The 117,077-nt window shown below is 44.3% G+C and overlaps 1 protein-coding gene across 2 annotated transcripts; it reads right to left on the bottom strand.

Annotated features, from left to right (window-relative positions):
• Window positions 1–9,203: 9,203 nt before the first annotated feature.
• On the bottom strand, window positions 9,204–104,881 carry SNX30 (sorting nexin family member 30). 2 transcript variants are annotated; one of them, XM_069767104.1, is made up of 9 exons: window positions 104,248–104,881; window positions 72,269–72,457; window positions 71,545–71,655; window positions 61,176–61,334; window positions 51,627–51,822; window positions 50,998–51,197; window positions 31,122–31,208; window positions 25,693–25,845; window positions 9,204–10,253 (listed from the first exon to the last, which is right to left on the bottom strand). In XM_069767104.1, exons 1-9 carry the CDS (start codon window positions 104,428–104,430, stop codon window positions 10,194–10,196), a joined length of 1,338 nt encoding a protein of 445 aa, XP_069623205.1. In that variant the 5' UTR covers window positions 104,431–104,881; the 3' UTR covers window positions 9,204–10,193. The 2 variants fall into 2 exon arrangements, with proteins under 2 accessions (XP_069623205.1, XP_069623214.1); XM_069767113.1 differs by having other exon boundaries at window positions 9,204–9,414; window positions 104,248–104,824.
• Window positions 104,882–117,077: the final 12,196 nt, after the last annotated feature.

The following is a 117,077-nucleotide window of genomic DNA, read 5'->3' as shown; positions in this document are numbered from 1 at the left end:
CCTCCAGGAATTGGAGAATCCTCACAGCGCACAGTGTGTATGATGTGAAGATTCACAAATCTGCAGTCAGATTTGTGCCAAGCACTCAGGTTTTGCTACGGGAAAAAAAATGCAGCAATAACACCCAGTGTGAACTTAGCCTTGGGCTTCAGACAGGATATATGGATGAGGCATTTGGTAAAAAGCAATCGGCTTGTTCTTCTTAAAAGGTAACTGTCGCATGAATCCAGCTGTCCTAACCAGACAGCATGAGGAAGAGACTGGCTCCTTCATTACATTTATCAAAAACAGGGCCAAGAACAAGGTGACTGGTCTCAAAAGGTATGTCTCCATCACCTACTCCCACCCACTTGGCTAGAATGACAGTCTTCCTCCTTATACACACATACACAGGAATAGACCAGTCAGTCTTTTCTGAAAGAGTGCGTTGAAACTGGTGGGTACACATCTTCGAGATAAGCCATGTTTTTAACTATATATTTCTCTAAAATGCCTCAAGTAAGTTCAGAGTCATGCACAAGTTTAGAATGAGGGAACCTGTCTCTCTGTATCCATGGTTTGGACAGCAGGAATCCTTTGACAGATTCCCTTAAAATGTTTATAAGTGTACTACAGTAGTATTAATAATTTAAAGGGAACCTGTCACCCCGAAAATCGCAGGTGAGGTAAGCCCACCGGCATCAGGGGCTTATCTACAGCATTCTGTAATGCTGTAGATAAGCCCCTGATGTTACCTGAAAGAGGAGAAAAAGACGTTAGATTATACTCACCCAGGGGCGGTTCCGCTGCTGGTCCGGTCCGATGGGTGTCTCTGGTCCACTCCGGCGCCTTCCATCTTCATTCCAAGACGTCCTCTTCTGATCTTCAGCCACGGCTCCGGCGCAGGCGTACTTTGTCTGCCCTGTTGAGGGCAGAGCAAAGTACTGCAGTGCGCAGGCACCGGGCCTCTCTTACCTTTCCGGCGCCTGCGCACCAATAAGCATTGGAGTCATGTCCCCGCCTCCTATCAAGTTGAGGAAGAAGAGGGAGTCCATGATCAGCTGCAGCCAGGACTTCCTCTTCATGTTAGACTTGTCCGAAGGTGGGGGCAGTGACACCAGTGCTGATTGGGTTCCTGATCAGGAGCTATGGGAGAGTGAGTGACAACAATGCGGGAATGGCACAGACATGGAAAGGGAGTATAGGCTTTATTATTTTATGGGGCCAAACATTTTTATCAAGAAGCAGTTATCCTAGTTGTGGACAACCCCTTTAAGTGTATATGAAAGGTCTAGTTTTCGTAGCGTGGTAGCACTTTCTCAATGGTTTCTTTTCAGGTATGCAAGTGATGTTAGAGTAACCACAAGGGGGCGCATGCGCGGACCTTGACGGATTCAGACATGCTCTGCTAAGCTCCGACCTGCTGTTATTATCCCACAGACCACTGGAATTGCTGCATACTCACCCTGAACGGACCGCCCCTACCTCCGGGACCCGTGCGGACTGACATGCCAAAGAAAGGAAGCGCAAGTCAGTCAGTAAGCCACACAATAGCCAACCTCCTCGTGAGCGGTGGAGCTGGCAAGATGGCCGCCGTAACTTCTTCCCCATCAGTCTCTCCCACATCACTTAGTAACGAGGCTGGCCCTGACTAACTAACAGCGACTGAGGCTGCTGTTATCCCCACAGCAGCGCTAATCAAAACGAGACCTTATCCTAGCCACCACCAGAGAACTAACCTCCCTGCCAGGTCTACCAAGTTCAGTTCGCCTGTACGCAGATATCTCCCCAACTACACTGACTAGTAGAAGGGCCCTCAAGCCAATCACCGCTGCGCTTCAAGCAGTACAAGTAAAGCACAGATGGGGATTTCCCATTGCACTCTCATTTTCATATGGCAATGAGTTATTTGTTAGCCGATCACTGGAAGATGGCAAGAAAACCCTTGAACGCGCTGGGATTCCAGTTCTGTAAGCAGTACCACTTCAGCCACAGCGGAGGACACGTCCAGCTAAAGATTGGAAGTCGGCGCCTAAAACCAGGAGCCAGAACACACGGATTACTTGAACACAATTTATATAATACCATATTCCCCAACTTATCCCTCTCTCCCCCATACTTCTCTTCCCACCAAGCCCTTTTCTCAACCCCCTCCCTTTCCTCTTACTCTCCCTCCCTTATCTCCCCCTTGTCTCCCTCACCCCATTCTCCCTTCTCCCTATCCCCTTTTCTCGCTCCTTCGCCTCTCCCCTCCCTTCATTCCTCCCTTCCCCCCTCACCTCACCTTCTCCCTTTTCCCCCCACCTTTTTTTTATTTATTTCCTTATAAGGGCATTCTTAAATAGGGGTAAGGCACTCGAGCATATAGTATGCTGCCCAACCTTGGGGATACTTGGTACTCCCGTTAATATGGAGCCCCAAATCACCATACAACTTGGGTTCTTAACCCAATTGATTTTCTATTGTTTGTTCTATGTCATTGTCTCCCCCTGTTATGTCGCTTCCCTACTGTATCCCTACAGAAATGTTTATACCTATAGCTATCATTCATGCCTTCCCTGGTATTTTGTGGAAGAAATAGAGTTAGAACCCCAAGATCATCTGTCGTTCAGCAGTAATCGGTCATACTACCATGTGTAGAGTCCTTTCCCACAATGTGCGAGGGTTTAACTCTCCCTTGAAATGCAGAAAGGCTTTTATAGACTACCATAAACAAAAACCTGACGTTATATGTTTACAAGAAAATCACTTCTCTAGGTCCTCAAGCCCTAAATATTTTGATTCCCATTTCACGCGTTTCTTTTTAGCATCTTGGGAACGTAATACTAGAGGTGTAGCCATATTTCTTAAAAATAGTTTCCCTCTCCGGATAAACAACACATACTCGGATCCTGGGGGCAGGTTTATAATTATACAAGGCACCTTACAAGGCCAAAATATTTGCATAGTGAATAGCTACTTACCCGCTAATACTCAAACTTTGGTTTTTAAATTAATTTTGTCTAAAATATCTTCAATCCCATACCAACATTTGATATAGTGTGGAGACTAACTTCACCCTAAATCCAAACTTAGACAGCAGTGCCTTAAAGTGGTCAGATATTACCAAGGCAGATAGAAAACAAATCCTTTGCTTGATGGGAAAGAACAGATTGGTGGACATGTGGAGGGAGACTAATGAGTCGGCGAGAGGCTACACATGCTTTTCCTCCGTACACAAATCATACTCAAGAATTGACCTACATATAACCACAGCAATTTCGCTTCCACCTGTTTTATTTTCACGTCAGATCCCATCTTCATGGTCCGACCATGACGCAGTTCTTTCTGTGTTTAAATTCAATATAACGACATCTCGCCTGTTCCGTTGGCGATTAAATGAATCCCTAATTGTAGACCCCATGGTCTCTGCTCAAATTAAGGAGGAGTTGAGGTTCTATTTCCAATCTAATGTTACTGAAGATTCGACCCCTGGAAACGTGTGATTAGCCCATAAAAAATACATTACTGGTACTTTTATTAAATTAGCAGCGAACAAAAAGAAGAATAGATCAGGACTCCAAACTAAACTAGAAAATAAGCAGGTGAAACTCGAACAAGCAAACCAATTATCTACCTCCCGTTACTTAATTAAACAAATACATGATACCAAATTGCAATTAAATGCCACCCTTACCAACAGAACAGAGAGGGCCTTGGCCTGGACCAGAGCCACTTTTTATAGGCAGGCAAATAAACCAAGTAGAATGCTGGCGCGACAATTAAGGATGAAGGAACTATTAAACACTATTCCATCAATTAAAGATAAAAAAAGGTCACGTCTCGGCACATCCCGAAATTATTTATAAGGAATTCCATGACTATTATCAAAAACTTTATTCCTCTCCACAATCTCCCCCTCCACATCTTCTACAATCCTTTTTACTGCTTCCGAAGATCAACGAACCCACATCCCAACAACTTCAAGCAGAAATAACTGAGGAGGAAATAAAGTCAATAATCAAAAATTTGAAACTGGTAAGGCACCCGGACCTGATGGCCTCACAGCTCTTTATTATAAAAAAATTTAATGAACTACTCACGCCCCACATAAAAAACTTCTGCAATACCCTTTTAAATGGATCCCAGATGCCCCCCGAATTCTATACTGCACACGTGACAGTGATCCCCAAGCCAAAAAAAGATAATCTATTGACCAAAAATTATAGGCCTATTTCACTACTAAATGTTGACCTTAAAATATTTACATCAATTATTACCGACAGAATTAATAAGATACTCCCCTCATTAATACATAGAGATCAAGTAGCTTTCATTCCTAAGAGGCAAGGGCCAGACAACATAAGAAGAAATCTAAACATTATTCACTCAGCACATAATTCACAAAGATCGACCATACTATTAGCACTAGATATCAAAAAAGCCTTTGACACAGTACCCTGGTCATACCTCTTTGAAGTCTTATCCAAATCCGGCCTCCCCCACAAGCTACTTTCAGGTCTTCATTTACTATATGACAATCCGACCGCATACCTTAAACTCCCCTCAACACAACCTCTCCCAACAACCATACAGAGAGGAACTAGGCAGGGATGCCTTTTATCACCAGCATTATTTGCCTTAGCTATGGAACCCTTGGCTAAAGCTATAAGGAATAATCCTAATATATTAGGTCCAGTGGACCTTGGAAACCAGTATAAAGTTAGGCTCCCATTTTTCTATGTACAAACATTGTTTTCTGCTTGATTCTCGGTTTCTTCCCCTGCCATATAAACTTGGAGATTATGATATGTATATCCCGAAAAACCTTGGAGGGTATTGTGATAGGAAGGGAACAAAATAAGTATAAGAATCGTGGGAGGGCTACCATCTTTATGGCGTTTAATCTCCCCAACCAAGACAATGCCATTGAAGACCATCTGGTCACGTCTTTCCGAAGATTCTGAATCAATGGGATATAGTTCCACTTATATAGTGTTGATTTATTGGTCGTGAGATTTATCCCTAAATAAGTCAAAAAGTGCTCTTTTTTTGTGAACCCAAACTGAGGGGTCAGGCTTAATTGTACCTCTTCGCGAGTATTTATAAATAAAGCTTCTGACTTTTCAACATTTATTTTAATGCCTGATATTAATTCAAAATCGTGGAGTAACGAGAACAGACTGGGGAGAGTAGTGTGCAGACTGGTAACGGTCAGAAGAAGGTCATCTGCTAAGAGGATTATCCTTGCCTAATTTTATAGCCTATTTTAAATCGGCCCAAATTGCTCAATTACCGTATATACTCGAGTATAAGCCGACCCGAGTATAAGCCGACCCCCCCTAATTTTGCCACAAAAAACTGGGAAAACTTATTGACTCGAGTATAAGCCTAGGGTAGGAAATGCAGCAGCTACCGGTGAATTTCAAAAATAAAAATAGATGCTCCATACCGTTCATTATTGCCCCATAAGATGCTCCATATAAAGCTGTGCCACATATAATGCTCCATACTGTTCATTATTGCCCCATAGATGTGCCATATAAAGCTGTGCCATATAGTGCTCTGCACCGTTCATTATTGCCCCATAGATGTGCCATATAAAGCTGTGCCATATAGTGCTCTGCACCGTTCATTATTGCCCCATAGATGTGCCATATGAAGCTGTGCCATATAGTGCTCTGCACCGTTCACTATTGCCCCATAGCTGTGCCATATAGTGCTCTGCACCGTTCAGTATTGCCCCATAGCTGCCATATAGTGCTCTGCGCCGTTCAGTATTGCCTCATAGCTGCCATATAGTGCTCTGCGCCGTTCAGTATTGCCCTATAGCTGCCATATTGTGCTCTGCACCGTTCATTATTGCCCTATAGCTGCCATATAGTGCTCTGCGCCGTTCAGTATTGCCCCATAGCTGCCATATAGTGCTCTGCGCCATTCATTATTGCCCCATAGCTGCCATATAGTGCTCTGCGCCGTTCAGTATTGCCCCATAGCTGTGCCATATAGTGCTCCGCGCCATTCAGTATTGCCCCATAGCTGTGCCATAGAAAGCTGTGCCATTGCTGCTGCTGCAATAAAAAAAAACGCCATACTCACCTCTCTTGCTTGCAGCTCCCAGCGTCCGGTCCCGGCGTCTCTCTGCACTGACTGATCAGGCAGAGGGCGCCGCGCACACTATATGCGTCATTGCGCCCTCTGACCTTCACAGTCAGAGCGGAGAGACGCCGGGAAGATGGAGCGGTGCCCGGCGTGTGGAACGGGGACAGGTGAATATTACATACTCACCTAGTCCCGGCGATCCTGGCGCTCCCCCTGCCTGTCACACGGTCTTCGGTGCCGCAGCCTCTTCCTCTATCAGCGGTCACCGGCACCGCTGATTAGAGAAATGAATATGCGGCTCCACCCCTATGGGAGGTGGAGCCGCGTATTCATTTCTCTAATGAGCGGTCCCACGTGACCGCTGAAGAGGAGAAGAACTGCAGCACCGAAGACCGTGTGACAGGCAGGGGGAGCGCCAGGATCGCTTGGACTAGGTGAGTATGCCTCAGCGCCCTCTCCCCCTCACCCGCCGCCCCTGCCGCCCACCGTGACTCGAGTATAAGCCGAGAGGGGCACTTTCAGCCCAAAATTTTGGGCTGAAAATCTCGGCTTATACTCGAGTATATACGGTAACTAAAGTTTGTTCTACTAATAACAAACCTAGATGGGTTTACCTAGAATCACACCTATTAAAACCCTACTCATTACCAGGCCTACTATGGACCACAGAGAAGCTCCCGCGAGACTTTTCTATTAGAGCTCCTTTCGCCGCTCACATTAATTCTCTGGAGGAAAGAAAGATTTAAGCATGGACTTCAGTCTAAATTTACCCCATTACAATATCTATTCAACAGTCCAATGTTTTTACCAGGTCTAGATCCTCGCCCTTACTTTTGGTGGATACCAAATGGCATATTTACGTTAAAACATCTATGCACCCCATTCAACATATTATTAACCATGCAAGAATTCACCCGGAAACATAACCCACCATTTGGAGAAGCCCTCCGTATGAATCAAATTTTTAATTTTGCAAAACAAAATCTACCGAACAGAACTCCCTTCTCTATATCAGGCTTTGAACAAAAATGTGTTGATCCCTTGGGTAGAGGGACAATTTCTTTATTATATTCTATAATTAATGCTATACAAGATGAGGATAAACTAAAGTTTATGAAGCAGTGGGAGGAAGACCTGGGAATTGATATGTCGCTAGAGGAGTGGCGTAGATGTTGTCATAATTTATCTAGGGGCAGCCATCAGGTCTTTCTGGTGGAATCATCTAGTAAAGTTCTTCATAGAACCTATCTGGTCCATACAAAACTTCATGTCATCTACCCCCATGTACCTAGTATATGCTTTAGAGGATGTAGTACTCCAGGAGACATGGAACATATATGGTGGAGCTGCACAGTAGTCTCCGCTCTTTGGCAAGAAATAAAACTTATAGCTGAAAAAATGTTTAATAAAGTAATCCAACTTGACCCATCGGTTTTTCTATTAGAATCTAAGCACCCTGGATTTTCTAAGAACTCTCATAGACTGATGAGTTTACTATGCATGGCAACTAAAATACATATAGCATCTAAGTGGAGGACCACGTCACTTTCTAAATCCTTAGTCAGAGATAGAATGAATGCGATTATGCTACACGAGCGTATTCAAGCAACTAGGACTGATAATTGGAATGCATTCTTTCAAATATGGTCTCCCTGGCTGGACCTGGACCATAACGTCTGCCTAACTCAAGCTCTCACGCTACCACCATAAAACTACTTCCCATATAAGAAAAAGACATGGACAGCCGTCCCCATTGATCAGTTTGCTTTATAATTTCTGTAACCAATCTCTCCCTTCGCAGGAAATTTATAGAGGCTTTTCATTACCTGTTTTCACTCTCATAAACTTTAAAAGGTGATAAGTATAGGAATAGATGAACGATTAAGGAAACTTAATTGAAATGTACCCCCCCACCTAGTGTTTTTTCCCCCCTTTGTCACTGTCGTGTCAATTTTTTGTTGCGGATTTTCTGCGTTTTTTACCCCTGCGGATTTCTATAATGGAAGGGTTCAGAAACGCTGCAGTTCCGCACAAAAGAAGTGACATGCTACTATTGATTTACATTGTACTGTAAATCACTTTGCGGAACTGCAGCGTTTCTGCGCAGAAAAAAAAAAGCTGCGGATCCACATTAAATCCGCATCGCGTGTACACAGCCTAAGGCTCCTCTCACTATATTTGTGGGTGCATCAGCTTAGTTAATGGTGGACATAAAGAGGGGCCAGGGAGAAGGTAGAGCCCACCCTCACAGTGTGAGTCCACAGTGAAAATATTATACGTGCATGACCAGACTAGAGCAGTGTAAGCACACATGCGCAAATACATTGGCGGAGTTCAGGCAGCGCTCGCTTGCCCAAACAGGAAAAAGTCCCCAAAATGCAGCAAATAAAGTTTGCTAGTTGTTGCTGCTACAAGTGAATGTCGTCACATTGCAATCTTGAGGTTACAGGGACAAGACAGTCGGAAAAAAAAAAATATCAGATGCGTTTTGACTTCTTGCAACTCGCTTGTCATGGTGCCAGTGCCCTTCATGGTCGCAATGTGACCATAAATTTACTTGTATTGCACTGCAATTAGCAGCAACACCTGTCGAGCTTCGATCGCATGACCAGTATAGCGCCCATAATTGCTGTCTAGCACTAGCCTAAATGTTAGAGTAACTAAGTCTACGTTCACATTAGCGTCGCGTCGCCGTTGCGTCGGCGACGCAGCGGCGACGCACGGAAAAACGCGCGCGTTTTGCGACGCGTGCGTCGTTTTTTGCCGAAATCGGACGCAAGAAAAATCCAACTTGTAGCGTTTTCTTGCGTCCGACGCTAGCGTCTAAAACGACGCACGTGTCGGAAAACGCGTGCAAAAAGACGCACGCGTCCCCTATGTTAAACATAGGGGCGCGTCGCCGCTGCGTCGCCGACGCAACAGCGACGCACATTAGCGTAACGCTAATGTGAACGTAGCCTAATGCACACTTTGGTTTAACAGACTGATAAATATATAGGGACATGTGTTTGGTTTTTTTCATTTTATCAACAGTTTTACAACAGTGCGCCCAGAGACACTCAAAAAAATAAATCTCTAAAATTTATTATTAACATTTGGCTGTATAATATGTAACCAAATTATATAAAACACTAATACAAAAAAAGCTTTCAAATATATTTTATTTTTTAAAAAAAGTCATAAACATTTTTTTTCTTTTTTGCACAGACTTCAAAAACATTAACAAAAAGTCCTAATCAGTTGTTCCCTTTGATGTACTTCAATTAAGGCCCCAGTGTAAACTTAAATTTTCCCTCTGTATCCTCGCTCCATGTGCAGAGATACAACACTTAGCAGGTTTTACAGCTTCGATCTCTGGGGAAATAAAAATAACATTGAAGAAAAACTACTACATGCCACCAATACAGCTCATGCGAACATTAGGATCTTCCTATGAGAAAGAGAAAAGAAAAAATGGACTGTACACAAATCTTTAGTACTAACAGTTGAAGGCATGTAAAAAAAAAACAACAAAAACAAAACAAAAAAAAAATTTAGAAACCATTTAATTATTTGGAAAAAACATTGGAAAAAGTGGGAAGCCATGTTGGGGTGAATTCACAAGTGGCAAGATTTGTATGAAATTGTTGCCACTGTCCTATTTACCTGAATAGGGCTCCTACAGAAATCCATGTGATTGCCACAAATCAATCATATTCAGATTAATGGAACAGATATTCACAAGTAGAAATTTCAGCAATAAATTTGCCATTTGAGAATATCCCCTCATGGTGACATTCATTTGCACATAGCGAATTCACAAATGTTGACTTTGTTTTCACTTCGTGTTTAGAAAATGGAAAGCTCCTTCAGGAGTGGTGGAAACACTTTTCAGAAGCTGGTTCATGTCTCTTCTCGGCTCAGTCAAAACCGCTGTTGAAATATTCCATGAAAGATCTCTATGTACAGTGTAGTCGTAGAAAGAAGGGGAGGGCATGAAAATGAGGGAGAATAAAAGTGGGTGTTTTGCATTGTAACATAAGTTTAAGTCAACGTCTTTAGCTCGTTAGTCACAAATCACCAAGATTTGACCAATGTGAGATTTAGTAGGTTCAAGCTTAGTGCAAGACTGTCCTCGGTCTCTATCGGCTTCTTCATTTGGGGTCTGGTTTGTCTTGCAGCAGTGGTATAATGGACTCCCATGCTGTAAGGCACTTAGGAAAAAGAATTAATGAAAGTGTGTTAACAAAACAACAGCATTGAAGGGGCTATCTCACAAACCAAATCGGTTCAATTAAAGAGGACCTTTCACCAAATTTGTCATTTTGAACTGAACACAATGTAATTAGCGCAACAGAGCGGAATTTTTTTTTTTTACTTGACATCTCCGTTGCAAAGTGTTTTGCACCTATACAGCAAATATATAGAGTACAGACCAAAAGTTTGGACACACCTCATTTAAAGATTTTTCTGCATTTTCTTGACTATGAAAATTGTAAATTCACACTGAAGGCATCAAAACTATGAATTAACACGTGGATTTATATACTTAACAAAAAAGTGCGAAACAACTGAAAATATGTCTTATATGTCTTATATTCTAGGTTCTTCAAAGTAGTCACCTTTTGCTTTGATGACTGCTTTGCACACTCTTGGCATTCTCTTGATGAGCTTCAAGAGGTAGTCACCGGGAATGGTTTTTACTTCACAGGTGTGCCCTGTCAGGTTTAATAAGTGGGATTTCTTGCCTTATAAATGGTGTTGGGACTATCAGTTGTGTTGAGCAGAAGTCTGGTGGATACACAGCTGATAGTCCTACTGAATAGACTGTTAGAATTTGTATTATGGCAAGAAAAAAGAAGATAAGTAAAGAAAAACTAGTGGCCATCATTACTTTAAGAAATGAAGGTCAGTCAGTCAGAAAAATTGGGAAAACTTTGAAAGTGTCCCCAAGTGCAGTGGCAAAAACCATCAAGCGCGACAAAGAAACTGACTCACATGAGGACCGCCCCCGGAAAGGAAGACCAAGAGTCACCTCTGCTTCTGAGGATAAGTTTATCCGAGTCACCAGCCTCAGAAAATCGCAGGTTAACAGCAGCTCAGACTAGAGACCAGGTCAATGCCACACAGGGTTCTAGCGGCAGACACATCTCTACAACAACTGTTAAGAGGAGACTTTGTGCAGCAGGCCTTCATGGTAACATAGCTGCTAGGAAACCACTGCTAAGGACAGGCAACAAGCAGAAGAGACTTGTTTGGGCTAAAGAACACAAGGAATGGACATTAGACCAGTGGAAATATGTGCTTTGGTCTGACGAGTCCAAATTTGAGATCTCTGGTTCCAACCACCGTGTCTTTGTGCAACGCAGAAAAGGTGAACGGTTGAACTCTACATGCCTGGTTCCCACCGTGAAGCATGGAGGAGGAGGTGTGATTGTGTGGGGGTGCTTTGCTTGTGACACTGTTGGGGATTCATTCAAAATTGAAGGCATACTGAACCAGCATGGCTACCACAGCATCTTGCAGCGGCATGCTATTCCATCCGGTTTGCGTTTAGTTGGACCACCATTTATTTTTCAACAGGACAATGACCCCAAACAAACCTCTAGGCTGTGTAAGGATTATTTGACCAAGAAGGAGATTGATGGGGTGCTACGCCAGAGTCACCAGACCTGAACCCAATCGAGATGGTTTGGGGTGAGCTGGACTGCATTCTCTGGGACTCTGTCACCTCAATTTGGCAGGATATTAAAATGAGCTGTTACCGGTCAGATGGGCGGCGTATCCTCATAATTTCTACACCCGTCCGTCCCTCTTTTCCGCAATAGTTTGGTGCATAAGAGTATGCGTGCACCATAGTTGGCGCATGTGCTTGCAGTCTTTGGTGGTGCGCGCGCAGTATGCTTTGCCCTACTGCGGGCAAAACCAAAAACATTACTACGCATGCACCCCTGTACTATGTCCCAGAACACAGCGAAATACTTCCGGTACATAGTGCGTGGACGTATGTGCAGTAATGCTTTCCCACGGTAGAGCAAAGCATACTGCGCGTGCGCCACCGAAGACTACAGGCGCACGTGCCAACTATGGCGCACGCCTACTCTTATGCACTAAACTATTGCGGAAAAAAGGGACGGACAGGGTAGAGAAATTACGAGGATGCGTCGCCCATCTGACCGGTAACAATTCATTTTACTATCCTGCCAAATTGAGGTGTCAGAGTCCCTTTAAGATTGTTGGAAGACCATTTCCAGTGACTACCTCTTGAAGCTCATCAAGAGAATGCCAAAAGTGTGCAAAGCAGTCATCAAAGCAAAAGGTAGCTACTTTGAAGAACCTAGAATATAAGACATAATTTCAGTTGTTTCACACTTTTTTGTTAAGTATATAATTCCATATGTGTCAATTCATAGTTTTGATGACTTCAGTGTGAATTTACAATTTTCATCGTCCTGAAAATACAGAAAAATCTTTACATGAGAAGGTGTGTCCAAACTTTTGGTCTGTACTGTATATCTTGGTACAGTGTTAGCCAGTAGATAGAAAAATATTTAGAATTGAGGGTCCTCAGTGGTTGATACCTTTTAATGGCTAACTGAAAAGATGGTACAAATTGCAAGCTTTTGAGACTACTCAGGCCTCTTCATCAGGCATAGACTAAAAGAAATTCTGGAGAATCACATATTTATGCACAAAACATCACAGGAAAAAAAAATAACCATGGATAAGACAGGTGACGAAGCAGAATTACCATGGGTGATAAACAGTTATGTCCATTAATATTGGACCAGTTCTTAGACAAGGAGTGTTTTATTGTCCTCTGATTGGGGTCTGGTTCTGTTGTAATGACCACACATGGTCTGAAGGGCAAATTCCTTAGTTCCATCGTTGATGTAAAAAGACATAAATCCATGAGACACATTCATTCCTGCACTAAGACTGTCAAAGGTCATCATCAGTTTATATTCCCATATTTTTCTGTCTCTGAGAAGTTACCTTTTAAAACAAGTAATTTCATGTCCATAATGTTATGATCTGGGAGACAGAAATGTATTGCCACAGGTAGATCCATTCTTTTTTTCTCTTATTTTATGGCGGTGAGAATTCATCCTTGTCCTCGGTTTTTGCCCTGTCTCCCCTACCCCCAGTTGGATATTTAGGACAAATAATTAGGTACACCACATTAGAAGAAGTGACGCAGCTGAAAGTACCTGGGATCTTGTAGTCCTGATGTGAATTGGAGATCTTCATCTTGTCCGTGGTCATTATAAATGGACAGGTTTTACATTTTTTCTGATTGCAAGGAAGTGCCTGAGAAGTCTCGAAAGCTTGCAATTTGTTATTATCTTTTCAGTTAGCCGTTAAAAGGTATCAACCACTGAGGACTCAATTCTAAATATTTTGCACCTATAGAGTTTTTTTTTTTTTATGTCAAAGTAGACATTACCAAAGATTTCACTGAGGGCATCTAGTTATTCCTTTTTCTGACACTGACCAATCATAATCAGGCAGTAACACTGGGAAAAGAAGAATAAGCCCCTTTAATATCTTAGGCTCAGTGTGAGACATGTACTGCCAAACTTTCTGCTCTCCTCCCTGCATAAAGGACATACTAGTGCATCTCACTAAATTAGAATATCATCAAAAAGTTAGTTTATTTCAGTTCTTCAATACAAAAAGTGAAACTATAAGAGTTATTACAAACAGAGTGATCTATTTTAAGTATTTATTTCTGTTACGGTTGATGATTATAGCTTACAGCCAATGAAAACCCAAAAGTCATTATTTCAGTAAATTATATTAAGTAACAAAAAACACCTGCAAAGGCTTCCTAAGCATTTAAAAAGGTCCCTTAGTCTGTTTCAGTAGGCTCCACAATCATTGGGAAGACTGATGACTTGACAGATGTCCAGAAGGCAGTCATTGACACAATCCACAAGGAGGGGAAGCCACCGGAGGTCATTGCTAACGAAGCTGACAGTGGCATTCAACACGCGCTTCTGGCAAGCACGACGGAAATCTGCCCATCAGTGTCACGTGATTGCGGGTCACCGATGGGTTGGCATGACAACCAGAGGTCTCCTGCAGACCACTGTGGTTGTCACAGCCAGATTGCTATGAGCGCCACCCTGTGGTCTGCACTCATAGCAAGTGAGTAATTCTGCTACATAAAGGCGATCTGATCATTGCCAGTATGCAGCAGAGCCGATCGGGTCATGGAGACTATTGAGCATGACAAAAGTTAAAAAAAATTATATATATATATATATATATATATATATATATATATATATATATATATATATATATATATATATATATATATATATATATATATATATATATATATATATATATATATATATATATATATATATATATATATATATATATATATATACACAAATCAGCACTTCCAATGTGAACACGTGCAAGCTGCAAACTGCACCCCAAAAGTTGTTGTCCAATTTGTCCTGAGTACGCTGATACCCCATATGTGGGGAGGAACCACCGTTTGGGCGCATGGGAGAGCTCGGAAGGGAAGGAGCGCCATTTGGAATGCAGACTTAGATGGAATGGTCTGCAGGCGTCACATTGCGTTTGCAGAGCCCCTAATGTACCTTAAACAGTAGAACCCCCCCACAAGCGACCCCATATTGGAAACTAGACCCACCAAGGAACTTATCTAGATGTGTTGTGAGAACTTTGAACCCCCAAGTGTTTCACTACAGTTTATAACACAGAGCCCACAAAAATTATTCCCACAAAAATTATTTTTTAGCCCCCAGTTTTGTATTTTCCCAAGGGCTACAGGAGAAATTGGACCCCAAAGGTCGTTGTCCAATTTGTCCTGAGTACACTGATACTCCATATGTTGGGGTAAAGCCCTGTTTGGGCACACGGGAGAGCTCGGAAGGGAAGGAGCACTGTTTTACTTTTTCAACGCAGAATTGGCTGGAATTGAGATCGGACGCCATGTCGCATTTGGAGAGCCCCTGATGTGCCTAAACAGTGGAAACCCCCCAATTATAACTGAAACCCTAATCCAAAACACACCCCTAACCCTAATCCCAACGGTAACCCTAACCACACCTCTAACCCCGATACACCCCTAACCCTAATCCCAACCCTATTCCCAACCGTAAATGTAGCCCCAACCCTAACCCTAACTTTAGCCCCAACCCTAGCCCTAACCCTAGCGAGAAAATGGAAATACTTTTTTAAATTTTTCCCTAAGGGTGATGAAGGGGGGTTTGATTTACTATTTATAGCGGGTTTTTTAGCGGATTTTTATGATTGGCAGCCATCACACACTGAAAGACGCTTTATTGCAAAAAATATTTTTTGTGTTACCACATTTTGAGAGCTATAATTTTTCCATATTTGGGTCCACAGAGTCACGTGAGGTCTTGTTTTTTGCGGGACGAGTTGACGTTGTTATTGGTAACATTTTCGGGCACGTGACGTTTTTTGATCGCATTTTATTCCGATTTTTGTGAGGCAGAATGACCAAAAAACAGCTGTTCATGAATTTCTTTTGGGAGAGGCGTTCATACCGTTCCATGTTTGGTAAAATTGATAAAGCAGTTTTATTCTTCGGGTCAGTACGATTACAGCGATACCTCATTTATATAATTTTTTTATGTTTTGGCGCTTTTATACGATAAAAACTATTTTATAGAAAAAATAATTATTTTTGCATCGCTTTATTTTGACTTTTATATTTTTTCGCTGATGATGCTGTATGGCAGCTCGTTTTTGTGGGACAAGATGACGTTTTCAGCGGTACCATGGTTATTTATATCTGTCTTTTTGATCGCGTGTTATTCCACGCTTTGTTTGGCGGTATGACAAAGTGTTGTTTTTTGGCTATTTTTTTTTTTTACGGTGTTCACTGAAGGGGTTAACTAGCGATATAGTTTTATAGGTGGGGTCGTTACGGACGCGGCGATACTAAAATATGTACTTTTATTGTTTTTTTTTATTTAGATAAATGTATTTATAGGAAGAATATTTTATTGCTGTGCACTGTGTCAGATCAGCGATCTGCTGTGCACTTCTCCCGGCTTAGTGAAGCCACCTCCCTGCAGGACCCGGATGTCGCGGCCATCTTGGATCCGGGGGCCTGCAAGGAGGAGGAGGAGGTAAGAGACCCTCGCAGCAACGCGATCACATATCGTTGCTCCGAGGGTCTCAGGGAAGCCCCATCCCTGCGCGATGCTTCCCTATACCGCCGGCACACCGCGATCATGTTTGATCGCGGTGTGCCGGGGGTTAATGTGCCGGGGGCGATCCGTAACCGCTCCTGGCACAGTGCCGGATATCAGCTGCGATAGTCAGCTGACACCCGGCCGCGCTCCCCCCGTGAGCGCAGCCGATCGCTATGACGTACTATCCCGTCGGTGGTCATACGGGCCCACCCCACCTCGATGGGATAGTACGTCATATGTCAGAAAGGGGTTAAACACAGTCGGCTGTTCATTTCTCCTGGGAAATCTGGTGACATCTGCTGGCCGCTACAGTGAACTGCAACTGCTTTTCGAACAAGGAAAAGCTCTGCTGCCACCTAGTGGACAAAAACAAGAACTACAAGTACCTGCTTGGTGCTTTAGGGATTTTTTTTTTTTTTTTTTTATAGCTCCCAAGAAACATAAGAATTGATAATTGATAATTCTCCGGAGAAAGGATAAACTGCAACAACAGAGGGCTCAGACTCTGACTCAATTTACATCACCAATTCAGCAAATGGATCGCTACGTGTTACGTAGCTCACAAAAGCCGGAGAGCCCTAGTCAAACAAGCAGTGGGAACCACAGTAAGGGGGAAGACATCATGGACCCAAACCCCACAGGAGAGGATGCTACTGCAACACATTCACAACAGAAAACCCATGGTGGGAAAGGCATTGAAGACCTTGAAGACCTAACAGTGTAGCAGGGAAGACCCTTCAAGATTGATAACAATAGACTATAACAAACTTGCTGCTGACATGGCAAGTAGCATCATGCCAGACATCCAAAAGACCCTGGAACAGGCTATTAAGAATGCTCTCCGGCACATTCAAAAGGAATTGGAGGAACTGGAGGGTGATAACGTGCAGCTCTCCTCACAGTTGAAAGAGACAACTACAGAAACAAAAAGCCTGTCTGAGAAGGTCGAAGACCTGGAAAACAGGTTAAAGCGCAGAAACTTAAGGCTAGTGAGGCTCTCTGAGTCGATCCCTGCAGCTGAACTGCAAAGACTCTGCGAAAGAGACCTACCAATGGCCCTGGGAATTAATCATGGTTGTAGGGTTGAAAGGGCTCACAGAATTGGGCCAGATCTACCAAGGATCGAGTGACCGGACATTAATACCACGTCAAGTAATCATGAAATTCCTGGACTATAATGAGAAGTTTGACATAATGAGAGCATATAGAAGATGTTCCCGGCCAGGGATGAAAGTCCTACTATTTGAAGACTATTCCACGGAGGTGGCAAAACGCAGGAGAGCCTTTAGTAAAATATGTGCAGCACTCTATCAAGCAAAGAAAAGCTTTGCACTGCAATACCCGGAGACCCTGAGGATTTTTCAAAACGAAGGGGAAAACCTCATCTACAACTCACCGAGTGATGCAGAAAAAGATATGGAAAAAATACTACGCAACGCAAAAAACATCGAACAAAGAAGAGGCCGTGAGGAAGACCGCTTCCCCTCAACACCAAAGCCTCAGAGGACATATGGCCAGTCCAGGTGAAGCACCATAGAAAAGGACTGCACCATATACATCTTGCTCTTGACTGCTCTCCCCCTCACCACACACACACACACACACACACCTTTCCTACAAACAGGACAATGCCTCCCCAAGATGACAGAAGTGTCCATTGGCTCCATATTTGGGGGGAAGCGAAAAGAGCTATGCAAAGGTGCTGCCCAGGGCGGAGGAGAAGATGCAGATGGCATTTTGACAATTATTTATGACATGTAGTGTGGGATATGTTTCTTCCCACAGGTTTTTTTTCTTTCCTTTTTTCTGGGGAAGTAAGAAAGAGAAAAGTCCACAACGCTATTAGTGGTGTAAGAAGCTAGAAATACACTACAGCGTATTGAGAACTCACTGTTTGCTTGCTTTAAGGTTTTAATCTCTATCCCCTTTCATATCCGTGTTGAGTCTTTTTTTCCTTTCTCTTCTACCCTTTTCTAACCACCTGAGAATCTCCCTTTAATCCGGAGAACCCTTAGAAGGAAAACAAAGCAAGAGGCAATAGGCAGTAGTGACAGTGATTATGAAGATCATCTCCTGGAATGTGAAAGGCCTAAGATCCCAGAATACAAGAGTAAAGATACTGAGACATCTGAAAAGGTACTCGCGGATACTGTATTGCTTCAAGAAACCCATCTAAAGGAAGAGGATTTTTCTAGGCTCAACAAGCTGTGGGTCTGGAAAGTAGTGGGCTCAGCAGCTCAAGGTAGACCCGCAGGGGTAGTGATACTATTCCATTGTAATTTTGTATTTAATCTGCTGTCCGAGGAGTGTGATGATTAGGGAAGATGTGATTGGGTCACCATAGAGGATGGAGGAGAAGTCTATTCAATCTACAATGTATATGGACCTAATGGTTCAAACAAAGTCTTCTTTAATGACCTGGAGAGGAAAACTGTCTTGGACAACTCATCACTGATAATTACTGGGGAGGAGGACAGAAAGAGCCAGAGCCTGATCCCTTCAAAAAAGACTTTAATCCCCTACTTCCTTGAACAAACTGGATAGAGAAATTTTTAGCGTTGGCTCCATCCAGAGGATAGAGAGTTAACCCACTTCTCTCATGCCCACCAATCCTGGTCAAGGATAGACTGTTCATCTCAGAGAGACTATTAAATAGAACGAAGTCAGTGGTGATCCACGACCTGGTCATATCTGACCATGCTCCAGTGCGTATGGAATTGGTGGATAACCAGATAAAAAGAACACATTACATGTGGAAATTTCCAGCTTATCTTACAAAAGATGAGGGATTTAATGACAAACTACGGGGCTGGTGGAAGGAATTTGAATGGGACAACAAGGAACATGCAAACCAGCACGCTTTGCACTGGAATATGGTGAAAGAGGTACCAAGAGGCAAAATTATGAAAGAGTAGTGGAAAAATACTCAGATTCTAGTGCGAAGCTTAGAAATCTATATACAGAGTTCTTGCAGAGCCCCACAACTCAAAACAGGGAACAATAGAAGCTAGCCAAACAAGAGTTTGAAACCTGGATTGATAGGAGGGAGCAGATGTTCCTCTCTAGGCAAAAGGCTGAATTGCTGAGATATGGGAACAGAGCGGGGAAATTGCTGGCAAGACTGGCAAAAGGGAGACTGCAGGCGAATCCCATACATAGATTACGAGATGGCCAGGGAAATATAACCTCCGATACCAGGAAAATCAATGAAACACTACAAAACTTTTACAAAGAATTGTATAAACCCTCACATACTAAATTTGGCAGAGGGTAAAAAATTCCTCCAACAAGTCACTCTTCCAAAACTAACACAAGAACAACAAGATGCAATTAATGCAGAAATAACAGAAGGAGAAGTGAGACAAACCATAAGTAATCTTCAAAATGGGAAAGCACCAGGCCCAGATGGATTTGGCGGGGAGTTTTAAAGGGCCCTCAGGGAACATATCTCCCCACTGCTAAACTATTACAACACCATTCTTTTAACGGGGGTCATACCAGAAAGATCTAAAGAAACACATATTAAAGTCATACCCAAACCAGGCAAGGACCCCCTTGAGGCCTGCTCTAACAGACCCATTTCCCTTATTGATTTAGACCAGAAGATTATGTCAAAAATAATGGCGGACAGATTGGCAGTAGTATTACCCCAACTGGTGAACCCTGCACAAGTGGGGTTCGTTAAGGTTAGGGCAGCGGTGAAAAACATACGAAAGGTACTAACTGTGTTGGACGGAGTGGGTTGCCGCAGCCAGTCGGGAGAGAAACCGGCTTTGCTGGCTCTGGTAGCAGAAAAAGCCTTTGATAATGTTAGCTGGGACTGGCTGGGGGCAACTCTGGACTTGTTCAACATAAAGGGCAATTTTAGAATATACCTGAAGTGGGTGTATAGGGACCAGACAGCTAGAATACACAAGCCAGGCTTCCTCTCTGAGCCATTTCATTTATATACAGCCATTTCATGTACAGCTGACATGTGCGCGCAATAGCGGCGGGTGAAATCGCTATTCACCCGCCGCTATTAACCTGTTAAATGCCGCTGTCAAACACAGACAGCGGCATTTAACTACCGCATCCGGCCGGAAATGACGTCATCGCCGACCCCAGTCACATGATCGGGGGTCGGCGATGCATCAGGAAGGTAACCATAGAGGTCCTTGAGACCTCTATGGTTACTGATGCAGGCCTGCTGTGAGCGCCCCCCTGATGATCGCTGCTATGTAGCTGAGCCGATCAAGTGGTGCCAGCTTCTAGCCTCCCATGGAGGCTATTGAAGCATGGCACAAGTAAAAAAAAAAGTTTTTAAAAATCTGAAAAAAAATATAAAAAATATAAAAGTTTAAATCACCCCCCTTTCGCCCCATCCTAAATAAAACAAACAAAAAAAAAAAAAAATCAAACGTACACATATTTGGTATCGCCGTGTTCAGAATCGCCCGATCTATCAAATAAAAAAAAAGCATTAACCTGATCGCTAAACGGCGTAGCGAGAAAAAAATTCGAAACGCCAGAACTACGTTTTTTTGGTCGCCGCGACATTGCATTAAAATGCAATAACGGGCGATTAAAAGAACGTATCTGCGCAAAAATGGTATCATTAAAAACATCAGCTCGGCACGCAAAAAATAAGCCCTCACCCGACCCCAGATCACGAAAAATGGAGACGCTACGGGTATCGGAAAATGGCACTTTTTTTTTTTTTTTTTTTTTAGCAAAGTTTGGATTTTTTTTTTCACCACCTAGATAAAAAATAACCTAGTCATGTTAGGTGTCTATGAACTCGTAATGACCTGGAGAATCATAATGGCAGGTTAGTTTTAGCATTTAGTGAACCTAGCAAAAAAGCCAAACAAAAAACAAGTGTGGGATTGCACTTTTTTTGCAATTTCACCGCACTTGGAATTTTTTCCCCGTTTTCTAGTAAAAGACATGGTAAAACCAATGGTGTCGTTCAAAAGTACAACTTGTCCCGCAAAAAATAAGCCCTCACATGACCATATTGACGGAAAAATAAAAAAGTTATGGCTCTGGGAAGGAGGGAAGTGAAAAACGAAAACGCAAAAATGAAAAAGGGCCGCGACTTGAAGGGGTTAAAAAAAAAAATGCAATAACGGGCAATCAAAATAACGTTTTGCACCAAAATGGTATCATTAAAATAACGTTTTGTCAGCTCGGCGCGCAAGAAATAATTCCTCACCCAACCAGAGATCACGAAAAATGGAGACACTAAGTTTGGAATTTTTTTTCATCATTTAGATAAAAAATAACCTAGACATGTTTGGTTGTGTATGAACTCGTAATGACCTGGAGAATCATAATGGCAGGTCAGTTTTAGTATGTAGTGAACATAGTAAAAAGCAAAACAAAAAACAACTGTGGGATTGCACTTGTTTGCAATTTCACAGCACTTGGAATTGTTTTCCCATTTTTCAGTTAAAACCAATGGTTTCGATCAAAAGTGCAACTCGTCCCGCAAAAAAACAAGCCCTCACATGGCCATATTAACTGAAAATTTAAAAAGTTATGGCTTTGGGAAGAAGGCTCTGGGCAGCAAAACACAAAAATACTTCTGATCATGAAGGTGTTAATGGAAAGTTGAGTGGAAGGAAAAAGTGTGGTAGAAAAAGGTGCACAAGCAACTGGATAACTGCAGCCTTGAGAGGATTGTTAAGAAAAGGCCATTCAAAAATTTGGGGGACATTCACAAGGAGTGGACTGCTGCTGGAGTCATTGCTTCAAGAGCCACCACACACAGACATATCCAGGAGACATGGACTACAAGTGTCGCATTTCTTGTGTCAAGCCATTCATGACCAACAGACAACGCCAGAAACGCCTTACCTGGACCAAGGAGAAAAAGAACTGGACTGTTGCTCAGTGGTCCAAGGTGTTATTTTCAGAAGAAAGTAAATTTTGCATGTCATTTGTAAATCAAGGTCCCAGAGTCAGGAGGAAGAGTGGAGAGGCCACAATCAAAGCTGCTTGAGGTCTAGTGTGAAGTTACCACAATCCGTGATGGTTTGGGGAGCAATGTCATCTGCTGGTGTAGGTCCAGTGTGTTTCATCAAGACCAAAGTCAGCGCAGCAGTCTATCAGGAAATTTTAGAGCACGTCATGCTTCCTCTGCCCACAAGCTTTTTGGAGATGGAAATTCCATTCTCCAGCAGGACTTGGCACCTGTCCACATTGCCAAAAGTACCAGTATCTGGTTTATAAACAGTATCACTGTGCTTGATTGGCCAGCAAATATGGGGTATTGTCAAGTGGAAGATGAGAGACACCAGACCCAACAATGCAGATGAGCTGATGGCTGCTATCAATGCAACCTGGGCTTCCATAACACCTCAGCAGTGCCACAGGCTGATCGCCGCCATGCCACACCGCAGTGATGCAAAATGAGCCCCGACCAAGTATTGAGTGCATTTACTGAACACACATTTCAGTAGGCCAACATTTCAGATTTTAAAATCATTTTTCAAGCTGGTGTTATAAAGTATTATAATTTACTGAGATAATGACTTTTGGGTTTTCATTGGCTGTAAGCCATAATCATCAACATTAACAGAAATAAACACTTGAAATAGATCACTCTGTAATGACTCTGTATAGTATATGAGTTTCACTTTTTGTATTGAAGAACTGAAATAAATTAACTTTTTGATGATATTCTAATTTTGTGAGAAGCACCTGTATTCGTGAGCACATGAGACCGGAGTGTGATAAACAGCTTTTAGCTTTTTTCTTTGGCTATCAGTATGGGGGTGGTGGGGGAGGAGTCTCCTTCCAAACACTTCCATTATCTCTCTCAAATTCAAAAGAGCTTAACCGACAGGACCAAATACATAATAATATTGCCAAAGAAAGTATAGTGCTGCCAGCTTTACAGTACTACCGTACTTCTCCCCCAAACTTCTTTCTGGAGAGAAAAGCTGAAAGCCAGTACTTCAACACGTTATCACTCAGCACTGCGGAATGCAGACTGTCATGTCTCACGCAGAGCCTATTGTAGGTTATTGTGGGGGGTAATTTTTTTCCCCCTGTATGCGATTCCCAGCCTATAAATGGCAGAGATGGCAGCACTTTGACAGGAGAAATAGTAGAAGTGTTTGTAATAGGTCTCTGCCCCACCCCCCACAATAACTGCCAGAAATGAGAGATGAAAGCTGTCAGTCAATCACATTCAGATCTGCTGTACTCCAGCACGTCATCACTTTGCAGTCAGGAAAGCAGACTATTTGTCAATACATGTGTCACACTGATCTAAACTATTGTGAAGAGCTACAGAAAGTAATGAATTTAGGCTTGCAAGAGAGACCAAAAGCAGCAAAAAAGGATTTGGGGGTATGTAAAAAGCAAAGGAAAAGTCAAAGATGCTATAGGATTTTTACACCATGAAAAGGGTGAAGTGGTCAAAAATGATGTTGAGAAGGCCGAACTTTTAAATTCCTATTATGTATCTGTGTTTTTTAAGAAAGCAAATCAACATCAACTCATCGTCACGGTGCCATTAAAGGAATAAACGAAACCACTCTATCCATAAATAGAAAGATGTGAGAGAACACTTGGCTAATTTAAATTAATTTAAATCTCCTGGTCCAGATGAATTACTTCCTAGGATACTGAAAGAGTTAGAGGAAATTGCAGAACCACTAGCCAGAAAATCCTGGAAAACAGGAGAAGTCCCAAAAGATTGGAGAAGGCCAAATGTTGTCCCAATCTTCAAAAAAGGAAAGAAGACCGAGTCTGTAAATTACAGGCCAGTGAGCCTTACTTCTAAACCATGAGAGATATTTGAACAAATTATTAAACAGCATGTATGCAAGTACTTCGATAAGAACACAGTAATTAGCCATAGCCAGCATGGGTTTCTAGCAAACAAGTCATGTCAGACTAATTTCTTTCTATGATGGAATCAATGACTGAGTGGATCATGGAAATGTGGTTGATACATTGTATTACGACTTCAGCAAAGCATTTGATAAAGTATTTCATACTATCCATATTGAAAAGATGACCAAGTATGGGATTGACAAGGCTACAGTTAGGTGGATTCATAACTGGCACAGTGATCATACTCAGAGTGGTAATAAATGGTTGCACATCCAATTGGAAAAATGTGGCTATGTGCTGGCCCCAGCGTAGTACAACATTGTTATAAATGATCTAGATAAGGTAACTGAAAGTAAACTAATCAAATATGCAGATGATGCAAAGCTAGGAGGGATAGCTAACACTAGAGAATACTGAGAAAGGATTTAGGAGGATCTAGATAAGCTTGAACAATGGGCAGCGACTAATACAATGGCATTTAACAGGGAGAAATGCAAGATTCTACATCTGGGCAAGAAAAACAAAAATTATATCTATGGGATGAGAGGAACAGAACTAATCAACAGCATGTGTGAAAGACTTGGGTATACAACTAGATCACAGACTGCACATTAGCCAACAGTGTAATGATGCAGTAAAAAAAGGCTGTATTAAGAGAAGCACAGTCTAGAACATGTGAAGTAATTACCCCCTCTACTCCTCCTTGGTCAGGCCTCATCTGGAACACTGTCGAGTTCTAGGCACATTTTAAAAAAAGATATTGAAAAACTGGAGCAAGTTCAGAGTGAGCGGACTGCAAAGTATGTCCTACGAGGAAAGGTTAAAGGATCTGGGAATGTTTAATTTGCAAAAAAGAAAGCCAACAGGAGACTTAATAGAGGTCTACAAATATCTAAAGGGATGTCACATTGTAGAGGTATCATAATTTTCTTTTCCACATGGAAACACGAGATGCAATGGAATGAAACTGAAAGGGAAAAGATACAGATTAGATATTAGAAAAAACTTTTTTTTACAGTGACGGTGAAACAGGCTGCCACGAGAGGTGGAGAGTTCTCCTTCAATGGAAGTTTTCAAACAGAGGCTGGACAGACATCTGTCTGAGATGGTATAGTGAATCCTGTATTGAGCAGGGGGTTGGACACTGACCCTTTAGGTCCCTTTCAACTCTTATATTCTATTATTCTATGACATGCTCATCTATATCCTGTGTTGCTGCTTGCTTATTAAAGAGGAAAAATTGTAATTAATTTGTCTTTGACCAGTTGTTCTAAGTGGAGAAAATAATTACACTAAAACTGTGATTAAAATGGTATAAGTACAAACATAAAATCAGTTGCTAGTAGGTCAAGATATCTCCAGTGCAGTAATTCCCAACAGTACTAGCTTATGGGGAACACTTGGCACTGCTAGGTAGACAACTGAACGCTAGTGAATATTTCCCACCAATAACCTGTTTAACCCAATAACTTTGTGCACACAGCTCCAGTAAATAACCAGGATGCCACCTTAATGTGAATATTCATTTTTGCATAGCACTGCTGACCTACTGCAGGCGCAATCTCACATGTAATAAACGGCTAAACAATTTATGTTAAATCTCTAGTTCTACCTTTTCATAGAACTGAATGTTCTTGTCAGCCATTCCCATCAGCAGCTGGCGGAAATCTTGTCTCTTGTTATTTTGCCACCTTTCCATGTCTGCCTTTAAATCTGCATTAAAGCATTCCACCTTGTCTTGGCACTTTTCTACTTCAGTTGGCACCTAATGTCAAAAAAATGGTAAAAAGAAAATAAACAGAATAAAAAAAACAAACTGTTTAAGTAATTAAAAAATAAAAAACAAGTAGCTTCTAAACAAAGAAATATTTATACAGGTTATAGGCAAACAATAGTTTGTACACCACTGATAGCCATCAGGGTAGATCTTAAGCCCCAAGGGTGGTTTGCATGTTAATGACCAGACCAATTTTTGCAATTCTGATTAGTGTCACTTTCTGTGGTAATAACTCTGGAACGCTTCAATGGATCCCACTGATTCGGAGAATGTTTTTTCGTGACATATTGTACTTCATGATAGTGTTAAAATTTCTCAAGTGACCCAATTTTGGAAATTATAACCCTTTGGGAATTTATCTACAGATGTATTGATGATTTTGACTCCATGGTTATTTTGCAGAAACAAGCAACAATGAATGTTGCCAAGTGAAAATTGCAAACTGCCGTTGTAGTGACCAGTACATTATGTCCAGCCCGTGCTTCTGGAGACAAGCACCTGTAAATTAGGCAGGCTTTCATCACTTTAGAAATGCCCAACGTGGACACTATATGTGGTTTAGGCACACTGTGGGGCTCAGAAGGGAGGGGGCATTAGGATTTGGGAGCACATAATCTGCTGAATTTCTTTTGGAGGGTGAGGAGCCATTTAGCTTTTCAGAGCCTTTGTACTACCAGTAATAATAATAAATAATCATAATCTCTTTATTTATATAGCGCCAACATATTCCTCAGCGCTTTACAGTTTGCACACAAGCATCGCTGTCCCCATTGGGGCTCACAATCTAGATTCCCTATCAGTAGGTCTTTGGAATGTGGTAGGAAACTGGAGAGCCCGGAGGAAACCCACGCAAACATGGGGAGAACATACAAACTCCTTGCAGATGATGTCCTTGGTGGGATTTGAACCCATTACTCCAGCGCTGCAAGGCTGCAGTTCTATCCACTGAGCCACCAGTAACGTGAAAGCCCCCTATATTTCCGTTAGATGACAGACCTGAGCGGAGACTTGCTTTTTTTGTGGATTAGGTTGAAGCTTTTATTGGAAACATTTTACATAATGATTGGGATCACATTTATATGGCGCTTTACGCTAACCACTTACTTTAGGGTTTCCATCTAAATATCTTCGTGACATGATTCAGATAAAACCCCCAAGGTATACATACACTATAATGAAGCAGAAGAGTTGCACACGTGGTCAAAATTGTTGGTAGCCCTCGTTTGATGACAGAAAAAAAACAATGTTCACAGAAATAACTTGAATCTGACAAAAGTAATAATAAATAAATTAAAAAAAAAAATCTATGAAAATGATGAAAGTCAGACATTGCTTTTCAACCATGCTTCCACAGAATAAAAAAAATAAATAAATAAAACTCATGAAATAGGCCTGGACAGAAATGATGGTACCTTTAACTTAATATTTTGTTGCACAACCTTTTAAAGCAATCACTGCAATCAAACGATTCCTGTAACTGTCAATGAGACTTCTGCACCTCTCGACAGGTATTTTGACCCACTCCTCAAGAGCAAACTGCTCCAGTTGTCTCGTGTTTAAAGGTTGCCTTTTCCAGCCGGCATGTTTCAGGTCTTTCCAAAGATGCTCAATAGGATTTAGGTCAGAGTTCATAGAAGGCCACTTAAGAATAGTCCAATGTTTTCCACTTATCCATTCTTGGGTGTTTTTAGCTGTGTGTTTTGGGTCATTATCCTGTTGCAAAGACCCATGACCTGCAACTGAGACCAAGCTTTCTGACACTGGGCAGCACATTTCTCTCTAGAATCCCTTGATTGTCTTGAGATTTCATTATACCCTGCACAGATTCTTGACACCCTGTGCCAAATGCAGCAAAGCAGTCCAAGAACATAACACATCCTCCTCCATGTTTCACAGTAGGGACAGTGTTCTTTTCTTGATATGCTTCATTTTTCCACCTGTGAATATAGAGCTGATGTGCCTTGCCAAAAAGTTTCATTTTTGTCTCATCTGTCCAGAGGACATTCTCCCAGAAGCTTGGCATGTAGTTTGGAAAATTCCAGTCTAGAAGTTTTTCTGGGCTCTTTTGTTACCATTCGTACTGTCTCGTGGATTTGTCATCAATTTTCCTCCTGTGGCCACGTCCAGGTAGGTTGACTACAGTCCCATGGATCTTAAAATTTCTGAATAATATGTGCAACTGTAGTCACAGGAACATCAAGCTGCTTGGTCTTATAACTCTTACCTTTAACATGTTTGTCTATAATTTTCTTTCTAATCTCCTGAGACAACTCTTTCCTTCGCTTCCTCTGGTCCATGTTGAGTGTGATACACACCATGTCACCAAAGAGCACAGTGTGTATCTGTAGCCCTATATACAGGCCCACTCACTGATTCCAAGATTGTAGACAACTGTGATGCTAGTTAGTGGACACACCTTGATTTAACATGTCCTTTTTGTCACATTATTTTCAGGGGTACCATCATTTCTGTCCAGGCCTATTTCATGAGTTTTATTTTATTATTTATTTATTTTTTATTTTTTTTTAATTCTGTGGAAGCATGGTTGAAAAGCAATGTTTTGACTTTCATTTGTTCATTTTCATAGATCTTTTATTTATTATTACTTTTGCCAGATTCAAGTTATTTCTGTGACCATTGTGGGTTTTTCTGTCATTAAATGAGGGGCAACAACAATTTTGACCACGTGTGTACGCTAAACTCCGTCTGGTCTCTGTTTAGCGGTGTCCTTTCAGGGGTGCACAAAACTGTGGCAGACAGCATTTTTATCACAGTTCACAGGTCATATGGCGTCAACAGCGACTCCATCTGCCTCATATAGGGAATCATCCACCAGAGGTTCCGTCTGAATCACGTATATCAGAGATTTACACAGAAACCCCAATGTAAGGGCTCAATGCAGAGTGCAGGAGAGATGTGCGCTGAGCCTTACTGCGATCTTTGGGAGGCAGAATGAAAAAATGAACAGTAGGTGAAGAATTGGTTTTATTTCTTTTTTATGCCATTCCTCGTGTGGTATAAGTGATCAGGCGACTTAATTCTTTGAGTCGGTGTGATTACAGCGACACCAGATTTATAGCAAGTTTTTATGTTTGGCTGCTGTCACTAAAAGACGCTTTTTATTGCAAAAAATAGTTTTTGCATCACCACATTTTGAGAGCTATAATTTTTCCATATTTCAGCCAAAAGAATCATGTTATGGCTTGTTTTTTTTGCGGGACGAGTTGACGTTTTTATTGGTACCATTTTCAGGCACATGACATTTTTTGATTTCTTTCTGTTCCAATTTTTGGGAGGAAGAATGAAAAAACAAACAAACAAACAAAAAACTACAGTTCTTAAATGTCTTTGGGTGTGGGGGGGGTCATGCTGTTCGGTGTTGGGCAAAATTGAGAAGACAGATCTATTCTTCGAGTCAGTGCGATTACAGCGAAAGCTCATTTACATCGTTTTATGCTTTGGCGCTTTAACACAAAAACTTTTATAGAAAAATAATTATTTTTCATCCTTTTATTGTGAGAGCTGTAACTTATTTTCTCGCTGACGGAGCAGTATGGTGGCTTGTTATTGGCGGGACAAAAGGACGTGGTCAGTGGTACCATGTTTCTTTATATCCGTCATTTTGATCGCTTTTTATTCCACTTTTTGTGAAGCGTTATGATACAGCATTGTTTTTTGCCTTGTTTTTACATTTTCTTTCTTTTTTTATAGTATTCACTAAAGGGGTTAATTAGTGGGAAAGTTTTATAGGCCGGGTCGTTGCGGACACTGCAATACCAAATATGTGTACTTTTATTGTTCATATATTTTTTAATTCAAACATTTATAGAAACCATATCCTGATTATTATTATTATTTTAAAATATTTTTACAATTATTTTAATTTAATTTTTTTCAACTTTTTTTTTTACTTTGTCCTACTATGGGACAATCATTTTTTGCAGGCTGATCGCTTCTAAAGCATGGAGATGCAGCAGCATCCCCATGCTGTAGAAACTGTCAGCTCTGCATTGACAGGAGAGACTTGCTGATCACGCACTGTGCATGATCAGCATGTTTCCTAGTTCTGGTGACCTGGATCTCATCATGACGACATACGGTCAACATGACAACGATCGGGACCCCGCGTCACGCTACGGGTCTTCGATCCAAACGCAGAGGTGCTTGTCAGCCCTCTGCCGACACCCAGAATGCTGTGTGTGTTTGATCGCAGTATTTCGGGGGAATAAAGTGCTTTGCGTCAGCTGTCAGAATCAGCTGACACCCGGCAGCGATCGCCCGCACACCACCAGTGTGCGTGGACGATCACGTAGACGTAATAATCCATCTCTGGTCAGAGACTCAGGTCACATGGACAGATTAATAAGTCTTATTGTCACTAGATTTTTGCTACTTCATCTGAGAGCAGCATAATGCAGAGGCAGAAACCCAGATTCCAACAATGAGTCACATACAGGGTTGCTTGCTGCGATTGTTTATAAAATCCCAGTTTTAATCGGCTGCATATACATCGGTTATGGACAGCACGGTGGCGCAGTGGTTAGCACTGCAGCCTTGCAGCGCTGGAGTCCTGGGTTCAAACCCCACCAAGGACAACATCTGCAAAGAGTTTGTATGTTCTCTCCGTGTTTGCATGGGTTTCCTCCGGGTACTCCGGTTTCCTCCCACATTCCAAAGACATACTGATAGGGAATTTAGATTGTGAGCCCCATCAGGGACAGTGATGATAATGTGTGCAAAGCTGTAAAGCGCTGTGGAATATGCTAGCGCTATATAAATATAAAGATTATTATTATTTGAATGCTGAACTCTGTATACCCTGCGCCTACACCACTGATGGGATAGAAAGCTGCTAATGTACAGAGCACACAGAAAGCAGCCAATCAGCAGCAGCATTACATAGCAAAAACATTCGAGCAATATGGATCTGATGACCGGTCATTTTTTTTTTTTTTTAAATCCTTGTCAGAACTGCTGTATAATGAAGATTTCAAGATTATTAGCTCAAGCTGTAAAACTATCAAAAAAGGATTATGCAGTCATTCTGAAGAATGAAATATACAGATATTCTTACAAGGAGTTTAAAAAGTCTCAACAAGTCTAGGTATATTTCATAATGTGTGCAATCATGGTCAGCAGATCCACTTTAAACAAAAAACCCACTGGCTGTTTTTAGTTACCTTAACATAGATGTAAAAATCATGATTTTCAAGGCAAGGATTAAATGAGCTTGTAAAAGTGGAATTTGAAAAAAAAAAACTCACTCCTGTTTTCTCTTCTCGTTTCAAAGCTGCAGCTTCTAGTTTGGCTTCATATTCTGCTTGTACTTGATCCCTTTTCTTCAGAACATTCTAGAAATACAAAGACATCTCATTTTTCACAGTGGTCAGAGCGTATTAAGGTCTTGTATATTAAACAGTCAAAAAAAAGATCCTGGAAACTAGGAGATGGTGTTCTTCTTTAAATTTAGATTGTCATTTTAGGCCCTAGATGTGTATAATAAGGTAGGAGGATGGTATCCATAAAGTAATGGTTGTTTCTATTCCTTTTCTTATAGCTAGAACATACAGCATGGTACGGAAAGTATTCAGACTCCTTTAAATTGTTCACTCTGTTTCATTGCAGCTATTTAATAACTTCAAAAAACGTCCCTTTTTTCTCATTTCTGTACACTCTCCACCCCATATGAACTGAAAAAACAAAAATAGTAATTTTTGCGATTTTATAAAAAAATAAAAACCGAAATATCACATGGTCATAAGTATTCAGACCCTTTGCTCAGTATTGAGTAGAAGCACCCTTTGAGCTAGTACAGCCATGAGTCTTCTTGGGAATGGTGCAAAGTTTTTCACACCTGGATTCTCATTTGGTCTGCCATGCACTGAGCTGTCAGGTCTTATACAGACAGGTGTGTGCCTTTCCAAATCACATAGTAACATAGTTATTAAGGTTGAAGGAAGACTAAGTCCATCTAGTTCAACCCATAGCCTAACCTAACATGCCCTAACCTGACAGCGGCATTTAACTACCACTTCCGGCCGCGCAGCCGGAAATGATCGCATCGCCGACCCAGTCACATGATCGGGGGTCGGCGATGCATTAGGATGGTAACCATAGAGGTCCTTGAGACCTCTATGGTTACTGATGCCGGCCTGCTGTGAGCGCCTCCCTGTGAGCCAATCCAGTGGTGCCAGCTTCTAGCCTCCCATGAAGGCTATTGAAGCATGGCACAAGTTAAAAAAAAAATGTTTTTAAAAATATGAAAAAAATAAATATAAAAGTTTAAATCACCCCCCTTTGGCCACATCCTAAATAAAACAAACAAACAAAAAAATCAAACCTACACATATTTGGTATCACCATGTTCAGAATCGCCCGATCTATAAAAAAAAAAAACGCATTAACCTGATCGCTAAACGTAGCGAGAAAAAAAATTTGAAACGCCAGAATTATGTTTTTTTTGGTCAGCTTTGCACGCAAAAAATAAGCCCTCACCCAACTCCAGATCGTAAAAAATGGAGACACTAAGGGTAATTGAAAATTGCGCTTTTTTTTTTTTTTAGCAAAGCTTTCAATTTTTCTTCACCACAGAAAAAAAAAAAAAAAGTACAACTCGTCCCGCAAAAAAATAAGCCCTCACATGACCATATTGACGGAAAAAAAAAAAAAGTTATGGCTCTGGGAAGGAGGGGAGTGAAAAACGAAAATGCAAAAACAAAAAAGGGCTGCGGCGGGAAGGGGTTAAACAAATTTACAATGACAGACTGGTACAGAGGGGAGATGACCCTGTCCTTGCGGACTTACATTCTACGCAAGTTCTCCCAAATGCAATTCTGGCCCATATGTTGTAAAAAAATTACTGTTAGGCCCCAGATCAGGGCTGAGAAGGAAGGAGCCCTATTTTGCTTTAGGAACCCAGATTTTGCTAGAATAGTTTACGGGCAACATTGACCCAAATGTGCCAGAAAAGCAGAAACATCCCAAAAAGGACCCCAATGTAGAATCTGCACCTCTCAATAATTCATCTACTGCTGCAGTGACTATTTTGTAACAGCCATAAGAGGCTTTTTTCTGGAGAATTGTAAATCTGCCAGTCTAGTATCCACACATTGTGTCCTCATTCAGTATAGAGCCCCATATATTGTAGCACCCTCCTACATTGTGCCCAGCTTGGGCTTCTGGCGATATGCACCCGTAAATTAAGCGGCTTCTCTCCATTACAATAATGCCAAACATGTGGCCGATTACTGTGGCTTAGGAACAATGGGGCTCATGAGGGGGGCATTTGGATTTGGGAGCGCAGAATTCATTGCATTTTATTTGAGGTGGCAGGAGCCATGATGAGTCTTTGTTCTAGCAGTAACGCGAGAACCCCCTATAGTTCCAGTGACAGATGACGGACCTGAGTGGGGATGGTTGTGTGGGATAAATTAGGGGTTTTAGTGGTAACATTTTGGGGTACATAATATTTTTCGATCGCTTCCAGAATAACAGGATTTTTGGTTGCTTACCGTAAAATCTGTTTCTCGGAGCCTTCATTGGGGGACACAGGAACCATGGGTGTATGCTGCTGCCACTAGGAGGCTGACACTATGCAAATAAAAAAGTTAGCTCCTCCTCTGCAGTGTACACCCTACCGACAGGAAGTAGGATATTCAGTTAGTGAGAAAGCAGTAGGAGAAGCAACGTGTAAAAGAGAAAGAATAATATAATAAACTTTATCTACATAGCGCCAACAAATTCCACGGCGCTTCACAGATTAACAGATTCAAACACTCAAAGAGTGTTCAAAGAACTCTAACGTAAACAGAGCTGTTCAACTTGGGAGGGTGCTGTGTCCCCCAATGAAGGCTCCGAGAAACAGATTTTACGGTAAGCAACCAAAAATCCTGTTTTCTCTATCGCCTTTCATTGGGGGACACAGGAACCATGGGACGTCCCAAAGCAGTCCCTGGGGTGGGAAAAACAGACTTCCATCAGGTCCGAGGACTCACCGCTGCCGCCTGCAGGATCCTTCTGCCCAGGCTGGAGTCCGCCGTAGTTCGGCGAAACGTGTGGATGGAAGACCAGGTTGCCGCTTTGCAAAGCCGTCAGCGAAAGCCCTGTGACATACCGCACTGGAAGCGCAGACTGCCCGGGTAGAGTGAGCCTTCATCTCAGGAGGGGGCCCTCTGTTCTTGACCCGGTAAGATTCCAAAATTGCCGGTCTGATCGAGCAATAGTCGCCTTGAAAGCCGGCAGGCCTCTACGCACGCTGTTGTGAATTCTGTGGCTGAGTTCACTTCTGTGGTCACAAGTGGTATTGCAGTCTCTGGGCTTCCTCCCTCAGGTGTTTTGGTGAGCTCGTTGGCTGCCTTGCTATTTAGCTCCACCTGAGTCTGTCTTCCTTGCTCCTTGTCAATGTTCCAGTGTTGGATCTGAGCTACTGCATCTTTCCTTGGGCCTGCTGCTCTGCTAGATAAGTGCTTCTAGTTTGTTTTCTGTTTTTTCTGTCCATCTTGCTATTATCTTTTGCTGGAAGCTCTGAGAAGCAAAGGGGTGCTCCGCCGTGCTGTTAGTTCGGCACGGTGGGTCTTTTTGCCCCTTTGCGTGGTTTTCGTTTTAGGGTTTTTTGTAGACTGCATAGTTCTCTTTGCTATCCTCGCTCTGTCTAGAATATCGGGCCTCACTTTGCTGAATCTATTTCATTCCAACGTTTGTCTTTTCATCTTGCTAACAGTCATTATATGTGGGGGGCTGCCTATTCCTTTGGGGTATTTCTCTGAGGTAAGTCAGGCTTGTATTTCTATCTTCAGGCTAGTCAGCTCCTCAGGCAGTGCCGAGTTGCATAGGTAGTTGTTAGGCGCAATCCACTGCTGCTTATAGTTGTGTGAGGATAGATCAGGTACTGCAGTCTACAGAGATTCCACGTCTCAGAGCTCGTCCTATTGTTTTTGGTTATTGCCAGATCTCTGTATGTGCGCTGATTACTGCACGCTGTGTTGCCTGATTGCCAGCCATAACAGTACAAGGAGCCAGACCAATGATTCCCAATAGAGGGAAAAAAGAAATCCTGACATCATTATTTTTTCTTAGCTCTGTCTTCAGTCTTTTTTTCCCCCTAGACATTAGAGTGCTTCAGGACACAGCTGTGGACATGGATATTCAGGCTCTGTGCTCCTCAATGGATAATCTCGTTGTAAATGTACAAAAGATTCAAGATACTATTGATCAGAAATCGATGCTAGAACCAAGAATTCCGATTCCTGATTTGTTTTTTGGTGACAGAACTAAGTTCCTGAGCTTCAGAAATAATTGTAAGCTATTTTTGGCCTTGAAACCTCATTCTTCTGGTAATCCTATTCAACAGGTTTTGATTATTATTTCTTTTTTGCGCGGCGACCCACAGGACTGGGCGTTTTCTCTTGCACCAGGAGATTCTGCATTGAGTAATGTTGATGCATTTTTCCAGGCGCTGGGATTGCTTTACGATGAGCCTAATTCAGTGGATCAAGCTGAGAAAAATCTGCTGGCTTTATGCCAGGGTCTGGATGATGTAGAAGTATATTGTCAGAAATTTAGGAAATGGTCAGTACTCACTCTGTGGAATGAATCTGCACTAGCGGCTTTGTTCAGAAAGGGTCTCTCTGAAGCTCTTAAGGATGTAATGGTGGGATTTCCTATGCCTGCTGGTTTGAATGAGTCTATGTCCTTGGCCATTCAGATCGGTCGTCGCTTGCGCGAGCGTAAATCTGTGCACCATCTGGCGGTATTGTCTGAGAGTAAGCCTGAGCCTATGCAGTGCGACAGGACTATGACTAAAGTAGAACGGCACGAACACAGACGTCTGAACAGACTGTGTTTCTGTTGTGGTGATTCTACTCATGCTATTTCTAATTGTTCTAAACGCACTAGGCGGTTCGATAGCTCTGCCGTTATTGGTACTGTACAGTCCAAATTCCTTTTGTCCATTACCTTAATATGCTCTTTGTCATCATATTCTGTCATGGCGTTTGTGGATTCAGGCGCTGCCCTGAATCTGATGGATTTGGATTATGCTAAACGTTGTGGATTTTTCTTGGAGCCTTTGCGGTGTCCTATTCCGTTGAGAGGAATTGATGCTACACCTTTGGCCAAGAATAAGCCTCAGTACTGGGCCCAGCTGACCATGTGCATGGCTCCTGCACATCAGGAAGTTATTCGCTTTCTGGTACTGCATAATTTGCATGATGTGGTCGTGTTGGGGTTGCCATGGCTACAAACCCATAATCCAGTATTGGATTGGAACTCTATGTCGGTAACCAGCTGGGGTTGTCAGGGAGTACATGGTGATGTTCCATTTTTGTCTATTTCGTCATCCATTCCTTCTGACATCCCAGAGTTCTTGTCGGACTTTCAGGATGTATTTGAAGAGTCCAAGTCTGATGCCCTACCTCCGCATAGGAATTGTGATTGTGCTATCAATTTGATTCCTGGTAGTAAATTCCCTAAGGGTCGTTTATTTAATTTGTCCGTACCTGAACACACCGCTATGCGCAGTTATGTGAAGGAGTCCCTGGAGAAGGGACATATTCGCGCATCGTCGTCACCATTGGGAGCAGGGTTCTTTTTTGTAGCCAAGAAGGATGGTTCGCTAAGACCGTGTATTGATTACCGCCTTCTTAATAAGATCACTGTTAAGTTTCAGTATCCCTTGCCATTGATATCTGACTTGTTTGCTCGGATTAAGGGGGCTAGTTGGTTTACTAAGATTGATCTTCGTGGTGCGTATAATCTGGTGAGAATCAGGCAGGGAGATGAATGGAAAACGGCATTTAATACGCCTGAGGGTCATTTTGAGTATCTGGTGATGCCGTTCGGACTTGCCAATGCTCCATCTGTTTTTCAGTCTTTTATGCATGACATTTTCCGTGAGTATCTGGATAAATTCTTGATTGTTTACTTGGATGACATTTTGATCTTCTCAGATGATTGGGAGTCTCATGTGAAGCAAGTCAGAATGGTTTTCCAGGTACTGCGTGCTAATTCCTTGTTCGTGAAGGGATCAAAGTGTCTCTTCGGTGTGCAGAAAGTTTCATTTTTGGGGTTCATCTTTTCCCCTTCTATCATCGAGATGGATCCGGTTAAGGTTCAGGCCATCCAGGATTGGACTCAGCCGACATCTCTAAAAAGTCTGCAGAAATTCCTGGGCTTTGCTAATTTTTATCGTCGCTTCATCTGTAATTTTTCTAGCATTGCCAGACCATTGACCGATTTGACCAAGAAGGGTGCTGATTTGGTTAATTGGTCTTCTGCTGCCGTGGAAGCTTTTCAGGAGTTGAAGCGTCGTTTTTGCTGTGCCCCTGTGTTGTGTCAACCTGATGTTTCTCTTCCGTTCCAGGTCGAGGTTGATGCTTCTGAGATTGGTGCAGGGGCGGTTTTGTCACAGAGAGGTTCTGGTTGCTCAGTGTTCAAACCATGTGCTTTCTTTTCCAGGAAATTTTCTGCTGCTGAGCGTAATTATGATGTGGGCAACCGAGAGTTGCTGGCCATGAAGTGGGCATTCGAGGAGTGGCGTCATTGGCTTGAGGGTGCTAAGCATCGCGTGGTGGTTTTGACTGATCATAAGAACCTTACTTATCTTGAGTCTGCCAAGCGCTTGAATCCTAGACAGGCCCGTTGGTCGTTATTTTTTGCTCGTTTTGATTTTGTGATTTCATACCTTCCGGGCTCTAAAAATGTGAAGGCGGATGCTCTGTCTAGGAGTTTTGTGCCCGACTCTCCGGGGTTATCTGAGCCGGCGAGTATCCTCAAGGAAGGAGTCATTGTGTCTGCCATCTCCCCTGATTTGCGGAGAGTGTTGCAGAAATTTCAGGCTAATAAACCTGATCGTTGTCCGGCCGAGAAACTGTTCGTCCCTGATAGGTGGACTAGTAAAGTTATCTCTGAACTTCATTGTTCGGTGCTGGCCGGTCATCCAGGAATCTTTGGTACCAGGGAGTTGGTTGCTAGATCCTTCTGGTGGCCATCTCTGTCACGGGATGTGCGTGCTTTTGTGCAGTCCTGTGGAATTTGTGCTAGGGCTAAGCCCTGCTGTTCACGTGCCAGTGGGTTGCTTTTGCCCTTGCCGGTCCCGAAGAGGCCTTGGACACATATTTCGATGGATTTCATTTCTGACCTTCCCGTTTCTCAAAAAATGTCGGTCATTTGGGTGGTCTGTGATCGCTTTTCTAAAATGGTCCATCTGGTGCCCTTGGTTAAATTGCCTTCCTCCTCTGATTTGGTGCCTTTGTTCTTCCAGCATGTGGTTCGTTTACATGGCATTCCTGAGAATATTGTTTCTGACAGAGGTTCCCAGTTTGTCTCGAGGTTCTGGCGAGCCTTTTGTGGTAGGATGGGCATTGACCTATCTTTTTCCTCGGCCTTCCATCCTCAGACTAATGGCCAGACCGAACGAACCAATCAGACCTTGGAAACATATCTGAGATGTTTTGTTTCCGCTGACCAGGATGATTGGGTGTCATTTTTGCCGTTGGCTGAGTTCGCCCTTAATAATCGGGCCAGCTCGGCTACCTTGGTCTCTCCATTTTTCTGCAATTCTGGGTTCCATCCTCGTTTCTCTTCAGGACAGGTTGAGTCTTCGGACTGTCCTGGTGTGGATTCTGTGGTGGACAGGTTGCAGCAGATCTGGACTCAGGTAGTGGACAATTTGACCTTGTCCCAGGAGAAGGCTCAGCTTTTCGCTAATCGCAGACGCCGTGTGGGACCCCGACTTCGTGTTGGGGATCTGGTTTGGTTATCTTCTCGTCATATTCCTATGAAGGTTTCCTCTCCTAAATTTAAACCTCGTTTTATTGGTCCGTATAGGATTTCTGAGATTCTCAATCCGGTGTCTTTTCGTCTGACCCTCCCAGACTCCTTTTCCATACATAATGTATTCCATAGGTCGTTGTTGAGGAGATACGTGGCACCTATGGTTCCATCTGTGGAGCCTCCTGCCCCTGTTTTGGTGGAGGGGGAATTGGAGTATATTGTGGAGAAGATTTTGGATTCTCGTGTCTCTAGACGGAAACTCCAGTATCTGGTCAAATGGAAGGGTTATGCTCAGGAAGATAATTCCTGGGTTTTTGCCTCTGATGTCCATGCCCCAGATCTTGTTCGTGCCTTTCATGTGGCTCATCCTGGTCGGCCTGGGGGTTCTGGTGAGGGTTCGGTGACCCCTCCTCAAGGGGGGGGTACTGTTGTGAATTCTGTGGCTGAGTTCACTTCTGTGGTCACAAGTGGTATTGCAGTCTCTGGGCTTCCTCCCTCAGGTGTTTTGGTGAGCTCGTTGGCTGCCTTGCTATTTAGCTCCACCTGAGTCTGTCTTCCTTGCTCCTTGTCAATGTTCCAGTGTTGGATCTGAGCTACTGCATCTTTCCTTGGGCCTGCTGCTCTGCTAGATAAGTGCTTCTAGTTTGTTTTCTGTTTTTTCTGTCCAGCTTGCTATTATCTTTTGCTGGAAGCTCTGAGAAGCAAAGGGGTGCTCCGCCGTGCTGTTAGTTCGGCACGGTGGGTCTTTTTGCCCCTTTGCGTGGTTTTCGTTTTAGGGTTTTTTGTAGACTGCATAGTTCTCTTTGCTATCCTCGCTCTGTCTAGAATATCGGGCCTCACTTTGCTGAATCTATTTCATTCCTACGTTTGTCTTTTCATCTTGCTAACAGTCATTATATGTGGGGGGCTGCCTATTCCTTTGGGGTATTTCTCTGAGGTAAGTCAGGCTTGTATTTCTATCTTCAGGCTAGTCAGCTCCTCAGGCAGTGCCGAGTTGCATAGGTAGTTGTTAGGCGCAATCCACTGCTGCTTATAGTTGTGTGAGGATAGATCAGGTACTGCAGTCTACAGAGATTCCACGTCTCAGAGCTCGTCCTATTGTTTTTGGTTATTGCCAGATCTCTGTATGTGCGCTGATTACTGCACGCTGTGTTGCCTGATTGCCAGCCATAACAGCACGCCATCAGGGATGGCGAAAAGAGAATCCATCTTTCGGAAAGCGGCCGTGCTAGCCAGGGAGATCCTCACTGCCCTGACGAGGTCCAGCCTGTACAACGATCGCTCCAGAGGATGAGTCGGAGCTGGACAAAAGGAAGGTAGAACGAAGTCCTCGTTGAGGCGGAAAGATGAAAACCACCTCGAGAAAGGAAGGAAGGCGGAGCCTTGTCCTGGTGGAAAATCAAGAAAGGAGGTCGGCAGGAAATGGCCGCCAACTCAAAAACGCAGCGGATCGAAGAGATGGACCTGAGAAAAACCACCTTCCGAGATAGAACTGACAGGGAAAACTCCCTGAGAGGCTCAAAGGGGGGGAACCCCTAAGAACAACCAACACAACCTTTAAATCCCATGAATCCACAGAGGCCCTGTACGGAGGGACAGCGTGGGCTACTCCTTGAAGGAAGGTCTTAACCTCTGGCTGAGAAGATAAAGTCTTCTTAAAGGGAAGAAGAGCGCAGGAAACCTGGCCCTTTAGGGAACAGAGCGAAGTTCGAATACAGTCCTGCCTGAAGAAAAAGCAAATGGAAGGCAGGGAAAAAGGACATAGGTGAAAAGCGGTTGGACTCGCATCAACGAAAGTAAGCCTTCCAGGTACGATAGTAGATCCTGGAAGACGACGAAGGCTTCCTAGCCTGGATTATAGTGTGACTCATCCGGGCCGAAAGGCCGGACGGTCTTAAAACTGTGTAGTCCACAGCCACGCCGATAAACTAAGCGACCGATAATTCGGGTGGCAGATCGGACCCTGAGACAGCAGATCGGGTCTGTTTGGAAGGCACCAGGGGTGTCCGCGAGAAGATTGTCGATGTCTGCAAACTAAGACCCCCTGGGCCAATCCGGGACGATCAGAATGACCGGCACCCATCCCGTTATGATCTTTTTGGACAGCTTGGAAAGCAAGGGAAGGGGTGGAAACCGATAGGGGAGCAGGAACTGCGACCAAGGAATGGCCAGAAAGCCAACACCACTGCGAGAGAATCGCGGGACCGTGGGACGACCCGAGGGACCTTCCTGTTCAATCGGGACGCCGTGAGGTCCACCTCTGGAGTCCCCCATCGAAGAGCAATCCGATAAGAGACTTCCTGAAGTAAGGACCACTCCCCTGCCGCAAGGCCCTCGCGGCCAAGGAAGACTGCGGCCTAAATGTCCACGCCGGGGACATGCACTGCGGATCTCACCAGGACCGTTGCCTCTGTCCAAAAGAGCGTCCTGGAATCTCGGCCAAGGCCAGAGAACTCCGAGTCCACCCCTGGTGGTTGACATATGCCACTGCTGTGTCATTGTCTGTCTGGATTCGAATTGGCAGGCTGCTGAGAATCCTTACCCAGTGAAAGAAAGAAAGAAGATCCGGAACGCGAGGACATTGATCGGCTGAGAGGACTCCTGTGCCGACCAACAACCAAGAAAAGAACAGGTGACAAAGCCCCACGCCTCCGCCGAGAAGGCTGGCGACCATCGTCACCACCTGCCAGGAAACTGGAAGGAAGGATATGCTGTGAAGGATCTGCTCGGGGATAAGAGCAGAGACCTCGGCCACCAGTGGAGGAAACGTTTGATCCCGGTAGAAAGACGGATCGGACAATGCAGGGAGAAGACAGACCTGTCCCCCTGTGATAGAATAGTCTGCTGAAGAAGTCTTGAATGAAAACGGCGAAGGGAAAAAATTGCTACCGATGTTGCAACCAACCTCCTTAGGACCTTTATGGTCCATCAGAAAGGAGGGGAGCCGAGAACCCTGGAGCAACAAGACGGAAGTTTTTCCTGTTGACGAGCCACCCGCAACGGCTATAGTGTCGGGAAAGATGGATAGACTTTCGAGAGCCTGAAACCGAAATTCCTGAGCCTCCATGGAAGCGATTACTGATCGAGGGAATATCATCCTGAAGTGTCTCAGACGAAACTTCCTGTTCAGCAATTTGAGATCCGGACTGGGACGAACCTTGTCGTCCTCTTTCAGAACAAATAGGTTCGAAGAGAAGCCTGTGAACCGTTGAACCGTTCCTGTTCAGGGACGGGAATGTTACCCCAGATTTAAGGAGGGAAACAATGGCTGTAAAGAAACGCAGGACTAGAACGGGGTCTCTTGGAGGTTGGGATTAGAGAAAACGATCCCAGGACCGTGAAATTAATCTATTTTGTCTCCAGCGGATACAAGTTCCCGGGCCCATGCGCCCTCTGTTGAGGAGAACCAAGACGTCCCTGGGGAACAGGAGACGGCTGCCCAGCCTAGGAAACGGGCTGGGGCCTAGTCGTGGGTCCTGCCTAGGTGGAATTTTTAGTCCTGGACCTGGAGAATCCACCTTAGGAGTAGCGGGAACGCCAGGAAGGAGCGAGTCGAAGAATACCTTCTTCTCTTAACGTGCCTGTGGCCTCTGCTGATGCGAAAAAGGGATCGGATGCCGTGGAACGACGAAAAAGAGGGCCGAAAGGACCGAAGTTGCCGCCTAAGAAGAGAACTGGTGCCACCAGTGGCATCCTTGATAATTTAGTCCAGCTTGGAACCGAAAAGACGTGATCCTTGAAAAAGGTAGGCTCGTAAGGGACTTCTTGATGACCCTTGAGCCAAACAGAGCGAGTAATCTGGGTGGCCACTTTCGCCAGCCAGTCTGGTGGAGCTCCGGCTTGAATGCCCCAATGGAGTTGTTTAGCTCCTTCGGATACAGACTTCGAAACCCAAATGGAAGCGAAAGCCGGGCATAGGGATGATGCGGCAGCTTCGAAAACCGAATTCGCAAAGGATTCCATGATCTTATCAATGGAATCTGTCAGATTCGCCCCACCGGACAGCGTGAGGGCTGTGTTGGTGGTAAGTCTAGCAGTCGGCGGATCCACGGAGGGATAGGTCATTCTCTATCGCCTCTCGTTCCGGTTGGCGATGAGATCCGGAGGAAGGAAATATGAGACTCCAAGGCGCTTGCCTCTTTGAGAACGTCTGGTCGAATTCTAGTAGTTTAGACCGTCTAAACGAAACCGCCTGATCTGCAGGTTCCGTAGAGGGATCTTTGATGCCACAGGTCAGATTGGACGCTCCAATGAAGCTTTGAACCATATCCCTCATGCTATGATTTGGTTCAACTTCGGCCCCAAATTATCCTCCGAGGCCTCGCCTGACTCCGGGGAGGGGATCAGGGGGAAGTCGACCACAGTGAAGGACCGTGGGGCGAGATGGACCGAGAAGAGAACTCAGACCGGCGTTCCCGTCTGGATCTTTCGCGGCCTGCGTGGAAGACTCGGACGGAGCTTCTAGCGACCCGCTGGCTACTATGGAGGTCTGCAGGGGCAACTGAACGAGCACAGACACAAGGGTCTAGGACACCCGTGTGAGATCAGCTACTGATAGATACAGAGGGGAGGCCCAGCCTGGGGTGGGGACTTCGCTCTGAGGCGGAGCAGCAGGGGGGGTCTTAGGCGGTGAACATAATGTGGGTTGCCGCGGGCCTGCCTGAGGGAAGCTTGGGGTTACAAGACGAACCCTGAAAGTGTTTCAGTAAGGCACAGGAAAAAGTAGGAGGCCGGGAGAGACCACCTTTAAAATTAGCCCGAAGGGGCCCCTGAGGGAAATGTCTGGAGAGTAGGGGGACGGGATGGGGGGGGGGGGGATTGAGGTCAAACTGCGGTGCAGAAATACTCACAGCAGACGCTGCGGTTTCCGGATGGAAGGCTGCACGGCTTGGAAGATACTCCTCAGGAACGATAGCCCCTAGGAGAACAGGCAGACACATCTGATGCACTCTCTTGTCCGATGTAGGTTTCTGCATGGCCAGTGGGGAGATGTGAGGACGCCAGATATTTGCGCTCTTAAGATGGGCGAAGAAAAACGTTCCTGGCGCAGAAATAAGTATCTGTGGCTGCCTGGGAGTGGTGGGTGGGCTTAACCGCCAGGCCAGGAGCACCAAGATGGCGGCGGTGGGCGGAGCTTGCAGTGATATTCGGGCGGGAGAAAAGCCCGCCCGAGAGAAAGGAAGTGGGAGGAGACGCGGCGCCGGAAGTAGACGCTTCTACCGGGGCCTAAATTTGAGGCCGGTGGCCGCCAGGAAGGGCCGCGGCGGCGAGAACCGTGCAGACGCCGGGAAAAGCGGCGCGGTTGCCAGCAAGGCTGCCGCGCCGCGGCATAAGGGCACAGTGTGGCCGGAGGAGGAAGCCGGAAGTAGGCCCCGGAAGAAGCCGGGGCCTAAATTTGAGGCCGGTGGCCGCCAGGAAGGGCCGCGGCGGCGGGTAAAAAGCGGCGCGGTTGCCGCAAGGCCGCCGCGCCGAGGCAAAAGGGCACAGTGTGGCCGTAGGAGGAAGCGGCGCGGTGCCAGCAAAGCCGCCGCGCCAGAAGAAACGGTGCAGCCGTTGGAGAAAGCGGCGCGGCTGCCAGCGAGCAGAATAGTGCGGCTATAAGAGGGAATTGGCGCGGCTACCAATAAGGCCGCCGCGCCGGGGTAGAAACAGTGCGGCCGCAGGGGAAAAGAGGCAGCTGCTGCCACACGGCCGCCGCGCCGGGCCAGAGCACAATGCGGCCGGGGGGAAAAGGGGCAGCGCGGCCACCTGTAAGGCCAAGAACGGCGCGGCTGCCACGCGAATGGGGCGAAGACCCCCGCCCCATGAGAAGATGAAAACCAAGTCAAGGCAGCCTGGAAAAATATCCCAAGGGACCCCCAAATGACTGCCCTGGAACTGAGGAAGGTACTTTGGAATACTTACCTAAACATCCCACGCCGTCCTTACTAACCTCAATCTGGGGAAAATATCAGACGTCCAGGGAGCTGGTGATGGACGTCCTCGTCTCCTCCAACCGACAGGCTCTGGTGGGCGAGTGGGTGGGGGACGGAGCCAGGACCGGACTTCTAAGCACGCTTGTGTGCTAGGATCTTGGTCCTGCTGAGGGATCTATGAGGATACGGGGTGGCAGTACACGCCGTACTCATAGTCCGCATTGTGGGACTACAGGTGTGACTGTTCACCCTGTATCCCTCCAGAAAAACCTGAAAAGAAACGACGCACATTGAGGTAAATAAGGGTCTAATGAAAGACCCGTGTCCACCTCCTACTGACACTAAGCTAAACTGAATATCCTACTTCCTGTCGGTGGGGTGTACACTGCAGAGGAGGAGCTAACTTTTTTATTTGCATAGTGTCAGCCTCCTAGTGGCAGCAGCATACACCCATGGTTCCTGTGTCCCCCAATGAAAGGCGATAGAGAAAAGGCTGGGAACACATTCTGGTGTTCTACACTGAGCACTTACATCGGGGTTTCCATGTAAAATCACACAAAAAAAAGCGATTCAGATTAAACTCCCTACGGAACAACCATCATGAGGCAGAGACACTTCGTACTCCATTTGGCGTCAGCTCTGGTGCTATCCATCTTTTTAGATGTGCACAGATCTGTGGTCGCCCACACTTGTGCTCTAGTAAGAAGCCTAAAATGATGGGACACCGCCGAAACACAGCGGTCCAAAGTGACTACATCTGCATCATAAGTGAGTGGTTCTGTTCGGGGTTTTGTCTGAATTGTGGTTTTGAGGAACTTACAATGAAATCCCTACGTAAGCGCTCAGCGGAAAGCACAGGATAAAAGTAAGACGAACATTATTCCAATCTTTGGGAGGTTAAATGAACAAATGGACAGCAGTACAAGAATAATTATTGTGCGGTTCACCATGCGATGTGAGAAGGCGGATTCTTCAGGTCGGTGCGATTACAGTGATATCAATTTTTTTTTTTTTTTTTTTTTATGTTTTGCCAAGAAGACACAGTAAAAGTGATTTTTTATAAAAGTTATTTATGTTGCCATATTCTGAGAGCTGAAACTTTTTTATATTTTGCTGAACAAGGACTTATTTTTTGCAGGACGTATTGCAGATTTTTTTGGCACAATTTTGGGGCACGTAATATTTTTTGATCGTTTTTTATTCAGATTTTTCAGACACAGAATGAACAAAACTGAGCAATTTAGTTATTTTTATTTTGTTTGTGCCGTTCACAGTGTGGCAAACGTGATAAGACAGACTTGTTTGTCAGGTCGCTACAATTACAGAGATACCAGATTTATATTGTTTTTTTAAGCTTTGCAGTTTTTACAGACTAAAAACAATATTTTAGCAAAATTAATTTGTTTTTGCATCGCCATATTCTGAGAGCTGTAACTTTTAAAAAAATGTTTTCCTCGAATGAGCCATATTGGGGCTCGTTTTTTTGTGGGACAGTTTGGCGTTTACATTTATATGATTTTTTTACATATGACTTTTTTGATTGCTTTTTATTCACTTTTTTAGAGTAACTATGATGAAAGTGTGACATTTGTGGCATGTTTTTTCTTATTTCTCTTATAGAGTCAGCCAAACGGAACAAATAACGTGCCAGTTTTATAGAGTGTGTCATTACGGATGCGGTGATACCAATTAGGTGTACCTTTGCTTGTTTATTTTTGTTTTATCACAAACGCTACATTTTGAGTGGCAAAACGGATTGTAGTGATGTGTGTGCACTGTTTTTTTTTTTTTTTTTTGACATGTGTTATTTTACTTTTTTCCTTAGTCCCACTGTGGGACATGTATAATTTTTATTTTCATCACTGGTCTCATACACTGCTGTACTCGTGTATAAGAGTCCATGAGACTGTCAGTGACTCACTGACTATCTGTGAGATCCAGCAGTACCCTGGGATCATCACATGACCTCAGGGTACCATGGTAACCATCGAGACCCGCAATTCTCATCGCGGGGGTCCAATGGTTACTAAGGGAGTCTTAACTTATATACCACTGTCACGATTGACAGTGGTATTAAAGGGGTTAATCGGCCCCGATCGGTTGCAAAACTGTCTGGGACAGATACCTAAGGGTATGTGCACACGCTGCGGAATGGTGTGTGGATTTTTCAGCACTGATTTTGATAAATCTGCAGGGCAAAAACAGTGCGTTTTTCCTGCGGATATTATCGCGGTTTTTGTGCGGATTCTACTGCGATTTTACACTTGCGCTTTTCTATTATGGAGGTGTAAAACCGCTGCGGATTCCGCACAAAGAATTGACATGCTGCGGAAAATAAACCGCTGCGTTTCCGATTGCCTTTTCCATAGGTTTACATTGTACTGTAAACTCATGGGAAACCGCTGTGGACCCGCAGCTGCGAAAACGCTGCGAATCCGCACCAAAATCCGCAGCGTGTGCACATGGCCTAAAGGGAATCGCCACCACTATACTCTTATTCCTCAGCGCCATTAAAAAGCAACACTAAGGAATAAGGCCCCTTAACCACCGCCGTTAAAAGGCGTTAACAGGTCTGGGAGAGCCAGAGATCTTGCTGGTTGGTAGGTGATCAAATACTTTTTTCGTGCAATAAAATGCAATTTAATTATGTGAAAATCATACAATGCGATTTTCTGGTATTTATTTTTAGATTCTGTCTCCCACATTTGAAGTGTACCTACAATAAAAATTACAAACCTCTCCATTCTAGGTAGGTGAGAAAAGTTGCAAAATTGGCAGTGTATGAAGTGTGTGTATTAGACGCCTCTCACTCAGCCAAACCAGATCTCCGCTTTGCACTGATGAGGGGTAGTACCCCGAAACAAAGTGTCTGCAAAATGAGATTCTGGTTTGGCTATTATCCTAAGTCATGTGACAAGGCTCGTTAAAGGGTCGACATTTACTGTTAGGATTGCTACTTCCAATAGGTGGCACTAGAGTTCTAGTCCTCTCTGAAGAGACAATTTGCTGTATCTATGTACACATAACAGTGTAATCTACCCTTATGGCTGGCGGGAGTTGCTGCATACTGGTGTGGGTGTGTGTGTGTGTGTGTCTGCCTGTCTGTGTGTCTGCCAGAGGTTTATACTCATTTGGCTGCATTTGAGGTAGGCACAGGATGCGGTATTACTGCAATGTCGAGGCGAGATTATTTAGCCCCTTACTGACCTCGGACGAAATAGTACATCCGAGGTCAGTACCCCCACTTTGATGTGGGTTCCGGCGGTAAGCCCACCTCAAAGCAGCGACATGTCAGCTGTTTTCAACAGCTGACATGTGCCCGCAATAGAGTGAGCTGAATCGCGATCCACCCACGCCTATTAACTACAGAAGTTAAAAGCCGCTGTCAAACTGACATTTAACAAGCACTTCCTTCCATAGAGCCGGAAATACGCACCACATGATCGGGGGTCAGCGGTGCGTTGGCATGACAACCAGAGGTCTTTGTGAGACCTCTATGGTTGTTGATGCCAGATTGCTATGAGCGCCACCCTGTGGTCATAGCAATGCTTTAATTCTGTTACATTAGGAGCAATCTGAGCATGGCCTCTATGTAGCAGGGCCGATCAAGCTATGCCAGCTTCTAGCCTCCCAAGTAGGCTATTGAAGCATGGCAAAAGTATAAAAAAAAAAAAAAAAAAGTAATTCTGGCGGTTTAAATTTTTTTCTCGCTACGCCGTATAGCGATCAGGTTTTTTTTTTTTTTTTTATAGATCGGGCGATTCTGAATGCAACGATACCAAATACATGTAGGTTTGATATTTTTTTTTGTTTTATTTTGAATAGGGCAAAAGGGGGGTGATTTTATATATATTTTCTTCTTCATATTTTTTAAAACTTTTTTTGGTCACCGTGCCATTGCATTAAAATGCAATAACGGGCGATTAAAAGAACGTATCTGCACCAAAATGGCATAATTAAAAACGTCAGCTCGGCACACAAAAAATAAGCCCTCACCCAACCCGAGATCACGAAAAATGGAGACGCTACAGGTATCTGACTTTTTTTTTTTAACCAAAGTTTGGAATTTTTTTACCCACTTAGATAAAAAAGAGCCTAGACATGTTTAGTGTCTATGAATTCTTAATGGAGAATCATAATGGCCGGTCAGTTTTAGCATTTAGTGAACCTAGCAAAAAAGCCAAACAAAAATCAAGTGTGGGATTGCACTTTTTTGCAATTTCATGCACTTGGAATTGTTTTTTTTCCTGTTTTTGAGTTCACAGCTCATCAGTAAGATAAGGAACTGCAGTGAATGGCCAGGCATTGTGGAGGGGGGAGAGAGAATCATGTAATCTGGGTGAGAGACTGATGGGAGAGAGAAAACCAGTAACTGCTGGTGATAGCAGATCACAGGGCAGTCACCCACGAAATGGCACTGCCCTGTGAGGCTACTCTTCATTCTGCCCCAGGGATACTAGACCACCCAAAAGGGGAGGGAAATGGTGATGTCAGCAGTTACTGCACCAATTTTGCAGCTAACCGTAAAGCTGGTAAGTCTTACTATAGCTGCTTGAGGTCTAAAATGGAAAATGCGCCCCCTAGTGGTAAATATTATATATTTTCTTACAAATATTTTTCGTATAGAAATGTTTGCAAACATTGCATTAATACATTACCACTTTAAGCTTAATCTCACAAAAAAACTACAAGAAAACTGGTGTCACCTTCCCTTTAAGGTTAAAAATTCTCACTAGACCCCTAGATGAATTCCTCAAGAGGTGTAGTTTCCAAAATGGGGTCACTTGTGGCGCGTTTCCAGTATTTAGGTACATCAGGGTCTCCGTAAATGAAACATGGCATCTGCCATTTAATCCAGTCAATTTTTCGTTCCAGAAGTCAAATGGTTGGCGCTCCTTCCCTTAGTAGTATTTTAATAAAGCCTTTACAGACCAAATCATTAATCAGTTAGTCGCAAATCAGACATGTCTGTGTGAAATGCATTAAGTTCTCCCCATTTATTAATGGAAATCGCAATTTCTTTTTACCGTATATACTCGAGTATAAGCCGAGAATTTCAGCCCATTTTTTTAGGCTGAAATTGCCCCTCTCGGCTTATACTCGAGTCGTACCCAGGGGTCGGCAGGGGAGGTGGAGTGGCAGCTGCCTATTTATACTCACCTGCTCCTAGAGCGGTCCCTGGTTCCCCAGCAGCTTACTCCTGTAGTGAGCGGTCACATGGTACTGTAATGAATATGGACCCCACTCCACTCCCATAGGGGTGGAGCCGCATATTCATTACTGTAATGAGCGGTACCATGTGACCGCTCACTACAGGAAGAAGCTGCGGCGCCGGGGAAGCAGGGACTGCGCCAGGAGCAGGTGAGTATAAGTAGTGCGCGATATTCATCTGCTCCCCGTTCCACCGTTGCTGGCCGCCGCTGCGTCTTCTGCATCCTCTGCACTGACGCTCAGGTCAGAGGGCGTGGTGACGTGATTAGTGCGCACTGCCCTCTGCCGAGCACAATATAGAAAGTGCCGGGGGCCTGAGCGACGAGAGGTGACTCATGTGATTTTTTTTTTTTTTATCGCAGCAACAGCAAATGGGGCAAATAACTGTATGGAGCATCTTATGAGGCCATAATCAGCATTTATGGAGCATTACATGGGGCAAATGACTGTATGGAGCACCTTATGGGGCCAAAATCAGTATTTGTGGAGCATTTTATTGGGCGTATTTTGTATGGAGCATCATATGGGGCCCATCATGAACTGTATGAAGCATTATATGGGGCTCCTGATTCAATATAGATATTCAAAAACACTTAACCTACTGATATCTCAATTAATTTTACTTTTATTGGTATCTATTTGTATTTTTGACATTTACCGGTAGCTGCTGCATTTGCCACCCTAGGTTTATACTCGAGTCATTAAGTTTTCCCAGTTTTTTTGTGGCAAAATTAGGGGGAGGGAGGCTTATACTCGAGTATAAACTATATTAAATAGGCTATAATAACTGAATAATGAAAATTTACAATGTTGTTAAATGTGTAAACTATACATAAAGGTTTGTATCAAGAGGAGACGTTATTCCCCATTCATATGGTAGGGAATGACTGCCTGGTCTCTGGAAGTCTGACCGCTAGGATCCCCACCGATCCCAATTACCTGGGGATCTGAAGAAGTCCTGTCTGAATGGAGCAGAAGTCAACCATGCGCATCTCTGCTACTTTTATTCTCAATAGGAGCCTAGAGATAGTTGCGGTAGTGGATAACTTCTCATCTTGGTAAGAACCCTTTAACTCAAGCTGAAAATTTAGCCCCTTGTATACAGACTCCAGCATCGTCTCACCTTGTGAAACGCTTTACAGATATATTAGGAAGTGTTCATGCTACTTAAAGCATTGATCAGTTCAGACTTCAGTTGAGACATACATACATTACAGCACAGTTTACAGTCAGCGGGTCTCACCTTCATAGACTCGGAGTAGAGGATATACTCTCGTAGTACTGGCAGAAAATCCTCTGTCATGTCTTCTGTTAGCTCCTCCAGGGCGGTACTGCAGTTCCCAATGCAGGCAGACACTCCCTCCAGGGGCTCCTGCAGCTCTCCTTCTAGAGCACTCCACGTAGAATGGACTGGGCCGTACTCCCGAAGCTCCACCAAGTACTCTAATATAGAGCAGGAAGTCAATCAGGAGCTACTATGATCAATATTCTACTCCAAGAGTTTTTAATCAAATATTAAGGTAAAAGAAGACAAAGCAGTGCTAGTGTTAGAACAGTAACAATATTAAATATTTTACTGGACATTAAATAAACAGCAATAATTTGTAACCAGCCCTGTCAATCTGAACAGAAAGGCTTACATTTTACAGCAAATATAAATCTGGTCATACAAGTCAAAAATATCACAAATTTAAAAGGGGCCATTGTAGGTCTCACTAATGCTGGTTATGTCTAAATAATGTGATTACAATCTTCTTGCTGTCACTGAACTTCCTATTCATTGGTAGCAAGCAAAGATCTTATATATATTTATTTACTTTTTAATTAAATTTAGGTTACTGAGAAATAATATATCAGAGAAAAAAAACATACCTACTTCCTCCTTGATAATGCGTTGTGCTATCCTGTCAATGGTTCCAAGCTTCAGTGCAAATGTGTCCAAGTACTCGGTCATCGCTGAAAATTCCAGTGGTCGATATCTTAGTTTGTAACCACTTGTCACATATCGCACAGACTCCCCCATCTTGGAAAGCAAAGTGACACCCTGCTTTTTGTGATTGTTCAGGTCCTGGAACCATAAATAATAGCATTTATTAAAAAAATTGCCTTCAAGCAATAAAATGGTACACCACCCTCAGTCAAGTAATTCACACGACACCTATAGCCCAATACATTTTAAAACCAGCTGTAAATATTGTAAAATAGATAAATAAAACTATTTCCTTCTCCAGTGATCCAATGCAAATATCCAGTGGTCCTACCACACTTGCTTAAAGTGGTCAGCATGTACAGTTGGGCCAAAAGTATTGACACCCCTGCAATTCTGTCAGAGAATACTCAGTTTCTTCCTGAAAATGATTGCAATCACAAATTAATTGTTATTATCTTCATTTAATTTGTCTTAAATGAAAAAACACAAAAGAGAATGAAGCAAAAAGCAAAACATTGATCATTTCACACAAAACTCCAAAAATTGGCCAGACAAAAGTATTGGCACCCTCAGCCTAATACTTGGTTGCACAACCTTTAGCCAAAATAACTGCGACCAACCGCTTCCGGTAACCATCAGTGAGTTTCTTACAATGCTCTGCTGGAATTTTAGACCATTCTTCTTTGGCAAACTGCTCCAGGTCCCTGATATTTGAAGGGTGCCTTCTCCAAACTGCCATTTTTAGATCTCTCCACTGGTGTTCTATGGGATTCAGGTCTGGACTCATTGCTGGCCACCTTAGAAGTCTCCAGTGCTTTCTCGCAAACCATTTTCTAGTGCTTTTTGAAGTGTGTTTTGGGTCATTGTCCTGCTGGAAGACCCATGACCTCTGAGGGAGACCCAGCTTTCTCACACTGGGCCCTACATTATGCTGCAAAATTTGTTGGTAGTCTTCAGACTTCATAATGCCATGCACACGGTCAAGCAGTCCAGTGTCAGAGGCAGCAAAGCAACCCCAAAACATCAGGGAACCTCCGCCATGTTTGACTGTAGGGACCGTGTTCTTTTCTTTGAATGCCTCTTTCTTTCCTCCTGTAAACTCTATGTTGATGCCTTTGCCCAAAAAGCTGTACTTTTGTCTCATCTGACCAGAGAACATTCTTCCAAAACGTTTTAGGCTTTTTCAGGTAAGTTTTGGCAAACTCCAGCCTGGCTTTTTTATGTCTCGGGGTAAGAAGTGGGTTCTTCCTGGGTCTCCTACCATACAGTCTCTTTTCATTCAGATGCCGACGGATAGTACAGGTTGACACTGTTGTACCCTCGGACTGCAGGGCAGCTTGAACTTGTTTGGATGTTAGTCGAGGTTCTTTATCCAACATCTGCACAATCTTGCGTTGAAATCTCTTGTCAATTTTTCTTTTCCGTCCACATCTAGGGAGGTTAGCCACAGTGCCATGGGCTTTAAACTTCTTGATGACATTGCGAACGGTAGACACAGGAACGTTCAGGTCTTTGGAGATGGACTTGTAGCCTTGAGATTGCTCATGCTTCCTCACAATTTGGTTTCTCAAGTCCCCAGACAGTTCTTTGGTCTTCTTTCTGTTCTCCATGCTCAATGTGGTACACACAAGGACACAGGACAGAGGTTGAGTCAACTTTAATCCATGTCAACTGGCTGCAAGTGTGATTTAGTTATTGCCAACACCTGTTAGGTGCCACAGGTAAGTTACAGGTGCTGTTAATTACACAAATTAGAGAACCATCACATGATTTTTCAAACAGTGCCAATACTTTTGTCCACCCCCTTTTTTATGTTTGGTGTGGAATTATATCCAATTTGCCTTTAGGACAATTCTTTTTGGGTGTTTTCATTTAAGACAAATTAAATGAAGTTAATAATAACAAAGAATGTGTTTGCAATCATTTTCAGGAAGAAACTTAGTATTATCTGACAGAATTGCAGGGGTGTCAATATTTATGGCCACAACTGTAGATATTGTAGCTGTAGTTACCATATGCCACACTTCTGTAATCACCACTCAGCGATGGAAGCCGCAATGCCGGTAGCATGGCCAATGATCATTAATTGACTGCGGCGGTCACATACTGAAGGCATGAAGAAAAACAAAGGCCAATGGTGTTTCTGCACTGGGGCACCATGCAAAAGAGAGGGGTATAGTTTTATTTTGCCATTTTCAATATTTTTTTTTAACTGCAAGTTGAGCAAACGGTTTCAAAAATGTGGTGTTAAAACAGGCTTCTTGCTTGCCAGGGGTGATGTACGCCTTATTGATAGCTCTGGTTGCGATTCTGGCCGGAACCATGCACTGAGAAGCTGCTGCTGTAGGAGATCAGGGACACTTAGGCTGGCCAGATCAAGATAGTTGTAAAGGAGCACTTACAAGCTCTGTAGAAAAGAGTTGGAAACATTGTGGTTTTCGCCTAGTAGACTGGCCACCACTAGACAGACTGACCTGTAAACAATAAAACTATAAATCCTTACAATCTTCAGAATGGAGATCATGGTTAACAAAAATGGCAAAGTTGCTCCTTTTTACAAGCACACTGCCATTTTAACCATTAATATTATTTTGCCAAAACCCCCTTTAAAAATGTGCTTTTCCAGCGTAGCCCAAAACTCTGATTATTGTTCCAAGACTCAATTTCATCTTCTGTTTTATGACAGATTGGCTGGACCATTAACCCATTTATCCCCGAGGGAAGTTTGCAGCTTAATGACAGCCATTTTTACAATTCTGGACACTGTCCCTTCATGAGGTAATATATCTGGAACGCTTCCATGGATCCCACTGATTCTGAGAGTACTTTCTCAGGACATATTGTACTTCATGTTAGTAATCAAATTTATTTCATATGACTTGTGTTTATTTGTGAAAAAAAATGGAAATTTGGGGAAAATTTAGAAAATTTCACAATTTTCACAACTTTGAATTTTTATGCCCTTAACCTTCGTCCAGCTGACTAGGTACAATTGTAACTATTCCGTTTTAAAATTGCAATACCTTTTTTTCGAAAAGCCGTAGAGGGCTGAAATTTCGTGACATCTCTGCAGTTTTGGTCCAGAATATATTGGCCAAATATCACAGTGGAGGTATATATGAAGGTACAATTGTACCTCTGTAGCCTGTTAACGTTGTAAAATTATGCAGCCTGACAAAGGTTAAATCACATGTCATACAACATACTTAATAAGTAACATTTCCCACATGTCTACTTTACATCAGCACAATTTTGAAAAACAAATCATTTTTGTTAGGGAATTATAAGGGTTAAAAGTTGACCAATTTCTCATTTTTACAACCTTTTATTTTATTTTTTTAGGGACTACATCACATTTCGAGTCACTTTGAGGAGTCTGTAAGATAGAAGATACCCAAAAGTGACACCATTCTAAAAACGGCACCCCTCAAGGTGATCAAAACCACATTCAAGAAGTTTATTAACCCTTCAAGTGCTTCACAGGAATTTTTGGAATGTTTAAAAAAAAAAAAAAAATAGGGGTAAACCATTGTTTGGGCATATGGCAGAGCTCGGAAGGGAAGGAGCGCAGTTTCAGATGCAAGGTTGCATTTGTAGAGCCCCTGATGTGCATAAACTGTGGAAAACCCCCATAAGAGAACCCATTTTGGAAACTAGATCCCCCAAAGAACTTATCTAGATGTGTGGTGAGAACTTTGAAACCCCAGGTGATTCACAGAAGTTTATAACATTGAGCCATGAAAATAATAAAATCAAATTTTCCTCACAAAAATGTTATTTTAGCCCCAAATGTAGCATTTTCATAAGGGTAACCGGAGAATTTGCACCATACATTTTGTTGTGCAATTTCTCCTGAGTACACAGATACCCCATATGTAGGGGGATACTACTTTAGAGGCACAGTGCAAAGCTAAAGAAGGGAAGAGGCGCCCTACTGGAGTTCAGATTTTGCTGGAATGGTTTGAGGGTGCCATGTCACATTGGCAGAGCCCCTGAGGTGCCAGAACAACAGAAAGCCCTTATATGTGAACTCATTTTACAAACTACACTCCCCAATGAATTCATCTAGGGGTACAGTGATCATAGTGACACCACATGTGCCTCACAGAATTTTATACCACTGAGTAATGAGGCTAAAACAACATTTTAGTGGTAAAAATGTAATTTTTCTTCAAGTTTTGAATTTTCTAAGGGCTAATAGGAATTTTCTTTACAACAAACTGAGGTCCATTTTTTTTCCCCCGAGTGTGCCAATACCCTACATGTAATGGGGAAATATGTTTCAGGCACAGCGCAAAGCTCAGAAGGCAAGGAGCACCAGATTTTACTGCTATGGCTTGCAGGCACCATCATCCACTGGGGGAGCCCATGATGTGCCAGAACAGCAGAACCCCCAATAAGTGACCCCATTTTACAAACTACACCTCTCAATGAATTCATCTAGGGGTGCAGTGATCATATTGACACCATGGGTGTGTCACAGGATTTTATACCATTGGGCAGTGAAGACAAAATAACTACACTTACCACCAAAATGTTGTTTTAGCCCCAGATTTTACATTTTCACACAAGAAGTGGGTAAAAATGGCACCAAAATTTGTCCTACAATTTCTACTGAACCGTGCAATACCCCATATGTGGCTGTATAGTACTAATTAGCCATATGGAGAGACTTGGGAGGGACGGAGTGCTATTTGCACAGATTTTCCTAGAACAGTTTGCGGACTCCATATACAGAGCCCCTAATTCCTAAAAGAGCAGAACCCCCTCAAGTGACCCCATTTTGGAAATTATACCCCTTGGGGAATTTATCTACAGTTGTAATGACGATTTTGATTCCATGTTTGAAGCATGATATGTGGGAAAAGGTTGAAAAGTTCCATGGGGCCTAATAATTTCGCAAGGCACAATATAAAGACCGTTTGTCCGTAGGCAAAACACGCTGATATGTCCGGTTTTTTTTTAAAGTCAGCATGGGCCGCAAAAAGTCTCGGACACGTGCATATGGATAACACACAGATGTCATCCGTGTGACACGCATCGGTGCCGAGAAGAAGCGTTACAGTAAGCGCTGTTCCCCGGCGCCGGGTGCTGAACACGGCTCATCATTCTTTCCTGCTATGCCGGCAATTGGCGTGAGCAGGGGAGAATGAGGAGTTACATTTAAGTGACAGAAGAGACAGCAGGATGCAGCTGATGGGACTATTACGCCCATCAGCCTACCCTTGCTGCTGCTAATAACAGTGACAGCAGGAGGGGAAGTTGAGGGTATTCAGACACTGCCAGCGCTATAAATAAATGAAAAAAACAGCATGGGTTCCCCTGTACTTTCTATAACCAGCCAGCTAAAACTCACAGCTGGGTGCTGCAATTCTCAGCTGTCAGCTTCAACAAGCTGGGTTATCAAGAATAGAGAGGACCCCATGCAGTTTTAATTATTTAAATAATTTAAACAAACAGCGTTGGGTGTCTCCCCCCCCCCTCCCATTTTTGACAACCAGCCTCGCTAAACCGCACAGCTGGGGCTGGTATTATCAGACTGGAAAGGGGATATTGACCCTCCCCAGCCTAAAAATAGCAGCCCGCAGCCGCCCAGAAAAGGCACATCTATTTGCCCAGCTCTTCCCACTTGCCCTGTAGGGGTGGCAAGTGGCGTTCATATTTGTGGGGTTGATGTTACCTTTGTATTGTCAGGTGACATCAAGCCCACGAATTAGTAATGGAGAGGCATCTATAAGACACCTATCCATTACTAATCCTATAGTTGTATGGTAAATAAAGATACAGCCAGAATAAAGTATTTTATTAGAAATAAAACAAAACAGTTTTCCATTTTTAATTTAAAAACAAAATACAGTTATACTCACCTAATGCCCAATTCCATCGAAGCCCTCGCTCTCCTGTAATAAAACAAAAATTAAAAAAACAACAATATCCCTGAATATCCAAGGCTGAACTACCGTGACCTCGAAGAGATCTGCGGGTGCTATCGGGATCTCACCGAGGTCATGGCAACTCAGCCCGGCTGGGAACACAGCCTCAGTGACTGGAAGTAACCTTGATGACGTCACCCCCGGTCTCCGACGCTGCGTTCCCAGCAGCTCATTCTCCAGTGGTTCTCAGCCTTGACGGTCGCATCTTGGCACTGTCCAGGTTGAAAACTATTTACCCCCAGGCATGGATAATGGAGTGAAACAGAATGACGGAGAATTGAGGGATAATGCAATTTTTTTTGTTTTGATTACAGGAGAATGAGGGCTTTGGTATAATTAGGCGTTAGGATAGTATAGCTGTGTTTTAAATAAAAATAGAAAACTGTGCTTTGTTTTATTTATTCTGGCTGTGTCTTAACTTACAATACAACGAAAGGATTAGTAATGGAAAGGTGTCTTATAATATCAGGATGTGTGAAAGAGGCGTTATAGTGGGTTTTTATGTTTGGCTGCTGTCACACGCTAAATGACGCTTTTTATTGCAAAAAAATAGTTTTTGGATCACCACATTTAGAGAGCAATAATTTTTTCATATTTTGGCCCACAGAGTCAAGTGAGGTCGTCTTTTTTGCAGGACAAGTAGATGTTTTTATTGGTACCTTTTTCGGGCACATAACATTTTTTGATCGCTTTCTATTCTGATTTTTGGGAGGCAGAATGAACAAAAGCCAGCATTTCAGGAAGTTCTTTTGGGGAGGGGGGTTTATTCCGTTCCGCGTTTGGTAAAATTGATAAGGCAGTCTTATTCTTTAGGTCAGTACAATTACAGCGATACCTAATTTATATTTTTTTTTTATGTTTTGGCGCTTTTATATAATAAAAACTATTTTATAGAAAAAATTATTTTTGCATCACTATTCTGAGAGCTATCACGTTTTTATTTTTTCACTGATGATGCTGTATGGCGGCTTGTTTTTGCGGGACAAGATGACGTTTTCAGTGGTACCATGTTTATTTATATCAGTATTTTTGATCGCGTGTTATTCCACTTTATGTTCGGCAGTATGATTATAAAGCATTGTTTTTGTCTTGTTTTTTTATTTTTTTTATAGTGTTCACTAAAGGGGTTAACTTGTGGGACAGATTTATAGGTCGGGTCATTAAGGACGCGGGGATAATAAATGTGTGCACTTTTATTGTTTATTTATTTATTGATAGAATAAATATTGATTTTATTTTTTTTTATGTATATTTTTACAAATATTTAAAATATTTTTTTTTTACATTTTTCTAACTTTTTTTTTACTTTGTCCCAATATGGGACTATAAATTTTTGCAGGCTGATCGCTGCTACAGCATGGAGATGAAGCAGCATCTCCATGCTATAGAAACTGTCAGCTTTGCACGGACAAACTTGCTGCTAATACACTGTGCATGATCAGCAAGTTTCCTAGCTCTGGTGACCCGGATGATGACATTGGGTCACCATGGCAACAAGCGGGACTCCACGTCACGCCACAAGGTCTCCGATCCAAAGGCAGAGGGACTGTCGGCCCTCTGCTGGCTTCCAGAATGCTGCAATCCTGTTCGATGGCAGCATTTCGGGGGTTAAAGTGTCGGGAGCCGTTTGTGTGCACAGGCGATTGCAATGACGTCATATTCTATCCCTAGTCAAATAGGCCCAGGGTACGTGGACAGAATATTACGTCCGATGTACGAAAGGGGTTAACGTGCAAAGAAAGCTCAAGTACATTGCTTTATCAAAGAATGACTTCCACCTTTATGGATCTCCCTAAATCAGGCATATGCAATTTTCATAACTGACGAATTGCAGGCAGACCAATTTGCATCAGTGAGTACCTTTAGAGCTTTCATAAGTATCTAGAAATTTGAGGCTTGCTTAAATGCACCCCTTAACCCCCGGGCCATTTTCCGTTTTCATTTTTAGCTCCCCTCCTTCCCAGAGCCATAACTTTTTTTAATCTTCCATCAATATGGCCATGTGAGGGCTAATTTTTTGGGGGACGAGTTTTACTTTTGAATGACACCATTGGTTTTACCATATTGTGTAGTAGAAAACGTGAAAAAAAATTTCAAGTGCGGTGAAATTGCAAAAAAAAAAAGTGCAATCCCAAACTTGTTTTTTGCTTGGCTTTTTTGCTAGGTTCACTAAATGCTAAAGCTGACCTGCCATTATGATTTTCCAGCTTATTACGAGTTCATAGACACCAAAAATGCATAGGTTCCTTTTTATCTAAGTGGTGAAAAAGAAAATCCAAAATTTGTTATATGGGAAAAAAAAAGGCGCCATTTTCCAAGACCTGTAACGTCTTCATTTTGCATGATCTGGGGCCGTGTGAGGGCTTATTTTTTGTGCGCCGAGCTTAAGTTTTTGATACAATTTTGGTGTCGATACAATGTTTTGATCGCCCGTTATTGCAATGTAGCAGAAACACAAAAAAAAACACGTAATTCTGGCGTTAATTTTTTTCTCGTTACACTGTTTAACGATCGGGTTAATTATTTTTTTTTACAGATTGGGCGATTGCAAATGTGAGTATATTAGATTTTTGTTAAGGTTTTATTTTGAATGGGGCGAAAGGGGGGGTGATTTGAACTTCAATAGTCACCATAGGAGACTAGAATCTGCAGTACTTTGATCACCTCTGCTACACACAGGCGATGATCAGATCACCTGTGTGTAGCAGAAATGCTCACTTGCTATGAGCGCCGACCACTGGGTGGCGCTCAATCTGGCAATGACAACCATAGAGGTCTGCTGCAAAATTCTGGTTGTAATGCCAACCCATCGGTGATCCGTGATCATGAGACAGGGTCACCTACGGACGGAGCCAGTGACAAGCTTCCTGTAAGTGCGAGTTAAATGCTGCTGTCAGAGATGGAAAGCGGCATTCAATTAATTAACAGCCGCAGGTGGATCACGATTCCTCCCGCAGCTGTTGCAGGCACATGTCAGTTGTATAGATCAGCTGTCATGTGCCTGGAAAGTTGCGGGCTCAGTGATGGAGCCTGCACCAAGCAGGGGGATTCAGACATGTGCGTATTATTAAAGGAAGGGGTGAATCAAACACCCAAAAACTCCACCCATATGACCAAAAACCGGTCCCGCCACATTCAGGTGACAGGTTCCCTTTAAGGCCCATGTCAAAGTGGTTAATCTATGAGGAAATTAGCTTGACAAACTAACTTTTTTTACAATTCTAGAACATGTTTCAATGGGAAATGGGGTTGCTTAATGTGGGAACTCTGAGGTTCGTTAATGTAGAAGAGCCAGGGCCCAACAAATGTGGGTACCAAAAGGTTTGGGGAGTGGAGGTTGGAGTAAACAGCTTTGTTCCATTGTGGAAAAATGGCATTGGTTTACACTTGTCCTCTTAATGCCACACACAAAAAATGTTTTAACTAGATTAGTCATTGCATAAAAGGGAGATCATTCTACATATATAGTGATATTTTATACCTAAAGGAATCAGTAAGGCAAATTTGATCAATAAAATTGAATGTTTTTCACAACTAGCAATACGTCATTGGGCTAACCTTAGAAGTAAGAAACACATTGAAGTGCTCATTGAAGGAGAGTACTGGATGGTCGGCAATCCTCTTGAGAAACTTGTCCAATGCCCTTCTTCTGGTTTCCACAAACTCTTCTGAAAACCGATCTACAACACCTTTAACAACAAATTTCTCTGGAAGAGGCTGAAATGAAGAACAAACCACATCTTCAGTTTACGATAAACCGCTTTATGATTTATGAAACACCATACAATTCAGCCTTAAAAGGGAACCTGACAGATCCCCCATGCCCAAACCACCCGCATTAAACTATTAGTTGCTAAATACCCTGCCTAACCAGCCCTCTATTGTGTTTAAAAAAAACATATACCCATTTAAAAAAAAAAAAAAAAAATGGCTTTATAGACTGAGTTTCATAAGCCAATTAGGCATTTGACTAGTCGATGGGGCACGGTTTTCCTCAGACTAATTGGCTCTCACATGTTATCGCGCCCCTGTGGGCACTATCGCCAACTCTCTACAAACCTGACACATGCGAGTGGCGTTCTTCACCCACATCATTGCTCCACTGAAGCCAGTTGTACGCTTCCTGGCATAAGAGGCGTACTATGTATGCTTCGAAGTGTCACCAAGTCCCCCTCTCCACCCAAAAAAAAAAAAAAAAAAAATTTTTAGGGTATGTGCACACGTTGTGGATTTGCCTGCGGATATGCAGCAGTTTTCCATGCGTTGTACAGTACCATATAAACCTATCGAGAACAAAATCCGCAGTGCCCATGCTGCAGAAAATTCCGAGCGGAAACGCGGGTTATTTTCCACAGCATGTCAATTCTTTGTGCGGATTCTGCAGCATTTTACACCTGCTCCTCAATAGGAATCCGCAGGTGTAAAACCGCAGGTGGAATCCGCACAAACACCGCAGGTAAAACGCAATGCGTTCTAACTGCGGATTTTTCAAAAACTGAGCGGAAAAATCCACACAGAAATCCGCAACATGGGCATATAGGCTTAGAAAGTTTTTATTAAAATATTGCTAGTAATAGTTTTATATGTAAACAATGCCAACCAAGTTGAAAAAATGATAATCTGTTAATAAAAGTTTTTGGATCCTTGAGGGGTATTCCCATCTTAGACATGTCTGGCTTATCCAAAGAATTTGCTATCAATGTATGATAGATAACCCCCTAGACCAATGATGGCGAACCTATGGCATGCATGCCAAAGGGGACATTCAGAGCCCACTCTGTGGGCACCCATGCCATCACCCCATCTTTCCAGAGGCGTAACGATAGTGGTGGCAGAGGGAGTGACAGCACCTGTGCAGCAGGGGAGCCCGCCAAGGTCAATTTCACACGGATGTACGTCCAGGGACTCACATTCAGGTGACATGTATTGTGGTGCAGAGATCCGCAGGCCAATCAGAGGCTGGCAGCGGACGTCGGATTGCCAGTGATGTCATGAGCTGCCCGTCCCGTCACGTCGAACTCAGCTACGCACTACAGAAGAGACACCAGTGTGTGGGAGCGGGGAAGGCGAGTAGAATTGTTTGTTTCTTTTTAAAATGCGCTGGAAAGAATGGAAGTTGACCAGCATTGGGGGATGTTATATCAGCATGGGGGTCATTATACAAGTAAGGGGACAAAAACAGGATTTTTGGTTGCTTACCGTAAAATCTGTTTCTCGGAGCCTTCATTGGGGGACACAGGAACCATGGGGTGTATGCTGCTGCCACTAGGAGGCTGACACTATGCAAATAAAAAAGTTAGCTCCTCCTCTGCAGTGTACACCCTACCGACAGGAAGTAGGATATTCAGTTAGTGAGAAAGCAGTAGGAGAAGCAACGTGTAAAAGAGAAAGAATAATAATATAATAATAATAAACTTTATCTACATAGCGCCAACAAATTCCACGGCGCTCCATAGATTAACAGTTTCAAACACTCAAAGAGTGTTCAAAGAACTCAAACGTAAACGGTAAACAGAGCTGTTCAACCTGGGAGGGTGCTGTGTCCCCCAATGAAGGCTCCGAGAAACAGATTTTACGGTAAGCAACCAAAAATCCTGTTTTCTCTATCGCCTTTCATTGGGGGACACAGGAACCATGGGACGTCCCAAAGCAGTCCCTGGGGTGGGAAAAAACAGACTTCCATCAAGTCCGAGGACTCACCACTGCCGCCTGCAGGATCCTTCTGCCCAGGCTGGAGTCCGCCGTAGTTCGGCGAAACGTGTAGATGGAAGACCAGGTAGCCGCTTTGCAAAGTCGTCGGCGAAGGCCCCATGACGTACCGCACTGGAAGCGCCGACTGCCCGGGTAGAGTGAGCCTTTCTCAGGAGGGGGCACTCTTGTTCTTGACCCGGTAAGCTTCCAAAATAGCCGTTCTGATAGAGCGAGCAATAGTCGCCTTGGAAGCCAGCAGACCTCTACGCACGCCATCAGGGATGGCGAAAAGAGAATCCATCTTTCAGAAAGCAGCCGTGTTAGCCAGGGAGATCCTCACTGCCCTGACGAGGCCCAGCCTGTTCAACGATCGCTCCAGAGGATGAGTCGGAGCTGGACAAAAGGAAGGTAGAACGATGTCCTCGTTGAGGTGGAAAGATGAAAACCACCTCGAAAAAGGAAGGAAGGTGGAGGCCTGGGACCACCTTGTCCTGGTGGAAAATCAAGAAAGAAGGTTGGCAAGAAATGGCCGCCAACTCAAAAACGCGGCGGATCGAAGGGATAGACCTGAGAAAAGCCACCTTCCGAGATAGAACTGACAGGGAAAACTCCCTGAAAGGCTCAAAGGGGAGAACCCCTAAGAACAACCAACACAACCTTTAAACCCCATGAATCCACAGAGGCCCTGTACGGAGGGACCGCGTGGGCTACTACTTGAAGTAAGGTCAACCTGTGGCTGAGAAGATAACGTCTTCTTAAAAGGGAAGAAGAGCGCAGGAACCTGGCCCTTTAGGGAACAGAGCAAAGCCCGAATCCAGTCCTGCCTGAAGGAAAACCAAATGGAAGGCAGGGAAAAAGGACATAGGTGAAAAGCGGTTGGACCCGCATCAACGAAAGTAAGCCTTCCAGGTACGATAGTAGATCCTGGAAGAAGACGAAGGCTTCCCAGCCTGGATTATAGAGTGACCCATCTGGGCCGAAAGACCGGACGCTCTTAGAACTGTGGAGTCCACAGCCACGCCGTTAAACTGAGCGACCGATAATTCGGGTGGCAGAATGGACCCTGGGACAGTAGATCGGGTCCGTTGGGAAGGCACCCGGGGTGTCCGCGAGAAGATTGACGATGTCTGCAAATCAAGATCTCCTGGGCCAATCTGGGACGATCAGAATGACCGGCACCCATCCAGCCTTGATCTTTTTTCGACAGCTTGGAAAGCAAGGGAAGGCGTGGGAACCGATAGGGGAGCACGAACTGCAACCAAGGAATGGCCAGAGTGACACCACTGCGAGAGGATCACGGGACCCTGGGCCGACCCGAGGGGCCTTCCTGTTCAATCAGGACGCCATGAGGTCCACCACTGGAGTCCCCCATGGAAGAGCAATCCGATAGGAAACCTCCTGAAGGGCCATTCCCCTGCCGCGAGGCCCTCGCGGCCTAAATGTCCACGCCGGGGACATGCACTGCAGAGCTCACCAGGACCGTTGCCTCTGTCCAAAGGAGGATCCTGGAATCTCGGCCGAGGCCAGAGAACGCCAAGTCCACCCCTGGTGGTAGACATGCCACTGGTGTGTCATTGTCTGGATTCGAATTGGCAGGCTGCTGAGAATCCTTACCCAGTGAAGGAAAGACAGAAAGATGATCCTGAACTCGAGGACATTGATCGGCAAAGAGGACTCCTGCGCCGACCAACAACCCTGAAAGAACAGGAGGCAAAGCCCCGCGCTCCGCCGAGCGGGCCGGCGTCCGTCGTCACCACCTGCCAGGGAACTGGAAGGAAGGATATGCTGTGAAGGATCCACTCTGGCATAAGAGAAGTGACCTCGGCCACCAGTCGAGGAACCGTTTGACCCAGAAAAACCGGATCGGACGATGCAGGGAGAAGACAGACATGTCCCCTGTGATAGAATAGCCTGCTGAAGAAGTCTTGAATGAAACGGCGAAGGTAAAATTGCTTCCGATGTTGCAACTAACCTTAGGACCTTTAAGGCCCATCGGAAAGGAGGGGAGCCGAAAACCCAGGAGCAAGCGAACTTCCTGACAAAGGAGGGATATCCTGTCTTCGGGAAGGAAGACTCTGGTCCGACAAGTGTCGAAGAACATGCCCGGAGATACGAGGCGCTTAACAAGACGGAACTTCTTCCTATTGACGAGCCACCTGCAACGGCTAGAATGTCGGGAAAGGTGGATAGACTTTCGGGAGCCTGAAGCCGAAATTCCTGAGCCTCCATGGAAGCGATTACTGAACGAGGTAATATCATCCTGAAGTGTCTCTGACGAAACTTCCTGTTCAGCAAATTGAGATCCGGACTAGGACGAACCTTGTCGTCCTCTGTCAGTACAAAAAGATTCGAAGAGAAGCCTGTGAACTGTTGAACCGTTCCTGTTCTGGGACGGGAACGATTACCCCGGATTTAAGGAGGGAAACAATGGCTCTAAAGAAACCCGGGACCAGAGCGGGGTCTCTTGGAGGTTGGGATTCGAAGACAACGATCCCAGGACAGTGAAATTAAGATTTTGTATCTAGAGGATACAAGTGCCCTGGCCCATGCATCCTCTACTGAGGAGACCCAGACGTCCCTGAGGAACAGAAGACGGTTGCCCAGCCTGAGAAACGGGCTGGGGTCTAGTCGTGGGTCATGCCTAGGTGGAACTTCCAGTCCAGGACCTGGAGAATCCACCTTAGGAGTAGCGGGCACACCAGGAAAGAGTGAGTCGAAGAATACCTTCTTCTTTTAACGTGCCTGTGGCCTCTGCTGATGCGAAGAAGGATCTGATGCCGCAAAACTTACGAAAAAGGTCGAAAAGACCGAAGTAGCCGCCTAAGGGGAAGTAGGCGAGGTCTGGAGAAGGGGACTGGTGCCGCCAGTGGCGTCCTTAATAATTTGGTCCAGCTTGGAACTGAAAGGACGTGAACCTTTAAAAGGCAGGCTCGTAAGGGACTTCTTTGATGACTCTTGAGCCAAAACGGTGCGACGGCTGGCAACAACATTACTGGGCGCCTATGCGGCAGAAGACACGACGTCCAGGGACCAAATTATTCCCCGGCGTGAGTAATCTGGGTGGCAAGTTCCGCCAGCCGGCCTGATGGAGCTCCAGCTTGAATGCCCCAATGGAGTTGTTTAGCCCCTCGGATACAGACTTCGAAACCCAAGTGGAAGCCAAAGCCGGGCATTGGGATGATGCGGCAGTTTCGAAAGCCGACTTCACGAAGGATTCCATGATCATATCGATGGAATCTTTCAGAGCCGCCCCACCGGACAGCGTAAGGACTGTGTTGGTGGCAAGTCTAGCAGCCGACGGATCCCCAGGGGGAGAGGTCGTTCTCTAACGCCTCTCATTCTGGTTGGCAATGAGATCCGGAGGAAAGCGACATGAGACTCCAAGACGCTTGTCTCCTTGAGAACGTCTGGTCGAATTCGCTCTTTCTCTGGCCAGACGCTCCTCGAATTCAGGATGAGGAGCAAATACCTTGGGAGGTAGTTTAGACCGTCTAAACGAAACCGCCTGATCTGCGGGTTTCGTAGAGGAATCTTTGATGCCACAGGTCTGATTGGTCGCTCCAATGAGGCTTTGAACCATATCCCTCATGTTAGCGATTTGGTTCGAATCCGGACCCAAATTATCCTCTGAAGGCGCATCAGAGAAAGCCTCGCCTGACTCCGGGGGGAAAGACCAGGGGGAAGTCGACCACAGAGAAGGACCGTGGGGCGAAATGGACCAAGAAGAGAACTCAGACCGGCGTTCCTGTCTGGATCTTTCGCGGCCTGTATTAGAAGACTTGGACGGAGCTTCTTGCGACCCGCTGGCTACTACGGAAGTCTGCAGGGGCAACCGATCAGGCACGGACACAAGGATCTGGGACACCCGTGTGAGATCCGCTACTGATAGAGACAGAGAGGATGGGGACTTTGCTCTGAGGCGGAGCAGCAGGGGGGGGTCCTGGGCGGTGAGCATAATGTGGGTTGCTGCAGGCCTGCCTGAGAAAAGGTAGGAGGTCGGAAGCGACCTCCCTTAAAATTAGACCGAACGGGTCCGAGGAAAAAAATCAGAAGGGGAGAGTATCAGTCTGCGGTGCAGAGGTACTCACGGCAGACGCTGCGGTGGGCCTAAGGTGAACACGCAAAGTGTTAGACTAAGCCAGAAGAGGGAGGACAAAAGCGACTTCCCTTAAGATTAGACATGGCGAAGGAACCCCTGAAGAAGCCAGAAGGTTAGGGGACAGGAAAGCAGAGGAGAGAGTCAGTCTGCATCAGAGCTACTCACAACAGGTGATGGATGGAAAGCTGCACTCCATGATGTCGATGGTCCTTAACGCAGGGGTGCAGGCAGACAAAGCAGACTTCTGGGACACTCTTCTGTCCGGGATCGGCTGCAATGCTGAACCGCAAGGGATGAGGACGCCAGGCTATGCGCTTTGAGGAGCCAGCGCCAGGTGGTCCTGATGCCGAAAAAACCCTTTCAGGGGCGCAGGAAAAAGTGGGCGGGGCTAACCTCCAGGCCAGGTGCACCAAGATGGCGCCGGGGGCGGAGCTCGCCGATGAAAGCCAGGCGGGAGAAAAGCCCGCCTGAGGGAAAGAAAGTGAGGAGACGCGGCGCCGGAAGTAGGCCCCAGAAGAAGCCGGGGCCTAAATTTGGGGCCGGCGGCCGCCGGGGAGGTACGCGGTTGTCGGGAAAAAACGGTGCGGTGACCTTGCAAATACAGGCGCAGCGCGGCCGCAGGAGAAGGCGGCGCTGTTGCCTGCAAGGCCGCCGCTGCGGGAGAGAAAGTGCGGCCACAAGAAAGCGGCGCGGCTGCCTGCAAGGCAGCCACGCTGTGTGCGGCTGCAGGAGGAAGCCGATGCGGCTGCCAGAAAGGGGGCAGCGCCGGGGGAGGAAATGGCGCGGGCACGGCCGCGGCGCAGCGTCAGAACACAGTGCGGCAGGAAAAAGGAAGCGTGGTTACCTATAAGCCAGGCTCAGAGATGCGGCCACCAAAGTAGCGCGGCTGCCACGCGTGGGGCCAATAAGGCGCCAACCAGGCCAAGGCAGCCTGGGGAAAAACTGCGCAGCACTGAACTAGGACTGCTCCAGTGACCACCCCGGATTAGTGGAGGCTCTCAGGCGGAACAGCATGGGGGGGGTATGTGGAATACTCACCTAAAATATCCCACGCCGTTCTGACTAACCTCAATCCGGGGAAGATATCAGACGTCCAGGGAGCTGATGGACGACCTCGTCTCCTCCAACCGACAGGCTCTGGTGGGCGAGTGGGTGGGGGACGGAGCCAGGACCGGACTTCTGAGCACGCTTGTGTGCTAGGATCTTGGTCCTGGAGAGGGATCTATGAGGATACGGGGTGGCAGTACACGCCGTACTCATAGTCCGTATTGTGGGAGTACAGGTGTGACTGTTCACCCTGTATCCCTCCGGAAACCTGAAAAGAAACGACGCACATTGAGGTAGATAAGGGTCTAATGAAAGACCCGTGTCCACCTCCTACTGACACTAAGCTAAACTGGATATCCTACTTCCTGTCGGTAGGGTGTACACTGCAGAGGAGGAGCTAACTTTTTTATTTGCATAGTGTCAGCCTCCTAGTGGCAGCAGCATACACCCCATGGTTCCTGTGTCCCCCAATGAAAGGCGATAGAGAAAACCTCAATATTCAGGTTAATTTGTGATGTTGATACGTTACGATAAATAAGAGGATTTTGCATAGCAGTTTGGGCACTTGGTCTCTAAAAAGGTTCATTACTACCCTAGACACTGTAAATGAAGAAATGATTACGCATGCACAGCTCTCTTTAGTCACTTCAATGGAAGCGGTGCTCAGCTATTCATAGTGGCCACAGAATCATGGCCCCTCTGTTTTAGATATGGGAGAGGATCCCAGAGATGAACTATCATCTACCAGAAAAATCCAATGGACATGCCATAAGCATCCAAATGGGGAATACTACTTCATGCACAACTTTATTTGTTAAGAGATAACCATTTCTACAGCCCCCTGAGAACCTCTTCTCCAACACTGACAGACGGAGAGGATCTCAGAATTGGCACAAAACAAGCAAGTTTGGCTTCTGGATCGATGTTGGAAGCTGCAGAACAGCTAGCTATGTGAAGGGATTATACAGTCTTTACAGTAATAAAATGGTAGGAAATTTTAATGAAAATCATTTAGGAAGCAAAATCAGTGCTAGGGTGTTCATAGCATTTAAAAGGGATCCTGTCAGCAGGATTGTGCTCAGTAACCTACAGACAGTGTCAGGTCAGCGCCGTTATACTGATTAATATGTTAAGTTGATGAAATCCGTCTTGTGGTTGTTTATTCTGTATTTGTAATTTTCAGTTAATGAGATTCTTGTGCTCAGACGCGGACTGTAGGGGGTCTTCATGTGGTTCTCTGATTAGGTAGTCATCTGTGTGGCTTCTGACAGGTCACTGATCTCTGTGACCTGCCCATATTTTACATACTGTACATCTTATTGTTTGGGGGAGAAAAAAAAATTACATTCATCCTTTTTCCTCTAGCAAAATGGGCGGAAGGCATCATGAATGTAATTTATTTTCCAAAAAATAAGATATACAGTATGTAAAATAGGGGGCAGGTCAATGTGGGATCAGTGACCTGTCATAAGCCAGACAGATGAATATGTAATCAGAGAACCACATGAAGACCCCCCCCCTTCCCAGGCCAAAAATAAAGATTAACAAACAACCAGAAGATGCATTTCATCACCCCAGGTATCGTATTAATCAGTATAACGGCGCCGACCTAACACTGTCTGTAGGTTACTATTATTATAGCACTATGCACACTGATGCTGACAGGTTCCTTTAATAATATCCCAAAATACACAGACAGTTAAAAATGTTCCTCATTTGACAAATTATATTTTTGCTTTTCAAATAACTATTATGGAAACCTGACATTTACAGAAAACCAAACCATAAATATTTAGAATATTTAAAAATTTAGAACATGTGCTTACAACCTGCAATGACCGCGCTGCCACCTCAACACCACTGGAGATGCTGCAACCCCGACCTACTGTCTCCTACAGGATTATGGGGAAGAATGTAAGCTCGCAAAAGGCAGGGTCCTCCTCCCTCTGTGCCAGTCTACCTTTGTTAGCTTGTCTACTGTAAGGGATTTGGATGCAACCCATTCCCATGTACAGCACCTTTGAGTCAAAATATTACTTTTTTGCTAAATAAAGGCATTAAGTAAAATTTGAAGTATTTAAATGTACTTTATTTTATTTATTTGTATTACATTTCTCAGAGTACTCCTTTAAAGGGAACCTGTTACCAAAGAAATGCTATGGACCTGCTATAGGGTTAATCTGCACGTTAATAGCATTATTATTAACTTGCCTGGCACCTGCACTTAGCCAAACGCTGTGTGGGAAAAAAACTAACTTTATTCCTTCCACGTCATTCCAGTTACAGTCATGGGGGCGGCGCCAGCACTGGTTGTCATTGCAGATCTGCTACGACTGCCGACCTGTGGCCGGCGTTCACAGCAGATGATCATTTATGCTACACATAGTAGGGTTTAGCCCTGCTATGTGTGGCACAAGCCATCAGATGATCGCAGCTTCAAGTCTCCTAAAAAGACTATTGAAGCAAGCAAAAAGAGTTAAATTTTTTATATATATAGTATTTTTAACCTCTTCACGATATGCGCTGTCCTGCAAAAAGCAAGCACTCACACGGCCAAATTGACAGAAAAATAAAAAGTTATGGCTCTGGGATGAAAAGGGAGCAAAATACGAAAAACACCAAAACTGAAAATCCCGAGGTGGCGAAGGGGTTAAAGATGCTGTCCAGTACGTTTACACAAATGGCATATCTTTAGGATAGGTCATCAATATCAGATTGGTGCGGGTACTAGACTCTCAAAGATCAGCTTGTCCGGCAGTGGTTGGATGCAATCAGTTGCAGAGCTGCACAGTATAGCTGTCAACTGTATACTGGTCAAGGCTGGAAAACTGCACATCTGCCCCTATTTAAAATAGGAATGGATCTGCAGTTCCCCGCTGTGCCAACTATACAGCGCAGCTCTGTAACCGATTACATCTGGCCACCGCTGGCACCAGTAACAACTGATCGGTGGTGGTGTCAAGAGCTGCACCCCCACCAATCGGACAGTGACGACCTATCCTGGATGATAGGACATCAATATAAGAGTGCTGTAGTCTGGTACATCAAAGACTTCGATAATTCTATATCTCTCAGTACAATACTACCTACGGGAATGAAGTGAGTAGGCTGGGTTTCTTCAAGTTTATTCCGTATCCAATCAAAATCCTGGTACCGTCGACGTATGGAATACTCAGGAAGGTCAAATTCGGATCTTGTAGTCTTTGAAAGGAAAAGAAAGTTAACAAAAAAATTAATAAAATATAGGTAATGCTGTGTGGTTTCTGGTTGTTTAGCTAATGGTCCATTATCATCCTTGCATTTCTAGTCAGGAAGTTCTACTCTTATCTGACTAATGTCACTTAAAAAAAATATGGGAATTCTGACCACTGCTGGCGGGAGACATGTTCCTGCTTTCCTATTTGGAGGACCTGCAACTACTGTAAAGTTATGGCGTGTCATGTGATATTCCATAAATGTACGCTAGAAATACCTTTTAAGATTTTTTTTTTTTTATTTGTTCCTTTTTATGCATAAATGTAGTGGCTGGCTCACACCAAAGTCACATTATTCATTCTATAGCAGAAACAATGAAAGCGCTGTCATCAAGCAAATTAATCCCAAATAATTTAAGCAGAAACCGTAAACTGCTATTGACAGGTCTTTGAATAATTTTCTTGATGTTTCACTGATCATGCAAGATGACAGTCTTAGAAGATAGTTGACCTTCACAATCTCATTAAAGGGGTTGTCCAGTATCCATGCAAAATGTAATATTCTTCCTGAGGAATGCACAGAAGAGAGATACACAATAAAAGCATACTTAGAGATTTACCTTCGTCATAACCCGGTACGTTATATAGGTTTCCATAGTGCACACATGTTTCTTTGGGTCATCAACTGTAACAAATAAGTCCCTTGTCTCGCCGTCCATGTCATCATCTAGCTGCAGCCGGTTAAGAAGTGACGATGAAGAAGCTGGGCTTGATGTGTCCGCAGGGGTACCATTTGGCAAACTAAGGTCCTGCAGCAGAAATTAAGGAATGGAAAATAAATCAGGACATACTGTTTAAGTGTGTGAGAAACAAGTGGCACAGATCTAGTTAATGGTTGTAATTACCGTGGACACAGTGAGGAGTAAGCAGAATGTACAGTACAAAGAGCTAAAAAATTAGTTATATGCAGGACCACATATGCTATGAGGCAAGATCTTGCCTCAGGCAACGAGCGGTCTGCAGTGTCTCTAAGGGTCTGTTTTCACAGACTGGCCAATGGCACTACATAGTCACCAATTCGTAAACCTTTACCCTTCGGCAGCTTATTCAATACGCTGTTTACATAGGCTGCCATATAGTTTGTGGCAGTGCTAGGCCCATTTACACAGGATGATGCACCGGCGAGAATGAGGATCTTTTAAACGCCAAATCAGATCATTTCACCCAAAGAACGAGACTTTCATTCATTCAACGCATGATCGGCAGCCTGTTTACACTAAAAGATTACAATGAAACACGAGCTCTTAAGAACACTCGTTCACACTAATCTTTCAGTAAATGCAGCATAAGGATGCAGGGTCATAGTCTGCCCTTCCTATTACACTGCCCCCCCTTTTTTATTCTATCCATTGCCACAAAGCCTGACACTTGAGCCGCCATCCTCTGACTGTATAAGGTTGTCCTGAATTGGGGAATCACCTGTTCCCCGAGTACTGATGGCCACTAGCGAGAAGAGGAGAGAGATTCCAACTTGCCCATCCTCTTCCAGCCAACTGGTTGCTCAACCCCCTTCTAGACATGCCCCTTGGATCAGTTTATGAGCTAGCGAATCATAGCGCTCCAGGAACGGGAGGAGAACAAGAGAGCGAAATGGAAGAGAGGCATGGAGCCAGTGAGAAATGCAGAGAGAAAGCATGGAGGAGGGTAGTCAACATTAGATAGTAAGAGCAGGAAAAAGGAACAGAAGACCAGGAGGTACAGATCGTGTGGAACTGTACCAGAAGCCCAACACCTGGGGAATTAACTGCACTATATACAGAATTGGCTGCCTGCACTATTTAACGGGTTGGTGTTACTTTGGTGTCTGGTTAAACTATGTGGATTGAGCTGTGCCATAGTTTTGTTCAACACCAGCCACATGGTAGCACCACTAAAAGAAATGTAACACTGCTAAATAACTGGCACAATTCATAAAGGAGAATGTCAACGCAGTGCCAGCAAAGGCCAACTTGGTTGCCCATTTTCATTTATTCACTGCAAACATATATTTATAAACAGTGTATTCACTGAAGGTATATATTTATGTACAGTTTATGCTATGCTGAGAAAAATAAATGTACAGTACATTGCGTATTTAAGGCCTCTTTCACTCTTCCGTCTTTTTCCTCCCGTCGAAATCCGTCGAGTTTTGAAAAAACAGGATCCTGCAAATTCTTTCTGCAGGATCCTGTTTTATCCCCATAGACTTGTATTAGCGACGGATTGTGACGGATGGCCATCCGTTTCATCCATCGTGCACTGGATCCGTCGTAAAATAGCGGTCAGTCGTCTAGAAAAAAAACATTCTATGAAACGTTTTTTCAGCGTCGGAAAAACGTGCAACGACGCATCCCGCGGCATACGTCATTGTCTATAATGGCAGCCTATGGATGCAGGATGCGTCGTTGCCGGTGAAAACCAGGAATCCAGCGCCGTATTGCGTTTTTCTATTCTGAGCATGCCTGGAAGGATTTTCTAGTCTGGGGAAAAAAAAAATAAATAAATAAATCTCTCTAGAAATTTATACCTAAAAAGTCCCATTCTACACATTCGACATAAAACTGGATGCGTTACACACGTTTTACTCTATTTTCACAACGTCCGTCGATACGTCAATTCGCTGCATTATGACACACCCTGACCTACGGAAGTGTGAAAGAAGCCGAATTGGAAATCTATAGTTGCATATAAAATGTATTCACTACAGGTATATATTTACACGGTTTATTCTCTGTCCTAGAGTACTGTACAAAAAATTTAGTCAAATGTGAAACAATTCCTAAACCGTAACAATACTGTATTTGAAGTATTGACCGTTAAATTTGTATCAAATAGCAAAATGAACCTGGGGGTCCAGATCACGAGAGACCCGGCAAAACTTTACAAAACTAACCTGCAAACATACATCACCTCATTACAGGACGAGTTGACAGCATGGGAAAAGTTTACCTTGTCCTTCATAGGCCGGGCAAATTTGATAAAAATGATCTCATTTCCCCGATTATTATATCTATTTAATGTCCTGCCATTTTATCTGAGACCAGTGGATGAACATAATATTAACCGTTTGTTTCGCAGATTTATTTGGCAAGGGAAGAGGCCCAGAATAGGATTCCACACCCTCACACAAACCCGAACCAGTGGCGGAGTGAATTTCCCAGACATTAAGCTGTATAACCTGGCAGCAAACATGCGAATTCTCCGAGACTGGTTGAAGGGTACCTCTATATACTCAGCTCTAGCGGTTGAAACATCACTAATGGGAGGTAGGTCACTGGTAAACGTATTACATGAGCCTTTTACATTGATGCCCCAGGAGCTGAGAGCCAATCCTCTGTTTACAACAATTTGGCGGTCTTGGGTTGTCATACGCCGTGGGTTGGGGCTATCGCCACGGGTGTCACTGGCACAGACGTTTTGTACTAATTCTAGGTTTCAGGCAGGGAAGGCACACCACATTTTTCATGGTTGGCAAACACTAGGCCTGGGCAGGGTGGGAGACATAGTGGATGTACATTCCAAAAAGGTCCTTACTTTCAACCAGGCGACACTTTTATTTGATTTCATCAATACACACCCTTTCCACTTCATGCAACTACAGAGCTATGTGACGAGTGTTACTTGTGGCTTCAGTGATAATGACTGGCAGGATAAGCTGATAACCAAACTTACCACATGCAAGCTGACGAAACGGCTTGTGTCAGACTACTATACATTCCTAAGAACTGAGAACAAGAGGGAAGAACATTCCACAGGAATAATGAAGTGGCAGCTCCGTGACCCGTCATTGACACCTACTCTGATTTTACAAATGTTGAGGAACACGCTTAAATTTACACCGTTTATATCTTATTGGGAAATGGCGTTGAAGATTATGCATAGATCCTATATCTCGCCAAGGCGCAACTTTCTTATGGGTAATATACCGAGTCCGATCTGTCCCAGGTGTGGAGAGGCCGAGGCAGACATGTTCCACTGTTTATGGGCTTGCTCACAAATCCAACAATTTTGGCAACGCATACTTGTATTTACTCATACGCATACACAATATAGAGTAGCTCTCACCCCAGCCTGGGCTCTTTTCGGGTACATTACTAATGAAGGGGCTGTGATCCCCACTCATGGTAGAAAATTCTTGTACATGATTTCGGCCTCGGCCCGGAAAACGATTTTACAAACCTGGCTGGCACCTAATGTGCCCACCCTGAGGATCTTCCTGGACAAACTCTCCTTCCTATTTAGGATGGATTGGGTGGAAGCATCCCTTCAGAAGGAACTAAAAACCCAAAATTTTTTTGAACTATGGCAGCCTTCCAACGCATATACAACAGAGGCTCAAACAATGCTTCTGTACAACTACATGGTTTCTGGAACAGGCGGTAGCGGGCCGAACACCCTTGTGAGCGGAGTTGTCTCCTAAATAACACATTGGGCGAAGTGCGGAGCCGTGTGTCCCACCCCCCCCCCTTCCCTCCCTTCGACTTTCCCTAGTCTGTTTGTTGACCCCTCCCCCCTCTTTTTTGTTTTTCATTTTTTCTCTAGCTATAACTTCCCCTCTCTCATCATTTGGGGTTATCTAGTTACAGAGTGGTAGTCCACTCGTATTGTATTTCCATGTTGAATTCTATGTTTTTAGCCTTATGTTTATCTTGATTGAGAGGTACTTTGCCTTAATTTGCAAATTGGAACGCTAAAATAGTTACCGTCTTTAATAATGGGCTTCTGTAATACCGGAAAGAGGGAGGTAATTCCTTGTACCTATGTTTGCATGTTAATATACTAATGTTGAAAATGTTTAATTGAAAATGTTTAATAAAAACAGTTTGGAAAAAAAAAAAAAAAAATAGCAAAATGAATAAAAAAAGTAGTCAGACTAAGGGTATGTGTCCACGGGCCGGTTTACATCTGGATTAGCTGCGGACTGAACGCTGGATATAACCGCAGCGTTCAACCCGCAGCCTCCAGATGTTCCAGCATAGTGGAGGGGATTTTATGAAATCCCGTCTCCACTATGCGTGCGAACACGCATCCAGTGGCCCTGCGTTTCCGGACATGTGGCACGTCTTTTTTGAACGCAGCATGTCTGTTTACCTTGCGGCGACGCTCCATCGCCCCAAGGTAAATCACAGGGCCCTATGCATGAGGTGCGAAAGATTCCGGATGTGTGCAATGAACACATCCGGAATCACCGCGCATACAGAAGGGGACGGCGCTTTGGGAGAAGCAGGTTTTCCGCTCCGTCCAAAGCACCGTTAAATCCGGACAGTGGACACGCACCCCTTAAGGATTCATGCATATAAGTGTATAAATCAGTATCCAATTTTTGATCAGATAGCACACTGTGCCCTGTTATTCAAGGGCTGCTCAGAGCCAACAAATTTTTCTCTCAGACTGGCTGTCAAAATGTGAAGTAGCTGGCTGTAACAAAAGCAGCCAAAATATTTTCTGCACCCCAAGTCCTATGTTTTTTGTGCATAGTGGAGACATTTGGCTTTGTTTCCATGTTGAAGGTATGGCTTTTGGCTGCATTCTTTAACCCCTTTACCCCCAAGGGTGGTTTGCACGTTATGGACCGGGCCAATTTTTACAATTCTGACCACTGTCCCTTTATGAGGTTATAACTCTAGAACGCTTCAACGGATCCCGGTGATTCTGACACTGTTTTCTCAAGACATATTGTACTTCATGATAGTGGTAACATTTCTTTGATAATACCTGCGTTTATTTGTGAAAAAAAAGGAAATATGGCGAAAATTTTCGCAATTTTCCAACTTTGAATTTTTATGCAATTAAATCACAGAGATATGTCACACAAAATACTTAATATGTAACATTTCCCACATGTCTACTTTACATCAGCACAATTTTGGAACCAAAATTTTTTTTTGTTAGGGAGTTAGAAGGGTTAAAAGTCGACCAGCAATTTCTCATTTTTACAACACCATTTTATTTTAGGGACCACATCTCATTTGAAGTCATTTTGAGGGGTCTATATGATAGAAAATACCCAAGTGTGACACCATTCTAAAAACTGCACCCCTCAAGGTTCTCAAAACCACATTCAAGAAGTTTATTAACCCTTCAGGTGTTTCACAGGAATTTTTGGAATGTTTAAATAAAAATTAACATTTAACTTTTTTTCACAAAAAAATTACTTCAGCTACAATTTGTTTTATTTTACCAAGGGTTACAGGAGAAAATGGACCCCAAACCTTGTTGTACAATTTGTCCTGAGTACGCCGATACCCCATAAGTGGAGGTAAACCACTGTTTGGGCGCATGACAGCGCTTGGAAGCGAAGGAGCGCCATTTGACTTTTTAATGCAAAATTGACAGGAATTGAGATGGGACACCATGTTGCGTTTGGAGAGCCACTGATGTGCCTAAACATTGAAACCCCCCACAAGTGACACCATTTTGGAAAGTAGACCCCCTAAGGAACTTATCTAGAGGTGTGGTGAGCACTTTGACCCACCAAGTGCTTCACAGAAGTTTATAATGCAGAGCCGTAAAAATAAAACAAAAATTTTTTCTCACAAAAATTATTTTTTAGTCCCCAGTTTTGCATTTTCCCGAGGGTAACAGGAGAAATTGGACCCCAAATGTTGTTGTGCAATTTGTCCTGAGTGCGCTGATACCCCATATGTGGGGGGGAACCACTGTTTGGGCGCATGGGAGGGCTCGGAAGGGAAGGAGCGCCATTTGGAATACAGACTTAGATGGAATGGTCTGCAGGCATCACATTGCGTTTGCAGAGCCCCTAATGTACCTAAACAGTAGAAACCCCCCACAAGTGACCCCATATTGGAAACTAGACCCCCCAAGGAACTTATCTAGATGTGTTGTGAGAACTTTGCGCCCCCAAGTGTTTCACTACAGTTTCTAACGCAGAGCCGTGAAAATAAAAAAAAAAATTTCCCACAAAAATTATTTTTTAGCCCCCAGTTTTGTATTTTCCCAAGGGTAACAGGAGAAATTGGACGCCAAAAGTTGTTGTCCAATTTGTCCCGAGTACGCCGATACCCCATATGTTGGGGTAAACTCCTGTTTGGACACACGGGAGAGCTCGGAAGGGAAGGAGCACTGTTTTTGTTTTTCAACACAGAATTGGCTGTAATTGAGATCGGACGCCATGTCGCGTTTGGAGAGCCCCTGATGTGCCTAAACAGTGGAAACCCCCCAATTATAACTGAAACCCTAATCCAAACACACCCCTAACCCTAATTCCAACGGTAATCCTAACCACACCTCTAACCCTGACACACCCCTAACCCTAATCCCAACCCTATTCCCAATCGCAAATGTAATGCAAACCCTAACCCTAACTTTAGCCCCAACCCTAACTGTAGCCTTAACCCTAACTGTAGCCTTAACCCTAGCCCTAACCATAACCCTAGCCCGAAAATGGAAATAAATACATTTTTTTATTTTTTTTATTTTTCCCTAACTAAGGGGGTGATGAAGGGGGGTTTGAATTACTTTGATAGCGGGTTTTTTAGCGGATTTTTATGATTGGCAGCCGTCACACTGAAAGACGCTTTTTATTGCAAACAATATTTTTTGCGTTACCACATTTTGAGAGCTATAATTTTTCCATATTTGAGTCCACAGAGTCATGTGAGGTCTTGTTTTTTGCGGGACGAGTTGACGTTTTTATTGGTAACATTTTCGGGCACGTGACATTTTTTGATCGCTTTTTATTCTGATTTTTGTGAGTCACAATTACCAAAAACCAGCTATTCATGAATTTCTTTTGGGGGAGGCGTTTATACCGTTCCGTGTTTGGTAAAATTGATAAAGCAGTTTTATTCTTCGGGTCAGTACGATTACAGCGATACCTCATTTATATCATTTTTTTAATGTTTTGGCGCTTTTACACGATAAAAACTATTTTATAGAAAAAATTATTTTTGCATCGCTTTATTCTGAGGACTATAACTTTTTTATTTTTTTGCTGCTGTTGCTGTATGGCGGCTCGTTTTTTGCGGGACAAGATGACGCTTTCAGCGGTATCATGGTTATTTATATCCGTCTTTTTGATCGCGTGTTATTCCACTTTTTGTTCGGCGGTATGATAATAAAGCGTTGTTTTTTGTCTCTTTTTCTTACGGTGTTTACTGAAGGGGTTAACTAGTGGGACAGTTTTATAGGTCGGGTCGTTACGGACGTGGCGATGCTAAATATGTGTACTTTTATTGGTTTTTTCTTATTTAGATAAAGAAATGTATTTATGGGAATAATATTTTTTTTTTTTTTTTTTTTACACACTTGTAAAAAAAAAATTTAAACTTTTTTACTTTGTCCCAGGGGGGGACAATACAGATCGGTGATCTGCCAGTTTGCACAGCACTCTGACAGATCACCGATCTGTCTCAGAGCGCTGCAGCGTTACCAAGTGCCTGCTCTGAGCAGGCACTTGGTAAGGCACCTCCCTCCCTGCAGGACCCGGATCCGCGGCCATCTTGGATCCGGGACTTACTGCAGGGAGGAAGGTAGGAGACCCCCGGAGCAACGCGATCACATCGCGTTGCTGCGGGGGGTCTCAGGGAAGCCCGCAGGGAGCCCCCTCCCTGCGCGATGCTTCCCTGCACCGCCGGCACATCGCGATCATGTTTGATCGCGGTGTGCCGGGGGTTAATGTGCCAGGGGCAGTCCATGACCGCTCCTGGCACATAGTGCCTGATGTCAGCTGCGATAAGCAGCTGACACCCGGCCGCGCTCCCCCCGTGAGCGTGGCCGATCGCCTATGACGTACTAATCTGTCCTTGGGAAGTAAGGCCCACCCCACATGGACGGAATAGTTTGTCTAATGGCAGAAAGGGGTTAATGAAGACTACTTTTGGCCTGACTTTTCCAAACAGTAGATGGGTGCAGCTGTAGTTCACTGGACAACTTCCAATTTTGAAGCAAAGTAAGGATGATGCGACTCATCTAACACACTAAGTTTGCTTTGCTGACCATTGCATCTTTGGTCATCTACATGGTCCATATCTTTATGTCCTCAATGCTGAGAAGATAATTATCCACCATGCAATACCATCAGGGAGGTGTCCGATTGGCTGGCTATATGTTTGAGGTTGTTGTCCTGTTGCAGAATAAATTTGGAGCCAATGACATTAAGAATTATCTTCAGTGTAAAGAAAAACAAAGTCCTGTGCCACAGCTCTATTGTTGGGTGTCCCAGAACCAGGGGCTCCTTCCCTGTCCCCAACGGGCGCTCTAGCTCGCCCTGTTTCCTCGGTTACTTCTAAAAGGTGAAGATTCCGGGGCCACGTACCTTGCCTTATCTTCTGAATCCACCCTCCGTCTGTACCCTACACCCCCCCCCCCCCACACACACACACACACACACAAATGGATGAGCAGTGCACCGTAGTACACCAATCAGACGAACAAGGCAACACGAACAGGGGAAAAGGAAAATACCAGGCATACAAATATATACTCACATATAACAGAGGAATGCACCAAGGAGTGGAGGATGGTGTAAAACCAAAGTAGGAGAAGAAAGGGAATCACACTCACTAAACCAAGCAACAGTCACAGATAAATCCACCAAACGCCTACTCTTCTAACCACCAAGTACTATCCTCACAGCCATGATGTCCGCAGCATTTCCACAACTCCCTGCCGCGAGTAAACTGCATGCGGAATTCGCATGCATTTTCCCACAAAACACAAGCGTTTTGCAAGCATTTTTAGCTTGCAGATAGCTTGGAAAAGCGCAAGCAATTTGAGGCATCGCTTGGAAAAGTGATCGGCAGGTTGGTCACACTTGTCAAGAATAGTGCTTGACAAGTGTGACCAACTTTTCAGTATTGATGCTGCCTATGCAGCATCAATAGTAAAAGATAGAATGTTAAAAATAATTAAAACAATAAAAAATATTGTATATTCTCATCTTCCGACAGCCCCCGATCTCCTCAGCACCAGAAATCGGGGGCCGTCGGAAGCTGAGAACAACAATATTTTACGTTGTTCCCAGGGATGATTTGCACGAAGGACCTTTGTGACCGCGACATCATCCCAGGTGATTCGCGCAATGCATCCCTGGTAACGGAAGCCGCCGCATGCACCGCTGAGAGGCGGGAGGAAGGAAAGTCTCCTCTCCTCCAGACCCTGGGTACCATCCGCACATGAAGCGCTCACTTTACGCATGGTGGGCATAGCCACATGCGTAAAGTGAGCGTTTCAATACAATCCCATAAAATAGTGAACATGCTGCGGATTTTATCGCTATGCGATACCGCAGCGGCAAAATCCGCAGCATGGGCACAGCAACTGCGGAATCCCATAGGATTGCATGGGAATGCGTTTAAGCATTTTTTTAAGCGTTTCCGCTGCGGCAAAAAATGCGGCAGAAACGCATAAAAACGCAACGTGGGCACACAGCCCAATTCAGCCACATTGGAGGGTTTGGAAAATGAACCACCTTTTTAAAAGCTCATGCCACAGCATCTCCATCAATCTCAATCAGATTAAGGTCAGGACTTTGACTAGGTCACTCCAAAGTCTTAATTCTTTTTTTACTGCTGCATAAATCAAGTGCGCTTCAGCTTGAGATCACAAACAGATGGCCAGACATTCTCCTTCCGGATTTTTTGATAGAAAGCAGAATTACCTTGTCATTACCTCTTCATATAAAAACTGGTCAGACTTTCTTGTCCCTGCCGGCGAAAGATTAGTCTTCCTGTGTGGTGTGCTAAAACTAAGTAGTTGGAGTAGAGTTGTTATAGCAATGTTCTGTGGTTTGCTGTAGTACGTGTGGGTTTATCTCCTAGTCCCTGTTCCCATTTAGTTTATTCCTTCCTGTTCCTATCCTCCTCCTCCCTATTGTTGGTTAGTGTTTTTGTATGATAGAGGTTTTTATCCCTGCTTTGTCTTTGTGTCAGGTTTACCTTACACTTCTGTCCCATGAATCATGGGGTGGGACAGATAAGGGTTTTACAGGACCATAGCAAGGTTGGAGACTCGGGCCTCTCAACCTTCAAGAGTACCCCCGGGACAAGAATAGTTAGGGTCCCAGTTACAGTTTGAAACCCCACTTTCTTTACCGAAGACAGTCGCGACATCCAGGTCCTGAAGCCTGAGGTTCCTTTTTAAAAATGCTGTCTTACTTCTTTGCCAAATGTAATAGGTAGTGATGAGCGAGTATACTCTTTGCTCAGGTTTTCCTCGAGCACGCTCGGGTGATCTCCGAGTATTTTTTAGTGTTCGGAGATTACGTTTTCATCGCCGCAGCTGAATGATTTGCAGCTATTAGCCAGGCTGAGTACATGTGGGGGTTGCATGGTTGCTAGGGAATCCCCACATGTAATCAAGCTGGCTAATAGCTGTAAATCATTCAGCTGCGGCGATGAAAACTTGATCTCCGAACACTAACAAATACTCGGAGATCACCCGAGCAATGAGTACACTCGCTCATCACTAGTAATAGGACATACACCTTCCAAAAACTTCAACTTTTGTCTCGTCAGTCCACAGAGTATTCTCCCAAAAGTATTGCGGATCATCAAGATGTCTTCTGGCAAAATGGAGACGAGCCTTTATATTCTTAGTGGTCAGCAGTGTTTTTTGGTCATGGAACTCTGTCATGCAGACCATTTTTTCTCTTTATCATAATGGAGTCATGAACGCTGATCTTAACTAAAGCAAGTGAGGCCTGCAGTTCCTTGGATGTGTTTGTGGGGTCTTTTGTGACTTGTTGGATGAATAGTCATTGCGCTCTTGGGATAATTTTAGTCAGCCGGCCACTCCTGGGAAGGTTCACCACTGTTACATGTTTTTGCCATTTGTGGATAATCGCTTTCCCTGTGGCTAGTCCCAGAGCTTTAGAAATGGCTTTAGAAGCTTTTCCAAATTAATAGATCTCAACTACCTTCTCATTTGTACCAGAATTTCTTTGGATTGCTGCAGGATGTCTATCTTTGGAGGATCTTTTGGCCTACTTCACTTGTCAGGTAGATCCTATTTAAGTGATTTTTTTATTGAAAACAGGTGTGGCTGTAATCAATCCTGGGTGGCTAGGGAATTTGAATTACACTTCCCAAAGATATGATAAACCACATAATTTATGTTTTAAGGGAGGGGTGTGTGTGGGAGGGGAATCACTTTCACACAGAGCCCTGTAGGTTTGGATTTCTTTTTCCTTTAATAAAGACCTTTATCTTAAAAAAAAAAAAAACAACTGCATTTTGTGTTTACTCATGTTGTCTGTGTCTAATATTTAAATTTGTTTGGTGGATCTGAAACATTTACCGTAAGTGTGACAAACATGCAGAAGAATGGGAAGCAGGCAAACATTTTTTCACACCACTGTAAGAAATGCTTCCCTGCAAAATGATTTTTTTTCTTTCTGACTGCACACTATGCTGTCAATCTAACTTGTAATTAATGGATAGCACAGACTAGCTGAACTTATTGGCACATTTATTTATAGATCTGCTGCACTCAAGTGGGTGACATATTGTGTCATTCCCAGCAGCTTTTAGGTTTGCATATAAGAAGCATAGTCACAACTTAGTATACAGCAGAGAAAGCAGCCATTCATCACAGCCTTCACGGATAACAAAGAGCACACACAGGCATGCTGCAGACACTGTTGGATTAATAATGCCATATACTGTAGTAGTATGCACTTTTCAATGCCATGTCTGAGGTAGCAGTAAATCACATTGATAATTTTTGGTATAATTTATTTTTTAACTATTTTTGTAACAAAAAATTACTGAACACAGACAAACTGTAATAAGTTCTTAAAGGGGTTTTATAGTCTCAGAAGAAAAGTCTGCACTCGCTGAATGTACACACCATTACATTTCTTCTGTATTCCGCAGGCGAGTGGATGGTTAGCGATAAACTAGTCTCACCCAACTTCTCTCACTAGAAGAGAACAGAGAAGCTGCATCAGACTAGCGAACATGTGATCTCAAGTATTGAAATTGCATACATGAGGATATAAGAATACCGACCTGCACAGGGAATACAGGGGAAGAGTACCAAGATTATTGCGACGTCATCATCTCGCGAGATCCCAATGCATGGAGCGGTCACCGGGGCATCGCAAGGAGCGGGAAAGGCCTGTACTGGATCCGAGGGGCCGACGGAGGGTAAGTATTTTTAAAAAAAAAATTATTATTGTTAACATTAGATCTTTTTACTATTGATGCTGTATAGGCAGCATCAATAGTAAAAAGTTGGTCACAAAGGGTTAATAGCAGCTTTAACGAAGTGCGTCACACCGCGTCATAACGCGGTCCGTTAACGCTGACATTAACCCTGTGTGAGTGCTGACTGGAAGGGAGTATGGAGAGGGCACTGACTGCGGAGAGGAAGGAGCGGCCATTTTGCCGCCGGACTGTGCCCGTCGCTGATTGGTCGTGGCCTGGCGCCCACGACCAATCAGCGACGTGGGATTTCCGGGACAGACAGAGACGGAAGTGACCCTTAGACAATTATATAGTACTTGTTTATTAGCTGAAGAGCCCGGTGTTGCCTGGGCATAGTAAATATCTGTGGTTCGTTATAGCACCTCACTTCTCTCATTTTCCCATCACGCCTCATTTTCACCTCACCTTCCACTTCACACCTCTCATTTTCCCCTCAGTATATATAGGTTTGTCATCTTCCTTATATATAGTATACACCTGAATGTCATCTCCTGTATATAGTACAGTTGTGGCCAAAAGTATTGACACTCCTGCAATTCTGTAAGATAATACTCAGTTTCTTCCTGAAAATGATTACAAACACAAATTATTTGGTATTATCTTCATTTAAATTTGTCTTAAATGAAAAAACACAAAGAATGAAGCAAAAAGCAAAACATTGATCATTTCACACAAAACTCCAAAAATGGGCCAGACAAAAGTATTGGCACCCTCAGCCTAATACTTGGTTGCACACCCTTTAGCCAAAATAACTGCGACCAACCGCTTCCGGTAACCATCAATGAGTTTCTTACAATGCTCTGCTGGAATTTTAGACCATTCTTCTTTGGCAAACTGCTCCAGGTCCCTGATATTTGAAGGGTGCCTTCTCCAAACTGCCATTTTTAGATCTCTCCACACGTGTTCTATGGGATTCAGGTCTGGACTCATTGCTGGCCACCTTAGAAGTCTCCAGTGCTTTCTCTCAAACCATTTTCTAGTGCTTTTTGAAGTGTGTTTTGGGTCATTGTCCTGCTGGAAGACCCATGACCTCTGAGGGAGACTCAGCTTTCTCACACTGGGCCCTACATTATACTGCAAAATTTGTTGGTAGTCTTCAGACTTCATAATGCCATGCACACAGTCAAGCAGTCCAGTGCCAGAGGCAGCAAAGCAACCCCAAAACATCAGGGAACCTCCGCCATGTTTTGACTGTAGGGACCGTGTTCTTTTCTTTGAATGCCTCTTTTTTTCTCCTGTAAACTCTAGATTGATGCCTTTGCCCAAAAAGCTCTACTTTTGTCTCATCTGACCAGAGAACATTCTTCCAAAACGTTTTAGGCTTTTTCAGGTAAGTTTCGGCAAACTCCATCCTGGCTCTTTTATGTCTCGGGGTAAGAAGTGGGGTCTTCCTGGGTCTCCTACCATACAGTCCCTTTTCATTCAGACGCCGATGGATAGTACGGGTTGACACCGTTGTACCCTCGGACTGCAGGGCAGCTTGAACTTGTTTGGATGTTAGTCGAGGTTCTTTATCCAACATCCGTACAATCTTGCGTTGAAATCGCTTGTCAACTTTTCTTTTCCGTCCACATCTAGGGAGATTAGCCACAATGCCATGGGCTTTAAACTTCTTGATGACACTGTGCACGGTAGACACAGGAACATTCAGGTCTTTGGAGATGGACTTGCAGCCTTGAGATTGCTCATGCTTCCTCACAATTTCGTTACTCAAGTCCTCAGACAGTTCTTTGGTCTTCTTTCTTTTCTCCATGCTCAATGTGGTACACACAAGGACAGAGGTTGAGTCAACTTTAATCCATGTCAACTGGCTGCAAATGTGATTTAGTTATTGCCAACACCTGTTAGGTGCCACAGGTAAGTTACAGGTGCTGTTAATTACACAAATTAGAGAAGCATCACATGATTTTTTTAACAGTGCCAATACTTTTGTCCACCCTCTTTTTTATGTTTGGTGAGGAATGTCATCTCTTCTGTATATAGTATATACCTGTAGGTCATCTCCTCCTGTATATTAGTATATACCCATGTGTCATCTCTTCTGTATATAGTATATACTGTATGTCATCTAATCCTATATATAGTATACCTGTATGTCATCTCCCCTGTATATAGTATGTACCTGCTGTATGTCATATCCTCTATATACCTATGTGTCATCTCTTTTATATAGTATATACACCTGTAGGTCATCTCCTCCTGTATATAGTATATACGCGTGTCATGTCCTCCTGTATATAGTACATACCAGTGTGTCGTCTCCTCCTGTATATAGTATATATGTGTGTGTCATCTCCTCCTGTATTAGACCTCGTTCACACGTTATTTGGTCAGTATTTTTACCTCAGTATTTGTAAGCTAAATTGGCAGCCTGATAAATCCCCAGCCAACAGGAAGCCCTCCCCCCTGGCAGTATATATTACGGTAGCTCACACATACACATAAGACAGGTCATGTGACTGACAGCTGCAGTTTTTCCTATATGGTACATTTGTTGCTCTTGTAGTTTGTCTGCTTATTAATCGGATTTTTATTTTTGAAGGATAATACCAGACTTGTGTGTGTTTTAGGGCGAGTTTCAGGTGTCAAATTGTGTGTGTTGAATTGCTGTGTTGTGACATGCATGTAGCGACTTGTGTGAGATGAGTTGTGTGTGGCAACTTTTTGTGTGTCGAGTTGAATGTGACAGGTTAGTGTAGCAAGTTGTGTGCAGCAGGTTTTGCGCATGGCGAGTTTTGCGCGTGGCGAGTTTTATGTGTGGTGCGTTTTGTGTGAGGCAACTTTTTCATGTGTTGCAATTTTTGTGCATGTGGCAATTTTTCCACGTGTGCAACTTTTGCGTGTGGTGAGTTTTCCATGAGGTGAGTTTTGCACGTATGGTGAGTTTTGCGTGAGCCTAGTTTTGCATGTGGCGAATTATGCGCATGGCAAGTTTGAGTGGCGACTTTTGTGTTTAGACTTTTATGTGGCGAGGTTGGTGTATATGTGGTGAAATGTGTGCTGAGGGTGGTATATGTGTTCAAGCATGTGGTAGTGTGTGGCACATTTTGTGTGTACCCATATCTCCGTGTGTGGTGAGTATCCCATGTCGAGGCCCCACCTTAGCAACTGTACGGTATATACTCTTTGGTGCCATCGCTCTCATTCTTTAAGTCCCCCTTGTTCACATCTGGTAGCTGTCAATTTGCCTCCAACACTTTTCCTTTCACTTTTTCCCCCATTATGTAGATAGGGGCAAAATTGTTTGGTGAATTGGAACGCGCGGGGTTAAAATTTCGCCTCACAACATAGCCTATGACGCTCTCGGGGTCCAGACGAAATTTTGTGGCTGTAGCTGCGACGGTGCAGATGTCCTCACTAAAAAGCTCCATCAAGTATCCGGAATTGCATAAATTTCACTGCACTCAAACAAGCAACCCTCACATTCAAATCAGCTCTCACCTCTGCTAAAAAAAGGCCTATTTTACATCCCTCGTGTCTTCCCTATCCAACAACCCCAAACAGTTGTTCAACACTCAACTCCCTCCTCCGCGTTCCCTAATCGTTGCCGAGGACTTTGCCACGCACTTCAAAATAAGACAGACCAAACAAGACCAAACAAGGCAAGTCTTTGTTGTCAAACCACCGCAACCCCTTTGTATACCAGACCAATGCCCTAACCCCATAACTTCTCTCTCCAAAAATCACTGAAGGGGAGCTTGCTCATCTCTCCAAATCACACCTCACCACTTGTGCGCTTGACCCCATCCCATCTTCTCCCCAACCACCACACTAATCCCATCGCTAACCCATCTCTTCAACCTATCACTAACTTCTGGTACCTTCCCCTCTGCTTTCAAACATGCCACAATCCCAACTATCCTCAAAAAGCCATCCCTTGACCCAAGCGCTATGTCCAGCTATCGCCCCATATCTTTGCTCCCATTTGCTTCCAAACTCCTTGAGCGGCACGCCCATGCTGAACTTTCCTCTCACTTTGCATCTCTCTCTTCGACAAACTATAATCTGGCTTCCGTCCCCACCATTCCACTGAGACTGCCCTGACCAGTTACGAACTACTTACAGCAAAAGCAAACGGACAATTCTCTATTCTCTGTTATGGCTGGCAATCAGGCAACACAGCGTGCAGTAATCAGCGCACATACAGAGATCTGGCAATAACCAAAAACAATAGGACGAGCTCTGAGACGTGGAATCTCTGTAGACTGCAGTACCTGATCTATCCTCACACAACTGGAAGCAGCAGTGGATTGCGCCTATCAACTACCTATGCAACTCGGCACTGCCTGAGGAGCTGACTAGCCTGAAGATAGAAATACAAGCCTGACTTACCTCAGAGAAATACCCCAAAGGAATAGGCAGCCCCCACATATAATGACTGTTAGCAAGATGAAAAGACAAACGTAGGAATGAAATAGATTCAGCAAAGTGAGGCCCGATATTCTAGACAGAGCGAGGATAGCAAAGAGAACTATGCAGTCTACAAAAAACCCTAAAACGAAAACCACGCAAAGGGGCAAAAAGACCCACCGTGCCGAACTAACAGCACGGCGGTGCACCCCTTTGCTTCTCAGAGCTTCCAGCAAAAGATAATAACAAGCTGGACAGAAAAAACAGAAAACAAACTAGAAGCACTTATCTAGCAGAGCAGCAGGCCCAAGGAAAGATGCAGTAGCTCAGATCCAACACTGGAACATTGACAAGGAGCAAGGAAGACAGACTCAGGTGGAGCTAAATAGCAAGGCAGCCAACGAGCTCACCAAAACACCTGAGGGAGGAAGCCCAGAGACTGCAATACCACTTGTGACCACAGAAGTGAACTCAGCCACAGAATTCACAACAGTACCCCCCCCCTTGAGGAGGGGTCACCGAACCCTCACCAGAACCCCCAGGCCGACCAGGATGAGCCACATGAAAGGCACGAACAAGATCTGGGGCATGGACATCAGAGGCAAAAACCCAGGAATTATCTTCCTGAGCATAACCCTTCCATTTGACCAGATACTGGAGTTTCCGTCTAGAGACACGAGAATCCAAAATCTTCTCCACAATATACTCCAATTCCCCCTCCACCAAAACAGGGGCAGGAGGCTCCACAGATGGAACCATAGGTGCCACGTATCTCCTCAACAACGACCTATGGAATACATTATGTATGGAAAAGGAGTCTGGGAGGGTCAGACGAAAAGACACCGGATTGAGAATCTCAGAAATCCTATACGGACCAATAAAACGAGGTTTAAATTTAGGAGAGGAAACCTTCATAGGTATATGACGAGAAGATAACCAAACCAGATCCCCAACACGAAGTCGGGGTCCCACACGGCGTCTGCGATTAGCGAAAAGCTGAGCCTTCTCCTGGGACAAGGTCAAATTGTCCACTACCTGAGTCCAGATCTGCTGCAACCTGTCCACCACATAATCCACACCAGGACAGTCCGAAGACTCAACCTGTCCTGAAGAGAAACGAGGATGGAACCCAGAATTGCAGAAAAATGGAGAGACCAAGGTAGCCGAGCTGGCCCGATTATTAAGGGCGAACTCAGCCAACGGCAAAAATGACACCCAATCATCCTGGTCAGCGGAAACAAAACATCTCAGATATGTTTCCAAGGTCTGATTGGTTCGTTCGGTCTGGCCATTAGTCTGAGGATGGAAGGCCGAGGAAAAAGATAGGTCAATGCCCATCCTACCACAAAAGGCTCGCCAGAACCTCGAGACAAACTGGGAACCTCTGTCAGAAACAATATTCTCAGGAATGCCATGTAAACGAACCACATGCTGGAAGAACAAAGGCACCAAATCAGAGGAGGAAGGCAATTTAACCAAGGGCACCAGATGGACCATTTTAGAAAAGCGATCACAGACCACCCAAATGACAGACATCTTTTGAGAAACGGGAAGGTCAGAAATGAAATCCATCGAAATATGTGTCCAAGGCCTCTTCGGGACCGGCAAGGGCAAAAGCAACCCACTGGCACGTGAACAGCAGGGCTTAGCCCTAGCACAAATTCCACAGGACTGCACAAAAGCACGCACATCCCGTGACAGAGATGGCCACCAGAAGGATCTAGCAACCAACTCCCTGGTACCAAAGATTCCTGGATGACCGGCCAGCACCGAACAATGAAGTTCAGAGATAACTTTACTAGTCCACCTATCAGGGACGAACAGTTTCTCGGCCGGACAACGATCAGGTTTATTAGCCTGAAATTTCTGCAACACTCTCCGCAAATCAGGGGAGATGGCAGACACAATGACTCCTTCCTTGAGGATACTCGCCGGCTCAGATAACCCCGGAGAGTCGGGCACAAAACTCCTAGACAGAGCATCCGCCTTCACATTTTTAGAGCCCGGAAGGTATGAAATCACAAAATCAAAACGAGCAAAAAATAACGACCAACGGGCCTGTCTAGGATTCAAGCGCTTGGCAGACTCAAGATAAGTAAGGTTCTTATGATCAGTCAAAACCACCACGCGATGCTTAGCACCCTCAAGCCAATGACGCCACTCCTCGAATGCCCACTTCATGGCCAGCAACTCTCGGTTGCCCACATCATAATTACGCTCAGCAGCAGAAAATTTCCTGGAAAAGAAAGCACATGGTTTGAACACTGAGCAACCAGAACCTCTCTGTGACAAAACCGCCCCTGCACCAATCTCAGAAGCATCAACCTCGACCTGGAACGGAAGAGAAACATCAGGTTGACACAACACAGGGGCACAGCAAAAACGACGCTTCAACTCCTGAAAAGCTTCCACGGCAGCAGAAGACCAATTAACCAAATCAGCACCCTTCTTGGTCAAATCGGTCAATGGTCTGGCAATGCTAGAAAAATTACAGATGAAGCGACGATAAAAATTAGCAAAGCCCAGGAATTTCTGCAGACTTTTTAGAGATGTCGGCTGAGTCCAATCCTGGATGGCCTGAACCTTAACCGGATCCATCTCGATAGTAGAAGGGGAAAAGATGAACCCCAAAAATGAAACTTTCTGCACACCGAAGAGACACTTTGATCCCTTCACGAACAAGGAATTAGCACGCAGTACCTGGAAAACCATTCTGACTTGCTTCACATGAGACTCCCAATCATCTGAGAAGATCAAAATGTCATCCAAGTAAACAATCAAGAATTTATCCAGATACTCACGGAAAATGTCATGCATAAAAGACTGAAAAACAGATGGAGCATTGGCAAGTCCGAACGGCATCACCAGATACTCAAAATGACCCTCGGGCGTATTAAATGCCGTTTTCCATTCATCTCCCTGCCTGATTCTCACCAAATTATACGCACCACGAAGATCAATCTTAGTAAACCAACTAGCCCCCTTAATCCGAGCAAACAAGTCAGAAATCAATGGCAAGGGATACTGAAACTTAACAGTGATCTTATTAAGAAGGCGGTAATCAATACACGGTCTTAGCGAACCATCCTTCTTGGCTACAAAAAAGAACCCTGCTCCCAATGGTGACGACGATGGGCGAATATGTCCCTTCTCCAGGGACTCCTTCACATAACTGCGCATAGCGGTGTGTTCAGGTACGGACAAATTAAATAAACGACCCTTAGGGAATTTACTACCAGGAATCAAATCGATAGCACAATCACAATTCCTATGCGGAGGAAGGGCATCAGACTTGGACTCTTCAAATACATCCTGAAAGTCCGACAAGAACTCTGGGATGTCAGAAGGAATGGATGACGAAATAGACAAAAATGGAACATCACCATGTACTCCCTGACAACCCCAGCTGGTTACCGACATAGAGTTCCAATCCAATACTGGATTATGGGTTTGTAGCCATGGCAACCCCAACACGACCACATCATGCAAATTATGCAGTACCAAAAAGCGAATAACTTCCTGATGTGCAGGAGCCATGCACATGGTCAGCTGGGCCCAGTACTGAGGCTTATTCTTGGCCAGAGGTGTAGCATCAATTCCTCTCAACGGAATAGGACACCGCAAAGGCTCCAAGAAAAATCCACAACGTTTAGCATAATCCAAATCCATCAGATTCAGGGCAGCGCCTGAATCCACAAACGCCATGACAGAATATGATGACAAAGAGCACATTAAGGTAATGGACAAAAGGAATTTGGACTGTACAGTACCAATAACGGCAGAGCTATCGAACCGCCTAGTGCGTTTAGGACAATTAGAAATAGCATGAGTAGAATCACCACAATAGAAACACAGTCTGTTCAGACGTCTGTGTTCGTGCCGTTCTACTTTAGTCATAGTCCTGTCGCACTGCATAGGCTCAGGCTTACTCTCAGACAATACCGCCAGATGGTGCACAGATTTACGCTCGCGCAAGCGACGACCGATCTGAATGGCCAAGGACATAGACTCATTCAAACCAGCAGGCATAGGAAATCCCACCATTACATCCTTAAGAGCTTCAGAGAGACCCTTTCTGAACAAAGCCGCTAGTGCAGATTCATTCCACAGAGTGAGTACTGACCATTTTCTAAATTTCTGACAATATACTTCTACATCATCCTGACCCTGGCATAAAGCCAGCAGATTTTTCTCAGCTTGATCCACTGAATTAGGCTCATCGTAAAGCAATCCCAGCGCCTGGAAAAATGCATCAACATTACTCAATGCAGAATCTCCTGGTGCAAGAGAAAACGCCCAGTCCTGTGGGTCGCCGCGCAAAAAAGAAATAATAATCAAAACCTGTTGAATAGGATTACCAGAAGAATGAGGTTTCAAGGCCAAAAATAGCTTACAATTATTTCTGAAGCTCAGGAACTTAGTTCTGTCACCAAAAAACAAATCAGGAATCGGAATTCTTGGTTCTAGCATCGATTTCTGATCAATAGTATCTTGAATCTTTTGTACATTTACAACGAGATTATCCATTGAGGAGCACAGAGCCTGAATATCCATGTCCACAGCTGTGTCCTGAAGCACTCTAATGTCTAGGGGAAAAAAAAGACTGAAGACAGAGCTAAGAAAAAAAAATGATGTCAGGATTTCTTTTTTCCCTCTATTGGAAATCATTGAATGGCTCCTTGTACTGTTATGGCTGGCAATCAGGCAACACAGCGTGCAGTAATCAGCGCACATACAGAGATCTGGCAATAACCAAAAACAATAGGACGAGCTCTGAGACGTGGAATCTCTGTAGACTGCAGTACTTGATCTATCCTCACACAACTGGAAGCAGCAGTGGATTGCGCCTATCAACTACCTATGCAACTCGGCACTGCCTGAGGAGCTGACTAGCCTGAAGATAGAAATACAAGCCTGACTTACCTCAGAGAAATACCCCAAAGGAATAGGCAGCCCCCACATATAATGACTGTTAGCAAGATGAAAAGACAAACGTAGGAATGAAATAGATTCAGCAAAGTGAGGCCCGATATTCTAGACAGAGCGAGGATAGCAAAGAGAACTATGCAGTCTACAAAAAACCCTAAAACGAAAACCACGCAAAGGGGCAAAAAGACCCACCGTGCCGAACTAACAGCACGGCGGTGCACCCCTTTGCTTCTCAGAGCTTCCAGCAAAAGATAATAACAAGCTGGACAGAAAAAACAGAAAACAAACTAGAAGCACTTATCTAGCAGAGCAGCAGGCCCAAGGAAAGATGCAGTAGCTCAGATCCAACACTGGAACATTGACAAGGAGCAAGGAAGACAGACTCAGGTGGAGCTAAATAGCAAGGCAGCCAACGAGCTCACCAAAACACCTGAGGGAGGAAGCCCAGAGACTGCAATACCACTTGTGACCACAGAAGTGAACTCAGCCACAGAATTCACAACAATTCTCCTCCTTCTAGACCTGTCCTCTGCCTTCGACATAGTTGACCACTGCCTCCTACTACAGATCCTCTCTTCCTTTAGTGTCAAAGACCTTACCCTATCTTGGATTTCCTAATACCTTACCAACCGGACATTTAGCGTTTCCTACACCAATACTACCTCTTCATCTCGCCCCCTCTCTGTTGGTGTCCCTCAAGGCTCTGTCCTAGGGCCCTTACTCTTCTCAATCTATACACTCAGCCTGCGACAACTCATAAGGTCTTATGGCTTCCAGTACCATCTATACTCTGATGACACCAAGATCTACCTTTCTGGCTCCAGAATCCCAGAGTGTCTCTCAGCCATTTCCTCCTTCTCCTCTCGCTTCCTCAAGCTCAATGTGGACAAATCTGAACTAATTATCTTTCCTTCATCTCGAATATCTTCCATACCCGATCTATCAAAATAAACAAAATAACACTTTCTCCGGTCCCCAAAATCCGCTGCCTCGGAGTAAAGGTACCATCACATTAAGCGACGCTGCAGCGATATAGACAACGATGCCGATCGCTGCAGCGTCACTGTTTAGTCGTTGTGTGGTCGCTGGAGAGCTGTCACACAGACAGCTCTCCAGCGACCAACGATGCCGAAGTCCCCGGGTAACCAGGGTAAACATCAGGTTACTAAGCGCAGGGCCGCGCTTAGTAACCCGATGTTTACCCTGGTTACCATTGTAAATGTAAAAAAACACAAACACTACATACTTACATTCCGGTTTCTGTCGCGTTCCCCGGCGTCAGCTTCCCTGCACTGTGTAAGCGCCGGCCGTAAAGCAGAGCGGTGACGTCACCGCTGTGCTGCTTTACGGCCGGCTGGCGCTGACACAGTGCAGGGAAGCTGACGCCAGGGGACGCGACAGACACCGGAATGTAAGTTTGTAGTGTTTGTGTTTTTTTACATTTACAATGGTAACCAGGGTAAACATCGGGTTACTAAGCGCGGCCCTGCCCTTAGTAACCCGATGTTTACCCTGGTTACAAGTGAACACATCGCTGGATCAGCATCACACACGCCAATTCAGCGATGTCAGCGGGTGATCCAGCAACAAAATAAAGTTCTGGCCTTCTAGCTCCGACCAGCGATGTCACAGCAGGATCCTGATCGCTGCTGCGTGTCAAACACAACGATATCGCTATCCAGGACACTGCAACGTCACGGATCGCTATCATTATCGTTCTAAAGCTGCTCAGTGTGAAGGTACCTTAACCCTTGACTCTGCCCTGTCCTTCAAACCGCATATCCAAGCTCTCGCCACCTCCTGCCGCCTCCAGCTCAAAAATATTTCCAGAATCCGTCCTTTCCTCAACCCTCACTCTACCAAAATGCTTGTGCATGCCCTATTCATCTCCCACCTCGACTACTGCAACATCCTCCTCTGTGGCCTACCTTCTAACACTCTTGCACCCCTCCAGCCCATCCTTAACTCTGCTGCCCGACTAACTAATCTCTCTCCTCGCTACACTCCTGATTCTTTGCAAATCCCTTCACTGGCTCCCAATTTCCCAGCGTATCCAGTTTAAACTACTAACTCTGACCTACAAAGCCATCCATAACCTTTCTCCTCCATATATTTCCAAACTAATCTCTCAATATCTTCCCTCACGTAAATCTCCGGTCCTCCCAAGACCTCCTTCTCTCCTCCACGCTTATTCGCTACTCACCTGATCGCCTCCAAGACTTCTCCCGAATATCCCCCATCCTCTGGAATTCTGTGCCCCAACAACCCCCAACCTACTGTCTCCTTCCCCACAATCCTGTAGAATGGAAGCCCGCAAGGGCAGGGTCCTCTTTCCTCTGTACCAGTCTGTCATTGTTGGTTTACTTTAAGTGATATTTGTATTTTGATGTAACCCCTTCTCATGTACAGCACCATGGAATTAATGGTGATATATCTATCTAAATTATTGTCTATGGTCCACTTCCATCTGTTTGTCACGGAAATCCCGCGTCGCTGATTGGTTGCGGTTGGCAGGCCACGACCAATCAGCGACAGGCTTAGTCCGGCGGCAAATTGGCCCCTCCCTACTCTCCTCCAGTCAGTACCAGTGTGACGCCGCTATGCAGCATCAATAGTAAAAAATATAATGTTAAAAATAAAAAATCATGCTATTCTCACCTTCCGTCACCTCCGCAGCTTTCCGGCTCCTTGCGATGCTCTCGGCAGCATTCGTTCCCAGTGATGCATTGCAAAATTACCCAGATGGCTTAGCGGTCTCGGGAGACCGCTACGTCATCACAGGTTATGGACCGGGATTTAAACACCGCTTCGCTGATCGGCCGGCCGCGACCAACCAGCGACAGGCACTGTCCAGCCGCGAATTGGCGCGGGATTTAAATCACGTTTCGATGATCGGCCGGGTGCGACCAATCAGCAAGACGGTGGGACCGGAGCATCACGAGGAGCATAAAAGCTGCCGCGGACGCCGGAAGGTGAGAATATCACGATTTGTTAAATTTTTATTTTGCCTTTGTTGTAATAGAAATCCACTCTACGTGCAGAGTTCCTGTGAGACTGGCTAATAAACACAAGTCTATCAGAGGAGGCAAAGCTATAGGATGGAAGAAAAAGGGCAGTGTGAGTCAATGATGTAACAGGAGGTGTGCTTCAGACAACCACACACTCCCTGTAGGCACAGATTACAGCTTTGCCCTATGGAGGCAAGGGGAGAAGAAACCGCACACAATCATCTATAGTGTCACGTAGAAGTTTATAGAATTATTTAGTATTTTAAGCACTGTATTTTGCACACAAGGAAAAGTTTGGTTCCAAGATCTGAAAGTCAATATGACGAGTAAAATAAGGTACATAAATCAACAGTACTCAATATGTGTCATGCAATTTGGAAAGAAACACTTATGTTGTGACCATGGCTGCGTTCCAAATAAAGTAGGCACTCCAAACATATAGGGCAGAAATAGAGAAAAGTGACACTACAAAAATAGAAATCACGATGCTGACGATGCGCCCCATAAGTTTTCTGGTCTGCTGACTTATCATATGACAATGTTATCTTGCTGGATGTGTCTGGGTTACAGAGGAAGTTGAAAATATTCAGAATTAATACGAATTCTAGCAGAAAAGTGCATGAAGAAGAGCTACATGAAGAGCTACAAGATGTAATTCACATACTACCGCAAAGAAATGTTCACCCACGATTTTTTGCCTCTGTTGTCACAGGATCGGCTATTATTGCCATGTGACATCATCGCCTAGACAGTCTTAAAAATTGTACGCATCTTAAAAAATTATTTTTTTCACTACCTCCTGTGAATATGGTCTGGCAAAGTTCAGACAAATTATGTGACTTTAAAAAAAAAAAAAAAAAAAAAAAGGTCACATTGTCAAATCAATCAAAAACCCACAGGAGTGAAAGAAAAAAAAAAAAAAACCCAAATGAACACACAAAACAGACTTCGGGTAAAAAAAAAAAATAAATAAAAAGTAAATATATACAGTTATATGAAAAAGTTTGGGCACATCTATTAATCTTAAGCTTAATGTTTCCTAAAAATTGTTTTTTTTGCAACAGCTATTTCAGTTTCATATATCTAATAACTGTTGGACACAGTAATGTTTCTGCCTTGAAATGAGGTTTATTGTACTAAGGCTAGGTTCCCATTGCGTTAGGGCAATCCGTTTAGCGCATAGCGCTAGCGGATTACGCTAACGTAATGTATTTTTGGGGTCATGTTTAACGTCCCATCTAGCGCAGACCCCCTATCTGCGAGAGCGGGGAATAGACCTCGGGCGCGCCTCGGACCCTGCAAGCAGCGTCCGAGGCGCGTCACAAAAGAAAGGCACATCGCTAGCGCGTGCCGAAAATGGCACGCGCTAGCGATGCGCGTTAACATTGCTGCCAATGTGTGTGATAACGGACGCGTTGCACGGCGTTAATTTCGCAGTGCAACGCTGTCCGTTAGCGCTGTCCCATTAACGCAATGGGAACCTAGCCTAACAGAAAATGTGCAATCTGCATTCAAACAAAATTTGACAGGTGCACAAGTATGGACACCCTTATCATTTTCTTGTTTTAAATACTCCTACCTACAGTTGTTCTCCTGTTTGAATCTCCTCTGAAGAGTGGCATTATGGGCTCCTCAAAACAACTGTTTAATGATCTGAAAACAAAGATTATTCAACATAGTTGTTCAGGGGAAGGATAAAAAAAGCTGTCTCAGAGATTTAACCTGTCAATTTCCACTGTGAGGAACATAGTAAGGAAATGGAAAAACACAGGTACAGTTCTTGTTAAGGCCAGAAGTGGCAGGCCAAGAAAAACCATCAGAAAGGCAGAGAAGAAGAATGGTGAGATCAGTCAAGGACAATCCTCAGACACCTCCAGAGAGCTGAATCATCAACTTGCTGCAGATGGTGTGTCACTGTGCATCAGTCAACTATACAACGCACTTTGCACAAGGAGAAGCTGTATGGGAGAGTGATGCGAAAGAAGCAGTTTCTGCAAGCACGCCACAAACAGAGTCGGCTGAGGTATGCAAAAGCACATTTGGAGAAGCCAATTTATTTTTGGAAGAAGGTCCTGTGGACTGATGAAACCAAGATTGAGTTGTTTGGTCATACAAAAAGGCGTTATGCATGGCGGCCAAAAAACACAGCATTCCAAGAAAAACACTTGCTACCCACAGTAAAATTTGGTGGAGGTTCCATCATGCTTTGGGGTTGTGTGGCCAATGCCGGCACCGGGAATCTTGTTAAAGTTGAGGGACGCATGGATTCCTCTCAGTATCAGCAAATTCTTGACAATAATGTTCATGAATCAGTGACAAAGTTGAAGTTACGCAGGGGATGCCTCTTTCAGCAAGACAATGATCCAAAACATCGCTCCAAATCTACTCAGGCATTCATGCAGAGGAACAATTACACTGTTCTGGAATGGCCATCCCAGTCCCCAGACCTGAATATCATTGAACAACTGTGGGATCATTTGAAGAGGGCTGTCCATGCTCGGCGACCATCAAACTTAACTGAACTGGAATTGTTTTGTAAAGAGGAATGGTCAAAAATACCTTCATCCAGGAACTCATTAAAAGCTACAGGAAGCGACTAGAGGCTGTTATTTTTGCAAATGGAGGATCTACTAAATATTAATGTCACTTTTCTGGTGGGGTGCCCATACTTATGCACCTGTCAAATTTTGTTTGAATGCAGATTGCACATTTTCTGTTAGTACAATAAACCTCATTTCAAGGCAGAAACATTACTGTGTCCAACAGTTATTAGATATATGAAAATGAAATAGCTGTTGCAAAAAAACTATTTTTTCTAAAACATTAAGCTTAAGATTAATAGGGGTGCCCAAACTTTTTCATATAACTGTATGTGGCACATTGTTATATGGAGCATCTTTTGGGGCGATAATGAACTGTATGGAGCAATGGGGGCACATTTTTATATGGAGAAAATATCTCTTTGGAGCATCTTACGGGGGCCATAATGAACTGTATGGAGCATTACATGTGACACATTGCTACATGGAGCATCTTATGGGGCCATAATGAACTGAATGGAGCATTATATGGGGCACATTTTTATATGGAGCATCTTATGGGGCTACAATCAGCATTTGTGCAGCATTATATGGGGCATATTTTAATATGGAGCATCTTATGGTGCCCATCAAATTTTATGGAGCATTATATGGGGCGTATTTTGTATGGAGCATCTTATGGGGCCCATCATGAACTGTATGGAGCATTATATGGGGCTCCTGATTCAATTTGGATATTCAAAAACACTTAACCTACTAATGTCTCAATTAATTTTACTTTTATTGGTATCTATTTTTATTTTTGACATTTACCGGTAGCTGCTGCATTTTCCTCCCCAAATTACAGAATTACTCTGTCAAAGCCAATGTTAAAATCACATTGCATGTTTAGTTTATCACGTCATTCAGATGTCAGGTGCTTAAAAAATAAATAAATAAAAAATCATAATCAGTCAGGTTCCGGATGCTGTGATACTAAATATCTGCACTTTAGTTTTGTTTTTACATAAAAATTAATCCACTAAATTCATATTTTTCCTTCTTTACCGTCATTTTATAAATTTTTGTTTTTTATACTTTAACAATTTTTAAAAACCTTTTCCTATTGACATTTTTTTTTTTTTTTTTAACCTTGATATCAACTTTCCTTGCCCTGATCACTAATCTCACAAAGCATTGCTGGGCATTAGATCAGCGTCTCAGCTCCTGCTCGGGACAAGAGCTTACAGGCCACTGTACCTGGGTGACCCAGCGGACATCTTTTGGCCCAGGGTCACGATGGAGACCATGAAGTTCCCTTCCTCTAATGTCGATCAATGTTGCTGTCATTATTGACAGCGGTATCAGAAAGTATAAACGCCCGCGATCGGCCCTAGCACCGATCGTAGTATTTGCCTCAGGGTGTTAGCATTCATACAGCGCCGACACACACTTCTGATCGCGCCGACGCTCAGATTGAGCCAGAGCAATAGTCACGTCGTACATATATGGCGGATGTCTTGAATGGGCTAAATCACGCCATAAGTGATTTACAGCTGCATCTAAATAGTTAAAGATAACCTGCTTTGTAATGTAAAGCTAAAGACATTGCTGTAATGGTGTTGTAATACTGATTACATTGAAACCTTTGGCGGTTTGCTTTTCCTGAAGTGCTTTGAAAGTTTTTTTCTGATGTGGTTTTTTTTTTTTGACAATACCCAATTTGGAGTGGATTCCATTAGGATCAGCTTGAAAGAACTGCCATGCACTGTATTATTCCCCTAAGTGTTTTTTACAACTTGAAGTGGGAAGAACAGAATCACAGACTCACACCCAGGCTGTATTTTTGCTGCAGGTTTATAAATCTCATGCACATGCTGCTTATTTATTATTTGCGGATATAAACCAAAGCGATTTTTCAAATCTGAAGCATGTCAATTCATTCAGCGTTTTTCACCTATAAAAATGCAATGGAAAAAAGACAAGTAAAAATGCTTAAAAGTATGTAAAAATAATGTGCAGAATTTATGCAGCATTTTCCCTGCAAACGCTAGTTAAAAATCTGCTGCAAATGATTAGTGTGTGCAGATATTCTAAAACCTAGATATGAACAGCAAAGATTCAAATTAGTAGTTAAAAGTTTTTCAAGGGTTCATAGGCGATTTTTGTGGCATTTCTTGGATCTTGGAGTGGATTTGCTTTAAAAATAGTCATCCAATTCTCCTGCACGACAGATCATTCTGGTTTGGTGACCTAAATATATGTAATCAGGTTTTGCCACCTCTGGGAATTGCAGACCATGCAAAACCTCTAACTTGCTTATGAGAATGTCCGTCTTCCGTCCAAGGGGCTAAAGAAAAAGGCTTATTTCACACTACGCATGTGCTTTATTTACCTTCTGAGAGCACAAAAGAAACATTGTGACCGTATAGCACTAAATACAGTGATTACCTGCAGCAGTCACATAACAAAAAAATTATTTTGTTTTTAACAAAACGCTCAACATGTCACCAAGGCGTCTTCCGTGTGTCATTAGCCTTCCAACTGACTCAGAAGGTGTAAGCGTTTTCAGAGCAGAAAACACCTGAAGAATGGATATATCACTTAATTTAGCCTCTTTGGAAACCTGAAGGGGTTAAAAGACGCTGAAGAGCCCGAGCATATGAACAGCCAGTCAATGTTACGTAGAAATGCATGATCATTCAGCGCTTTTTCAGAGTGAAATTTGTCTGAAAAAGACATTTATTGAGTGCACATAGCCCAATACTCCTACGGAGATGAGGACTGCCCACCGGACCCTTCATAATAAATACGCGCCATTTTCTAACTATTCCTTTACGCAGCGAGACATTTCACAGAGTGACATCTCGGAAAACGTATTCCCATCGTCTAGATCACAGGTTCCCTATAGATGTGAACAGCTCAGTGCAGAATGCATGGGCTATACAATCACATAGAATTCACATCCATCTGTTGTGTATTACAAATCTAGATTCCGTTTTCCTTTCTCTGGTTTCCCTGCGGAGTAGATGACAGGTGGGTCCCCGGCAGCTTCTCCTGACCCGCTGACAGTCACTGGCAAGCCTCTACTCCATGTGTATTCTCGGATCAAAATCGCAAATGCAAGTGTATGGGTCCATTTAAAAAAACAAAAAAACACTAAAACCACAGCCTGGCATTCAGATGCCATTTGCCGTCCATGTTTCACTGCCTTTTTGATATGAGGGGGTAATGGAACCTACATTTTATTTCTTTTTGACATCTGTAAAGAAAACTGATGAAATGACAACAAAAAAAAAGGGGGGGGGGTTTTGCATACGAGGGGGAAAAAAAATAACTGAATTCTAAATGATGCGGCGCAACATTCACAGACAGTATATAGACCTTGATGTCCAGACCAGCGGTGAGTGAGTATCTCTACGAGTTTAGGTCAGGAGACTCGTGGCCCGCCCAGATATTGCAGTCTATACCCGGCCTGTGAATGACAGATGTGTGAAAATTGAAAAAAAAAAAAAGCAATAATTAACCATTTTGTTTTCTGATAAGATGATGGACACATTCCAAAGCCTATTACAGTCAATAGGGTCCCTTGGGCATAGCTTTGGCCTGACATTTAATGGATCCATCCCTTGCAGAAATTCGGTTTTTCTGTTCCCAGGACAGAATATCAGAATTCCAAAAGGCAGATGTTATCTCAGCCCGAAACCTCCCTGAGGAGGTAACATCTGGTCAAAATCCCCAACTTACCCACATACCGGGGATGCGGTGATCTGTCACGTGGGCAACAAGATCACTAGGGAAAAGCAAACGTAGAACATTGCCACAGTGGGGCAGCGAAGAAACCTGATGAACCCATTTTACTTCAATGGGGGCTGCAGGAAAAAAGAGATATCATGCATCTTATTAAAGGGACTCTGTCACCTGAATTTGGCGGGACTGGTTTTGGGTCATATGGGCGGAGTTTTTGGGTGTTTGATTCACCCTTTCCTTACCCGCTGGCTGCATGCTGGCTGCAATATTGGATTGAAGTTCATTCTCTGTCCTCCATAGTACACGCCTGCGCAAAGCAATCTTGCCTTGTGCAGGCGTGTACTATGGAGGACAGAAAATGAACTTCAATCCAATATTGCAGCCAGCATGCAGCCAGCGGGTAAGGAAAGGGTGAATCAAACACCCAAAAACTCCGCCCATATGACCCAAAACCAGTCCCGCCAAATTCAGGTGACAGGTTCCCTTTAATAGAGTGAAGACAGACAACGTGCGCACCGTCCCTTTATATAAAGGGCAGTTTAGGTTCCGTTCAGACTTTTTGTAGGAAGTTTTTTCATGCCATATAATCCCTTGTTGGCCCTGGGCATCACTCAGGAGTCCACCTTCATGTATATAACGTAGAGGTTTTGCGATCCATTGGTTACGTCGGAGGTGTGCATTTTAAGGCTGTCATTCATTCATACACTGGTCACAAACAGGTGCAAGGAGACCCTAAAGGAAGAGGACCCCTTTATTCCCCTAACCACAGCTCCTTTCTCATTAAGTACAATGTAGGTTTAGTGCACAGATGCCCCCCATGAGCCATGCTCCTTACCTTGTCACCTATGCTGCTGGGCTCAGTATGGACGAGTTCTGGGCTAGGGGTGTCACTGACCACCAGCCCATAGCCTGCTGCATCGTCTTCAGCCCCAGGAGAGCAGCTCAGGGGGTGCCTGATGTCATGGAGGGACTTCTGGCCAGACGAAGGCAAGGACTTAGGAGTACTCGAGCCTGACATGATGACTGGAGGGGGACCTCAGGACCAGGACGCCATTGCCACTGAGACTGAAGCCAACAGGGTGTTCACCAGAAAGGTGGAAAAACGGGGCGGGCGGCGAAGGTTACACAATATTAATGAGGTGGAGAAAAGCTGACATACTGCATGCAGCCCACGGGGCAGCTCAATGGTTCTTCTCAGGCGCTGGCTGCCCCCTCATCGTTGCCACTGCTGCCTCAGCGCTGAGGGTCCACAGCGTAAACACTGGCATCCAGCTGTGGGGCGCCCCCTAATAATGGACGTAGTCCTGGGTGAGCAGTGCACGGCCACTTCCACCTTCTCACAGACTCCTCCTTTTTCGCTTTCTCTCTGTTTTTTTCTTCCATCCCGGTTTTATCACCCTCCCACTATTCGTGACTAAGAGGAAGTTAACCCTCAGCCATGGCTCAGGAAGTGTTCTACTACAGGAAGCGAGACCCATTATATGGGGGTACACACAGACCGAGGGGTCACACACCCAGTCACATCGTCAGTACAGACAGAGGGTAATACACACAGGTCGTCAGACAGACAGGGTGACGGTCAGTCAGTACACACAGACGGGGTCAAACAGACAGGTGGTTAGTCAGTTCACCCAGACTGGGGAATACACCCAGAGAGGTGGTCATACGTCTAGATGGTCAGTCAGTATACACAGACAGACAAGGTGTAACACACATAGGCAGGAGGTCAGTCAGTATACACAGACATGGGGATCAGTATACACAGACATGGTCAGATAGTACACACACACAGACATGGTCAGATAGTACACACAGACTAGGTGTCAGTCAGTACACAGACAGACGGGTATTACACCCAGACGGGGTCATACTGAGGATCAGTCAGTACACACAGACTAGTGTTAGTCAGTACACAGACAGACGGGTATTACACCCAGACGGGGTCATATTGAGGATCAGTCAGCACACACAGACTAGGTGTCAGTCAGTACACAGACAGACGGGTATTACACCCAGACGGGGTCATATTGAGGATCAGTCAGCACACACAGACTAGGTGTCAGTCAGTACACAGACAGATGGGTATTACACCCAGACGGGGGTCATACTGAGGATCAGTCAGTACACACAGACTAGGTGTCAGTCAGTACACAGACAGATGGGTATTACACCCAGACGGGGTCATACTGAGGATCAGTCAGCACACACAGACTAGGTGTCAGTCAGTACACAGACAGATGGGTATTACACCCAGACGGGGTCATACTGAGGATCAGTCAGTACACACAGACGGGGTCTTCCACTCAGGTGGTTAGTCGGCACATAGACAGATGGAGTAATACACCCAGATGGGTCAGTCAATACTCACAAACAGGTGGTAAGTCGGTACACTCACACAGATGGAGTAATACGCCCAAACGGGGATCAGTATACACACCCACACATATGCAGGGAGTCAGTCAGTTCGCAGACAGATGGGTAATATACCCAGTTAGACAGTACACAGACAGACGGGGTCAGTCATACAGACAGGGTAATTAACCCAGACAGGTTGTTAGTCAGTTTGGATACAGACAGTGTGTAATACACTCAGGTGGTCAATCAGTACACGCGCACACAGACAAAGGGAATCAGTCAATACACACACAGACCGACTGGGTAATGCACCCAGACAGTACACACAGGCGGTCAGTCAGTACACATAGACATGGGGATCAGTATGCACAGGGTTTAATACACCTAGGCCGGGAGCCAGTCAGTATAGACAGACAGGGTGTAATACACTTTGCAAGGGGTAAGTCAGTACACACAGAGAGACAAGGCGTCAGTCAGTACACACAGACAGATGGAGTAATATACCTAGATGGGATTATGCACCCAGACAAGGGATCAGTCAGTATACACAGACGGGTCAGTCAGTACAGACGGAGTAATACACCCAGACGGGCTCAGTCAGTACACACAGACATGGGGTTCAGTATGCACAGATGGGATCATACAATCAGAGGGTCAGTCAGTACACAAATAGGCGAAGTAATACACCCAGATGGGGTCAGTCAGTACAGACAGACGGGGATCATACACCCAGGTGGTCAATCAGTACAGACGGGAATACATCCAGACCAGGGGTCAGTCAGTATATACAGACAGACGGGGTCAGTCAGAACACACATACATGGGGATCAGTATACACACCAGACGGAGTCAGTCGGTGTACCCAGACAGAGGGCAATACACCCAGACGGGGTCAGTCAGTGCAAACATGGGTTATACACACAGACGGTCAGTCAGTACACACAGACAAATGGGGTCAGTCAGTAAAGACAGATAAGGATCACACACTCAGTACAGACGGGAATACACTCAGACAAGGGGTCAGTCAGTATACACAGTCAGGGGGTCAGTATGAACAAACAGGGTGTAATACACCTTAACAGGGTGTCTGTCAGTACAGACACGAGGTAATACACCCAGATGGAGGCAGACAGTACACAATGACAGACGGGGTCAGTTAGTACGTGGATCTGTATACGAAGACAGACGGGGTAATACACTCAGACAGGGGGTCAGTCAGTACACACAGATAGACGGGGTCAGTCAGTACACTCAGGCATGGGGATCAGTATACACAAACAGGTTGTAATACACATAAGCAGGAAGTCAGTGAGTACTCAGACAGGAGCTGAGTCAGTACACACAGACATGGGTATCCGTATACACAGACATACAGGGGGTCATACATTCAGACAGAGGGTCAGTCAGTACACACAGACGCAGGGAGTCTGTCAGTACACAGACAGACATTGTAATACACCCAGATAAGTAGCTGGTTTCACACTTGCATTTGGCTGGTCTGCGTATGGCTACGTACACCCTCCCTTAAGCTCCACCTACTTCCGCATGCATCCTGCGTACCTATCTTTAACATTGGGTACGCAGGGACATGCGTTGTATGCAGATGCGTCCGCAAAAAGTTGCGTTCCCGTGCGGTCAGCGGGTACGTCAAAACGCCGCATGCGGACGCATCCGCATACAAGTCAATGATCCAGAAAAAAAAAATGGTATAAATCCAGCGACTATGGGCAGTAGAAGATAAGTAAAACTTTCAGTTTATTTTATACTTATTAAAATACATGATTAAGGCTTCCTATAGGTGAAACGCGTAGGATGGTTGCTCCTCCAGTTTAGCCCTGTGGCTGCAACATGCTGCATTGTATTTTAATATGTATAAAATAAACTGAAAGTTTTCCTTATCTTCTGCTGCCCATATTCGCTGGATTTATACCATTTTTTTTCTGAATGTTAAAGATGAGTACGCAGGATGCATGCGGAAGTAGGCGGAGCTTAAGGGAGGAAGTATGCAGCCATACGGAGACCAGCCAAACGCAAGTGTGAACTTAGCTTAAGCTGGCAGGCAGAGAAGTTCTTGAGGGAAGATACGTAACATCAAGGTTGGTAGCTTCAGTCATGTGAGCTTGGAAAGCATGCTGCAGCACATATAGTGCTGAAAGAGTTATTAGGGCATTCCTGGGCCGAGTTTCACAAGCAGTCAAAAGATATGGGTGGGAATGACTGCTCACATATTCCCACCCCGGGGCACGTCTTTGGCAGATAAAATTGAAACCAAGTTTCTGGAGGTGTGGAGGCCTCCAATATGTTTGTTAAAGACACTGACCTGAGAGGGCGGACCCGCAGTGCTATATGGACTGGTTATTTTTTGTTTGTTTTCATTTTTTTGCCGGAGAAGGCTACAATTTATTTTCCCTTCACCCATGACAGCACACCTGAGAGAGGGATCCGCCCAGCCAGGACAGGAAACCTACTGAATTAAAAGGGCGTTATTTCTCCCCCACTTCAGTTGGGGTTCCTGTCCTGATCGGCCCTGGGTGCCTTGTATAATTGCAACCTGGGTCTGGGTTGGAGCTATGGTTAACAACCAATACTCTCACGGTGCAGGCCCCTACACACAGGTGTATGATGACAGGACTGTCCTAACGCCATACCTGGCATATCTCCCTAAAGTGGTTCTTAAATTCTATAGAAGCCAGTAAATTACTTTGCCCTCCTTTTGTGTTAACCCTAAAAATCCAAGTGAAGAAAAATTCCATACCTTAGATGTGAGAAGGTCTCTTTTAGAGTATATGTCCACAACTAGTCAGTGGAGGAAGGACCAATTCCTATTCGTAGCCTTTTTAGGGTAGCAGAAAGGGATATGGGGTATCTAAAAGAACCATTGCCAGATGGATCGGGGAGGCCATTAGTTTATCCTATACTATGAGTTGTGCTTCGGTCCCTGATGGCATCAAGGCTCACTCCACCAGAGCTGTGACTACTTCTAGGGCAGAAAAGGCGGAGGTATCAATTGATCAGATCTGTAAGCCCACTACCTGGTCCTCACCGTCTACCTTCTTTAAGCACTACAGACTCTGTCCTCTGCTGACTTGACCTTTGGTAGAAGGGAGCTGCAAGCGGTGGTCCATCCCTACGGTGGTTTTTCATGATTTAAAAAATCTCTCAGGTGTGCTGTCATGGGTGAAGGGAAAACACCAAGATTACTTACCGGTAGCTGTTTTATCCAGAACCCATGATAGCATCCATATACTCCCCCCTTCTCACCTTTTGGGTGTGCAGTTTAGTTTGGGTGTTTTTTTGTAATGTGTTGGTTATGTGTGCAAATTAACTGGAAGTCCTCTCATGTTCTGTAACCCAGCTGAAGCGGGAGAGAGGTACCGCCCTTTGATTTCAGTAGGGTTCCTATCATTGCTGGGCAGATCCCTCTTTCAGGTGTGCTGTAATGGGTTCCGAAAAACTGGCCACTGTTAAGTAGCCTTGGTGTTTTGCTTATGTTCAAGCATGTTCATGGATTTAATAAACCTGACTGGACATTTTTTTGAAACCGCTTCCTGTGCCTACCTCAACAGCAACTAAGTAAAACCCTACAGTTGGTGCTAGAAGCACGGGCATGAATCCCAAGGGACAGTGTGACTGCCGCAGAGATAACGCATGTCCTGGGCGAAAGCGACTGCAGGAGCGAAATCTGACAACATGGAGGAGTTAATAAAGCAACTGGTGCAGGTTAATCTCCAGCAGCAACAAATATGGCAGCATCACAAGTAACAGATGGAACTCATAGCTGAGGCGATCCGTGGCAGGCCAACCGCCATAAGTCCAGGTTATGACTCACGGAAAGAAGACGGTAAGAAAACCATTGCAAAAGATCACCCCGGGTGAGGATGTTGCATTCCTGACGGTTTTCTAAAGGGTGTCAGAATGGGAGAAATAGATCCGGAGAAGTGGGCGAAGGTTCTGGCGCCATATTTAACAGATGAACTGCAGAAGGCCTATTATGACTTGGTCTTGCAGGATGCAAAGGAGGATTGCCAAGGTGATGCCCATCGTGAAAGAACACCTCAAAGCAAAAGAGACACAGTTGAGGGTGTACAATAGATCGGCAAGGGTGAAACACTTCAATTCTGGCAATAGAGTACTGGTGCTGGTACCTATGGTGGAGAGCAAATTTCTGGCCAAGTGGCAGGGCCCCTATCAAGTAGTTGAAAAGGAAGCGTCAACTATAAAGTCTAAGGCCGGCGTCACACTACCGTGTTTTACGGACGTAAGAGAAGTGCAGAAAATACGGATTGCATACGGTACAATGCTTCTCTATGCCCCAGCTCCTATCTGCAGTATATTACTGATCCGTATTATACCGTCTTCTACGGCTGTAGAAAATCGCAGCATGCTGCGTTTGTCACCGTATTGCGCAAAAAATACACCAATGAAAGTCTATGGGGGCGAGAAAAATACGGATTACACACGGAGCAGCAGTGTGACTTGCAAGAAATACGCAGCGGTGTTAGAAAAGCCGGCAAATCATTGCGGTGTACAGTAAAATCACACTGACAGCTTACAATAGAATAGGTAGAATAAATGTCTACACATAGTATAGGGGTATATATATATATGTCATTGAGACATCTATATATATATTAATACTAGCTGAAGAGCCTGGCATTGCCTGGGCATAGTAAATATCTGTGGTTACTTATAGCACCTCACGTCTCTTATTTTCCCATCATGCCTCTCATTTTCTCCCTAACACCTCTCATTTTCTCCCTTACACCTCTCATTTTCCCCCTCACTCCTCTTATTTTCCCCCTCACTCCTGTCATTCCCCCTAACACTTGTCATTTCGACCTCACATCTGTCATGTTCCGATCACTCCACTATTTTCCCTCACTCCTCTCATTTTGCACTCACACCTTTTCATTTTCACCTCACACCCCTCATTTTCACCTCAGTATATACATGTTTGTCATCTCCCTTATATAAAGTATACACCTGTATGTCTTCTCTTGTATATAGTATATACCTGTATGTCATCTCCCCTGTAAATAGTATATACCTGCTGTATGTCATCTCCTCCTGTATATTGTATATACCCATGTGTCATCTCCTCCTGTATATAGTATATACCTGTATGTCATCTCTTCTGTATATTGTTGTGAATTCTGTTGTCGGGCTCCCTCCTGTGGTCATGAATGGTACTTCGGCTGCTTCTGTCCATGGACTTTCTCTGGTGGCTGTGGGTGTTTCTGAGTTTCCTTCCACAGGTGACGAGGTTAATTCGTTAGCTGGCTGCTCTATTTAACTCCACTTAGATCTTTGCTCCATGCCACCTGTCAATGTTCCAGTATTGGTCTAGTTCACTCCTGGATCGTTCTTGTGACCTGTCTTCCCAGCAGAAGCTAAGTGACTGCTTGTTTTTCTCTGGTTTGCCATTTTTCTGTCCAGCTTGCTATTTTGATTGTTGTCTTGCTTGCTGGAAGCTCTGGGACGCAGAGGGAGCGCCTCCACACCGTGAGTCGGTGCGGAGGGTCTTTTTGCGCCCTCTGCGTGGTCTTTTTGTAGGTTTTTGTGCTGACCGCAAAGCTACCTTTCCTATCCTCAGTCTGTTCAGTAAGTCAGGCCTCACTTTGCTTAATCTATTTCATCTCTGTGTTTGTATTTTCATCTTTACTCACAGTCATTATATGTGGGGGGCTGCCTTTTCCTTTGGGGAATTTCTCTGAGGCAAGGTATGCTTTATTTTTCTATCTTTAGGGCTAGCTAGTTCCTTAGGCTGTGCCGAGTTGCATAGGGAGCGTTAGGAGCAATCCACGGCTATTTCTAGTGTGGTTGATAGGATTAGGGATTGCGGTCAGCAGAGTTCCCACGTCCCAGAGCTCGTCCTATATTATCAGTAACTATCAGGTCATTCCGTGTGCTCTTAACCACCAGGTCCATTATTGTCCTGACCACCAGGTCATAACAGTATATACTATATACCTGTATGTCATCTCCTCCTATATATATTATATACCTGTATGTCATCTCCTGTATATAGTATATACCTGTATGTCATCTCCCCTGTATATAGTATATATCTGCTGTATGTCATCTCCTCCTCTATATACCTATGTGTCATCTCCTCTTTTATATAGTATATACTTGTTTGTCATCTCCTCCTGTATATAGTATATACGTGTGTCATCTCCTCCTGTATATAGTATGTACCTGTAAGTCATCTCCTCCTGTATATAGTATACTAGATCGTGGCCCGATTCTAACGCATCGGGTATTCTAGAATATGCGGCAGACTGTGCCCGTCGCTGATTGGTCGAGGCAACCTTTATGACATCATCGTCGCCATGGCAACCATTATGACATCTACGTCGATACTGTGCCCGTCGCTGAATCAGAAACGTGGGATTTCTACGTCCTTTATGACATCATCGTCGCTGTGCCCGTTGCTGATTGGTCGAGGCCTGGTGGTCTCGACCAATCAGAGACGCGGGTTTCTACGTCGATACTGTGCCCGTCGCTGATTGGTCGAGGCCTGGCGGTCTCGACCAATCAGAGACGCGGGTTTCTACGTCGATACTGTGCCCGTCGCTGATTGGTCGAGGCCTGGCGGCCTCGACCAATCAGAGACGTGGGATTTCCAGGACAGACAGACAGAAAGACAGACAGACGGAAAAACCCTGTCTTTCTGTCTGTCTGTCTTTCTGTCTGTCTGTCCTGGAAATCCCGCGTCTCTGATTGGTCGAGGCCGCCAGGCCTCGACCAATCAGAGACCGGCACAGCATCGACGTAGAAATCCCGCGTCTCTGATTGGTCGAGGCCGCCAGGCCTCGACCAATCAGAGACGCGGGATGTCTACATCCTTTATGACATCATCGTCGCTGATTGGTCGAGGCCTGGCGGCCTCGACCAATCAGAGACGCGGGATTTCTACGTCGATGCTGTGCCGGTCTCTGATTGGTCGAGGCCTGGCAGCCTCGACCAATCAGAGACGCGGGATTTCCAGGACAGACAGACAGACAGACGGAAAAACCCTTAGACAATTATATATATAGATACCTGTGTATCATCTGCTCCTGTATATAGTATATATCTGTGTCATCTCCTCCTGTATATAGTATATACCTGTATGTCATCTCCTCCTGTATATGGTATATACCTGTGTGTCATCTCTACTGTATATAATATATACCTGTGTGTCATCGCCCCTGTATATAGTATGTACCTGTATGTCATCTCCCCTGTATATAGTATATACCAGGTTGTCATCTACTCCTGTATATAGTATATACCTGTATGTCATCTCCCCTGTATATAGTATATATGTGTGTGTCATCTCCTCCTGTATATAGTATATACCTGTGTCTCATCTCCTCCTGTGTATAGTATATACCTGTGTGTCATCTCCTCCTGTATATAGTATATACCTGTGTGTCATCTCCTCCTGTATATAGTATATACCTGTATGTCATCTCCTGTATATAGTATATACATGTGTCATCTCCTGTATATAGTATATACATGTGTGTCATCTGCTCCTGTATATAGTATATACCTGTGTGTCATCTTCTCCTGTATATAGTATATACGTGTGTCATCTCTTCCTGTATATAGTATATACCTGTGTGTCATCTCCTCCTGTATATAGTATATACCTGTGTGTCATCTCTCCTGTATATAGTATATACCTGTGTGTCATCTCCTCCTGTATATAGTGTATATCTGTGTGTCATCTCCTCCTGTATTAGACTGCGTTCACACGTTATTTGGTCAGTATTTTTACCTCAGTATTTGTAAGCTAAATTGGTGGCCTAATAAATCCCCAGCCAAAAGGAAGCCCTGCCCCCTGGCAGTATATATTAGCTCACACATACACATAATAGACAGGTCATGTGACTGACAGCTGCCGTATTTCCTATATGGTACATTTTTTGCTCTTGTAGTTTGTCTGCTTATTAATTAGATTTTTATTTTTGAAGGATAATACCAGACTTGTGTGTGTTTTAGGGGGAATTTCATGTGTCAAGTTGTGTGTGTTGAGTTGCATGTGACGTCACATGTTGTGAGATGAGTTTTGTGTGGCGACATGCGTGTAGCAACTTTTTGTGTGTCGAGTTGCATGTGACAGGTTAGTGTAGCAAGTTGTGTGCAGCAAGATTTGCGCATGGTGAGTTTTGCGCGTGGAGAGTTTTATGTGTGGTGCGTTTTGAGTATGTGCAAGTTTTGTGTGGGGCAACTTTTGCATGTGTTGCAACTTTTGTGCATGTGGCAATTTTTCCGCGTGTGCACTTTTTCCACCTGTGGCGAGTTTTCCATGAGGTGAGTTTTGCACGTGTGGCGAGTTTTGCGTTAGCCTAGTTTTGCATGTGGCGAGTTTTGCGCGTGGCGAGTTTTGAGCGGCGACTTTTGTGTTTCGACTTTTATGTGGCGAGGTTGGTGTATGTGTGGTGAAATGTGTGCTGAGGGTGGTATATGCATTCAAGCACGTGGTAGTGTGTGGCGCATTTTGTGTGTGTGTTCATATCCCCGTGTGTGGTGAGTATCCCATGTCGGGGCCCCACCTTAACAACTGTACGGTATATACTCTTTGGCGCCATCACTCCCACTCTTTAAGTCCCCCTTCTTCACATCTGGCAGCTGTCAATTTGCCTTCAACACTTTTCCTTTCACATTTTCCCCATTATGTAGATAGGGGCAAAATTGTTTGGTGAATTGGAAAGCGCGGGGTTAAAATTTCACCTCACAACATAGCCTATGATGCTCTCAGGGTCTAGACGTGTGACTGTGCAAAATTTTGTGGCCGTAGCTGCGACGCCTCCAACACTTTTCCTTTCACTTTTTCCCCATTATGTAGATAGGGGCAAAATTGTTTGGTGAATTGGAACGCGCGGGGTTAAAATTTCACCTCACAACATAGCCTATGACGCTCTCGGGGTCCAGACGTGTGACTGTGCAAAATTTTGTGGCTGTAGCTGCGACGGTGCAGATGCCAATACATACATACATACACACATACACACATACACACACACATTCAGCTTTATATATTAGACTAGCTGAAGAGCCCGGCGTTGCCTGGGCATAGTAAATATCTGTGGTTAGTTATAGCACCTCACTTCTCTTATTTTCCCATCACGCCTCTCATTTTCCCAATCACATCTTTCATTTTCCCCCTCACTCCTCTCATTTTCTCCCTCACTCCTCTCATTCCCCCCTAACGCTTGTCATTTCGACCTCACATCTGTCATTTTCGGATCACTCCACTATTTTCCCTCACTCCTCTCATTTTGCACTCACACCTTTTCATTTTCACCTCACACCTCTCATTTTCACCTCAGTATATACATGTTTGTCATCTCCCTTATATATAGTATACACCTGTATGTCATCTCCTGTATATAGTATATATACCTGTATGTCATCTCCCCTGTATATAGTATATACCTGCTGTGTGTCATCTCTCCTGTATATAGTATATACCTGCTGTGTGTCATCTCCCCTGTATATAGTATATACCTGTATGTCATCTCCCCTGTATATAGTATATACCTGCTGTGTGTCATCTCCCCTGTATATAGTATATACCTGTATGTCATCTCCTCCTATATATAGTATATACCTGTATGTCATCTCCCCTGTATATAGTATATATCTCTGTGTCATCTCCTCCTGTATATAGTATATACCTGCTGTGTGTCATCTCCCCTGTATATAGTATATACCTGCTGTGTGTCATCTCCCCTGTATATAGTATATACCTGTATGTCATCTTCTATATATAGCATATACCTGTATGTCATCTCCTCCTGTATATAGTATATACCTGTAGGTCATCTGCTCCTGTATATAGTATATACCTGTGTGTCATCTCCTCCTGTATATAGTATATACCTGTACGTCATCTCCTCCTGTATTAGACCTCGTTCACACGTTATTTGCTCAGTATTTTTACCTCAGTATTTGTAAGCTAAATTGGCAGCCTGATAAATCCCCAGCCAACAGGAAGCCCTCCACCTGGCAGTATATATTAGCTCACACATACACATAATAGACAGGTCATGTGACTGACAGCTGCCGTATTTCCTATATGGTACATTTGTTGCTCATGTAGTTTGTCTGCTTATTAATCACATTTTTATTTTTGAAGGATAATACCAGACTTGTGTGTGTTTTAGGACGAGTTTTGTTTGTCAAGTTGTGTGTGTTGAGTTGCGTGTGGCAACATGCATGTAGCAACTTTTGTGAGATGAGTTTTGTGTGGCAACATGCGTGTAGCAACTTTTTGTGTGTCGAGTTGCATGTGACAGGTTAGTGTAGCAAGTTGTGTGCAGCAAGTTTTGCGCATGGTGAGTTTTGCGCGTGGCGAGTTTTATGTGTGGTGCCTTTTGAGTATGTGCAAGTTTTGTGTGAGGCAACTTTTGCATGTGTTGCAACTTTTGTGCATGTGGCAATTTTTCCGCGTGTGCAAGTTTTGCGTGTGGCGAGTTTTCCATGAGGTGAGTTTTGCACTTGTGGCGAGTTTTGCGTGAGCCTAGTTTTTGCATGTGGCGAGTTTTGCGCGTGGCGAGTTTTGAGCGGTGACTTTTGTGTTTCGACTTTTATGTGGCGAGGTTGGTGTATGTGTGGTGAAATGTGTGCTGTGGGTAATATGTGTTCAAACACGTGGTAGTGTGTGGCGCATTTTGTGTGTGTGTTCATATCCCCGTGTGTGGTGAGTATCCCATGTCGGGGCCCCACCTTAGCAACTGTACGGTATATACTCTTTGGCGCCATCGCTCTCATTCTTTAAGTCCCCCTTGTTCACATCTGGCAGCTGTCAATTTGCCTCCAACACTTTTCCTTTCACTTTTCCCCATTATGTAGATAGGGGCAAAATTGTTTGGTGAATTGGAAAGCGCGGGGTTAAAATTTCACCTCACAACATAGCCAATGACGCTCTCGTGGTCCAGACGTGTGACTGTGCAAAATTTTGTGGCTGTAGCTGCGACGCCTCCAACACTTTTCCTTTCACTTTTTCCCCATTATGTAGATAGGGGCAAAATTGGTGAATTGGAAAGCGCGGGGTTAAAATTTCACCTCACAACATAGCCTATGACGCTCTCGGGGTCCAGACGTGTGACTGTACAAAGTTTTGTGGCTGTAGCTGCGACGGTGCAGATGCCAATCCCGGACATACATACATACATACATACACACACACACACACACATTCAGCTTTATATATTAGATTTCATACAGCGCTAGATAGGAGAAAAGCCGGTAATTCAATTGCCGGCTTTTGCTATCTCCTTCCTAAACCTGACATGATATGAGACATGATTTATA

The sequence above is a fragment of the Ranitomeya imitator genome, chromosome 1 (assembly GCF_032444005.1).
Source record: "Ranitomeya imitator isolate aRanImi1 chromosome 1, aRanImi1.pri, whole genome shotgun sequence".
NCBI lineage: Eukaryota > Metazoa > Chordata > Amphibia > Anura > Dendrobatidae > Ranitomeya > Ranitomeya imitator.
This window is presented reverse-complemented; position numbering and strand designations above follow the sequence as displayed.

Excerpts from the sequence above, each read along its gene's own strand:
- SNX30 (XM_069767104.1), bottom strand. The coding sequence starts at position 104,430 with ATGTCAGGCTCGAGTACTCCTAAGTCCTTGCCTTCGTCTGGCCAGAAG. Across the intron at positions 72,458-104,247 it reads CCAGCAGCATAGGTGACAAG|GACCTTAGTTTGCCAAATGG; the intron begins GTAAGGAGCATG and ends TTTCTGCTGCAG. Across the intron at positions 71,656-72,268 it reads CGTACCGGGTTATGACGAAG|ACTACAAGATCCGAATTTGA; the intron begins GTAAATCTCTAA and ends TTCCTTTCAAAG.